This window comes from Scyliorhinus torazame, chromosome 2 (genome assembly GCF_047496885.1).
Source record: "Scyliorhinus torazame isolate Kashiwa2021f chromosome 2, sScyTor2.1, whole genome shotgun sequence".
Classification (NCBI taxonomy): domain Eukaryota; kingdom Metazoa; phylum Chordata; class Chondrichthyes; order Carcharhiniformes; family Scyliorhinidae; genus Scyliorhinus; species Scyliorhinus torazame.
The window spans coordinates 281582615-281726793 of record NC_092708.1 but is presented as its reverse complement, the minus strand read 5'-3'; positions in this window follow the sequence as shown (position 1 = coordinate 281726793).

The following is a 144179-nucleotide window of genomic DNA, read 5'->3' as shown; positions in this document are numbered from 1 at the left end:
TCCATCCATCCAGCCAGCCATCCAGACATCTAGCCATCCATCCAGCCATCCATCCAGCCATCCACCATCCATCCATCCCTCCAGCCAGCCATCCATCCAGCCATCCATCCAACCAGCCATCCATCCAACCATCCACCCATCCATCACTCCAGCCAGCCATCCATCCAGCCATCCATCCAGCCAGCCATCCATCCATCCACCCATCCATCCATCCATCCCTCCATCCTGCCATCCATCCAGCCATCCATCCATCCATCCCTCCAGCCAATCGTCCATCCAGCCATCCATCCATCCATCCATCCCTCCAGCCAATCGTCCATCCATCCAGCAATCTATCCAGCCATCCATCCATCAATGGGATCTACCCCATTTATGGGATCTACCCCAGAATACTGAAGGAGGCTGGAGAGGAAATTGCTGAGGCCTTGACAGAAATCTTTGGATCCTCGCTGTCTTCAGGGGATGTCCCGGAGGACTGGAGAATAGCCAATGTTGTTCCTCTGTTTAAGAAGGGTAGCAAGGATAATCCCGGGAACTACAGCCCGGAGAGCCTGACATCAGTGGTAGGGAAATTACTGGAGAGAATTCTTCGAGACAGGATCTACTCCCATTTGGAAGCAAATGGACGTATTAGTGAGAGGCAGCACGGTTTTGTGAAGGGAAGGTCGTGTCTCACTAACTTGATAGAGTTTTTCGAGGAGGTCACTAAGATGATTGATGCAGGTAGGGCAGTAGATGTTGTCTATATGGACTTCAGTAAGGCCTTTGACAAGGTCCCTCATGGTAGACTAGTACAAAAGGTGAAGTCACACGGGATCAGGGGTGAACTGGCAAGGTGGATACAGAACTGGCTAGGCCATAGAAGGCAGAGGGTAGCAATGGAGGGATGCTTTTCTCATTGGAGGGCTGTGACCAGTGGTGTTCCACAGGGATCAGTGCTGGGACCTTTGCTCTTTGTAGTATATATAAATGATTTGGAGGAAAATGTAACTGGTCTGATTAGTAAGTTTGCAGACGACACAAAGGTTGGTGGAATTGCGGATAGCGATGAGGACTGTCTGAGGATACAGCAGGATTTAGATTGTCTGGAGACTTGGGCGGAGAGATGGCAGATGGAGTTTAATCCGGACAAATGTGTGGTAATGCATTTTGGAAGGGCTAATGCAGGTAGGGAATATACAGTGAATGGTAGAACCCTCAAGAGTATTGAAAGTCAAAGAGATCTAGGAGTACAGGTCCACAGATCATTGAAAGGGGCAACACAGGTGGAGAAGGTAGTCAAGAAGGCATACGGCATGCTTGCCTTCATTGGCCGGGGCATTGAGTATAAGAATTGGCAAGTCATGTTGCAGCTGTATAGAACCTTAGTTAGGCCACACTTGGAGTATAGTGTTCAATTCTGGTCGCCACACTACCAGAAGGATGTGGAGGCTTTAGAGAGGGTGCAGAAGAGATTTACCAGAATGTTGCCTGGTATGGAGGGCATAAGCTATGAGGAGCGATTGAATAAACTCGGTTTGTTCTCACTGGAACGAAGGAGGTTGAGGGGCGACCTGATAGAGGTATACAAAATTATGAGGGGCATAGACAGAGTGGATAGTCAGAGGCTTTTCCCCAGGGTAGAGGGGTCAATTACTAGGGGGCATAGGTTTAAGGTGAGAGGGGCAAAGTTTAGAGTAGATGTACGAGGCAAGTTTTTTACGCAGAGGGTAGTGGGTGCCTGGAACTCACTACCGGAGGAGGTAGTGGAAGCAGGGACGATAGGGACATTTAAGGGGCATCTTGACAAATATATCATTAGGATGGGAATAGAAGGATACGGACCCAGGAAGTGTAGAAGATTGTAGTTTAGTCGGGCAGTATGGTCGGCACGGGCTTGGAGGGCCGAAGGGCCTGTTCCTGTGCTGTACATTTCTTTGTTCTTTGTTCTTTGTTTGTTCAATCCATCCATCCAGCCATCCATCCAGCCATCCATTCAGCCATCCATTCAGCCATCCATTCATCCATCCATCCAGCCATCCATCAATCCATCCATCCATCCAGCCATTCTACCAGCCACCCATCCATCCATCCAGCCAACCAGCCATCCATCCATCCATCCAGCCAGCCTTCCAGACATCTAGCCACCCATCCAGCCATCCATCCAGCCATCCACCATCCTTCCATCCCTCCAGCCAGCCATCCATCCAGCCATCCATCCAACCAGCCATCCATCCAACCATCCACCCATCCATCACTCCAGCCAGCCATCCATCCAGCCATCCATCCAGCCAGCCATCCATCCAGCCACCCATCCATCCATCCATCCCTCCAGCCTGCCATCCATCCAGCCATCCATCCATCCATCCCTCCAGCAAATCGTCCATCCAGCCTTCCATCCATCCAGCCATCCAACCAGCCATCCATCCATCCATCCATCCCTTCAGCCAGCCATCCACCCAGCCATCCCTCCATCCATCCGTCCATCCATCCATCCATCCAGCCATCCAACCATCCATCCACCCTTCTAGCCAGCCATCCATCCAGCCATTCCTCCATCCAGCCATCCATTCAGCCATCCATCCATCCATCCATCTCTCCAGCCAGCCATACATCCAGCCATCCATCCATTCAGCCATTCATCCAGCCATCCATCCATCCATCCATTCCTCCAGCCAGCCAGCCATTAAGCCATCCATCCATTCAGCCATCCATCCAGCCATCCATCCATCCCTCCAGCCAGCCATCCATCCAGCCATCCCTCCATCCAGCCATCCATCCAGCCATCCATCCATCCATCCATCCATTCAGCCAGCCAACCATCCAGCCATCCCCCCATACAGCCATCCATCCATCCATCCATCCCTCCAGCCATTCATCCATCCTGCCATCTATCCATCCAGCCATCCATCCAGCCATCCATCCATCAATCCATCCCTCCAGGCAGCCATCCATCAAGCCATCCATCCAAACCAGCCGTCCATCCAGCCATCCATCCATCCATGCATCCCTCCAGCCAGCCATCCATCCAGTCATCCAGCCATCCATCCATCACTCCAACCAGCCAACCATCCATCCATTCCTTCAGCCAGCCATCCATCCAGCCATCCATCCATCCAGCCAACCATCCAGCCATCCATCCATCCATCCATCCCTCCAGCCAGCCATCCATCCAGCCATCCATCATTCCAGCCATCCATTCCAGCCAACCATCCATCCATCCATCCCTCGAGCCAGCCATCCATCCAGCCATCCATCCATCCTTCCAGCCATCCATCCAGCCATCCATCCATCCATCCATCCCTCCAGCCAGCCATCCATCCAGCCAGCCCTCCAGCCATCCATCCATCAATCCATCCCTCCAGCCAGCCATGCATCCAGCCATCCTTCCATTAAGCCATCCATCCAGACATCCATCCATGACTCCATCCCTCCAGCCAGCCATCCATCCATCCATCCATCTAGCCATCCATTCAGCCATCCATCCATCCATCCATCCATCCCTGCAGCCAGCCATCCATCCAGCCTTCCATCCATCCAGCCATCCGTCCAGACATCCATTAATCCATCCATTCCTCCAGCCAGCAATCCATCCAGCCATCCATCCAGCCATCCATCCAGCCATCCATCCATCCAGCCATCACTTCATCCAGCCATCCATCCAGCCATCCATCCAGCCATCCATCCATCCAGCCATCCATCGAGCCATCCATCCATCCATCCATCCCTCCAGCCAGCCATCCATCCAGCCATCCATCCATCCATCCATCCATCCCTCCAGCCAGCCATCCATCCAGCCATCCATCCATCCAGCCATCCATCGAGCCATCCATCCATCCATCCATCCCTCCAGCCAGCCATCCATCCAGCCATCCATCCATCCATCCATCCATCCCTCCAGCCAGCCATCCATCCGGACATCCATCCATCCAGCCATCCATCCAGCCACCCATCCATCCATCCATCCCTCCAGCCAGCCATCCATCCAGCCATCCATCTATCCAGAGTTCAAACCGCCAACCATCCATCCATCCCTCCAGTCAGCCATCCAACCATCCATCCCTCCAGCCAGCCATCCATCCAGCCATTCATCCATCCAGCAATCCATCCAGCCATCCATCCATCAATCCATCCATCCAGCCATCCATCCAGCCATCCATTCAGCCATCCATTCAGCCATCCATTCATCCATCCATCCTGCCATCCATAAATCCATCCATCCATCCAGCCATTCTACCAGCCACCCATCCATCCATCCAGCCAACCAGCCATCCATCCATCCATCCATCCAGCCAGCCATCCAGACATCTAGCCATCCATCCAGCCATCCATCCAGCCATCCACCATCCTTCCATCCCTCCAGCCAGCCTTCCATCCAGCCATCCATCCAACCAGCCATCCATCCAACCATCCACCCATCCATCACTCCAGCCAGCCATCCATCCAGCCATCCATCCAGCCAGCCATCCATCCATCCACCCATCCATCCATCCATCCCTCCATCCTGCCATCCATCCAGCCATCCATCCATCCATCCCTCCAGCCAATCGTCCATCCAGCCATCCATCCATCCATCCATCCCCCCAGCCAATCGTCCATCCATCCAGCAATCCATCCAGCCATCCATCCATCAATGGGATCTACCCCATTTATGGGATCTACCCCAGAATACTGAAGGAGGCTGGAGAGGAAATTGCTGAGGCCTTGACAGAAATCTTTGGATCCTCGCTGTCTTCAGGGGATGTCCCGGAGGACTGGAGAATAGCCAATGTTGTTCCTCTGTTTAAGAAGGGTAGCAAGGATAATCCCGGGAACTACAGGCCGGTGAGCCTGACATCAGTGGTAGGGAAATTACTGGAGAGAATTCTTCGAGACAGGATCTACTCCCATTTGGAAGCAAATGGACGTATTAGTGAGAGGCAGCACGGTTTTGTGAAGGGAAGGTCGTGTCTCACTAACTTGATAGAGTTTTTCGAGGAGGTCACTAAGATGATTGATGCAGGTAGGGCAGTAGATGTTGTCTATATGGACTTCAGTAAGGCCTTTGACAAGGTCCCTCATGGTAGACTAGTACAAAAGGTGAAGTCACACGGGATCAGGGGTGAACTGGCAAGGTGGATACAGAACTGGCTAGGCCATAGAAGGCAGAGGGTAGCAATGGAGGGATGCTTTTCTCATTGGAGGGCTGTGACCAGTGGTGTTCCACAGGGATCAGTGCTGGGACCTTTGCTCTTTGTAGTATATATAAATGATTTGGAGGAAAATGTAACTGGTCTGATTAGTAAGTTTGCAGACGACACAAAGGTTGGTGGAATTGCGGATAGCGATGAGGACTGTCTGAGGATACAGCAGGATTTAGATTGTCTGGAGACTTGGGCGGAGAGATGGCAGATGGAGTTTAATCCGGACAAATGTGTGGTAATGCATTTTGGAAGGGCTAATGCAGGTAGGGAATATACAGTGAATGGTAGAACCCTCAAGAGTATTGAAAGTCAAAGAGATCTAGGAGTACAGGTCCACAGATCATTGAAAGGGGCAACACAGGTGGAGAAGGTAGTCAAGAAGGCATACGGCATGCTTGCCTTCATTGGCCGGGGCATTGAGTATAAGAATTGGCAAGTCATGTTGCAGCTGTATAGAACCTTAGTTAGGCCACACTTGGAGTATAGTGTTCAATTCTGGTCGCCACACTACCAGAAGGATGTGGAGGCTTTAGAGAGGGTGCAGAAGAGATTTACCAGAATGTTGCCTGGTATGGAGGGCATAAGCTATGAGGAGCGATTGAATAAACTCGGTTTGTTCTCACTGGAACGAAGGAGGTTGAGGGGCGACCTGATAGAGGTATACAAAATTATGAGGGGCATAGACAGAGTGGATAGTCAGAGGCTTTTCCCCAGGGTAGAGGGGTCAATTACTAGGGGGCATAGGTATAAGGTGAGAGGGGCAAAGTTTAGAGTAGATGTACGAGGCAAGTTTTTTACGCAGAGGGTAGTGGGTGCCTGGAACTCACTACCGGAGGAGGTAGTGGACGCAGGGACGATAGGGACATTTAAGGGGCATCTTGACAAATATATCATTAGGATGGGAATAGAAGGATACGGACCCAGGAAGTGTAGAAGATTGTAGTTTAGTCGGGCAGTATGGTCGGCACGGGCTTGGAGGGCCGAAGGGCCTGTTCCTGTGCTGTACATTTCTTTGTTCTTTGTTCTTTGTTTGTTCAATCCATCCATCCAGCCATCCATCCAGCCATCCATTCAGCCATCCATTCAGCCATCCATTCATCCATCCATCCAGCCATCCATCAATCCATCCATCCATCCAGCCATTCTACCAGCCACCCATCCATCCATCCAGCCAACCAGCCATCCATCCAACCATCCAGCCAGCCATCCAGACATCTAGCCACCCATCCAGCCATCCATCCAGCCATCCACCATCCTTCCATCCCTCCAGCCAGCCATCCATCCAGCCATCCATCCAACTAGCCATCCATCCAACCATCCACCCATCCATCACTCCAGCCAGCCATCCATCCAGCCATCCATCCAGCCAGCCAACCATCCAGCCACCCATCCATCCATCCATCCCTCCAGCCTGCCATCCATCCAGCCATCCATCCATCCATCCCTCCAGCAAATCGTCCATCCAGCCATCCATCCATCCAGCCATCCAACCAGCCATCCATCCATCCATCCATCCCTCCAGCCAGCCATCCACCCAGCCATCCCTCCATCCATCCGTCCATCCATCCATCCATCCAGCCATCCAACCATCCAGCCAGCCGTCCATCCAGCCATCCCTCCATACAGCCATTCATCCAGCCATCCATCCATCCGTCACCCCCGCCAGCCATCCATCCAGCCATCCCTCCATCCAGCCATGCATCCAGCCATCCATCCATCCATCCATCCATCCATCCAGCCATGCATCCAGCCATCCATCCATCCATCCATCCATCCATCCATCCAGCCATCCATCCAGCCATCCATCCATCCAGCCTTCCAGCCATCCAGCCATCCATCCATCCAACCATCCATCCATCCAGCCATCCATCCATCCATCTATCCAGCCATCCATCAAGCCATCCATCCATCCAGCCATCCATCCAGCCATCCATCCATCCATCCATCCCGCCAGCGAGTCATCCATCCAGCCATCCATCCATCCAGCCATCCATCCTGCCATCCATCCATCCCTCCAGCCAGCCATTCATCCAGCCATCCATCCATCCAGCCATCCGTCCAGCTATCCATCCATCCATCCTTCCATCCCTCCAGCAAGCCATCCATCCAGCCATCCAGCCATCCATCCAGCCATCCATCCATCCATCCATCCCTCCAGCCAGCCATCCATCCAGCCATCCCTCCATCCAGCTATCCATCCAGCCATCCATGCATTCATCCATCTCTCCATCCAGCCATCCATGCAGCCATTCATCCATCCATCCATACCTCAAGCCAGCCAGCCATCCATTCATCCATCCATCCAGCCATCCATCCATCAATCCATCCGCCCAGCCAGACATCCATCCAGCCATCCAGCCATCCATCCATCCATCCATCCATTAATCCATCCCTCCAGCCAGCCATCCATCCAGCCATCCATCCATCCAGCCATCCATTCAGCAATCCATCCATCCATCCATCCCTTCAGCCAGCCATCCATTCGGCCATCCATCCATCCAGCCATCCATCCAGCCATCCATCCATCCAGCCATCCATCCATCCATCCAGCCATCCATCCAGCCACCCATCCATCCAGCCTTCCAGCCATCCAGCCATCCATCCATCCAACCATCCCTCCAGCCAGCCATCCACCCAGCCATCCCTCCATCCATCCGTCCATCCATCCATCCATCCAGCCATCCAACCATCCAGCCAGCCGTCCAGCCAGCCATCCCTCCATACAGCCATTCATCCAGCCATCCATCCATCCGTCACCCCCGCCAGCCATCCATCCAGCCATCCCTCCATCCAGCAATGCATCCAGCCATCCATCCATCCATCCATCCATCCATCCATCCAGCCATCCATCCAGCCATCCATCCATCCAGCCTTCCAGCCATCCAGCCATCCATCCATCCAACCATCCATCCATCCAGCCATCCATCCATCCATCCATCCAGCCATCCTTCAAGCCATCCATCCATCCAGCCATCCATCCATCCATCCATCCCGCCAGCGAGTCATCCATCCAGCCATCCATTCATCCAGCCATCCATCCTGCCATCCATCCATCCATCCATCCCTCCAGCCAGCCATTCATCCAGCCATCCATCCATCCAGCAATCCATCCAGCCATCCATCCATCCATCCGTCCCTTCAGCCAGCCATCCATCCAGCCATCCATCCATCCAGCCTTCCATCCAGCCATCCATCCAGCCATACATCCATCCATCCATCCCTCCAGCCAGCCATCCATCCAGCCATCCCTCCATCCAGCCATCCATCCAGCCATCCATGCATTCATCCATCTCTCCATCCAGCCATCCATCCAGCCATTCATCCATCCATCCATACCTCCAGCCAGCCAGTCATCCATCCATCCATCCATCCAGCCATCCATCCAGCCATCCATCCATCAATCCATCTGCCCAGCCAGACATCCATCCAGCCATCCAGCCATCCAGCCATCCATCCAACCATCCATCCATTATTCCACCCCTCCAGCCAGCCATCCATCCAGCCATCCATCCATCCAGCCATCCATTCAGCAATCCATCCATCCATCCATCCATTCAGCCAGCCATCCATTCGGCCATCCATCCATCCAGCCATCCATCCATCCATCCCTCCAGCCAGCCATCCATCCAGCCATCCATCCATCCAGCCATCCATCCAGCCATCCATCCATCCATCCATCCCTCCCGCCAGCCATCCATTCAGCCATCCATCCATCCAGCCATCCATTCAGCCATCCATCCATCCGTCCCTCCAGCCAGCCATCCATCCAGCCATCCATCCATCCAGCCTTCCATCCAGCCATCCATCCACCCATCCTTCCCTCCAGCCAGCCATCCATCCAGCCATCCATCCACCCAGCCGCCCATCCAGCCATCCATACATCCATCCATCCCTCCAGCCAGTCATCCAACCAGCCATCCATCCAACCAGCCATCCATCCATCCATCCATCCCTGCAGCCAGCCATTCATCCAGCCATCCATCCATCCAGCCATCCATCTAGCCATCCATTCATCCATCCATCCCTCCAGCCAGCCATCCATCCAGCCATCCATCCATCCAGCCATCCATCCATCCCTCCAGCCAGCCATCCATCCGGACCTCCATCCATCCAGCCATCCATCCCTCCAGCCAGCCATCCATCCAGCCATCCCTCCATCCAGCCATCCATCCAGCTATCCATGCATTCATCCATCTCTCCATCCAGCCATCCATCCAGCCATTCGTCCATCCATCCATACCTCCAGCCAGCCAGCCATCCATCCATCCATCCATCCAGCCATCCATCCACCCATCCATCCATCAATCCATCCTCCCAGCCAGCCATCCATCCAGCCATCCAGCCATCCAGCCATCCATCCATCCATCCATCCATTAATTCATCCCTCCAGCCAGCCAGCCAGCCAGCCATCCAGCCATCCATCCATCCAGCCATCCATTCAGCAATCCGTCCATCCATCCATCCCTTCAGCCAGCCATCCATTCGGCAAACCATCCATCCAGCCATCCATCCATCCATCCCTCCAGCCAGCCATCCATCCAGCCATCCATCCATCCAGCCATCCATCCAGCCATCCATCCATCCATCCATCCCTCCTGCCAGCCATCCATTCAGCCATCCATCCATCCAGCCATCCATCCAGCCATCCATCAGTCCATCCGTCCCTCCAGCCAGTCATCCATCCAGCCATCCATCCATCCAGCCTTCCATCCAGCCATCCATCCAACCATCCTTCCCTCCAGCCAGCCATCCAACCAGCCATCCATCCATCCAGCCACCCATCCAGCCATCCATCCATCCATCCATCCATCCAGCCATCCATCCATCCATCCATCCCTCCAGCCAGCCATCCATCCAGCCATCCATCCATCCAGCCATCCATCCTGCCATCCATCCATCCCTCCAGCCAGCCATTCATCCAGCCATCCATCCATCCAGGCATCCGTCCAGCTATCCATCCATCCATCCTTCCATCCCTCCAGCAAGCCATCCATCCAGCCATCCAGCCATCCATCCAGCCATTCATCCATCCATCCATCCCTCCAGCCAGCCATCCATCCAGCCATCCCTCCATCCAGCTATCCATCCAGCCATCCATGCATTCATCCATCTCTCCATCCAGCCATCCATGCAGCCATTCATCCATCCATCCATACCTCAAGCCAGCCAGCCATCCATTCATCCATCCATCCAGCCATCCATCCAGCCATCCATCCATCAATCCATCCGCCCAGCCAGACATCCATCCAGCCATTCAGCCATCCAGCCATCCATCCATCCATCCATCCATTAATCCATCCCTCCAGCCAGCCATCCATCCAGCCATCCATCCATCCAGCCATCCATTCAGCAATCCATCCATCCATCCATCCCTACAGCCAGCCATCCATTCGGCCATCCATCCATCCAGCCATCCATCCATCCATCCCTCCAGCCAGCCATCCATCCAGCCATCCATCCATCCAGCCATCCATCCAGCCATCCATCCATCCATCCATCCCTCCCGCCAGCCATCCATTCAGCCATCCATGCATCTAGCCATCCATCCAGCCATCCATCCTTCCGTCCCTCCAGCCAGCCATCCATCCAGCCATCCATCCATCCAGCCAGCCATGCATCCATCCATCCAGCCATCCTTCCAGCCACCCATCCATCCAGCCTTCCAGCCATCCAGCCATCCATCCATCCAACCATCCCTCCAGCCAGCCATCCACCCAGCCATCCCTCCATCCATCCGTCCATCCATCCATCCATCCAGCCATCCAACCATCCAGCCAGCCGTCCAGCCAGCCATCCCTCCATACAGCCATTCATCCAGCCATCCATCCATCCGTCACCCCCGCCAGCCATCCGTCCAGCCATCCCTCCATACAGCCATGCATCCAGCCATGCATCCATCCATCCATCCATCCATCCAGCCATCCATCCAGCCATCCATCCATCCAGCCTTCCAGCCATCCAGCCATCCATCCATCCAACCATCCATCCATCCAGCCATCCATCCATCCATCCAGCCATCCTTCAAGCCATCCATCCATCCAGCCATCCATCCAGCCATCCATCCATCCATCCATCCCGCCAGCGAGTCATCCATCCAGCCATCCATTCATCCAGCCATCCATCCTGCCATCCATCCATCCATCCATCCCTCCAGCCAGCCATTCATCCAGCCATCCATCCATCCAGCCATCCATCCAGCCATCCATCCATCCATCCGTCCCTTCAGCCAGCCATCCATCCAGCCATCCATCCATCCAGCCTTCCATCCAGCCATCCATCCAGCCATACATCCATCCATCCATCCCTCCAGCCAGCCATCCATCCAGCCATCCCTCCATCCAGCCATCCATCCAGCCATCCATGCATTCATCCATCTCTCCATCCAGCCATCCATCCAGCCATTCATTATTCCATCCATACCTCCAGCCAGCCAGTCATCCATCCATCCATCCATCCAGCCATCCATCCAGCCATCCATCCATCAATCCATCTGCCCAGCCAGACATCCATCCAGCCATCCAGCCATCCAGCCATCCATCCAACCATCCATCCATTAATCCATCCCTCCAGCCAGCCATCCATCCAGCCATCCATCCATCCAGCCATCCATTCAGCAATCCATCCATCCATCCATCCATTCAGCCAGCCATCCATTCGGCCATCCATCCATCCAGCCATCCATCCATCCATCCCTCCAGCCAGCCATCCATCCAGCCATCCATCCATCCAGCCATCCATCCAGCCAGTCATCCAACCAGCCATCCATCCATCCATCCTGCCATCCATCCATCCATCCCTCCAGCCAGCCATTCATCCAGCCATCCATCCATCCAGCCATCCATCGAGCCATCCATTCATCCATCCATCCCTCCAGCCAGCCATCCATCCAGCCATCCATCCATCCTGCCATCCATCCATCCCTGCAGCCAACCATCCATCCGGACCTCCATCCATCCAGCCATCCATCCCTCCAGCCAGCCATCCATCCAGCCATCCCTCCATCCAGCCATCCATCCAGCCATCCATGCATTCATCCATCTCTCCATCCAGCCATCCATCCAGCCATTCGTCCATCCATCCATACCTCCAGCCAGCCAGCCATCCATCCATCCATCCATCCAGCCATCCATCCACCCATCCATCCATCCATCCATCCCTCCAGCCAGCCATCCATCCAGCCATCCATCCATCCAGCCATCCATCCATCCCTCCAGCCAGCCATCCATCCGGACCTCCATCCATCCAGCCATCCATCCCTCCAGCCAGCCATCCATCCAGCCATCCCTCCATCCAGCCATCCATCCAGCTATCCATGCATTCATCCATCTCTCCATCCAGCCATCCATCCAGCCATTCGTCCATCCATCCATACCTCCAGCCAGCCAGCCATCCATCCATCCATCCATCCAGCCATCCATCCACCCATCCATCCATCAATCCATCCTCCCAGCCAGCCATCCATCCAGCCATCCAGCCATCCAGCCATCCATCCATCCATCCATCCATTAATTCATCCCTCCAGCCAGCCAGCCAGCCAGCCATCCAGCCATCCATCCATCCAGCCATCCATTCAGCAATCCGTCCATCCATCCATCCCTTCAGCCAGCCATCCATTCGGCAAACCATCCATCCAGCCATCCATCCATCCATCCCTCCAGCCAGCCATCCATCCAGCCATCCATCCATCCAGCCATCCATCCAGCCATCCATCCATCCATCCATCCCTCCTGCCAGCCATCCATTCAGCCATCCATCCATCCAGCCATCCATCCAGCCATCCATCAGTCCATCCGTCCCTGCAGCCAGTCATCCATCCAGCCATCCATCCATCCAGCCTTCCATCCAGCCATCCATCCAACCATCCTTCCCTCCAGCCAGCCATCCAACCAGCCATCCATCCATCCAGCCACCCATCCAGCCATCCATCCATCCATCCATCCATCCAGCCATCCATCCATCCATCCATCCCTCCAGCCAGCCATCCATCCAGCCATCCATCCATCCAGCCATCCATCCTGCCATCCATCCATCCCTCCAGCCAGCCATTCATCCAGCCATCCATCCATCCAGGCATCCGTCCAGCTATCCATCCATCCATCCTTCCATCCCTCCAGCAAGCCATCCATCCAGCCATCCAGCCATCCATCCAGCCATTCATCCATCCATCCATCCCTCCAGCCAGCCATCCATCCAGCCATCCCTCCATCCAGCTATCCATCCAGCCATCCATGCATTCATCCATCTCTCCATCCAGCCATCCATGCAGCCATTCATCCATCCATCCATACCTCAAGCCAGCCAGCCATCCATTCATCCATCCATCCAGCCATCCATCCAGCCATCCATCCATCAATCCATCCGCCCAGCCAGACATCCATCCAGCCATTCAGCCATCCAGCCATCCATCCATCCATCCATCCATTAATCCATCCCTCCAGCCAGCCATCCATCCAGCCATCCATCCATCCAGCCATCCATTCAGCAATCCATCCATCCATCCATCCCTACAGCCAGCCATCCATTCGGCCATCCATCCATCCAGCCATCCATCCATCCATCCCTCCAGCCAGCCATCCATCCAGCCATCCATCCATCCAGCCATCCATCCAGCCATCCATCCATCCATCCATCCCTCCCGCCAGCCATCCATTCAGCCATCCATGCATCTAGCCATCCATCCAGCCATCCATCCTTCCGTCCCTCCAGCCAGCCATCCATCCAGCCATCCATCCATCCAGCCAGCCATGCATCCATCCATCCAGCCATCCTTCCAGCCACCCATCCATCCAGCCTTCCAGCCATCCAGCCATCCATCCATCCAACCATCCCTCCAGCCAGCCATCCACCCAGCCATCCCTCCATCCATCCGTCCATCCATCCATCCATCCAGCCATCCAACCATCCAGCCAGCCGTCCAGCCAGCCATCCCTCCATACAGCCATTCATCCAGCCATCCATCCATCCGTCACCCCCGCCAGCCATCCGTCCAGCCATCCCTCCATACAGCCATGCATCCAGCCATGCATCCATCCATCCATCCATCCATCCAGCCATCCATCCAGCCATCCATCCATCCAGCCTTCCAGCCATCCAGCCATCCATCCATCCAACCATCCATCCATCCAGCCATCCATCCATCCATCCAGCCATCCTTCAAGCCATCCATCCATCCAGCCATCCATCCAGCCATCCATCCATCCATCCATCCCGCCAGCGAGTCATCCATCCAGCCATCCATTCATCCAGCCATCCATCCTGCCATCCATCCATCCATCCATCCCTCCAGCCAGCCATTCATCCAGCCATCCATCCATCCAGCCATCCATCCAGCCATCCATCCATCCATCCGTCCCTTCAGCCAGCCATCCATCCAGCCATCCATCCATCCAGCCTTCCATCCAGCCATCCATCCAGCCATACATCCATCCATCCATCCCTCCAGCCAGCCATCCATCCAGCCATCCCTCCATCCAGCCATCCATCCAGCCATCCATGCATTCATCCATCTCTCCATCCAGCCATCCATCCAGCCATTCATTATTCCATCCATACCTCCAGCCAGCCAGTCATCCATCCATCCATCCATCCAGCCATCCATCCAGCCATCCATCCATCAATCCATCTGCCCAGCCAGACATCCATCCAGCCATCCAGCCATCCAGCCATCCATCCAACCATCCATCCATTAATCCATCCCTCCAGCCAGCCATCCATCCAGCCATCCATCCATCCAGCCATCCATTCAGCAATCCATCCATCCATCCATCCATTCAGCCAGCCATCCATTCGGCCATCCATCCATCCAGCCATCCATCCATCCATCCCTCCAGCCAGCCATCCATCCAGCCATCCATCCATCCAGCCATCCATCCAGCCAGTCATCCAACCAGCCATCCATCCATCCATCCTGCCATCCATCCATCCATCCCTCCAGCCAGCCATTCATCCAGCCATCCATCCATCCAGCCATCCATCGAGCCATCCATTCATCCATCCATCCCTCCAGCCAGCCATCCATCCAGCCATCCATCCATCCTGCCATCCATCCATCCCTGCAGCCAGCCATCCATCCGGACCTCCATCCATCCAGCCATCCATCCCTCCAGCCAGCCATCCATCCAGCCATCCCTCCATCCAGCCATCCATCCAGCCATCCATGCATTCATCCATCTCTCCATCCAGCCATCCATCCAGCCATTCGTCCATCCATCCATACCTCCAGCCAGCCAGCCATCCATCCATCCATCCATCCAGCCATCCATCCACCCATCCATCCATCAATCCATCCGCCCAGCCAGCCATCCATCCAGCCATCCAGCCATCCAGCCATCCATCCATCCATTAATCCATCCCTCCAGCCAGCCAGCCATCCAGCCATCCATCCATCCAGCCATCCATTCAGCAATCCGTCCATCCATCCATTCCTTCAGCCAGCCATCCATTCGGCCAACCATCCATCCAGCCATCCATCCATCCATCCCTCCAGCCAGCCATCCATCCAGCCATCCATCCATCCAGCCATCCATCCAGCCATCCATCCATCCATCCATCCCTCCCGCCAGCCATCCATTCAGCCATCCATCCATCCAGCCATCCATCCAGCCATCCATCAATCCATCCGTCCCTCCAGCCAGTCATCCATCCAGCCATCCATCCATCCAGCCTTCCATCCAGCCATCCATCCAACCATCCTTCCCTCCAGCCAGCCATCCAACCAGCCATCCATCCATCCAGCCACCCATCCAGCCATCCATCCATCCATCCATCCCACCAGCCAGTCATCCAACCAGCCATCCATCCATCCAGCCATCCATCCAGCCATCCATCCATCCATCCATCCCTCCAGCCAGCCATTCATCCAGCCATCCATCCATTCAGCCATCCATCCAGCCATCCAACCATCCATCCCTCCAGCAAGCCATCTATCCAGCCATCCATTCATTCAGCCATCCATCCAGCCATCCAACCATTCATCCATCTCTCCAGCCAGCCATCCATCCAGCCATCCATCCATCCATCCAGCCATCCATCCATCCATCCATCCCTCCTTCCAGCCAGTCATTAAGCCATCCATCCATCCAGCCAGCCATCCATCCCTCCAGCCAGCCAGTCATCCAGCCATCCCTCCATCCAGCCATCCTTCCAGCCATCCATCCATCCATCCATCCCTCCAGCCAGCCAACCATCCAGCCATCCCTCCATCCAGCTATACATCCATCCAGCCAGCCATCCATCCAGCCATCCATCCATCCAGCCATCCATCCATCCAGCCATCCATCCAGCCATCCATCCATCAATCCATCCGCCCAGCCAGCCATCCATCCAGCCATCCATCCACCCATTAATCCATCCCTCCAGCCAGCCATCCATCCAGCCATCCATTCAGCAATCCATCCATCCCTTCAGCCAGCCATCCATTCGGCCATCCATCCATCCAGGCATCCATCCATCCATCCCTCCAGCCAGCCATCCATCCAGCCATCCATCCATCCAGCCATCCGTCCAGCCATCCATCCATCCATCCATCCCTCCCGCCAGCCATCCATCCAGCCATCCATCCAGCCATCCAACCATTCATCCATCTCTCCAGCCAGCCATACATCGAGCCATCCATCCATCCAACCAGCCATCCTTCCATCCAGCCTTCCATCCAGCCATCCAGCCAACCATCCTTCCCTCCAGCCAGCCATTCAACCAGCCATCCATCCATCCAGCCACCCATCCAGCCATCCATCCATCCATCCATCCCTCAAGCCAGTCATCCAACCAGCCATCCATCCATCCAGCCATCCATCCAGCCATCCATCCATCCATCCATCCCTCCAGCCAGCCATTCATCCAGCCATCCATCCATTCCGCCATCCATCCAGCCATCCAACCATCCATCCCTCCAGCAAGCCATCCATCCAGCCATCCATTCATTCAGCCATCCATCCAGCCATCCAACCATTCATCCATCTCTCCAGCCAGCCATACATCCAGCCATCCATCCATCCATCCAGCCATCCATCCATCCATCCATCCCTCCTTCCAGCCAGTCATTAAGCCATCCATCCATCCAGCCAGCCATCCATCCCTCCAGCCAGCCAGTCATCCAGCCATCCCTCCATCCAGCCATCCATCCAGCCATCCATCCATCCATCCATCCATCCCTCCAGCCAGCCAACCATCCAGCCATCCTTCCATCCAGCTATCCATCCATCCAGCCAGCCATCCATCCAGCCATCCATCCATCCAGCCATCCATCCATCCAGCCATCCATCCAGCCATCCATCCATCAATCCATCCGCCCAGCCAGCCATCCATCCAGCCATCCATCCACCCATTAATCCATCCCTCCAGCCAGCCATCCATCCAGCCATCCATTCAGCAATCCATCCATCCCTTCAGCCAGCCATCCATTCGGCCATCCATCCATCCAGGCATCCATCCATCCATCCCTCCAGCCAGCCATCCATCCAGCCATCCATCCATCCAGCCATCCGTCCAGCCATCCATCCATCCATCCATCCCTCCCGCCAGCCATCCATCCAGCCATCCAACCAGCCATCCAACCATTCATCCATCTCTCCATCCAGCCATACATCGAGCCATCCATCCATCCAACCAGCCATCCATCCATCCATCCATCCCTCATTCCAGCCAGTCATTAAGCTATCCATCCTTCCAGCCATCCATCCAGCCATCCATCCCTCCAGCCAGCCAGCCATCCAGCCATCCCTCCATCCAGCCATCCATCCAGCCATCCATCCATCCATCCATCCCTCCAGCCAGCCAACCATCCAGCCATCCCTCCATCCAGCTATCCATCCATCCATCCATCCCACCAGCCAGCCATCCATCCAGCCATCCATCCAGCTATCCATCCAGCCATCCTTTCTTGAATCCATCCCTCCAGCCAGCCATTCATCAAGCCATCCATCCATCCAGCCGACCATTCAGCCATCCATCCTTCCATCCATCCCTTCAGCCTGCCAGCCATCCATCCATTCATCCATCCAGCCATCCATCAAGCCATCCATCCATCCAGCCATCCATCCATTCATCCATCCATCCCGCCAGCGAGTCATCCATCCATCCATCCATCCATCCAGCCATCCATCCTGCCATCCATCCATCCATCCATCGCTCCAGCCAGCCATTCATCCAGCCATCCATCCATCCAGCCATCCATCCAGCTATCCATCCATCCACCCATCCATCCCTCTAGCAAGCCATCCATCCAGCCATCCAGCCATCCATCCAGCCATCCATCCATCCATCCATCCCTCCAGCCAGCCATCCATCCAGCCATCCCTCCATCCAGCCATCCATCCAGCCATCCATGCATTCATCCATCTCTACATCCAGCCATCCATCCAGCCATTCATCCATCCATCCATACCTCCAGCCAGACAGCCATCCATCCATCCATCCATCCAGCCATCCATCCAGCCATCCATCCATCAATCCATCCGCCCAGCCAGCCATCCATCCAGCCATCCAGCCATCCACCCATTAATCCATCCCTCCAGCCAGCCATCCATCCCACAATCCATCCATCCAGCCATCCATTCAGCAATCCATCCATCCATCCATCCCTTCAGCCAGCCATCCATTCGGCCATCCATCCATCCAGCCATCCATCCATCCATCCCTCCAGCCAGCCATCCATCCAGCCATCCATCCATCCAGCCATCCATCCAGCCATCCATACATCCATCCATCCCTCCCGCCAGCCATCCATTCAGCCATCCATCCATCCAGCCATCCATCCAGCCATCCATCCATCCGTCCCTCCAGCCAGCCATCCATCCAGCCATCCATCCATCCAGCATTCCATCCAGCCATCCATCCATCCATCCTTCCCTCCAGCCAGCCATCCATCCAGCCATCCATCCATCCAGCCGCCCATCCAGCCATCCATCCATCCCTCCAGCCAGTCATCCAACCAGCCATCCATCCATCCAGCCATCCATCCAGCCATCCATCCATCCCTCCACCCAGCCATTCATCCAGCCATCCATCCATTCAGCCATCCATCCAGCCATCCAACCATCCATCCCTCCAGCAAGCCATCCATCCAGCCATCCATTCATCCAGCCATCCATCCAGCCATCCATCCATCCATCCATCCCTCCAGCCAGCCATCCATCCAGCCATCCCTCCATCCAGCCATCCATCCAGCCATCCAACCATTCATCCATCTCTCCAGCCAGCCATACATCCAGCCATCCATCCATCCATCCAGCCATCCATCATCCATCCATCCCCCCTTCCAGCCAGTCATTAAGCCATCCATCCATCCAGCCATCCATCCAGCCATCCATCCCTCCTGCCTGCCAGCCATCCAGCCATCCCTCCATCCAGCCATCCATCCAGCCATCCATCCATCCATCCCTCCAGCCAGCCAACCATCCAGCCATCCCTCCATCCAGCTATCCATCCATCCATCCATCCCACCAGCCAGCCATCCATCCAGGCATCCATCCAGCAATCCATCCAGCTGTCCATTCATCAATCCATCCCTCCAGCCAGCCATCCATCAAGCCATCCATCCATCCAGCCGTCCATTCAGCCATCCATCCATCCATCCATCCCTTCAGCCTGCCAGCCATCCAGCCATCCATCAATCCAGCCATCCATCCAGCCATCCATCCCTCCAGCAAGCCATCCATCCAGCCATCCATCCGTCCAGCCATCCATCCATCCATCCATCCATCCATCCATCCATCCATTCCTCCAGCCAGCAATCCAACCAGCCATCCATCCTTCCAGCTATCCATCCAGCCATCCATCCATCCAACCACCGCTCCAGCCAGCCATCCATCCAGCCAGCCATCCAGCCATCCATCCATCAATCCATCCCTCCAGCTTGCCATGCATCCAGCCATCCATCCTTCCAGCTATCCATCCAGCCATCCATCCATCCAACCATCGCTCCAGCCATCCATCCATCCAGCCATCCATCCAGCCATCCATCCCACCAGCCAGCCATCCATCCAGCCTTCCATCCGTCCAGCCATCCATCCATCCATCCATCCATCCATCCATTCCTCCAGCCAGCCATCCATCCAGCCATCCATCCTTCCAGCTATCCATCCTGCCATCCATCCATCCAACCATCGCTCCAGCCAGCCATCCATCCAGCCAGCCATCCAGCCATCCATCCATCAATCCATCCCTCCAGCTTGCCATGCATCCAGCCATCCTTCCATCCAGCCATCCATCCAGACATCCATCCATGACTCCACCCCTCCAGCCAGCCATCCATCCATCCATCGATCTAACCATCCATTCAGCCATCCATCCATCCCTGCAGCCAGCCATCCATCCAGCCTTCCATCCATCCAGCCATCCGTACAGCCATTCATTAATCAATCCATTCCTCCAGCCAGCAATCCATCCAGCCATCCATCCAGCCATCCATCCAGCCATCCATCCATCCATCCATCACTCCAGCCAGCCATCCATCCAGCCATCCATCCATCCAGCCATCCATCGAGCCATCCATCCATCCATCCCTCCAGCAAGCCATCCGTCCAGCCATCCATCCATCCAGCCATCCATCCATCCATCCATCCATCCATCCATCCCTCCAGCCAGCCATCCATCCGGACATCCATCCATCCAGCCATCCAGCCCTCCAGCCAGCCATCCATCCAGCCATCCCTCCATCCAGCCATCCATCCAGCCATCCATGCACTCATCCATCTCTCCATCCAGCCATCCATCCAGCCATTCATCCATCCATCCATAACTCCAGCCATCCAGCCATCCATCCATCAATCCATCCCTCCAGCCAGCCATGCATCCAGCCCTCCCTCCATCCAGCTATCCATCCATCCATCCATCCCACCAGCCAGCCATCCATCCAGCCATCCATCCAGCTATCCATCCAGCCATCCATTCATCAATCCATTCCTCCAGCCAGCCATCCATCAAGCCATCCATCCATCCAGCCGTCCATTCAGCCATCCATCCATCCCTTCAGCCTGCCAGCCATCCAGCCATCCATCCATCCAGCCATCCATCCAGCCATCCATCCATCCATACCTCCAGCCAGCCATTCATCCAGCCATCCATCCATTCAGCCATGCATCCAGCCATCCATCCATCCTTCCATCCCTCCAGCCAGCCATCCATCCAGCCATCCATCCGTCCAGCCATCCATCCATCCAACCATCCATCCATCCCTCCAGCCAGCCATCCATCCAGCCATCCATCCTTCCAGCCATCCATCCAGCCATCCATCCATCCATCCATCCCTCCAGCCAGCCATCCATCCAGCCAACCATCCAGCCATCCATCCATCAGTCCATTCCTCCAGCCAGCCATGCATCCAGCCATCCTTCCATCCAGCCATCCATCCAGACATCCATCCATGACTCCATCCCTCCAGCCAGCCATCCATCCATCCATCGATCTACCCATCCATTCAGCCATCCATCCATCCATCCATCCCTGCAGCCAGCCATCCATCCAGCCTTCCATCCATCCAGCCATCCGTCCAGCCATTCATTAATCCATCCATTCCTCCAGCCAGCAATCCATCCAGCCATCCATTCAGCCATCCATCCAGCCATCCATCCATCCGTCCATCACTCCAGCCAGCCATCCATCCAGCCATCCACCCATCGAGCCATCCATCGAGCCATCCATCCATCCATCCCTCCAGCCAGCCATCCATCCAGCCATCCATCCATCCAGCCATCCATCCATCCATCCATCCATCCATCCATCCCTCCAGCCAGCCATCCATCCGGACATCCATCCATCCAGCCATCCATCCCTCCAGCCAGCCAACCATCCAGCCATCCCTCCATCCAGCTATCCATCCAGCAATCCATCCCACAAGCCAGCCATCCATCCAGCCATCCATCCAGCTATCCATCCAGCCATCCATTCATCAATCCATCCCTCCAGCCAGCCATCCATCAAGCCATCCATCCATCCAGCCGTCCATTCAGCCATCCATCCATCCATCCATCCATCCCTTCAGCCTGCCAGCCATCCATCCATCCATCCATCCAGCCATCCATCAAGCCATCCATCTATCCAGTTATCCATCCATCCATCCATCCATCCATCAATCCCGCAAGCGAGTCATCCATCCAGCCATTCATCCATCCAGCCATCCATCCTGCCATCCATCCATCCATCCATCCTGCCATCCATCCATCCATCCATCCCTCCAGCCAGCCATTCATTCAGCCATCCATCCATCCAGCCATCCATCCAGCTATCCATCCATCCATCCATCCATCCCTCTAGCAAGCCATCCATCCAGCCATCCAGCCATCCATCCAGCCATCCATCCATCCATCCCTCCAGCCAGCCATCCATCCAGCCATCCCTCCATCCAGCCATCCATCCAGCCATCCATGCATTCATCCATCTCTCCATCAAGCCATCCATCCAGCCATTCATCCATCCATCCATACCTCCAGCCAGACAGCCATCATTCCATCCATCCATCCAGCCTTCCATCCAGCCATCCATCCATCCATCCTTCCCTCCAGCCAGCCATCCATCCAGCCATCCATCCATCCAGCCGCCCATCCAGCCATCCATCCATCCCTCCAGCCAGTCATCCAACCAGCCATCCATCCATCCAGCCATCCATCCATCCATCCATCCATCCATCCATCCATCCCTCCAGCCAGCCATTCATCCAGCCATCCATCCATTCAGCCATCCATCCAGCCATCCAACCATCCCTCCCTCCAGCAAGCCATCCATCCAGCCATCCATTCATCCAGCCATCCATCCAGCCATCCATCCATCCACCATCCCTCCAGCCAGCCATCCATCAAGCCATCCCTCCATCCAGCCATCAATCCAGCCATCCAACCATTCATCCATCTCTCCAGCCAGCCATACATCCAGCCATCCATCCATCCATCCAGCCATCCATTCAGCAATCCATCCATCCATCCATCCCTTCAGCCATCCATCCATTCAGCCATCCATTCAGCAATCCATCCATCCATCCATCCCTTCAGCCAGCCATCCATTCGGCCATCCATCCATCCAGCCATCCATCCAACCATCCCTCCAGCCAGCCATCCATCCAGCCATCCATCCATCCAGCCATCCATCCAGCCATCCATACATCCATCCATCCCTCCCGCCAGCCATCCATTCAGCCATCCATCCATCCAGCCATCCATCCAGCCATCCATCCATCCGTCCCTCCAGCCAGCCATCCATCCAGCCATCCATCCATCCAGCATTCCATCCAGCCATCCATCCATCCATCCTTCCCTCCAGCCAGCCATCCATCCAGCCATCCATCCATCCAGCCGCCCATCCAGCCATCCATCCATCCATCCATCCCTCCAGCCAGTCATCCAACCAGCCATCCATCCATCCAGCCATCCATCCAGCCATCCATCCATCCATCCATCCCTCCACCCAGCCATTCATCCAGCCATCCATCCATTCAGCCATCCATCCAGCCATCCAACCATCCATCCCTCCAGCAAGCCATCCATCCAGCCATCCATTCATCCAGCCATCCATCCAGCCATCCATCCATCCATCCATCCCTCCAGCCAGCCATCCATCCAGCCATCCCTCCATCCAGCCATCCATTCAGCCATCCAACCATTCATCCATCTCTCCAGCCAGCCATACATCCAGCCATCCATCATCCATCCATCCCTCCTTCCAGCCAGTCATTAAGCCATCCATCCATCCAGCCATCCATCCAGCCATCCATCCCACATGCCAGCCAGCCATCCAGCCATCCCTCCATCCAGCCATCCATCCAGCCATCCATCCATCCATCCCTCCAGCCAGCCAACCATCCAGCCATCCCTCCATCCAGCTATCCATCCATCCATCCATCCCACCAGCCAGCCATCCATCCAGGCATCCATCCAGCAATCCATCCAGCTGTCCATTCATCAATCCATCCCTCCAGCCAGCCATCCATCAAGCCATCCATCCATCCAGCCGTCCATTCAGCCATCCATCCATCCATCCATCCCTTCAGCCTGCCAGCCATCCAGCCATCCATCCATCCAGCCATCCATCCAGCCATCCATCCCTCCAGCCAGCCATCCATCCAGCCATCCATCCGTCCAGCCATCCATCCATCCATCCATCCATCCATTCCTCCAGCCAGCCATCCATCCAGCCATCCATCCTTCCAGCTATCCATCCAGCCATCCATCCATCCAACCATCGCTCCAGCCAGCCATCCATCCAGCCAGCCATCCAGCCATCCATCCATCAATCCATCCCTCCAGCTTGCCATGCATCCAGCCATCCTTCCATCCAGCCATCCATCCAGACATCCATCCATGACTCCATCCCTCCAGCCAGCCATCCATCCATCCATCGATCTAGCCATCCATTCAGCCATCCATCCATCCATCCATCCCTGCAGCCAGCCATCCATCCAGCCTTCCATCCATCCAGCCATCCGTACAGCCATTCATTAATCCATCCATTCCTCCAGCCAGCAATCCATCCAGCCATCCATCCAGCCATCCATCCAGCCATCCATCCAACCATCCATCACTCCAGCCAGCCATCCATCCAGCCATCCATCCATCCAGCCATCCATCGAGCCATCCATCCATCCATCCCTCCAGCCAGCCATCCGTCCAGCCATCCATCCATCCATCCATCCATCCATCCATCCATCCATCCATCCCTCCAGCCAGCCATCCATCCGGACATCCATCCATCCAGCCATCCATCCCTCCAGCCAGCCATCCATCCAGCCATCCCTCCATCCAGCCATCCATCCAGCCATCCATGCACTCATCCATCTCTCCATCCAGCCATCCATCCAGCCATTCATCCATCCATCCATACCTCCAGCCATCCAGCCATCCATCCATCAATCCATCCCTCCAGCCAGCCATGCATCCAGCCCTCCCTCCATCCAGCTATCCATCCATCCATCCATCCCACCAGCCAGCCATCCATCCAGCCATCCATCCAGCTATCCATCTAGCCATCCATTCATCAATCCATTCCTCCAGCCAGCCATCCATCAAGCCATCCATCCATCCAGCCGTCCATTCAGCCATCCATCCATCCATCCATCCCTTCAGCCTGCCAGCCATCCAGCCATCCATCCATCCAGCCATCCATCCAGCCAGCCATCCATCCATCCATCCCTCCAGCCAGCCATTCATCCAGCCATCCATCCATTCAGCCATCCATCCAGCCATCCATCCATCCATCCATCCCTCCAGCCAGCCATCCATCCAGCCATCCATCCGTCCAGCCATCCATCCATCCAACCATCCATCCATCCCTCCAGCCAGCCATCCATCCAGCCATCCATCCTTCCAGCCATCCATCCAGCCATCCATCCATCCATCCATCCCTCCAGCCAGCCATCCATCCAGCCAACCATCCAGCCATCCATCCATCAGTCCATTCCTCCAGCCAGCCATGCATCCAGCCATCCTTCCATCCAGCCATCCATCCAGACATCCATCCATGACTCCATCCCTCCAGCCAGCCATCCATCCATCCATCGATCTAGCCATCCATTCAGCCATCCATCCATCCATCCATCCCTGCAGCCAGCCATCCATCCAGCCTTCCATCCATCCAGCCATCCGCCCAGCCATTCATTAATCCATCCATTCCTCCAGCCAGCAATCCATCCAGCCATCCATTCATCCAGCCGCCCATCCAGCCATCCATCCATCCATCCATCCCTCCAGCCAGTCATCCAACCAGCCATCCATCCATCCAGCCATCCATCCATCCATCCATCCATCCATCCATCCATCCATCCATCCCTCCAGCAAGCCATCCATCCAGCCATCCATTCATCCAGCCATCCATCCAGCCATCCATCCATCCACCATCCCTCCAGCCAGCCATCCATCAAGCCATCCCTCCATCAAGCCATCCATCCAGCCATCCAACCATTCATCCATCTCTCCAGCCAGCCATACATCCAGCCATCCATCCATCCATCCAGCCATCCATTCAGCAATCCATCCATCCATCCATCCCTTCAGCCATCCATCCATTCAGCCATCCATCCAGCCATCCATCCATCCATCCATCCCTCCAGCCAGCCATCCATCCAGCCATCCATCCGTCCAGCCATCCATCCATCCATCCATCCATCCATCCATCCCTCCAGCCACCCATCCATCCAGCCATCCATCCTTCCATCCATCCAGCCAGCCATCCATCCAGCCATTCATCCATCCATCCATACCTCCAGCCAGACAGCCATCTATACATCCATCCATCCAGCCATCCATCCAGCCATCCATCCATCAATCCATCCGCCCAGCCAGCCATCCATCCAGCCATCCAGCCATCCACCCATTAATCCATCCCTCCAGCCAGCCATCCATCCAGCCATCCATCCATCCAGCCATCCATTCAGCAATCCATCCATCCATCCATCCCTTCAGCCAGCCATCCATTCGGCCATCCATCCATCCAGCCATCCATCCATCCATCCCTCCAGCCAGCCATCCATCCAGCCATCCATCCATCCAGCCATCCATCCAGCCATCCATACATCCATCCATCCCTCCCGCCAGCCATCCATTCAGCCATCCATCCATCCAGCCATCCATCCAGCCATCCATCCATCCGTCCCTCCAGACAGCCATCCATCCAGCCATCCATCCATCCAGCATGCCATCCAGCCATCCATCCATCCATCCTTCCCTCCAGCCAGCCATCCATCCAGCCATCCATCCATCCAGCCGCCCATCCAGCCATCCATCCATCCATCCATCCCTCCAGCCAGTCATCCAACCAGCCATCCATCCATCCAGCCATCCATCCAGCCATCCATCCATCCATCCATCCCTCCACCCAGCCATTCACCCAGCCATCCATCCATTCAGCCATCCATCCAGCCATCCAACCATCCATCCCTCCAGCAAGCCATCCATCCAGCCATCCATTCATCCAGCCATCCATCCAGCCATCCATCCATCCATCCATCCCTCCAGCCAGCCATCCATCCAGCCATCCCTCCATCCAGCCATCCATCCAGCCATCCAACCATTCATCCATCTCTCCAGCCAGCCATACATCCAGCCATCCATCCATCCATCCAGCCATCCAACATCCATCCATCCCTCCTTCCAGCCAGTCATTAAGCCATCCATCCATCCAGCCATCCATCCAGCCATCCATCCCTCCTGCCAGCCAGCCATCCAGCCATCCCTCCATCCAGCCATCCATCCAGCCATCCATCCATCCATCCCTCCAGCCAGCCAACCATCCAGCCATCCCTCCATCCAGCTATCCATCCATCCATCCATCCCACCAGCCAGCCATCCATCCAGGCATCCATCCAGCAATCCATCCAGCTGTCCATTCATCAATCCATCCCTCCAGCCAGCCATCCATCAAGCCATCCATCCATCCAGCCGTCCATTCAGCCATCCATCCATCCATCTATCCCTTCAGCCTGCCAGCCATCCAGCCATCCATCCATCCAGCCATCCATCCAGCCATCCATCCCTCCAGCCAGCCATCCATCCAGCCATCCATCCGTCCAGCCATCCATCCATCCATCCATCCATCCATTCCTCCAGCCAGCCATCCATCCAGCCATCCATCCTTCCAGCTATCCATCCAGCCATCCATCCATCCAACCATCGCTCCAGCCAGCCATCCATCCAGCCAGCCATCCAGCCATCCATCCATCAATCCATCCCTCCAGCTTGCCATGCATCCAGCCATCCTTCCATCCAGCCATCCATCCAGACATCCATCCATGACTCCATCCCTCCAGCCAGCCATCCATCCATCCATCGATCTAGCCATCCATTCAGCCATCCATCCATCCATCCATCCCTGCAGCCAGCCATCCACCCAGCCTTCCATCCATCCAGCCATCCGTACAGCCATTCATTAATACATCCATTCCTCCAGCCAGCAATCCATCCAGCCATCCATCCAGCCATCCATCCAGCCATCCATCCATCCATCCATCACTCCAGCCAGCCATCCATCCAGCCATCCATCCATCCAGCCATCCATCGAGCCATCCATCCATCCATCCCTCCAGCCAGCCATCCGTCCATCCATCCATCCATCCAGCCATCCATCCATCCATCCATCCATCCATCCAGCCATCCATCCCTCCAGCCAGCCATCCATCCAGCCATCCCTCCATCCAGCCATCCATCCAGCCATCCATGCACTCATCCATCTCTCCATCCAGCCATCCATCCAGCCATTCATCCATCCATCCATACCTCCAGCCATCCAGCCATCCATCCATCAATCCATCCCTCCAGCCAGCCATGCATCCAGCCCTCCCTCCATCCAGCTATCCATCCATCCATCCCACCAGCCAGCCATCCATCCAGCCATCCAACCAGCTATCCATCCAGCCATCCATTCATCAATCCATTCCTCCAGCCAGCCATCCATCAAGCCATCCATCCATCCAGCCGTCCATTCAGCCATCTATCCATCCATCCCTTCAGCCTGCCAGCCATCCAGCCATCCATCCATCCAGCCATCCATCCAGCCATCCATCCATCCATCCATCCCTCCAGCCAGCCATTCATCCAGCCATCCATCCATTCAGCCATCCATCCAGCCATCCATCCATCCATCCCTCCAGCCAGCCATCCATCCAGCCATCCATCCGTCCAGCCATCCATCCATCCAACCATCCATCCATCCCTCCAGCCAGCCATCCATCCAGCCATCCATCCTTCCAGCCATCCATCCAGCCATCCATCCATCCATCCATCCCTCCAGCCAGCCATCCATCCAGCCAACCATCCAGCCATCCATCCATCAGTCCATACCTCCAGCCAGCCATGCATCCAGCCATCCTTCCATCCAGCCATCCATCCAGACATCCATCCATGACTCCATCCCTCCAGCCAGCCATCCATCCATCCATCGATCTAGCCATCCATTCAGCCATCCATCCATCCCTGCAGCCAGCCATCCATCCAGCCTTCCATCCATCCAGCCATCCGCCCAGCCATTCATTAATCCATCCATTCCTCCAGCCAGCAATCCATCCAGCCATCCATTCAGCCATCCATCCAGCCATCCATCCATCCGTCCATCACTCCAGCCAGCCATCCATCCAGCCATCCATCCATCGAGCCATCCATCGAGCCATCCATCCATCCATCCCTCCAGCCAGCCATCCATCCAGCCATCCATCCATCCAGCCATCCATCCATCCATCCGTCCAGCCAGCCATCCATCCGGACATCCTTCCATCCAGCCATCCATCCCTCCAGCCAGCCAACCATCCAGCCATCCCTCCATCCAGCTATCCATCCATCAATCCATCCCACAAGCCAGCCATCCATCCAGCCATCCATCCAGCTATCCATCCAGCCATCCATTCATCAATCCATCCCTCCAGCCAGCCATCCTTCAAGCCATCCATCCATCCAGCCGTCCATTCAGCCATCCATCCATCCATCCATCCCTTCAGCCTGCCAGCCATCCATCCATCCATCCATCCAGCCATCCATCAAGCCATCCATCTATCCAGCAATCCATCCATCCATCCATCCATCCCCCCAGCGAGTCATCCATCCAGCCATCCATCCATCCAGCCATCCATCCTGCCATCCATCCATCCATCCATCCCTCCAGCCAGCCATTCATCCAGCCATCCATCCATCCAGCCATCCATCCAGCCATCCATCCATCCATCCGTCCCTCCAGCCAGCCATCCATCCAGCCATCCATCCATCCAGCCTTCCATCCAGCCACCCATCCAGCCTTACATCCATCCATCCATCCCTCCAGCCAGCCATCCATCCAGCAATCCCTCCATCCAGCCATCCATCCAGCCATCCATGCATTCATCCATCTCTCCATCCAGCCATCCATCCAGCCATTATCCATTCATCCATACCTCCTGCCAGCCAGCCATCCATCCATCCATCCATCCAGCCTTCCATCCAGCCATCCATCCATCCATCCTTCCCTCCAGCCAGCCATCCATCCAGCCATCCATCCATCCAGCCGCCCATCCAGCCATCCATCCATCCATCCATCCCTCCAGCCAGTCATCCAACCAGCCATCCATCCATCCAGCCATCCATCCATCCATCCATCCATCCATCCATCCCTCCAGCCAGCCATTCATCCAGCCATCCATCCATTCAGCCATCCATCCAGCCATCCAACCATCCATCCCTCCAGCAAGCCATCCATCCAGCCATCCATTCATCCAGCCATCCATCCAGCCATCCATCCATCCATCCATCCATCTCTCCAGCCAGCCATCCATCAAGCCATCCCTCCATCCAGCCATCCATCCAGCCATCCAACCATTCATCCATCTCTCCAGCCAGCCATACATCCAGCCATCCATCCATCCATCCAGCCATCCATTCAGTAATCCATCCATCCATCCATCCCTTCAGCCATCCATCCATTCAGCCATCCATTCAGCCATCCATCCATCCATCCATCCCTCCAGCCAGCCATCCATCCAGCCATCCATCCATCCAGCCATCCATCCATCCATCCATCCATCGCTCCAGCCAGCCATCCATCCAGCCATCCATCCTTCCAGCCATCCATCCAGCCATCCATCCATCCAACCATCCCTCCAGCCAGCCATCCATCCAGCCAGCCATCCAGCCATCCATTCATCAATCCATCCCTCCAGCCAGCCATGCATCCAGCCATCCTTCCATCCAGCCATCCATCCAGACATCCATCCATGACTCCATCCCTCCAGCCAGCCATCCATCCATCCATCGATCTAGCCATCCATTCAGCCATCCATCCATCCCTGCATCCAGCCATACATCCAGCCTTCCATCCATCCAGCCATCCGACCAGCCATTCATTAATCCATCCATTCCTCCAGCCAGCAATTCATCCAGCCATCCCTCCCGCCATCCATCCAGCCATCCATCCATCCATCCATCAGTCCAGCCAGCCATCCATCCAGCCATCCATCCATCCATCCATCCCTCCAGCCCGTCATCCAACCAGCCATCCATCCATCCAGCCATCCATCCAGACATCCATCCATCCATCCATCCCTCCAGCCAGCCATTCATCCCGCCATCCATCCATTCAGCCATCCATCCAGCCATCCAACCATCCATCCCTCCAGCAAGCCATCCATCCAGCCATTCATTCATCCAGCCAACCATCCAGCCATCCATCCATCCATCCCACCCTCCAGCCAGCCGTCCATCCAGCCATCCCTCCATCCAGCCATCCATCCAGCCATCCAACCATTCATCCATCTCTCCAGCCAGCCATACATCCAGCCATCCATCCATCCATCCAGCCATCCATCCATCAATCCATCCCTCGAGCCAGCCAGCCATCCAGCCATCCCTCCATCCAGCCATCCATCCAGCCATCCATCCATCCATCCCTCCAGGCAGCCAACCATCCAGCCATCCCTCCATCCAGCTATCCATCCATCCATCCATCCCACCAGCCAGCCAGCCATCCAGCCATCCATCCAGCTATCCATCCAGCCATCCATCCTTCCATCCATCCCTTCAGCCTGCCAGCCATCCAGCCATCCATCCATCCAGCCATCCATCCTGCCATCCATCCATCCCTCCAGCCAGCCATTCATCCAGCCATCCATCCATCCAGCCATCCGTCCAGCTATCCATCCATCCATCCTTCCATCCCTCCAGCAAGCCATCCATCCAACCATCCAGCCATCCATCCAGCCATCCATCCATCCATCCATCCCTCCAGCCAGCCATCCATCCAGCCATCCCTCCATCCATCTATCCATCCAGCCATCCATGCATTCATCCATCTCTCCATCCAGCCATCCATGCAGCCATTCATCCATCCATCCATCCAGCCATCCAGCCATCCATCCATCCATCCATCCATTAATCCATCCCTCCAGCCAGCCATCCATCCAGCCATCCATCCATCCAGCCATCCATTCAGCAATCCATCCATCCCTTCAGCCAGCCATCCATTCGGCCATCCATCCATCCAGCCATCCATCCATCCATCCCTCCAGCCAGCCATCCATCCAGCCATCCATCCATCCAGCCATCCATCCAGCCATCCATCCATCCCTCCCGCCAGCCATCCATTCAGCCATCCATCCATCCAGCCATCCATCCAGCCATCCATCCTTCCGTCCCTCCAGCCTTCCAGCCATCCAGCCATCCATCCATCCAACCATCCCTCCAGCCAGCCATCCACCCAGCCATCCCTCCATCCATCCGTCCATCCATCCATCCATCCAGCCATCCAACCATCCAGCCAGCCGTCCAGCCAGCCATCCCTCCATACAGCCATTCATCCAGCCATCCAACCATCCGTCACCTCCGCCAGCCATCCATCCAGCCATCCCTCCATCCAGCCATGCATCCAGCCATCCATCCATCCATCCATCCATCCAGCCATCCATCCAGCCATCCATCCATCCAGCCTTCCAGCCATCCAGCCATCCATCCATCCAACCATCCATTCATCCAGCCATCCATCCATCCATCCATCCAGCCATCCATCAAGCCATCCATCCATCCAGCCATCCATCCTGCCATCCATCCATCCATCCATCCCCCCAGCGAGTCATCCATCCAGCCATCCATCCATCCAGCCATCCATCCTGCCATCCATCCATCCATCCATCCCTCCAGCCAGCCATTCATCCAGCCATCCATCCATCCAGTCATCCATCCAGCCATCCATCCATCCATCCGTCCCTCCAGCCAGCCATCCATCCAGCCATCCATCCATCCAGCCTTCCATCCAGCCACCCATCCAGCCTTACATCCATCCATCCATCCCTCCAGCCAGCCATCCATCCAGCAATCCCTCCATCCAGCCATCCATCCAGCCATCCATGCATTCATCCATCTCTCTATCCAGCCATCCATCCAGCCATTATCCATCCATCCATACCTCCTGCCATCCAGCCATCCATCCATCCATCCATCCATCCATCCATCCAGCCATCCATCCATCAATCCAACCGCCCAGCCAGACATCCATCCAGCCATCCAGCCATCCAGCCATCCATCCATCCATCCATCCATTAATCCATCCCTCCAGCCAGCCATCCATCCAGCCATCCATCCATCCAGCCATCCATTCAGCAATCCATCCATCCATCCATCCATTCAGCCAGCCATCCATTCGGCCATCCATCCATCCAGCCATCCATTCATTCATTCCTCCAGCCAGCCATCCATCCAGCCATCCATCCAGCCATCCATCCAGCCATCCATCCATCCATCCATCCCTCCCGCCAGCCATCCATTCAGCCATCCATCCATCCAGCCATCCATTCAGCCATCCATCCATCCGTCCCTCCAGCCAGCCATCCATCCAGCCATCCATCCATCCAGCCTTCCATCCAGCCATCCATCCATCCATCCTTCCCTCCAGCCAGCCATCCATCCAGCCATCCATCCATCCAGCCGCCCATCCAGCCATCCATACATCCATCCATCCCTCCAGCCAGTCATCCAACCAGCCATCCATCCATCCATCCATCCCTCCAGCCAGCCATTCATCCAGCCATCCATCCATTCAGCCATCCATCCAGCCATCCATCCATCCATCCCTCCAGCCAGCCATCCATCCAGCCATCCATCCGTCCAGCCATCCATCCATCCAACCATCCTTCCAGCCATCCATCCAGCCATCCATCCATCCATCCATCCCTCCAGCCAGCCATCCATCCAGCCAACCATCCAGCCATCCATCCATCAGTCCATACCTCCAGCCAGCCATGCTTCCAGCCATCCTTCCATCCAGCCATCCATCCAGACATCCATCCATGACTCCATCCCTCCAGCCAGCCATCCATCCATCCATCGATCTAGCCATCCATTCAGCCATCCATCCATCCCTGCAGCCAGCCATCCATCCAGCCTTCCATCCATCCAGCCATCCGCCCAGCCATTCATTAATCCATCCATTCCTCCAGCCAGCAATCCATCCAGCCATCCATTCAGCCATCCATCCAGCCATCCATCCATCCGTCCATCACTCCAGCCAGCCATCCATCCAGCCATCCATCCATCGAGCCATCCATCGAGCCATCCATCCATCCATCCCTCCAGCCAGCCATCCATCCAGCCATCCATCCATCCAGCCATCCATCCATCCATCCATCCATCCCTCCAGCCAGCCATCCATCCGGACATCCTTCCATCCAGCCATCCATCCCTCCAGCCAGCCAACCATCCAGCCATCCCTCCATCCAGCTATCCATCCATCAATCCATCCCACAAGCCAGCCATCCATCCAGCCATCCATCCAGCTATCCATCCAGCCATCCATTCATCAATCCATCCCTCCAGCCAGCCATCCATCAAGCCATCCATCCATCCAGCCGTCCATTCAGCCATCCATCCATCCATCCATCCATCCCTTCAGCCTGCCAGCCATCCATCCATCCATCCATCCAGCCATCCATCAAGCCATCCATCTATCCAGCAATCCATCCATCCATCCATCAATCCCGCCAGCGAGTCATCCATCCAGCCATCCATCCATCCAGCCATCCATACTGCCATCCATCCATCCATCTCTCCAGCCAGCCATTCATTCAGCCATCCATCCATCCAGCCATCCATCCAGCTATCCATCCATCCATCCTTCCATCCCTCCAGCAAGCCATCCATCCAACCATCCAGCCATCCATCCAGCCATCCATCCATCCATCCATCCCTCCAGCCAGCCATCCATCCAGCCATCCCTCCATCCATCTATCCATCCAGCCATCCATGCATTCATCCATCTCTCCATCCAGCCATCCATGCAGCCATTCATCCATCCATCCATCCAGCCATCCAGCCATCCATCCATCCATCCATCCATTAATCCATCCCTCCAGCCAGCCATCCATCCAGCCATCCATCCATCCAGCCATCCATTCAGCAATCCATCCATCCCTTCAGCCAGCCATCCATTCGGCCATCCATCCATCCAGCCATCCATCCATCCATCCCTCCAGCCAGCCATCCATCCAGCCATCCATCCATCCAGCCATCCATCCAGCCATCCATCCATCCCTCCCGCCAGCCATCCATTCAGCCATCCATCCATCCAGCCATCCATCCAGCCATCCATCCTTCCGTCCCTCCAGCCTTCCAGCCATCCAGCCATCCATCCATCCAACCATCCCTCCAGCCAGCCATCCACCCAGCCATCCCTCCATCCATCCGTCCATCCATCCATCCATCCAGCCATCCAACCATCCAGCCAGCCGTCCAGCCAGCCATCCCTCCATACAGCCATTCATCCAGCCATCCAACCATCCGTCACCTCCGCCAGCCATCCATCCAGCCATCCCTCCATCCAGCCATGCATCCAGCCATCCATCCATCCATCCATCCATCCAGCCATCCATCCAGCCATCCATCCATCCAGCCTTCCAGCCATCCAGCCATCCATCCATCCAACCATCCATTCATCCAGCCATCCATCCATCCATCCATCCAGCCATCCATCAAGCCATCCATCCATCCAGCCATCCATCCTGCCATCCATCCATCCATCCATCCCCCCAGCGAGTCATCCATCCAGCCATCCATCCATCCAGCCATCCATCCTGCCATCCATCCATCCATCCATCCCTCCAGCCAGCCATTCATCCAGCCATCCATCCATCCAGTCATCCATCCAGCCATCCATCCATCCATCCGTCCCTCCAGCCAGCCATCCATCCAGCCATCCATCCATCCAGCCTTCCATCCAGCCACCCATCCAGCCTTACATCCATCCATCCATCCCTCCAGCCAGCCATCCATCCAGCAATCCCTCCATCCAGCCATCCATCCAGCCATCCATGCATTCATCCATCTCTCCATCCAGCCATCCATCCAGCCATTATCCATCCATCCATACCTCCTGCCATCCAGCCATCCATCCATCCATCCATCCATCCATCCATCCAGCCATCCATCCATCAATCCAACCGCCCAGCCAGACATCCATCCAGCCATCCAGCCATCCAGCCATCCATCCATCCATCCATCCATTAATCCATCCCTCCAGCCAGCCATCCATCCAGCCATCCATCCATCCAGCCATCCATTCAGCAATCCATCCATCCATCCATCCATTCAGCCAGCCATCCATTCGGCCATCCATCCATCCAGCCATCCATTCATTCATTCCTCCAGCCAGCCATCCATCCAGCCATCCATCCAGCCATCCATCCAGCCATCCATCCATCCATCCATCCCTCCCGCCAGCCATCCATTCAGCCATCCATCCATCCAGCCATCCATTCAGCCATCCATCCATCCGTCCCTCCAGCCAGCCATCCATCCAGCCATCCATCCATCCAGCCTTCCATCCAGCCATCCATCCATCCATCCTTCCCTCCAGCCAGCCATCCATCCAGCCATCCATCCATCCAGCCGCCCATCCAGCCATCCATACATCCATCCATCCCTCCAGCCAGTCATCCAACCAGCCATCCATCCATCCATCCATCCCTCCAGCCAGCCATTCATCCAGCCATCCATCCATTCAGCCATCCATCCAGCCATCCATCCATCCATCCCTCCAGCCAGCCATCCATCCAGCCATCCATCCGTCCAGCCATCCATCCATCCAACCATCCTTCCAGCCATCCATCCAGCCATCCATCCATCCATCCATCCCTCCAGCCAGCCATCCATCCAGCCAACCATCCAGCCATCCATCCATCAGTCCATACCTCCAGCCAGCCATGCTTCCAGCCATCCTTCCATCCAGCCATCCATCCAGACATCCATCCATGACTCCATCCCTCCAGCCAGCCATCCATCCATCCATCGATCTAGCCATCCATTCAGCCATCCATCCATCCCTGCAGCCAGCCATCCATCCAGCCTTCCATCCATCCAGCCATCCGCCCAGCCATTCATTAATCCATCCATTCCTCCAGCCAGCAATCCATCCAGCCATCCATTCAGCCATCCATCCAGCCATCCATCCATCCGTCCATCACTCCAGCCAGCCATCCATCCAGCCATCCATCCATCGAGCCATCCATCGAGCCATCCATCCATCCATCCCTCCAGCCAGCCATCCATCCAGCCATCCATCCATCCAGCCATCCATCCATCCATCCATCCATCCCTCCAGCCAGCCATCCATCCGGACATCCTTCCATCCAGCCATCCATCCCTCCAGCCAGCCAACCATCCAGCCATCCCTCCATCCAGCTATCCATCCATCAATCCATCCCACAAGCCAGCCATCCATCCAGCCATCCATCCAGCTATCCATCCAGCCATCCATTCATCAATCCATCCCTCCAGCCAGCCATCCATCAAGCCATCCATCCATCCAGCCGTCCATTCAGCCATCCATCCATCCATCCATCCCTTCAGCCTGCCAGCCATCCATCCATCCATCCATCCAGCCATCCATCAAGCCATCCATCTATCCAGCAATCCATCCATCCATCCATCAATCCCGCCAGCGAGTCATCCATCCAGCCATCCATCCATCCAGCCATCCATACTGCCATCCATCCATCCATCTCTCCAGCCAGCCATTCATTCAGCCATCCATCCATCCAGCCATCCATCCAGCTATCCATCCATCCATCCATCCATCCCTCTAGCAAGCCATCCATCCAGCCATCCTGCCATCCATCCAGCCATCCATCCATCCATCCATCCCTCCAGCCAGCCATCCATCCAGCCATCCATGCATTCATCCATCTCTCCATCAAGCCATCCATCCAGCCATTCATCCATCCATCCATACCTCCAGCCAGACAGCCATCCATCCATCCATCCATCCAGCCTTCCATCCAGCCATCCATCCATCCATCCTTCCCCCCAGCCAGCCATCCATCCAGCCATCCATCCATCCAGCCGCCCATCCAGCCATCCATCCATCCATCCATCCCTCCAGCCAGTCATCCAACCAGCCATCCATCCATCCAGCCATCCATCCATCCATCCATCCATCCATCCATCCCTCCAGCCAGCCATTCATCCAGCCATCCATCCATTCAGCCATCCATCCAGCCATCCAACCATCCATCCCTCCAGCAAGCCAGCCATCCAGCCATCCATTCATCCAGCCATCCATCCAGCCATCCATCCATCCATCCATCTCTCCAGCCAGCCATCCATCAAGCCATCCCTCCATCCAGCCATCCATCCAGCCATCCAACCATTCATCCATCTCTCCAGCCAGCCATACATCCAGCCATCCATCCATCCATCCAGCCATCCATTCAGTAATCCATCCATCCATCCATCCCTTCAGCCATCCATCCATTCAGCCATCCATCCAGCCATCCATCCATCCATCCATCCCTCCAGCCAGCCATCCATCCAGCCATCCATCCATCCAGCCATCCATCCATCCATCCATCCATCCATCGCTCCAGCCAGCCATCCATCCAGCCATCCATCCTTCCAGCCATCCATCCAGCCATCCATCCATCCAACCATCCCTCCAGCCAGCCATCCATCCAGCCAGCCATCCAGCCATCCATTCATCAATCCATCCCTCCAGCCAGCCATGCATCCAGCCATCCTTCCATCCAGCCATCCATCCAGACATGCATCCATGACTCCATCCCTCCAGCCAGCCATCCATCCATCCATCGATCTAGCCATCCATTCAGCCATCCATCCATCCATCCATCCCTGCATCAGGCCATACATCCAGCCTTCCATCCATCCAGCCATCCGTCCAGCCATTCATTAATCCATCCATTCCTCCAGCCAGCAATTCATCCAGCCATCCATCCCGCCATCCATCCAGCCATCCATCCATCCATCCATCAGTCCAGCCAGCCATCCATCCAGCCATCCATCCATCCATCCATCCCTCCAGCCCGTCATCCAACCAGCCATCCATCCATCCAGCCATCCATCCAGCCATCCATCCATCCATCCATCCCTCCAGCCAGCCATTCATCCCGCCATCCATCCATTCAGCCATCCATCCAGCCATCCAACCATCCATCCCTCCAGCAAGCCATCCACCCAGCCATTCATTCATCCAGCCAACCATCCAGCCATCCATCCATCCATCCCACCTTCCAGCCAGCCGTCCATCCAGCCATCCCTCCATCCAGCCATCCATCCAGCCATCCAACCATTCATCCATCTCTCCAGCCAGCCATACATCCAGCCATCCATCCATCCATCCAGCCATCCATCCATCAATCCATCCCTCGAGCCAGCCAGCCATCCAGCCATCCCTCCATCCAGCCATCCATCCAGCCATCCATCCATCCATCCCTCCAGGCAGCCAACCATCCAGCCATCCCTCCATCCAGCTATCCATCCATCCATCCATCCCACCAGCCAGCCAGCCATCCAGCCATCCATCCAGCTATCCATCCAGCCATCCATCCTTCCATCCATCCCTTCAGCCTGCCAGCCGTCCAGCCATCCATCCATCCAGCCATCCATCCTGCCATCCATCCATCCCTCCAGCCAGCCATTCATCCAGCCATCCATCCATCCAGCCATCCGTCCAGCTATCCATCCATCCATCCTTCCATCCCTCCAGCAAGCCATCCATCCAACCATCCAGCCATCCATCCAGCCATCCATCCATCCATCCATCCCTCCAGCCAGCCATCCATCCAGCCATCCCTCCATCCATCTATCCATCCAGCCATCCATGCATTCATCCATCTCTCCATCCAGCCATCCATGCAGCCATTCATCCATCCATCCATACCTCCAGCCAGCCAGCCATCCATCCATCCATCCATCCAGCCATCCATGCAGCCATCCATCCATCAATCCATCCGCCCAGCCAGACATCCATCCAGCCATCCAGCCATCCAGCCATCCATCCATCCATCCATCCATTAATCCATCCCTCCAGCCAGCCATCCATTCGGCCATCCATCCATCCAGCCATCCATCCATCCATCCCTCCAGCCAGCCATCCATCCAGCCATCCATCCATCCAGCCATCCATCCAGCCATCCATCCATCCCTCCCGCCAGCCATCCATTCAGCCATCCATCCATCCAGCCATCCATCCAGCTATCCATCCTTCCGTCCCTCCAGCCTTCCAGCCATCCAGCCATCCATCCATCCAACCATCCCTCCAGCCAGCCATCCACCCAGCCATCCCTCCATCCATCCGTCCATCCATCCATCCATCCAGCCATCCAACCATCCAGCCAGCCGTCCAGCCAGCCATCCCTCCATACAGCCATTCATCCAGCCATCCAACCATCCGTCACCTCCGCCAGCCATCCATCCAGCCATCCCTCCATCCAGCCATGCATCCAGCCATCCATCCATCCATCCATCCATCCAGCCATCCATCCAGCCATCCATCCATCCAGCCTTCCAGCCATCCAGCCATCCATCCATCCAACCATCCATTCATCCAGCCATCCATCCATCCATCCATCCAGCCATCCATCAAGCCATCCACCCATCCAGCCATCCATCCAGCCATCCATCCATCCATCCATCCCCCCAGCGAGTCATCCATCCAGCCATCCATCCATCCAGCCATCCATCCTGCCATCCATCCATCCATCCATCCCTCCAACCAGCCATTCATCCAGCCATCCATCCATCCAGCCATCCATCCAGCCATCCATCCATCCATCCGTCCCTCCAGCCAGCCATCCATCCAGCCATCCATCCATCCAGCCTTCCATCCAGCCACCCATCCAGCCTTACATCCATCCATCCATCCCTCCAGCCAGCCATCCATCCAGCAATCCCTCCATCCAGCCATCCATCCAGCCATCCATGCATTCATCCATCTCTCCATCCAGCCATCCATCCAGCCATTATCCATCCATCCATACCTCCTGCCAGCCAGCCATCCATCCATCCATCCATCCATCCATCCAGCCATCCATCCATCAATCCAACCGCCCAGCCAGACATCCATCCAGCCATCCAGCCATCCAGTCATCCATCCATCCATCCATCCATTAATCCATCCCTCCAGCCAGCCATCCATCCAGCCATCCATCCATCCAGCCATCCATTCAGCAATCCATCCATCCATCCATCCATTCAGCCAGCCATCCATTCGGCCATCCATCCATCCAGCCATCCATTCATTCATTCCTCCAGCCAGCCATCCATCCAGCCATCCATCCAGCCATCCATCCAGCCATCCATCCATCCATCCATCCCTCCCGCCAGCCATCCATTCAGCCATCCATCCATCCAGCCATCCATTCAGCCATCCATCCATCCGTCCCTCCAGCCAGCCATCCATCCAGCCATCCATCCATCCAGCCTTCCATCCAGCCATCCATCCATCCATCCTTCCCTCCAGCCAGCCATCCATCCAGCCATCCATCCATCCAGCCGCCCATCCAGCCATCCATACATCCATCCATCCCTCCAGCCAGTCATCCAACCAGCCATCCATCCATCCAGCCATCCATCCAGCCATCCATCCATCCATCCCTCCAGCCAGCCATGCATCCAGCCATCCATCCATCCAGCCATCCATCGAGCCATCCATTCATCCATCCATCCCTCCAGCCAGCCATCCATCCAGCCATCCATCCATCCAGCCATCCATCCATCCCTCCAGCCAGCCATCCATCCGGACATCCATCCATCCAGCCATCCATCCCTCCAGCCAGCCATCCATCCAGCCATCCCTCCATCCAGCCATCCATCCAGCCATCCATGCATTCATCCATCTCTCCATCCAGCCATCCATCCAGCCATTCGTCCATCCATCCATCCGCCCAGCGAGCCATCCATCCAGCCATTCAACCATCCATCCATCCAGCCATCCATTCAGCAATCCATCCATCCATCCATCCCTTCAGCCAGCCATCCATTCGGCCATCCATCCATCCAGCCATCCATCCATCCATCCCTCCAGCCAGCCATCCATCCAGCCATCCATCCATCCAGCCATCCATCCAGCCATCCATCCATCCATCCATCCCTCCCGCCAGCCATCCATTCAGCCAGCCATCCATCCAGCCATCCATCCAGCCATCCATTAATCCATCCGTCCCTCCAGCAAGCCATCCATCCAGCCATCCATCCATCCAGCCTTCCATCCAGCCATCCATCCAACCATCCTTCCCTCCAGCCAGCCATCCAACCAGCCATCCATCCATCCAGCCACCCATCCAGCCATCCATCCATCCATCCATCCATCCCTCCAGCCAGTCATCCAACCAGCCATCCATCCATCCAGCTATCCATCCAGCCATCCATCCATCCATCCATCCCTCCAGCCAGCCATTCATCCAGCCATCCATCCATTCAGCCATCCATCCAGCCATCCAACCATCCATCCCTCCAGCAAGCCATCCATCCAGCCATCCATTCATTCAGCCATCCATCCAGCCATCCAACCATTCATCCATCTCTCCAGCCAGCCATACATCCAGCCATCCATCCATCCATCCAGCCATCCATCCATCCATCCATCTCTCCTTCCAGCCAGTCATTAAGCCATCCATCCATCCAGCCATCCATCCAGCCATCCATCCCTCCAGCCAGCCAGTCATCCATCCAGCCTTCCATCCAGCCATCCATCCAGCCATCCATCCATCCATCCATCCCTCCAGCCAGCCATCCATCCAGCCATCCCTCCATCCAGCCATCCATCCAGCCATCCATGCATTCATCCATCTCTCCATCCAGCCATCCATCCAGCCATTATCCATCCATCCATACCTCCTGCCAGCCAGCCATCCATCCATCCATCCATCCATCCATCCATCCAGCCATCCAGCCATCAATCCATCCGCCCAGCCAGACATCCATCCAGCCATCCAGCCATCCATCCATCCATTAATCCATCCCTCCAGCCAGCCATCCATCCAGCCATCCATCCATCCAGCCATCCATTCAGCAATCCATCCATCCATCCATCCATTCAGCCAGCCATCCATTCGGCCATCCATCCATCCAGCCATCCATCCATCCATTCCTCCAGCCAGCCATCCATCCAGCCATCCATCCAGCCATCCATCACGCCATCCATCCAGCCATCCATCCATCCATCCATCCATCCCTCCCGCCAGCCATCCATTCAGCCATCCATCCATCCAGCCATCCATTCAGCCATCCTTCCATCCGTCCCTCCAGCCAGCCATCCATCCAGCCATCCATCCATCCAGCCTTCCATCCAGCCATCCATCCATCCATCCTTCCCTCCAGCCAGCCATCCATCCAGCCATCCATCCATCCAGCCGCCCATCCAGGCATCCATACATCCATCCATCCCTCCAGCCAGTCATCAAACCAACCATCCATCCATCCAGCCATCCATCCAGCCATCCATCCATCCATCCCTCCAGCCAGCCATTCATCCAGCCATCCATCCATCCAGCCATCCATCCATCCATCCATCCAGCCATCCATCAAGCCATCCATCCATCCAGCCATCCATCCAGCCACCCATCCATCCATCCATCCCCCCAGCGAGTCATCCATCCAGCCATCCATCCATCCAGCCATCCATCCTGCCATCCATCCATCCATCCATCCCTCCAGCCAGCCATTCATCCAGCCATCCATCCATCCAGCCATCCATCCAGCCATCCATCCATCCATCCGTCCCTCCAGCCAGCCATCCCTCCAGCAAGCCATCCATCCAACCATCCAGCCATCCATCCAGCCATCCATCCATCCATCCATCCCTCCAGCCAGCCATCCATCCAGCCATCCCTCCATCCATCTATCCATCCAGCCATCCATGCATTCATCCATCTCTCCATCCAGCCATCCATGCAGCCATTCATCCATCCATCCATACCTCCAGCCAGCCAGCCATCCATCCATCCATCCATCCAGCCATCCATGCAGCCATCCATCCATCAATCCATCCGCCCAGCCAGACATCCATCCAGCTATCCAGCCATCCAGCCATCCATCCATCCATCCATCCATTAATCCATCCCTCCAGCCAGCCATCCATCCAGCCATCCATCCATCCAGCCATCCATTCAGCAATCCATCCATCCATCCATCCCTTCAGCCAGCCATCCATTCGGCCATCCATCCATCCAGCCATCCATCCATCCATCCCTCCAGCCAGCCATCCATCCAGCCATCCATCCATCCAGCCATCCATCCAGCCATCCATCCATCCATCCATCCCTCCCGCCAGCCATCCATTAAGCCATCCATCCATCCAGCCATCCATCCAGCCATCCATCCTTCCGTCCCTCCAGCCTTCCAGCCATCCATCCATCCATCCAGCCATCCAACCATCCAGCCAGCCGTCCAGCCAGCCATCCCTCCATACAGCCATTCATCCAGCCATCCAACCATCCGTCACCTCCGCCAGCCATCCATCCAGCCATCCCTCCATCCAGCCATGCATCCAGCCATCCATCCATCCATCCATCCATCCAGCCATCCATCCAGCCATCCATCCATCCAGCCTTCCAGCCATCCAGCCATCCATCCATCCAACCATCCATTCATCCAGCCATCCATCCATCCATCCATCCAGCCATCCATCAAGCCATCCATCCATCCAGCCATCCATCCAGCCATCCATCCATCCATCCATCCCCCCAGCGAGTCATCCATCCAGCCATCCATCCATCCAGCCATCCATCCTGCCATCCATCCATCCATCCATCCCTCCAGCCAGCCATTCATCCAGCCATCCATCCATCCAGCCATCCATCCAGCCATCCATCCATCCATCCGTCCCTCCAGCCAGCCATTCATCCAGCCATCCATCCATCCAGCCATCCATCCAGCCATCCATCCATCCATCCGTCCCTCCAGCCAGCCATCCATCCAGCCATCCATCCATCCAGCCTTCCATCCAGCCACCCATCCAGCCTTACATCCATCCATCCATCCCTCCAGCCAGCCATCCATCCAGCAATCCCTCCATCCAGCCATCCATCCAGCCATCCATGCATTCATCCATCTCTCCATCCAGCCATCCATCCAGCCATTATCCATCCATCCATACCTCCTGCCAGCCAGCCATCCATCCATCCATCCATCCATCCATCCATCCAGCCATCCATCCATCAATCCAACCGCCCAGCCAGACATCCATCCAGCCATCCAGCCATCCAGCCATCCATCCATCCATCCATCCATTAATCCATCCCTCCAGCCAGCCATCCATCCAGCCATCCATCCATCCAGCCATCCATTCAGCAATCCATCCATCCATCCATCCATTCAGCCAGCCATCCTTTCGGCCATCCATCCATCCAGCCATCCATTCATTCATTCCTCCAGCCAGCCATCCATCCAGCCATCCATCCAGCCATCCATCCAGCCATCCATCCATCCATCCATACCTCCTGCCAGCCAGCCATCCATCCATCCATCCATCCATCCATCCATCCAGCCATCCATCCATCAATCCAACCGCCCAGCCAGACATCCATCCAGCCATCCAGCCATCCAGCCATCCATCCATCCATTAATCCATCCCTCCAGCCAGCCATCCATCCAGCCATCCATCCATCCAGCCATCCATTCAGCAATCCATCCATCCAGCCATCCATTCAGCCAGCCATCCATTCGGCCATCCATCCATCCAGCCATCCATCCATCCGTCCCTCCAGCCAGCCATCCATCCAGCCATCCATACATCCAGCCTTCCATCCAGCCATCCATCCATCCATCCTTCCCTCCAGCCAGCCATCCATCCAGCCATCCATCCATCCAGCCGCCCATCCAGCCATCCATACATCCATCCATCCCTCCAGCCAGTCATGCAACCAGCCATCCATCCATCCAGCCATCCATCCAGCCATCCATCCATCCATCCCTCCAGCCAGCCATTCATCCAGCCATCCATCCATCCAGCCATCCATCGAGCCATCCATTCATCCATCCATCCCTCCAGCCAGCCATCCATCCAGCCATCCATCCATCCAGCCATCCATCCATCCCTCCAGCCAGCCATCCATCCGGACATCCATCCATCCAGCCATCCATCCCTCCAGCCAGCCATCCATCCAGCCATCCCTCCATCCAGCCATCCATCCAGCCATCCATGCATTCATCCATCTCTCCATCCAGCCATCCATCCAGCCATTCGTCCATCCATCCATCCGCCCAGCGAGCCATCCATCCAGCCATTCAGCCATCCATCCATCCAGCCATCCATTCAGCAATCCATCCATCCATCCATCCCTTCAGCCAGCCATCCATTCGGCCATCCATCCATCCAGCCATCCATCCATCCATCCCTCCAGCCAGCCATCCATCCAGCCATCCATCCATCCAGCCATCCATCCAGCCATCCATCCATCCATCCATCCCTCCCGCCAGCCATCCATTCAGCCAGCCATCCATCCAGCCATCCATCCAGCCATCCATTAATCCATCCGTCCCTCCAGCCAGCCATCCATCCAGCCATCCATCCATCCAGCCTTCCATCCAGCCATCCATCCAACCATCCTTCCCTCCAGCCAGCCATCCAACCAGCCATCCATCCATCCAGCCACCCATCCAGCCATCCATCCATCCATCCATCCCTCCAGCCAGTCATCCAACCAGCCATCCATCCATCCAGCTATCCATCCAGCCATCCATCCATCCATCCATCCCTCCAGCCAGCCATTCATCCAGCCATCCATCCATTCAGCCATCCATCCAGCCATCCAACCATCCATCCCTCCAGCAAGCCATCCATCCAGCCATCCATTCATTCAGCCATCCATCCAGCCATCCAACCATTCATCCATCTCTCCAGCCAGCCATACATCCAGCCATCCATCCATCCATCCAGCCATCCATCCATCCATCCATCCCTCCTTCCAGCCAGTCATTAAGCCATCCATCCATCCAGCCATCCATCCAGCCATCCATCCCTCCAGCAAGCCAGTCATCCATCCAGCCTTCCATCCAGCCATCCATCCAGCCATCCATCCATCCATCCATCCCTCCAGCCAGCCATCCATCCAGCCATCCCTCCATCCAGCCATCCATCCAGCCATCCATGCATTCATCCATCTCTCCATCCAGCCATCCATCCAGCCATTATCCATCCATCCATACCTCCTGCCAGCCAGCCATCCATCCATCCATCCATCCATCCATCCATCCAGCCATCAATCCATCCGCCCAGCCAGACATCCATCCAGCCATCCAGCCATCCAGCCATCCATCCATCCATCCATCCATTAATCCATCCCTCCAGCCAGCCATCCATCCAGCCATCCATCCATCCAGCCATCCATTCAGCAATCCATCCATCCATCCATCCATTCAGCCAGCCATCCATTCGGCCATCCATCCATCCAGCCATCTATCCATCCATTCCTCCAGCCAGCCATCCATCCAGCCATCCATCCAGCCATCCATCACGCCATCCATCCAGCCATCCATCCATCCATCCATCCATCCCTCCCGCCAGCCACCCATTCAGCCATCCATCCATCCAGCCATCCATTCAGCCATCCATCCATCCGTCCCTCCAGCCAGCCATCCATCCAGCCATCCATCCATCCAGCCTTCCATCCAGCCATCCATCCATCCATCCTTCCCTCCAGCCAGCCATCCATCCAGCCATCCATTCATCCAGCCGCCCATTCAGCCATCCATACATCCATCCATCCCTCCAGCCAGTCATCAAACCAACCATCCATCCATCCAGCCATCCATCCAGCCATCCATCCATCCATCCCTCCAGCCAGCCATTCATCCAGCCATCCATCCATCCAGCCATCCATCCATCCATCCATCCAGCCATCCATCAAGCCATCCATCCATCCAGCCATCCATCTAGCCACCCATCCATCCATCCATCCCCCCAGCGAGTCATCCATCCAGCCATCCATCCATCCAGCCATCCATCCTGCCATCCATCCATCCATCCATCCCTCCAGCCAGCCATTCATCCAGCCATCCATCCATCCAGCCATCCATCCAGCCATCCATCCATCCATCCGTCCCTCCAGCCATCCATCCATCCAGCCATCCATCCATCCAGCCTTCCATCCAGCCACCCATCCAGCCTTACATCCATCCATCCATCCCTCCAGCCAGCCATCCATCCAGGCATCCCTCCATCCAGCCATCCATCCAGCCATCCATGCATTCATCCATCTCTCCATCCAGCCATCCATCCAGCCATTATCCATCCATCCATACCTCCTGCCAGCCAGCCATCCATCCATCCATCCATCCATCCATCCATCCATCCAGCCATCCATCCATCAATCCATCCGCCCAGCCAGACATCCATCCAGCCATCCAGCCATCCAGCCATCCATCCATCCATCCATCCATTAATCCATCCCTCCAGCCAGCCATCCATCCAGCCATCCATCCATCCAGCCATCCATTCAGCAATCCATCCATCCATCCATCCATTCAGCCAGCCATCCATTCGGCCATCCATCCATCCAGCCATCCATCCATCCATTCCTCCAGCCAGCCATCCATCCAGCCATCCATCCAGCCATCCATCCAGCCATCCATCCATCCATCCATCACTCCCGCCAGCCATCCATTCAGCCATCCATCCATCCAGCCAACCATTCAGCCATCCATCCATTCGTCCCTCCAGCCAGCCATCCATCCAGCCATCCATCCATCCAGCCTTCCATCCAGCCATCCATCCATCCATCCTTCCCTCCAGCCAGCCATCCATCCAGCCGTCCATCCATCCAGCCGCCCATCCAGCCATCCATACATCCATCCATCCCTCCAGCCAGTCATCCAACCAGCCATCCATCCATCCAGCCATCCATCCAGCCATCCATCCATCCATCCCTCCAGCCAGCCATTCATCCAGCCATCCATCCATCCAGCCATCCATCGAGCCATCCATTCATCCATCCATCCCTCCAGCCAGCCATCCATCCAGCCATCCATCCATCCAGCCATCCATCCATCCCTCCAGCCAGCCTTCCATCCGGACATCCATCCATCCAGCCATCCATCCCTCCAGCCAGCCATCCATCCAGCCATCCCTCCATCCAGCCATCCATCCAGCCATCCATGCATTCATCCATCTCTCCATCCAGCCATCCATCCAGCCATTCGTCCATCCATCCATCCGCCCAGCGAGCCATCCATCCAGCCATCCAGCCATCCAGCCATCCATCCATCCAGCCATCCATTCAGCAATCCATCCATCCATCCATCCCTTCAGCCAGCCATCCATTCGGCCATCCATCCATCCAGCCATCCATCCATCCATCCCTCCAGCCAGCCATCCATCCAGCCATCCATCCATCCAGCCATCCATCCAGCCATCCATCCATCCATCCATCCCTCCCGCCAGCCATCCATTCAGCCAGCCATCCATCCAGCCATCCATTAATCCATCCGTCCCTCCAGCCAGCCATCCATCCAGCCATCCATCCATCCAGCCTTCCATCCAGCCATCCATCCAACCATCCTTCCCTCCAGCCAGCCATCCAACCAGCCATCCATCCATCCAGCCACCCATCCAGCCATCCATCCATCCATCCATCCCTCCAGCCAGTCATCCAACCAGCCATCCATCCATCCAGCCATCCATCCAGCCATCCATCCATCCATCCATCCCTCCAGCCAGCCATTCATCCAGCCATCCATCCATTCAGCCATCCATCCAGCCATCCAACCATCCATCCCTCCAGCAAGCCATCCATCCAGCCATCCATTCATTCAGCCATCCATCCAGCCATCCAACCATTCATCCATCTCTCCAGCCAGCCATACATCCAGCCAGCCATCCATCCATCCATCCATCACTCCTTCCAGCCAGTCATTAAGCCATCCATCCATCCAGCCATCCATCCAGCCATCCATCCCTCCAGCCAGCCAGTCATCCATCCAGCCTTCCATCCAGCCATCCATCCAGCCATCCATCCATCCATCCATCCCTCCAGCCAGCCATCCATCCAGCCATCCCTCCATCCAGCCATCCATCCAGCCATCCATGCATTCATCCATCTCTCCATCCAGCCATCCATTCAGCCATTATCCATCCATCCATACCTCCTGCCAGCCAGCCATCCATCCATCCATCCATCCATCCATCCATCCAGCCATCCATCCATCAATCCATCCGCCCAGCCAGCCATCCATTCAGCCATCCATCCATCCAGCCATCCTTTCAGCCATCCATCCATCCGTCCCTCCAGCCAGCCATCCATCCAGCCATCCATCCATCCAGCCTTCCATTCAGCCATCCATCCATCCATCCTTCCCTCCAGCCAGCCATCCATCCAGCCATCCATCCATCCAGCCGCCCATCCAGCCATCCATACATCCATCCATCCCTCCAGCCAGTCATCCAACCAGCCATCCATCCATCCAGCCATCCATCCAGCCATCCATCCATCCATCCCTCCAGCCAGCCATTCATCCAGCCATCCATCCATCCAGCCATCCATCCATCCATCCATCCAGCCATCCATCAATCCATCCATCCATCCAGCCACCCATCCAGCCATCCATCCATCCATCCATCCCCCCAGCGAGTCATCCATCCAGCCATCCATCCATCCAGCCATCCATCCTGCCATCCATCCATCCATCCATCCTTCCAGCCAGCCATTCATCCAGCCATCCATCCATCCAGCCATCCATCCAGCCATCCATCCATCCATCCGTCCCTCCAGCCAGCCATCCATCCAGCCATCCATCCATCCAGCCTTCCATCCAGCCACCCATCCAGCCTTACATCCATCCATCCATCCCTCCAGCCAGCCATCCATCCAGCCATCCCTCCATCCAGCCATCCATCCAGCCATCCATGCATTCATCCATCTCTCCATCCAGTCATCCATCCAGCCATTATCCATCCATCCATACCTCCTGCCAGCCAGCCATCCATCCATCCATCCATCCATCCAGCCATCCATCCATCAATCCATCCGCCCAGCCAGACATCCATCCAGCCATCCAGCCATCCAGCCATCCATCCATCCATCCATCCATTAATCCATCCCTCCAGCCAGCCATCCATCCAGCCATCCATCCATCCAGCCATCCATTCAGCAATCCATCCATCCATCCATCCATTCAGCCAGCCATCCATTCGGCCATCCATCCATCCAGCCATCCATCCATCCATTCCTCCAGCCAGCCATCCATCCAGCCATCCATCCAGCCATCCATCCAGCCATCCATCTATCCATCCATCCCTCCCGCCAGCCATCCATTCAGCCATCCATCCATCCAGCCATCCATTCAGCCATCCATCCATCCGTCCCTCCAGCCAGCCATCCATCCAGCCATCCATCGATCCAGCCTTCCATCCAGCCATCCATCCATCCATCCTTCCCTCCAGCCAGCCATCCATCCAGCCATCCATCCATCCAGCCGCCCATCCAGCCATCCATACATCCATCCATCCCTCCAGCCAGTCATCCAACCAGCCATCCATCCATCCAGCCATCCATCCAGCCATCCATCCATCCATCCCTCCAGCCAGCCATTCATCCAGCCATCCATCCATCCAGCCATCCATCGAGCCATCCATTCATCCATCCATCCCTCCAGCCAGCCATGCATCCAGCCATCCATCCATCCAGCCATCCATCCATCCCTCCAGCCAGCCATCCATCCGGACATCCATCCATCCAGCCATCCATCCCTCCAGCCAGCCATCCATCCAGCCATCCCTCCATCCAGCCATCCATCCACCCATCCATGCATTCATCCATCTCTCCATCCAGCCATCCATCCAGCCATTCGTCCATCCATCCATCCGCCCAGCGAGCCATCCATCCAGCCATCCAGCCATCCAGCCATCCATCCATCCAGCCATCCATTCAGCAATCCATCCATCCATCCATCCCTTCAGCCAGCCATCCATTCGGCCATCCATCCATCCAGCCATCCATCCATCCATCCCTCCAGCCAGCCATCCATCCAGCCATCCATCCATCCAGCCATCCATCCAGCCATCCATCCATCCATCCATCCCTCCCGCCAGCCATCCATTCAGCCAGCCATCCATCCAGCCATCCATCCAGCCATCCATTAATCCATCCGTCCCTCCAGCCAGCCATCCATCCAGCCATCCATCCATCCAGCCTTCCATCCAGCCATTCATCCAACCATCCTTCCCCCCAGCCAGCCATCCAACCAGCCATCCATCCATCCAGCCACCCATCCAGCCATCCATCAATCCATCCATCCCTCCAGCCAGTCATCCAACCAGCCATCCATCCATCCCGCCATCCATCCAGCCATCCATCCATCCATCCATCCCTCCAGCCAGCCATTCATCCAGCCATCCATCCATTCAGCCATCCATCCAGCCATCCAACCATCCATCCCTCCAGCAAGCCATCCATCCAGCCATCCATTCATTCAGCCATCCATCCAGCCATCCAACCATTCATCCATCTCTCCAGCCAGCCATACATCCAGCCAGCCATCCATCCATCCATCCATCCCTCCTTCCAGCCAGTCATTAAGCCATCCATCCATCCAGCCATCCATCCAGCCATCCATCCCTCCAGCCAGCCAGTCATCCATCCAGCCTTCCATCCAGCCATCCATCCAGCCATCCATCCATCCATCCATCCCTCCAGCCAGCCATCCATCCAGCCATCCCTCCATCCAGCCATCCATCCAGCCATCCATGCATTCAACCATCCCTCCAGCCAGTCATCCAACCAGCCATCCATCCATCCAGCCATCCATCCAGCCATCCATCCATCCATCCCTCCAGCCAGCCATTCATCCAGCCATCCATCCATCCAGCCATCCATCGAGCCATCCATTCATCCATCCATCCCTCCAGCCAGCCATCCATCCAGCCATCCATCCATCCAGCCATCCATCCATCCCTCCAGCCAGCCTTCCATCCGGACATCCATCCATCCAGCCATCCATCCCTCCAGCCAGCCATCCATCCAGCCATCCCTCCATCCAGCCATCCATCCAGCCATCCATGCATTCATCCATCTCTCCATCCAGCCATCCATCCAGCCATTCGTCCATCCATCCATCCGCCCAGCGAGCCATCCATCCAGCCATCCAGCCATCCAGCCATCCATCCATCCAGCCATCCATTCAGCAATCCATCCATCCATCCATCCCTTCAGCCAGCCATCCATTCGGCCATCCATCCATCCAGCCATCCATCCATCCATCCCTCCAGCCAGCCATCCATCCAGCCATCCATCCATCCAGCCATCCATCCAGCCATCCATCCATCCATCCATCCCTCCCGCCAGCCATCCATTCAGCCAGCCATCCATCCAGCCATCCATTAATCCATCCGTCCCTCCAGCCAGCCATCCATCCAGCCATCCATCCATCCAGCCTTCCATCCAGCCATCCATCCAACCATCCTTCCCTCCAGCCAGCCATCCAACCAGCCATCCATCCATCCAGCCACCCATCCAGCCATCCATCCATCCATCCATCCCTCCAGCCAGTCATCCAACCAGCCATCCATCCATCCAGCCATCCATCCAGCCATCCATCCATCCATCCATCCCTCCAGCCAGCCATTCATCCAGCCATCCATCCATTCAGCCATCCATCCAGCCATCCAACCATCCATCCCTCCAGCAAGCCATCCATCCAGCCATCCATTCATTCAGCCATCCATCCAGCCATCCAACCATTCATCCATCTCTCCAGCCAGCCATACATCCAGCCAGCCATCCATCCATCCATCCATCCCTCCTTCCAGCCAGTCATTAAGCCATCCATCCATCCAGCCATCCATCCAGCCATCCATCCCTCCAGCCAGCCAGTCATCCATCCAGCCTTCCATCCAGCCATCCATCCAGCCATCCATCCATCCATCCATCCCTCCAGCCAGCCATCCATCCAGCCATCCCTCCATCCAGCCATCCATCCAGCCATCCATGCATTCATCCATCTCTCCATCCAGCCATCCATTCAGCCATTATCCATCCATCCATACCTCCTGCCAGCCAGCCATCCATCCATCCATCCATCCATCCATCCATCCAGCCATCCATCCATCAATCCATCCGCCCAGCCAGCCATCCATTCAGCCATCCATCCATCCAGCCATCCTTTCAGCCATCCATCCATCCGTCCCTCCAGCCAGCCATCCATCCAGCCATCCATCCATCCAGCCTTCCATTCAGCCATCCATCCATCCATCCTTCCCTCCAGCCAGCCATCCATCCAGCCATCCATCCATCCAGCCGCCCATCCAGCCATCCATACATCCATCCATCCCTCCAGCCAGTCATCCAACCAGCCATCCATCCATCCAGCCATCCATCCAGCCATCCATCCATCCATCCATCCAGCCAGCCATTCATCCAGCCATCCATCCATCCAGCCATCCATCCATCCATCCATCCAGCCATCCATCAATCCATCCATCCATCCAGCCACCCATCCAGCCATCCATCCATCCATCCATCCCCCCAGCGAGTCATCCATCCAGCCATCCATCCATCCAGCCATCCATCCTGCCATCCATCCATCCATCCATCCTTCCAGCCAGCCATTCATCCAGCCATCCATCCATCCAGCCATCCATCCAGCCATCCATCCATCCATCCGTCCCTCCAGCCAGCCATCCATCCAGCCATCCATCCATCCAGCCTTCCATCCAGCCACCCATCCAGCCTTACATCCATCCATCCATCCCTCCAGCCAGCCATCCATCCAGCCATCCCTCCATCCAGCCATCCATCCAGCCATCCATGCATTCATCCATCTCTCCATCCAGTCATCCATCCAGCCATTATCCATCCATCCATACCTCCTGCCAGCCAGCCATCCATCCATCCATCCATCCATCCAGCCATCCATCCATCAATCCATCCGCCCAGCCAGACATCCATCCAGCCATCCAGCCATCCAGCCATCCATCCATCCATCCATCCATTAATCCATCCCTCCAGCCAGCCATCCATCCAGCCATCCATCCATCCAGCCATCCATTCAGCAATCCATCCATCCATCCATCCATTCAGCCAGCCATCCATTCGGCCATCCATCCATCCAGCCATCCATCCATCCATTCCTCCAGCCAGCCATCCATCCAGCCATCCATCCAGCCATCCATCCAGCCATCCATCTATCCATCCATCCCTCCCGCCAGCCATCCATTCAGCCATCCATCCATCCAGCCATCCATTCAGCCATCCATCCATCCGTCCCTCCAGCCAGCCATCCATCCAGCCATCCATCGATCCAGCCTTCCATCCAGCCATCCATCCATCCATCCTTCCCTCCAGCCAGCCATCCATCCAGCCATCCATCCATCCAGCCGCCCATCCAGCCATCCAACCATTCATCCATCTCTCCAGCCAGCCATACATCCAGCCAGCCATCCATCCATCCATCCATCCCTCCTTCCAGCCAGTCATTAAGCCATCCATCCATCCAGCCATCCATCCAGCCATCCATCCCTCCAGCCAGCCAGTCATCCATCCAGCCTTCCATCCAGCCATCCATCCAGCCATCCATCCATCCATCCATCCCTCCAGCCAGCCATCCATCCAGCCATCCCTCCATCCAGCCATCCATCCAGCCATCCATGCATTCAACCATCCCTCCAGCCAGTCATCCAACCAGCCATCCATCCATCCAGCCATCCATCCAGCCATCCATCCATCCATCCCTCCAGCCAGCCATTCATCCAGCCATCCATCCATCCAGCCATCCATCGAGCCATCCATTCATCCATCCATCCCTCCAGCCAGCCATCCATCCAGCCATCCATCCATCCAGCCATCCATCCATCCCTCCAGCCAGCCTTCCATCCGGACATCCATCCATCCAGCCATCCATCCCTCCAGCCAGCCATCCATCCAGCCATCCCTCCATCCAGCCATCCATCCAGCCATCCATGCATTCATCCATCTCTCCATCCAGCCATCCATCCAGCCATTCGTCCATCCATCCATCCGCCCAGCGAGCCATCCATCCAGCCATCCAGCCATCCAGCCATCCATCCATCCAGCCATCCATTCAGCAATCCATCCATCCATCCATCCCTTCAGCCAGCCATCCATTCGGCCATCCATCCATCCAGCCATCCATCCATCCATCCCTCCAGCCAGCCATCCATCCAGCCATCCATCCATCCAGCCATCCATCCAGCCATCCATCCATCCATCCATCCCTCCCGCCAGCCATCCATTCAGCCAGCCATCCATCCAGCCATCCATTAATCCATCCGTCCCTCCAGCCAGCCATCCATCCAGCCATCCATCCATCCAGCCTTCCATCCAGCCATCCATCCAACCATCCTTCCCTCCAGCCAGCCATCCAACCAGCCATCCATCCATCCAGCCACCCATCCAGCCATCCATCCATCCATCCATCCCTCCAGCCAGTCATCCAACCAGCCATCCATCCATCCAGCCATCCATCCAGCCATCCATCCATCCATCCATCCCTCCAGCCAGCCATTCATCCAGCCATCCATCCATTCAGCCATCCATCCAGCCATCCAACCATCCATCCCTCCAGCAAGCCATCCATCCAGCCATCCATTCATTCAGCCATCCATCCAGCCATCCAACCATTCATCCATCTCTCCAGCCAGCCATACATCCAGCCAGCCATCCATCCATCCATCCATCCCTCCTTCCAGCCAGTCATTAAGCCATCCATCCATCCAGCCATCCATCCAGCCATCCATCCCTCCAGCCAGCCAGTCATCCATCCAGCCTTCCATCCAGCCATCCATCCAGCCATCCATCCATCCATCCATCCCTCCAGCCAGCCATCCATCCAGCCATCCCTCCATCCAGCCATCCATCCAGCCATCCATGCATTCATCCATCTCTCCATCCAGCCATCCATTCAGCCATTATCCATCCATCCATACCTCCTGCCAGCCAGCCATCCATCCATCCATCCATCCATCCATCCATCCAGCCATCCATCCATCAATCCATCCGCCCAGCCAGCCATCCATTCAGCCATCCATCCATCCAGCCATCCTTTCAGCCATCCATCCATCCGTCCCTCCAGCCAGCCATCCATCCAGCCATCCATCCATCCAGCCTTCCATTCAGCCATCCATCCATCCATCCTTCCCTCCAGCCAGCCATCCATCCAGCCATCCATCCATCCAGCCGCCCATCCAGCCATCCATACATCCATCCATCCCTCCAGCCAGTCATCCAACCAGCCATCCATCCATCCAGCCATCCATCCAGCCATCCATCCATCCATCCATCCAGCCAGCCATTCATCCAGCCATCCATCCATCCAGCCATCCATCCATCCATCCATCCAGCCATCCATCAATCCATCCATCCATCCAGCCACCCATCCAGCCATCCATCCATCCATCCATCCCCCCAGCGAGTCATCCATCCAGCCATCCATCCATCCAGCCATCCATCCTGCCATCCATCCATCCATCCATCCTTCCAGCCAGCCATTCATCCAGCCATCCATCCATCCAGCCATCCATCCAGCCATCCATCCATCCATCCGTCCCTCCAGCCAGCCATCCATCCAGCCATCCATCCATCCAGCCTTCCATCCAGCCACCCATCCAGCCTTACATCCATCCATCCATCCCTCCAGCCAGCCATCCATCCAGCCATCCCTCCATCCAGCCTTCCATCCAGCCATCCATGCATTCATCCATCTCTCCATCCAGTCATCCATCCAGCCATTATCCATCCATCCATACCTCCTGCCAGCCAGCCATCCATCCATCCATCCATCCATCCAGCCATCCATCCATCAATCCATCCGCCCAGCCAGACATCCATCCAGCCATCCAGCCATCCAGCCATCCATCCATCCATCCATCCATTAATCCATCCCTCCAGCCAGCCATCCATCCAGCCATCCATCCATCCAGCCATCCATTCAGCAATCCATCCATCCATCCATCCATTCAGCCAGCCATCCATTCGGCCATCCATCCATCCAGCCATCCATCCATCCATTCCTCCAGCCAGCCATCCATCCAGCCATCCATCCAGCCATCCATCCAGCCATCCATCTATCCATCCATCCCTCCCGCCAGCCATCCATTCAGCCATCCATCCATCCAGCCATCCATTCAGCCATCCATCCATCCGTCCCTCCAGCCAGCCATCCATCCAGCCATCCATCGATCCAGCCTTCCATCCAGCCATCCATCCATCCATCCTTCCCTCCAGCCAGCCATCCATCCAGCCATCCATCCATCCAGCCGCCCATCCAGCCATCCATACATCCATCCATCCCTCCAGCCAGTCATCCAACCAGCCATCCATCCATCCAGCCATCCATCCAGCCATCCATCCATCCATCCCTCCAGCCAGCCATTCATCCAGCCATCCATCCATCCAGCCATCCATCGAGCCATCCATTCATCCATCCATCCCTCCAGCCAGCCATGCATCCAGCCATCCATCCATCCAGCCATCCATCCATCCCTCCAGCCAGCCATCCATCCGGACATCCATCCATCCAGCCATCCATCCCTCCAGCCAGCCATCCATCCAGCCATCCCTCCATCCAGCCATCCATCCACCCATCCATGCATTCATCCATCTCTCCATCCAGCCATCCATCCAGCCATTCGTCCATCCATCCATCCGCCCAGCGAGCCATCCATCCAGCCATCCAGCCATCCAGCCATCCATCCATCCAGCCATCCATTCAGCAATCCATCCATCCATCCATCCCTTCAGCCAGCCATCCATTCGGCCATCCATCCATCCAGCCATCCATCCATCCATCCCTCCAGCCAGCCATCCATCCAGCCATCCATCCATCCAGCCATCCATCCAGCCATCCATCCATCCATCCATCCCTCCCGCCAGCCATCCATTCAGCCAGCCATCCATCCAGCCATCCATCCAGCCATCCATTAATCCATCCGTCCCTCCAGCCAGCCATCCATCCAGCCATCCATCCATCCAGCCTTCCATCCAGCCATTCATCCAACCATCCTTCCCCCCAGCCAGCCATCCAACCAGCCATCCATCCATCCAGCCACCCATCCAGCCATCCATCCATCCATCCATCCCTCCAGCCAGTCATCCAACCAGCCATCCATCCATCCCGCCATCCATCCAGCCATCCATCCATCCATCCATCCCTCCAGCCAGCCATTCATCCAGCCATCCATCCATTCAGCCATCCATCCAGCCATCCAACCATCCATCCCTCCAGCAAGCCATCCATCCAGCCATCCATTCATTCAGCCATCCATCCAGCCATCCAACCATTCATCCATCTCTCCAGCCAGCCATACATCCAGCCAGCCATCCATCCATCCATCCATCCCTCCTTCCAGCCAGTCATTAAGCCATCCATCCATCCAGCCATCCATCCAGCCATCCATCCCTCCAGCCAGCCAGTCATCCATCCAGCCTTCCATCCAGCCATCCATCCAGCCATCCATCCATCCATCCATCCCTCCAGCCAGCCATCCATCCAGCCATCCCTCCATCCAGCCATCCATCCAGCCATCCATGCATTCAACCATCTCTCCATCCAGCCATCCATCCAGCCATTATCCATCCATCCATACCTCCTGCCAGCCAGCCATCCATCCATCCATCCATCCATCCATCCATCCAGCCATCCATCCATCAATCGATCCGCCCAGCCAGACATCCATCCAGCCATCCAGCCATCCAGCCATCCATCCATCCATCCATCCATTAATCCATCCCTCCAGCCAGCCATCCATCCAGCCATCCATCCATCCAGCCATCCATTCAGCAATCCATCCATCCATCCATCCATTCAGCCAGCCATCCATTCGGCCATCCATCCATCCAGCCATCCATCCATCCATTCCTCCAGCCAGCCATCCATCCAGCCATCTATCCAGCCATCCATCCAGCCATCCATCCATCGATCCATCCATCCATCCATCCCTCCCGCCAGCCATCCATTCAGCCATCCATCCATCCAGCCATCCATTCAGTCATCCATCCATCCGTCCCTCCAGCCAGCCTTCCATCCAGCCATCCATCCATCCAGCCTTCCATCCAGCCATCCATCCATCCATCCTTCCCTCCAGCCAGCCATCCATCCAGCCATCCATCCATCCAGCCGCCCATCCAGCCATCCATACATCCATCCATCCCTCCAGCCAGTCATCCAACCAGCCATCCATCCATCCAGCCATCCATCCAGCCATCCATCCATCCATCCCTCCAGCCAGCCATTCATCCAGCCATCCATCCATCCAGCCATCCATCGAGCCATCCATTCATCCATCCATCCCTCCAGCCAGCCATCCATCCAGCCATCCATCCATCCAGCCATCCATCCATCCCTCCAGCCAGCCATCCATCCGGACATCCATCCATCCAGCCATCCATCCCTCCAGCCAGCCATCCATCCAGCCATCCCTCCATCCAGCCATCCATCCAGCCATCCATGCATTCATCCATCTCTCCATCCAGCCATCCATCCAGCCATTCGTCCTTCCATCCATCCGCCCAGCGAGCCATCCATCCAGCCATCCAGCCATTCAGCCATCCATCCATCCAGCCATCCATTCAGCAATCCATCCATCCATCCATCCCTTCAGCCAGCCATCCATTCGGCCATCCATCCATCCAGCCATCCATCCATCCATCCCTCCAGCCAGCCATCCATCCAGCCATCCATCCATCCAGCCATCCATCCAGCCATCCATCCATCCATCCATCCCTCCCGCCAGCCATCCATTCAGCCAGCCATCCATCCAGCCATCCATCCAGCCATCCATTAATCCATCCGTCCCTCCAGCCAGGCATCCATCCAGCCATCCATCCATCCAGCCTTCCATCCAGCCATCCATCCAACCATCCTTCCCTCCAGCCAGCCATCCAACCAGCCATCCATCCATCCAGCCACCCATCCAGCCATCCATCCATCCATCCATCCCTCCAGCCAGTTATCCAACCAGCCATCCATCCATCCAGCCATCCATCCAGCCATCCATCCATCCATCCATCCCTCCAGTCAGCCATTCATCCAGCCATTCATCTATTCAGCCATCCATCCAGCCATCCAACCATCCATCCCTCCAGCAAGCCATCCATCCAGCCATCCATTCATTCAGCCATCCATCCAGCCATCCAACCATTCATCCATCTCTCCAGCCAGCCATACATCCAGCCATCCATCCATCCATCCAGCCATCCATCCATCCATCCCACCTTCCAGCCAGTCATTAAGCCATCCATCCATCCAGCCATCCATCCAGCCATCCATCCCTCCAGCCAGCCAGTCATCCAGCCATCCCTCCATCCAGCCATCCATCCAGCGATCCATCCATCCATCCATCCCTCCAGCCAGCCAACCATCCAGCCATCCCTCCATCCAGCTATCCATCCATCCATCCATCCCACCAGCCAGCCATCCATCCAGCCATCCATCCAGCTATCCATCCAGCCATCCATTCATCAATCCATCCCTCCAGCCAGCCATCCATCAAGCCATCCATCCATCCATCCCTTCAGCCTGCCAGCCATCCATCCATCCAGCCATCCATCAAGCCATGCATCCATCCAGCCATCCAACCATCCATCCATCCATCCATCCCGCCAGCGAGTCATCCATCCAGCCATCCATCCATCCAACCATCCATCCTGCCATCCATCCATCCATCCATCCCTCCAGCCAGCCATTCATCCAGCCATCCATCCATCCAGCCATCCATCCAGCTATCCATCCATCCATCCCTCTAGCAAGCCATCCATCCAGCCATCCAGCCATCCATCCAGCCATCCATCCATCCATCCATCCCTCCAGCCAGCCATCCATCCAGCCATCCCTCCATCCAGCCATCCATCCAGCAATCCATGCATTCATCCACCTCTCCATCCAGCCATCCATCCTGCCGTTCATCCATCCATCCATACCTCCAGCCAGACAGCAATCCATCCATCCATCCATCCAGCCATCCATCCAGCCATCCATCCATCAATCCATCCGCCCAGCCAGCCATCCATCCAGCCATCCATCCACCCATTAATCCATCCCTCCAGCCAGCCATCCATCCAGCCATCCATCCGTCCAGCCATCCATTCAGCAATCCATCCATCCATCCATCCCTTCAGCCAGCCATCCATTCGGCCATCCATCCATCCATCCATCCATCCATCCATCCATCCCTCCAGCCAGCCATCCATCCAGCCATCCATCCATCCAGCCATCCGTCCAGCCATCCATCCATCCATCCATCCCTCCCGCCAGCCATCCATCCAGCCATCCATCCAGCCATCCAACCATTCATCCATCTCTCCAGCCAGCCATACATCCAGCCATCCATCCATCCAACCAGCCATCCATCCATCCATCCATCCCTCCTTCCAGCCAGTCATTAAGCCATCCATCCATCCAGCCATCCATCCAGCCATCCAACCCTCCAGCCAGCCAGTCATCCAGCCATCTCTCCATCCAGCCATCCATCCAGCCATCCATCCATCCATCCATCCCTCCAGCCAGCCAACCATCCAGCCATCCCTCCATCCAGCGATCCATCCATCCATCCATCCCACCAGCCAGCCATCCATCCAGCCATCCATCCAGCTATCCATCCAGCCATCCATTCATCAATCCATCCCTCCAGCCAGCCATTCATCAAGCCATCCATCCATCCAGCCGTCCATTCAGCCATCCATCCATCCATCCATCCCTTCAGCCTGCCAGCCATCCATCCATCCATCCATCCAGCCATCCATCAAGCCATCCATCCATCCAGCCATCCATCCATCCATCCATCCATCCCGCCAGCGAGTCTTCCATCCATCCATCCATCCAGCCATCCTTCCTGCCATCCATCCATCCCTCCAGCCAGCCATTCATCCAGCCATCCATGCATCCAGCCATCCATCCAGCTATCCATCCATTCATCCATCCATCCCTCTAGCAAGCCATCCATCCAGCCATCCATCCAGCCATCCATTCAGCCATCCCTCCATTCAGCCATCCATCCAGCCATCCATGCATTCATCCATCTCTCCATCCAGCCATCCATCCAGCCATTCATCCATCCATTCATACCTCCAGCCAGACAGCCATCCATCCATCCATCCATCCAGCCATCCATCCAGCCATCCATCCATCAATCCATCCGCCCAGCCAGCCATCCATCCAGCCATCCAGCCATCCACCCATTAATCCATCCCTCCAGCCAGCCATCCATCCAGCCATCCATCCATCCAGCCATCCATTCAGCAATCCATCCATCCATCCATCCCTTCAGCCAGCCATCCATTCGGCCATCCATCCATCCAGCCATCCATCCATCCATCCCTCCAGCCAGCCATCCATCCAGCCATCCATCCTTCCAGCCATCCATCCAGCCATCCATACATCCATCCATTCCTCCCGCCAGCCATCCATTCAGCCATCCATCCATCCAGCCATCCATCCAGCCATCCATCCATCCGTCCCTCCAGCCAGCCATCCATCCAGCCATCCATCCATCCAGCCTTCCATCCAGCCATCCATCCATCCATCCTTCCCTCCAGCCAGCCATCCATCCAGCCATCCATCCATCCAGCCGCCCATCCAGCCATCCATCCATCCATCCCTCCAACTAGTCATCCAACCAGCCATCCATCCATCCAGCCATCCATCCATTCAGCCATCCATCCAGCCATCCAACCATCCATCCCTCCAGCAAGCCATCCATCCAGCCATCCATTCATCCAGCCATCCATCCAGCCATCCATCCATCCATCCATCCCTCCAGCCAGCCATCCATCCAGCCATCCCTCCATCCAGCCATCCATCCAGCCATCCAACCATTCATCCATCTCTCCAGCCAGCCATACATCCAGCCATCCATCCATCCATCCAGCCATCCATCATCCATCCATCCCTCCTACCAGCCAGTCATTAAGCCATCCATCCATCCAGCCATCCATCCAGCCATCCATCCCTCCTGCCAGCCAGCCATCCAGCCATCCCTCCATCCAGCCATCCATCCAGCCATCCATCCATCCATCCCTCCAGCCAGCCAACCATCCAGCCATCCCTCCATCCAGCTATCCATCCATCCATCCATCCCACCAGCCAGCCATCCATCCAGGCATCCATCCAGCAATCCATCCAGCCGTCCATTCATAAATCCATCCCTCCAGCCAGCCATCCATCAAGCCATCCATCCATCCAGCCGTCCATTCAGCCATCCATCCATCCATCCATCCCTTCAGCCTGCCAGCCATCCAGCCATCCATCCATCCAGCCATCCATCCAGCCATCCATCCATCCATCCATCCCTCCAGCCAGGCATTCATCCATCCATTCCTCCAGGCAGCCATCCATCCAGCCATCCATCCGTCCAGACATCCATCCATCCATCCATCCATCCATCCATCCATTCCTCCAGCCAGCCATCCATCCAGCCATCCATCCTTCCAGCCATCCATCCAGCCATCCATCCATCCAACCATCCCTCCAGCCAGCCATCCATCCAGCCAGCCATCCAGCCATCCATCCATCAATCTATCCCTCCAGCTTGCCATGCATCCAGCCATCCTTCCATCCAGCCACCCATCCAGACATCCATCCATGACTCCATCCCTCCAGCCAGCCATCCATCCATCCATCGATCTAGCCATCCATTCAGCCATCCATCCATCCATCCATCACTGCAGCCCGCCAGCCATCCAGCCTTCCATCCATCCAGCCATCCGTCCAGCCATTCATTAATCCATCCATTCCTCCAGCCAGCAATCCATCCAGCCATCCATCCAGCCATCCATCCAGCCATCCATCCATCCATCCATCACTCCAGCCAGCCATCCATCCAGCCATCCATCCATCCAGCCATTCATCGAGCCATCCATCCATCCATCCCTCCAGCCAGCCATCCGTCCAGCCATCCATCCATCCAGCCATCCATCCATCCATCCATCCATCCATCCATCCCTCCAGCCAGCCATCCATCCGGACATCCATCCATCCCTCCAGCCAGCCATCCATCCAGCCATCCCTCCATCCAGCCATCCATCCAGCCATCCATGCATTCATCCATCTCTCCATCCAGCCATCCATCCAGCCATTCATCCATCCATCCATTCTTCCAGCCATCCAGCCATCCATCCATCAATCCATCCCTCCAGCCAGCCATGCATCCAGCCCTCCCTCCATCCAGCTATCCATCCATCCCACCAGCCAGCCATCCATCCAGCCATCCATCCAGCTATCCATCCAGCCATCCATTCATCAATCCATTCCTCCAGCCAGCCATCCATCAAGCCATCCATCCATCCAGCCGTCCATTCAGCCATCCATCCATCCATCCATCCCTTCAGCCTGCCAGCCATCCAGCCATCCATCCATCCATCCAGCCATCCATCCATCCATCCATCCCACCTTCCAGCCAGTCATTAAGCCATCCATCCATCCAGCCATCCATCCAGCCATCCATCCCTCCAGCCAGCCAGTCATCCAGCCATCCCTCCATCCAGCCATCCATCCAGCGATCCATCCATCCATCCATCCCTCCAGCCAGCCAACCATCCAGCCATCCCTCCATCCAGCTATCCATCCATCCATCCATCCCACCAGCCAGCCATCCATCCAGCCATCCATCCAGCTATCCATCCAGCCATCCATTCATCAATCCATCCCTCCAGCCAGCCATCCATCAAGCCATCCATCCATCCATCCCTTCAGCCTGCCAGCCATCCATCCATCCAGCCATCCATCAAGCCATGCATCCATCCAGCCATCCAACCATCCATCCATCCATCCATCCCGCCAGCGAGTCATCCATCCAGCCATCCATCCATCCAACCATCCATCCTGCCATCCATCCATCCATCCATCCCTCCAGCCAGCCATTCATCCAGCCATCCATCCATCCAGCCATCCATCCAGCTATCCATCCATCCATCCCTCTAGCAAGCCATCCATCCAGCCATCCAGCCATCCATCCAGCCATCCATCCATCCATCCATCCCTCCAGCCAGCCATCCATCCAGCCATCCCTCCATCCAGCCATCCATCCAGCCATCCATGCATTCATCCACCTCTCCATCCAGCCATCCATCCTGCCGTTCATCCATCCATCCATACCTCCAGCCAGACAGCAATCCATCCATCCATCCATCCAGCCATCCATCCAGCCATCCATCCATCAATCCATCCGCCCAGCCAGCCATCCATCCAGCCATCCATCCATCCATCCATCCATCCCTCCAGCCAGCCATCCATCCAGCCATCCATCCATCCAGCCATCCGTCCAGCCATCCATCCATCCATCCATCCCTCCCGCCAGCCATCCATCCAGCCATCCATCCAGCCATCCAACCATTCATCCATCTCTCCAGCCAGCCATACATCCAGCCATCCATCCATCCAACCAGCCATCCATCCATCCATCCATCCCTCCTTCCAGCCAGTCATTAAGCCATCCATCCATCCAGCCATCCATCCAGCCATCCAACCCTCCAGCCAGCCAGCCATCCAGCCATCTCTCCATCCAGCCATCCATCCAGCCATCCATCCATCCATCCATCCCTCCAGCCAGCCAACCATCCAGCCATCCCTCCATCCAGCGATCCACCCATCCATCCATCCCACCAGCCAGCCATCCATCCAGCCATCCATCCAGCTATCCATCCAGCCATCCATTCATCAATCCATCCCTCCAGCCAGCCATTCATCAAGCCATCCATCCATCCAGCCGTCCATTCAGCCATCCATCCATCCATCCATCCCTTCAGCCTGCCAGCCATCCATCCATCCATCCATCCAGCCATCCATCAAGCCATCCATCCATCCAGCCATCCATCCATCCATCCATCCATCCCGCCAGCGAGTCTTCCATCCATCCATCCATCCAGCCATCCTTCCTGCCATCCATCCATCCCTCCAGCCAGCCATTCATCCAGCCATCCATGCATCCAGCCATCCATCCAGCTATCCATCCATTCATCCATCCATCCCTCTAGCAAGCCATCCATCCAGCCATCCATCCAGCCATCCATTCAGCCATCCCTCCATTCAGCCATCCATCCAGCCATCCATGCATTCATCCATCTCTCCATCCAGCCATCCATCCAGCCATTCATCCATCCATTCATACCTCCAGCCAGACAGCCATCCATCCATCCATCCATCCAGCCATCCATCCAGCCATCCATCCATCAATCCATCCGCCCAGCCAGCCATCCATCCAGCCATCCAGCCATCCACCCATTAATCCATCCCTCCAGCCAGCCATCCATCCAGCCATCCATCCATCCAGCCATCCATTCAGCAATCCATCCATCCATCCATCCCTTCAGCCAGCCATCCATTCGGCCATCCATCCATCCAGCCATCCATCCATCCATCCCTCCAGCCAGCCATCCATCCAGCCATCCATCCTTCCAGCCATCCATCCAGCCATCCATACATCCATCCATTCCTCCCGCCAGCCATCCATTCAGCCATCCATCCATCCAGCCATCCATCCAGCCATCCATCCATCCGTCCCTCCAGCCAGCCATCCATCCAGCCATCCATCCATCCAGCCTTCCATCCAGCCATCCATCCATCCATCCTTCCCTCCAGCCAGCCATCCATCCAGCCATCCATCCATCCAGCCGCCCATCCAGCCATCCATCCATCCATCCCTCCAACTAGTCATCCAACCAGCCATCCATCCATCCAGCCATCCATCCATTCAGCCATCCATCCAGCCATCCAACCATCCATCCCTCCAGCAAGCCATCCATCCAGCCATCCATTCATCCAGCCATCCATCCAGCCATCCATCCATCCATCCATCCCTCCAGCCAGCCATCCATCCAGCCATCCCTCCATCCAGCCATCCATCCAGCCATCCAACCATTCATCCATCTCTCCAGCCAGCCATACATCCAGCCATCCATCCATCCATCCAGCCATCCATCATCCATCCATCCCTCCTACCAGCCAGTCATTAAGCCATCCATCCATCCAGCCATCCATCCAGCCATCCATCCCTCCTGCCAGCCAGCCATCCAGCCATCCCTCCATCCAGCCATCCATCCAGCCATCCATCCATCCATCCCTCCAGCCAGCCAACCATCCAGCCATCCCTCCATCCAGCTATCCATCCATCCATCCATCCCACCAGCCAGCCATCCATCCAGGCATCCATCCAGCAATCCATCCAGCCGTCCATTCATCAATCCATCCCTCCAGCCAGCCATCCATCAAGCCATCCATCCATCCAGCCGTCCATTCAGCCATCCATCCATCCATCCATCCCTTCAGCCTGCCAGCCATCCAGCCATCCATCCATCCAGCCATCCATCCAGCCATCCATCCATCCATCCATCCCTCCAGCCAGGCATTCATCCATCCATTCCTCCAGGCAGCCATCCATCCAGCCATCCATCCGTCCAGACATCCATCCATCCATCCATCCATCCATCCATCCATTCCTCCAGCCAGCCATCCATCCAGCCATCCATCCTTCCAGCCATCCATCCAGCCATCCATCCATCCAACCATCCCTCCAGCCAGCCATCCATCCAGCCAGCCATCCAGCCATCCATCCATCAATCTATCCCTCCAGCTTGCCATGCATCCAGCCATCCTTCCATCCAGCCACCCATCCAGACATCCATCCATGACTCCATCCCTCCAGCCAGCCATCCATCCATCCATCGATCTAGCCATCCATTCAGCCATCCATCCATCCATCCATCACTGCAGCCCGCCAGCCATCCAGCCTTCCATCCATCCAGCCATCCGTCCAGCCATTCATTAATCCATCCATTCCTCCAGCCAGCAATCCATCCAGCCATCCATCCAGCCATCCATCCAGCCATCCATCCATCCATCCATCACTCCAGCCAGCCATCCATCCAGCCATCCATCCATCCAGCCATCCATCGAGCCATCCATCCATCCATCCCTCCAGCCAGCCATCCGTCCAGCCATCCATCCATCCAGCCATCCATCCATCCATCCATCCATCCATCCATCCCTCCAGCCAGCCATCCATCCGGACATCCATCCATCCCTCCAGCCAGCCATCCATCCAGCCATCCCTCCATCCAGCCATCCATCCAGCCATCCATGCATTCATCCATCTCTCCATCCAGCCATCCATCCAGCCATTCATCCATCCATCCATTCTTCCAGCCATCCAGCCATCCATCCATCAATCCATCCCTCCAGCCAGCCATGCATCCAGCCCTCCCTCCATCCAGCTATCCATCCATCCCACCAGCCAGCCATCCATCCAGCCATCCATCCAGCTATCCATCCAGCCATCCATTCATCAATCCATTCCTCCAGCCAGCCATCCATCAAGCCATCCATCCATCCAGCCGTCCATTCAGCCATCCATCCATCCATCCATCCCTTCAGCCTGCCAGCCATCCAGCCATCCATCCATCCAGCCATCCATTCAGCCATCCATCCATCCATCCATCCCTCCAGCCAGCCATTCATCCAGCCATCCATCCATTCAGCCATCCATCCAGCAACCATCCATCCATCCATCCCTCCAGCCAGCCATCCATCCAGCCATCAATCCGTCCAGCCATCCATCCATCCATCCATCCATCCCTCCAGCCAGCCATCCATCCAGCCATCCATCCTTCCAGCCATCCATCCAGCCATCCATCCATCCATCCAGCCAGCCATCCATCCAGCCAACCATGCAGCCATCCATCCATCAGTCCATTCCTCCAGCCAGCCATGCATCCAGCCATCCTTCCATCCAGCCATCCATCCAGACATCCATCCATGACTCCATCCCTCCAGCCAGCCATCCATCCAGCCATCCATCCGTCCAGACATCCATCCATCCATCCATCCATCCATCCATCCATTCCTCCAGCCAGCCATCCATCCAGCCATCCATCCTTCCAGCCATCCATCCAGCCATCCATCCATCCAACCATCCCTCCAGCCAGCCATCCATCCAGCCAGCCATCCAGCCATCCATCCATCAATCTATCCCTCCAGCTTGCCATGCATCCAGCCATCCTTCCATCCAGCCACCCATCCAGACATCCATCCATGACTCCATCCCTCCAGCCAGCCATCCATCCATCCATCGATCTAGCCATCCATTCAGCCATCCATCCATCCATCCATCACTGCAGCCCGCCAGCCATCCAGCCTTCCATCCATCCAGCCATCCGTCCAGCCATTCATTAATCCATCCATTCCTCCAGCCAGCAATCCATCCAGCCATCCATCCAGCCATCCATCCAGCCATCCATCCATCCATCCATCACTCCAGCCAGCCATCCATCCAGCCATCCATCCATCCAGCCATCCATCGAGCCATCCATCCATCCATCCCTCCAGCCAGCCATCCGTCCAGCCATCCATCCATCCAGCCATCCATCCATCCATCCATCCATCCATCCATCCCTCCAGCCAGCCATCCATCCGGACATCCATCCATCCCTCCAGCCAGCCATCCATCCAGCCATCCCTCCATCCAGCCATCCATCCAGCCATCCATGCATTCATCCATCTCTCCATCCAGCCATCCATCCAGCCATTCATCCATCCATCCATTCCTCCAGCCATCCAGCCATCCATCCATCAATCCATCCCTCCAGCCAGCCATGCATCCAGCCCTCCCTCCATCCAGCTATCCATCCATCCATCCATCCCACCAGCCAGCCATCCATCCAGCCATCCATCCAGCTATCCATCCAGCCATCCATTCATCAATCCATTCCTCCAGCCAGCCATCCATCAAACCATCCATCCATCCAGCCGTCCATTCAGCCATCCATCCATCCATCCATCCCTTCAGCCTGCCAGCCATCCAGCCATCCATCCACCCAGCCATCCATTCAGCCATCCATCCATCCATCCATCCCTCCAGCCAGCCATTCATCCAGCCATCCATCCATTCAGCCATCCATCCAGCAACCATCCATCCATCCATCCCTCCAGCCAGCCATCCATCCAGCCATCCATCCGTCCAGCCATCCATCCATCCATCCATCCATCCCTCCAGCCAGCCATCCATCCAGCCATCCATCCTTCCAGCCATCCATCCAGCCATCCATCCATCCATCCAGCCAGCCATCCATCCAGCCAACCATGCAGCCATCCATCCATCAGTCCATTCCTCCAGCCAGCCATGCATCCAGCCATCCTGCCATCCAGCCATCCATCCAGACATCCATCCATGACTCCATCCCTCCAGCCAGCCATCCATCCATCCATCGATCTAGCCATCCATTCAGCCATCCATCCATCCATCCATCCCTGCAGCCATCCATCCAGCCTTCCATCCATCCAGCCAACCGTCCAGCCATTCATTAATCCATCCATTCCTCCAGCCAGCAATCCATCCAGCCATCCATTCAGCCATCCATCCAGCCATCCATCCATCCATTCATTACTCCAGCCAGCCATCCAACCAGCCATCCATCCATCGAGCCATCCATCGAGCCATCCATCCATCCATCCCTCCAGCCAGCCATCCATCCATCCATCCAGCCATCCATCCCTCCAGCCAGCCAACCATCCAACCATCCCTCCATCCAGCTATCCATCCATCAATCCATCCCACAAGCCAGCCATCCATCCAGGCATCCATCCAGCTATCCATCCAGCCATCCATTCATCAATCCATCCCTCCAGCCAGCCATCCATCAAGCCATCCATCCATCCAGCCGTCCATTCAGCCATCCATCCATCCATCCATCCCTTCAGCCTGCCAGCCATCCATCCATCCATCCATCCAGCCATCCATCAAGCCAACCATCTATCCAGCCATCCATCCATCCATCCATCCATCCATCCATCCATCCCGCCAGCGAGTCATCCATCCAGCCATCCATCCATCCAGCCATCCATCCTGCCATCCATCCACCCATCCATCCCTCCAGCCAGCCATTCATTCAGCCATCCATCCATCCAGCCATCCAACCAGCTATCCATCCATCCATCCATCCATCCCTCTAGCAAGCCATCCATCCAGCCATCCAGCCATCCATCCAGCCATCCATCCATCCATCCATCCCTCCAGCCAGCCATCCATCCAGCCATCCCACAATCCAGCCATCCATCCAGCCATCCATGCATTCATCCATCTATCCATCAAGCCATCCATCCAGCCATTCATCCATCCATCCATACCTCCAGCCAGACAGCCATCCATCCATCCATCCATCCATCCTTCCATCCAGCCATCCATCCATCCATCCTTCCCTCCAGCCAGCCATCCATCCAGCCATCCATCCATCCAGCCGCCCATCCAGCCATCCATCCATCCATCCATCCCACCAGCCAGTCATCCAACCAGCCATCCATCCATCCAGCCATCCATCCAGCCATCCAACCATCCATCCCTCCAGCAAGCCATCCATCCAGCCATCCATTCATCCAGCCATCCATCCAGCCATCCATCCATCCATCCATCCCTCCAGCCAGCCATCCATCCAGCCATCCCTCCATCCAGCCATCCATCCAGCCATCCAACCATTCATCCATCTCTCCAGCCAGCCATTTTTCCAGCCATCCATCCATCCATCCAGCCATCCATTCAGCAATCCATCCATCCATCCATCCCTTCAGCCATCCATCCATTCAGCCATCCATCCAGCCATCCATCCATCCATCCATCCCTCCAGCCAGCCATCCATCCAGCCATCCATCCGTCCAGACATCCATCCATCCATCCATCCATCCATCCATCCATCCCACCAGCCAGCCATCCATCCAGCCAAACCATCCTTCCAGCCATCCATCCAGCCATCCATCCATCCAACCATCCCTCCAGCCAGCCAACCATCCAGCCAGCCATCCAGCCATCCATTCATCAATCCATCCCTCCAGCCAGCCATGCATCCAGCCATCCTTCCATCCAGCCATCCATCCAGACATCCATCCATGACTCCATCCCTCCAGCCAGCCATCCATCCATCCATCGATCTAGCCATCCATTCAGCCATCCATCCATCCATCCATCCCTGCATCCAGCCATCCATCCAGCCTTCATCCATCCAGCCATCCGTCCAGCCATTCATTAATTCATCCATTCCTCCAGCCAGCAATTCATCCAGCCATCCATCCAGCCATCCATCCAGCCATCCATCCATCCATCCATCACTCCAGCCAGCCATCCATCCAGCCATCCATCCATCCATCCATCCCTCCAGCCAGTCATCCAACCAGCCATCCATCCATACAGCCATCCATCCAGCCATCCATCCATCCCTCCAGCCAGCCATTCATCCAGCCATCCATCCATTCAGCCATCCATTCAGCCATCCAACCATCCATCCCTCCAGCAAGCCATCCATCCAGCCATCCATTCATCCAGCCATCCATCCAGCCATCCATCCATCCATCCAACCCTCCAGCCAGCCATCCATCCAGCCATCCCTCCATCCAGCCATCCATCCAGCCATCCAAACATTCATCCATCTCTCCAGCCAGCCATACATCCAGGCATCCATCCATCCATCCAGCCATCCATCCATCCATCCATCCCTCCTTCCAGCCAGTCATTAAGCCATCCATCCATCCAGCCATCCATCCAGCCATCCATCCCTCCAGCCAGCCAGCCATCCAGCCATCCCTCCATCCAGCCATCCATCCAGCCATCCATCCATCCATCCCTCCAGCCAGCCAACCATCCAGCCATCCCTCCATCCAGCTATCCATCCATCCATCCATCCCACCAGCCAGCCAGCCATCCATCCCTCCAGCCAGCCATCCATCAAGCCATCCATCCATCCAGCCGTCCATTCAGCCATCCATCCTTCCATCCATCCCTTCAGCATGCCAGCCATCCAGCCATCCATCCATCCAGCCATCCATCCAGCCATCCATCCATCCATCCCTCCAGCCAGACATTCATCCAGCCATCCATCCATTCAGCCATCCATCCAGCCATCCATCCATCCATCCATCCCTCCAGCCAGCCATCCATCCAGCCATCCATCCGTCCAGCCATCCATCCATCCATCCATCCATCCATCCATCCATCCATCCCTCCAGCCAGCCATCCATCCAGCCATCCATCCTTCCAGCCATCCATCCAGCCATCCATCCATCAATCCATCCCTCCAGCCAGCCATGCATCCAGCCCTCCCTCCATCCAGCTATCCATCCATCCATCCATCCCACCAGCCAGCCATCCATCCAGCCATCCATCCAGCTATCCATCCAGCCATCCATTCATCAATCCATTCCTCCAGCCAGCCATCCATCAAGCCATCCATCCATCCAGCCGTCCATTCAGCCATCCATCCATCCATCCATCACTTCAGCCTGCCAGCCATCCAGCCATCCATCCATCCAGCCATCCATTCAGCCATCCATCCATCCATCCATCCCTCCAGCCAGCCATTCATCCAGCCATCCATCCATTCAGCCATCCATCCAGCAACCATCCATCCATCCATCCCTCCAGCCAGCCATCCATCCAGCCATCCATCCGTCCAGCCATCCATCCATCCATCCATCCCTCCAGCCAGCCATCCATCCAGCCATCCATCCTTCCAGCCATCCATCCAGCCATCCATCCATCCATCCAGCCAGCCATCCATCCAGCCAACCATGCAGCCATCCATCCATCAGTCCATTCCTCCAGCCAGCCATGCATCCAGCCATCCTTCCATCCAGCCATCCATCCAGACATCCATCCATGAATCCATCCCTCCAGCCAGCCATCCATCCATCCATCGATCTAGCCATCCATTCAGCCATCCATCCATCCATCCATCCCTGCAGCCATCCATCCAGCCTTCCATCCATCCAGCCAACCGTCCAGCCATTCATTAATCCATCCATTCCTCCAGCCAGCAATCCATCCAGCCATCCATTCAGCCATCCATCCAGCCATCCATCCATCCATTCATTACTCCAGCCAGCCATCCAACCAGCCATCCATCCATCGAGCCATCCATCGAGCCATCCATCCATCCATCCCTCCAGCCAGCCAACCATCCAACCATCCCTCCATCCAGCTATCCATCCATCAATCCATCCCACAAGCCAGCCATCCATCCAGGCATCCATCCAGCTATCCATCCAGCCATCCATTCATCAATCCATCCCTCCAGCCAGCCATCCATCAAGCCATCCATCCATCCAGCCGTCCATTCAGCCATCCATCCATCCATCCATCCCTTCAGCCTGCCAGCCATCCATCCATCCATCCATCCAGCCATCCATCAAGCCAACCATCTATCCAGCCATCCATCCATCCATCCATCCATCCATCCATCCATCCCGCCAGCGAGTCATCCATCCAGCCATCCATCCATCCAGCCATCCATCCTGCCATCCATCCACCCATCCATCCCTCCAGCCAGCCATTCATTCAGCCATCCATCCATCCAGCCATCCAACCAGCTATCCATCCATCCATCCATCCATCCCTCTAGCAAGCCATCCATCCAGCCATCCAGCCATCCATCCAGCCATCCATCCATCCATCCATCCCTCCAGCCAGCCATCCATCCAGCCATCCCACAATCCAGCCATCCATCCAGCCATCCATGCATTCATCCATCTATCCATCAAGCCATCCATCCAGCCATTCATCCATCCATCCATACCTCCAGCCAGACAGCCATCCATCCATCCATCCATCCATCCTTCCATCCAGCCATCCATCCATCCATCCTTCCCTCCAGCCAGCCATCCATCCAGCCATCCATCCATCCAGCCGCCCATCCAGCCATCCATCCATCCATCCATCCCTCCAGCCAGTCATCCAACCAGCCATCCATCCATCCAGCCATCCATCCAGCCATCCATCCATCCATCCATCCCTCCAGCCAGCCATTCATCCAGCCATCCATCCATTCAGCCATCCATCCAGCCATCCAACCATCCATCCCTCCAGCAAGCCATCCATCCAGCCATCCATTCATCCAGCCATCCATCCAGCCATCCATCCATCCATCCATCCCTCCAGCCAGCCATCCATCCAGCCATCCCTCCATCCAGCCATCCATCCAGCCATCCAACCATTCATCCATCTCTCCAGCCAGCCATTTTTCCAGCCATCCATCCATCCATCCAGCCATCCATTCAGCAATCCATCCATCCATCCATCCCTTCAGCCATCCATCCATTCAGCCATCCATCCAGCCATCCATCCATCCATCCATCCCTCCAGCCAGCCATCCATCCAGCCATCCATCCGTCCAGACATCCATCCATCCATCCATCCATCCATCCATCCCTCCAGCCAGCCATCCATCCAGCCAAACCATCCTTCCAGCCATCCATCCAGCCATCCATCCATCCAACCATCCCTCCAGCCAGCCAACCATCCAGCCAGCCATCCAGCCATCCATTCATCAATCCATCCCTCCAGCCAGCCATGCATCCAGCCATCCTTCCATCCAGCCATCCATCCAGACATCCATCCATGACTCCATCCCTCCAGCCAGCCATCCATCCATCCATCGATCTAGCCATCCATTCAGCCATCCATCCATCCATCCATCCCTGCATCCAGCCATCCATCCAGCCTTCCATCCATCCAGCCATCCGTCCAGCCATTCATTAATTCATCCATTCCTCCAGCCAGCAATTCATCCAGCCATCCATCCAGCCATCCATCCAGCCATCCATCCATCCATCCATCACTCCAGCCAGCCATCCATCCAGCCATCCATCCATCCATCCATCCCTCCAGCCAGTCATCCAACCAGCCATCCATCCATACAGCCATCCATCCAGCCATCCATCCATCCCTCCAGCCAGCCATTCATCCAGCCATCCATCCATTCAGCCATCCATTCAGCCATCCAACCATCCATCCCTCCAGCAAGCCATCCATCCAGCCATCCATTCATCCAGCCATCCATCCAGCCATCCATCCATCCATCCAACCCTCCAGCCAGCCATCCATCCAGCCATCCCTCCATCCAGCCATCCATCCAGCCATCCAAACATTCATCCATCTCTCCAGCCAGCCATACATCCAGGCATCCATCCATCCATCCAGCCATCCATCCATCCATCCATCCCTCCTTCCAGCCAGTCATTAAGCCATCCATCCATCCAGCCATCCATCCAGCCATCCATCCCTCCAGCCAGCCAGCCATCCAGCCATCCCTCCATCCAGCCATCCATCCAGCCATCCATCCATCCATCCCTCCAGCCAGCCAACCATCCAGCCATCCCTCCATCCAGCTATCCATCCATCCATCCATCCCACCAGCCAGCCAGCCATCCATCCCTCCAGCCAGCCATCCATCAAGCCATCCATCCATCCAGCCGTCCATTCAGCCATCCATCCTTCCATCCATCCCTTCTGCATGCCAGCCATCCAGCCATCCATCCATCCCGCCATCCATCCAGCCATCCATCCATCCATCCCTCCAGCCAGGCATTCATCCAGCCATCCATCCATTCAGCCATCCATCCAGCCATCCATCCATCCATCCATCCCTCCAGCCAGCCATCCATCCAGCCATCCATCCGTCCAGCCATCCATCCATCCATCCATCCATCCATCCATCCATCCCTCCAGCCAGCCATCCATCCAGCCATCCATCCTTCCAGCCATCCATCCAGCCATCCATCCATCCAACCATCCCTCCAGCCAGCCATCCATCCAGCCAGCCATCCAGCCATCCATCCATCAATCCATCCCTCCAGCCATCCTTCCATCCAGCCATCCATCCAGCCATCCATCCATGACTCCATCCCTCCAGCCAGCCATCCATCCATCCATCGATCTTGCCTTCCTTTCAGCCATCGATCCATCCATCCATCTCTGCAGCCAGCCATCCATCCAGCCTTCCATCCATCCAGCCATCCGTCCAGCCATTCATTAATCCATCCATTCCTCCAGCCAGCAATTCATCCAGCCATCCATCCAGCCATCCATCCAGCCATCCATCCATCCATCCATCACTCCAGCCAGCCATCCATCCAGCCATCCATCCATCCAGCCATCCATCGAGCCATCCATCCATCCCTCCAGCCAGCCATCCGTCCAGCCATCCATCCATCCAGCCATCCATCCATCCATCCATCCATCCAGCCAGCCATCCATCCGGACATCCATCAATCCAGCCATCCATCCCTCCAGCCAGCCATCCATCCAGCCATCCCTCCATCAGGCCATCCATCCAGACATCCATGCATTCATCCATCTCTCCATCCAGCCATCCATCCAGCCATTCATCCATCCATCCATACCTCCAGACATCCAGCCATCCATCCATCAATCCATCCCTCCAGCCATCCCTCCATCCAGCTATTCATCCATCCATCCATCCCACCAGCCAGCCATCCATCCAGCCATCCATCCAGCTATCCATCCAGCCATCCATTCATCAATCCATTCCTCCAGCCAACCATCCATCAAGCCATCCATCCATCCCGCCGTCCATTCAGCCATCCATCCACCCATCCATCCCTTCAGCCTGCCAGCCATCCAGCCATCCATCCATCCAGCCATCCATCCAGCCATCCGTCCATCCATCCATCCCTCCAGCCAGCCATTCATCCAGCCATCCATCCATTCAGCCATCCATCCATCCATCCATCCATCCATCCATCCATCCATCCCTCCAGCCAGCCATCCATCCAGCCATCCATCCTTCCAGACATCCATCCAGCCATCCATCCATCCATCCATCCCTCCAGCCAGCCATCCATCCAGCCAGCCATCCAGCCATCCATCCATCAATCCATCCCTCCAGCCTGGAGGGATGGATGGATGGATGGATGGCTGGATGGATGGCTGGTTGGATGGATGGATGGCTGGATGGATGACTCGCTGGCGGGATGGATGGATGGATGGATGGCTGGATGGATGGCTGGATGGATGGAAGCCTGGATGGATGGCTGGATGGATGGATGGATGGATGGCTGGATGGATGGATGGCTGGATGGATGGATAGCTGGATGGCTGGAAGGCTGGATGGATGGATGGCTGGATGGATGGCTGGATGGATGGATGGATGGATGGATGGATGGATGGCTGGATGGATGGCTGGATGGAGGGATAGCTGGAGGGATGGATGGATGGCTGGATGGATGGCTGGATGGATGGATGGCTGGATGGATTGCTGGCTGGATGGATGGCTGCCTGGAGGGATGGATGGATGGATGGCTGAATGGATGGCTGGATGGATGGATGGCTGGATGGCTGGCTGGCTGGAGAGATGGATGGATGGATGGCTGGATGGACGACTGGATGGATGGAAGGCTGTATGGATGGCTGGCTGGAGGGATGGATTGATGGATAGATGGCTGGATGGATGGCTGGATGGATGGATGGCTGGATGGATGGCTGGCTGGAGGGATGGATGGGTGGCTGGACGGAGGGATGGCTGGATGGTTGGCTGGCTGGAGGGATGGATGGATGGATGGCTGGATGGATGTCTGGATGGAGGGATGGCTGGATGGATGGCTGGCTGGAGGGATGGATGGATGGATGGATGGCTGGATGGATGGCTGGATGGATGGATGGCTTAATGACTGGCTGGCTGGAGGTATGGATGGATGGATGGCTGGATGGATGGATGGCTGGATGGATAGCTGGATAGAGGGATGGCTGGATGGATGGCTGGTGGAGGGATGGATGGATGGATGGATGGCTGGATGGATGGCTGAATGGATGGATGGCTGGCTGAAGGGATGGATGGATGGATGGATGGATGGCTGAATGGATGGCAGGATGGATGGATAGCTGGATGGATGGCTGGCTGGAGGGATGGATGAATGGATGGATGGCTGGATGGATGGCTGGATGGCTGGATGGCTGGATGGATGGCTGGCTGGGCGGGTGGATTGATGGATGGATGGCTGGATGGATGGCTGGATGGATGGATGCATGGATGGATTGCTGGCTGGAGGTATGGTTGGATGGATGAATGGATGGATGGATGGCTGGATGGAGAGATGGATGAATGCATGGATGGCTGGATGGATGGCTGGATGGAGGGATGGTTGGATGGATGGCTGGCTGGAGGGATGGCTGGATGGATGGCTTGCTGGAGGGATGGATGGATGGCTGGATGGATTGCTGGATGGGTGGATGGCTGGATGAATGGTTGGCTGGAGGGACGGATGGATGGATGGATGGCTGGATGGATGGCTGGATGGATGGATGGCTGGATGGATGACTCGCTGGCGGGATGGATGGATGGATGGATGGCTGGATGGATGGCTGGATGCCCGGATGGATGGCTGGATGGATGGATGGATGGATGGCTGGATGGATGGATGGCTGGATGGATGGATAGCTGGATGGCTGGAAGGCTGGATGGATGGATGGCTGGATGGATGGCTGGATGGATGGATGGATGGATGGATGGCTGGATGGATGGCTGGATGGAGGGATAGCTGGAGGGATGGATGGATGGCTGGATGGATGGCTGGTTGGAGGGATGGATTGATGGATAGATGGCTGGATGGATGGCTGGATGGATGGATGGCTGGATGGGTGGCTGGCTGGAGGGATGGATGGATGGATGGGTGGCTGGACGGAGGGATGGCTGGATGGTTGGCTGGCTGGAGGGATGGATAGATGGCTGGCTGGATGGATGTCTGGATGGAGGGATGGCTGGATGGATGGATGGCTGGATGGATGGCTGGCAGGAGGGATGCATGGATGGATGGATGGCTGGATGGATGGCTGGCTGGATCGATGGATGAATGGATGGCTGGATGGATGGATGGCCGAATGGTTGGCTGGCTGGATGGATGGATGGCTGGATGGATGGCTGGCTGGATGGATGGATTGATGGATGGATGGCTTGATGGATGGCTGGACGGATGGATGGCTAGATGGATTGCAGGCTGAAGGGATGAATGGATGGATGGATGGTTGGATGGACGGCTGGATGGATGGATGGCTGGATGGATGGCTGGCTGGAGGGATGGATTGATGGGTAGATGGCTGGATGGATAGCTGAATGGATGGCTGGATGGATGGTTGGCTGGTGGGATGGATGGATGGATAGATGGATGGATGGAGGGATGGCTGGATGGTTGGCTGGCTGGTGGGATGGATGGATGGCTGGATGGATGGCTGGATGGAGTGGAGGGATGGCTGGATGGATGGCTGGCTGAAGGGATGGATGGCTGGATGGATGGCTGGATGGATGGATGGATGGATGGATGGATGGCTTAATGACTGGCTGGCTGGAGGGATGGATGGATGGATGGATGGCTGGATGGATGGCTGGCTGGATGGATGGCTGGATGCATGGCTGGCTGGAGAGATGGATGAATGGTTGGATGGCTGGATGGATGGCTGTATGGAGGGATGGCTGGATGGATGGCTGGCTGGAGTGACGGATGGATGCATGGCTGGATGGATGGCTGTATGGAGGGATGGCTGGATGGAAGGCTGGCTGAATGGATGGATGGCTGGATGGATGGATGGATGGATGGACGGATGGATGGAGGGATGGCTGGATGGATGGCTGGCTGGAGGGATGGATGGATGGATGGATGGCTGGATGGATGGCTGGATGGAGGAATGGTTGGATGGATGTTTGACTGGAGGGATGGATGGATGGATGGATGGTTGGATGGATGGCTTGATGAATGGATGGCTGGATGGACGATTGGCTGGAGGGATGGATGGATGGATGGCTGGATGGATGGCTGGATGGATGGATGGATGGATTGCTTGAAGGATAGCTGGATGGAGGGATGGCAGGATGGATGGCTGGCCGGAGGGATGGATGGATGGCTGGATGAATGGCTGAATGGATGGATGGCTGGATGCATGGCTGGCTGGAGATATGGATGAATGGTTGGATGGCTGGATGGATGGCTGTATGGAGGGATGGCTGGATGGATGGCTGGCTGGAGTGACGGATGGATGCATGGCTGGATGGATGGCTGTATGGAGGGATGGCTGGATGGAAGGCTGGCTGAATGGATGGATGGCTGGATGGATGGATGGATGGATGGACGGATGGATGGAGGGATGGCTGGATGGATGGCTGGCTGGAGGGATGGATGGATGGATGGATGGCTGGATGGATGGCTGGATGGAGGAATGGTTGGATGGATGTTTGACTGGAGGGATGGATGGATGGATGGATGGCTGGATGGATGGCTTGATGAATGGATGGCTGGATGGACGATTGGCTGGAGGGATGGATGGATGGATGGCTGGATGGATGGCTGGATGGATGGATGGATGGATTGCTTGAAGGATAGCTGGATGGAGGGATGGCAGGATGGATGGCTGGCCGGAGGGATGGATGGATGGCTGGATGGATGGCTGGATGGATGGATGGCTTAATGGCTGGCTGGCTGGAGGGATGGATGGATGGATGGATGGCTGGATGAATGGCTGAATGGATGGATGGCTGGATGTATGGCTGGTTGGAGAGATGGATGGATCGATGGATGGCTGGATGGATGGCTTAATGGATGGATGGCTGGATGAATGGCTGGCTGGAGGGATGGATGGATGGATGGCTGGATGGATGGCTGGATGGATGGATGGATGGATGGATGGCTGGATGGATGGCTGGATGGAGGGATAGCTGGAGGGATGGATGGATGGCTGGATGGATGGATGGCTAGAGGGATGGATTGATGGATAGATGGCTGGATGGATGGCTGGATGGGTGGATGGCTGGATGGATGGCTGGCTGCAGGGATGGATGGATGGATGGGTGGCTGGACGGAGGGATGGCTGGATGGTTGGCTGGCTGGAGGGATGGATAGATGGCTGGCTGGATGGATGTCTGGATGGAGGGATGGCTGGATGGATGGATGGCTGGATGGATGGCTGGCAGGAGGGATGGATGGATGGATGGATGGCTGGATGGATGGCTGGCTGGAGCGATGGATGAATGGATGGCTGGATGGATGGATGGCCGAATGGTTGGCTGGCTGGATGGATGGATGGCTGGATGGATGGCTGGCTGGATGGATGGATTGATGGATGGATGGCTTGATGGATGGCTGGACGGATGGATGGCTAGATGGATTGCAGGCTGAAGGGATGAATGGATGGATGGATGGCTGGATGGACGGCTGGATGGATGGATGGCTGGATGGATGGCTGGCTGGAGGGATGGATTGATGGGTAGATGGCTGGATGGATAGCTGAATGGATGGCTGGATGGATGGTTGGCTGATGGGATGGATGGATGGATGGATGGCTGGATGGAGGGATGGCTGGATGGTTGGCTGGCTGGTGGGATGGATGGATGGCTGGATGGATGGCTGGATGGAGGGATGGCTGGATGGATGGCTGGCTGAAGGGATGGATGGCTGGATGGATGGCTGGATGGATGGATGGATGGATGGATTGATGGCTTAATGACTGGCTGGCTGGAGGGATGGATGGATGGATGGATGGCTGGATGTATGGCTGGCTGGAGAGATGGATGAATGGTTGGATGGCTGGATGGATGGCTGTATGGAGGGATGGCTGGATGGATGGCTGGCTGGAGTGACGGATGGATGCATGGCTGGATGGATGGCTGTATGGAGTGATGGCTGGATGGAAGGCTGGCTGAATGGATGGATGGCTGGATGGATGGATGGATGGACGGATGGATGGAGGGATGGCTGGATGGATGGCTGGCTGGAGGGATGGATGGATGGATGGATGGCTGGATGGATGGCTGGATGGAGGAATGGCTGGATGGATGGTTGACTGGAGGGATGGATGGATGGATGGATGGCTGGATGGATGGCTTGATGAATGGATGGCTGGATGGACGATTGGCCGGAGGGATGGATGGATGGATCGCTGGATGGATGGCTGGATGGATGGATGGATGGATGGCTGGAAGGATAGCTGGATGGAGGGATGGCTGGATGGATGGCTGGCCGGAGGGATGGATGGATGGCTGGATGGATGGCTGGATGGATGGATGGCTTAATGGCTGGCTGGCTGGAGGGATGGATGGATGGATGGATGGCTGGATGAATGGCTGAATGGATGGATGGCTGGATGTATGGCTGGGTGGAGAGATGGATGGATCGATGGATGGCTGGATGGATGGCTTAATGGATGGATGGCTGGATGAATGGCTGGCTGGAGGGATGGGTGGATGGATGGCTGGATGGATGGCTGGATGGATGAATGGCTGGATGGATGAATGGCTGGAGGGATGGATGGTTGGATGGATGGCTGGATGGATTGCTGGATGGATGGATGGATGGACGGATGGCTGGAAGGATGGCTGGCTGGAGGGATGGATGGATGGCTGGATGGATGGCTGGATGGATGGATGGCTGGATGGATGGCTGGCTGGAGGAATGGATGGATGGATGGATGGCCGGATGGATGGCTGGATGGATGAATGGTTGGATGGATGGCTGTCAGGAGGGATGGATGGATGGATGGATGGCTGAATGGTTGGCTGGATGGATGGATGGCTGGATGGATGGCTGGCTGGAGGGATTGATGGATGGATGAATGGCTGGATGGACGGCTGGATGGATGGATGGCTGGATGGACGGCTGGCTGGAGGGATGGATGGATGGATGGCTGGCTGGATGGATGGCTGGATGGATGGCTGGCTGGAGGGATGGATGAATGGATGGCTGGATGGATGGCTGGCTGGAGGGATGGATTGAAGAATGGATGGCTGGATGGATAGCTGGATGTATGGCTGGATGGATGGCTGGCTGGTGGGATGGATGGATGGATGGATGGATGGATGGAGGGATGGCTGGATGGTTGGCTGGCTGGAGGGATGGATAGATGGATGGATGGATGGCTGGATGGATGGCTGGATGGAGGGATGGCTGGATGGATGGCTGGCTGGAGGGATGGATGGCTGGATGGATGGCTGGATGGTTGGATGGCTTAATGACTGGCTGGCTGGAGGGATGGAAGGATGGCTGGATGGATGGATGGATGGCTGGATGGATGGCTGGATGGATGGATGGATGGATGGATGGCTGGATGGATGGCTGGATGGAGGGATAGCTGGAGGGATGGATGGATGGCTGGATGGATGGATGGCTAGAGGGATGGATTGATGGATAGATGGCTGGATGGATGGCTGGATGGGTGGATGGCTGGATGGATGGCTGGCTGCAGGGATGGATGGATGGATGGGTGGCTGGACGGAGGGATGGCTGGATGGTTGGCTGGCTGGAGGGATGGATAGATGGCTGGCTGGATGGATGTCTGGATGGAGGGATGGCTGGATGGATGGATGGCTGGATGGATGGCTGGCAGGAGGGATGGATGGATGGATGGATGGCTGGATGGATGGCTGGCTGGAGCGATGGATGAATGGATGGCTGGATGGATGGATGGCCGAATGGTTGGCTGGCTGGATGGATGGATGGCTGGATGGATGGCTGGCTGGATGGATGGATTGATGGATGGATGGCTTGATGGATGGCTGGACGGATGGATGGCTAGATGGATTGCAGGCTGAAGGGATGAATGGATGGATGGATGGCTGGATGGACGGCTGGATGGATGGATGGCTGGATGGATGGCTGGCTGGAGGGATGGATTGATGGGTAGATGGCTGGATGGATAGCTGAATGGATGGCTGGATGGATGGTTGGCTGATGGGATGGATGGATGGATGGATGGCTGGATGGAGGGATGGCTGGATGGTTGGCTGGCTGGTGGGATGGATGGATGGCTGGATGGATGGCTGGATGGAGGGATGGCTGGATGGATGGCTGGCTGAAGGGATGGATGGCTGGATGGATGGCTGGATGGATGGATGGATGGATGGATTGATGGCTTAATGACTGGCTGGCTGGAGGGATGGATGGATGGATGGATGGCTGGATGTATGGCTGGCTGGAGAGATGGATGAATGGTTGGATGGCTGGATGGATGGCTGTATGGAGGGATGGCTGGATGGATGGCTGGCTGGAGTGACGGATGGATGCATGGCTGGATGGATGGCTGTATGGAGTGATGGCTGGATGGAAGGCTGGCTGAATGGATGGATGGCTGGATGGATGGATGGATGGACGGATGGATGGAGGGATGGCTGGATGGATGGCTGGCTGGAGGGATGGATGGATGGATGGATGGCTGGATGGATGGCTGGATGGAGGAATGGCTGGATGGATGGTTGACTGGAGGGATGGATGGATGGATGGATGGCTGGATGGATGGCTTGATGAATGGATGGCTGGATGGACGATTGGCCGGAGGGATGGATGGATGGATCGCTGGATGGATGGCTGGATGGATGGATGGATGGATGGCTGGAAGGATAGCTGGATGGAGGGATGGCTGGATGGATGGCTGGCCGGAGGGATGGATGGATGGCTGGATGGATGGCTGGATGGATGGATGGCTTAATGGCTGGCTGGCTGGAGGGATGGATGGATGGATGGATGGCTGGATGAATGGCTGAATGGATGGATGGCTGGATGTATGGCTGGGTGGAGAGATGGATGGATCGATGGATGGCTGGATGGATGGCTTAATGGATGGATGGCTGGATGAATGGCTGGCTGGAGGGATGGGTGGATGGATGGCTGGATGGATGGCTGGATGGATGAATGGCTGGATGGATGAATGGCTGGAGGGATGGATGGTTGGATGGATGGCTGGATGGATTGCTGGATGGATGGATGGATGGACGGATGGCTGGAAGGATGGCTGGCTGGAGGGATGGATGGATGGCTGGATGGATGGCTGGATGGATGGATGGCTGGATGGATGGCTGGCTGGAGGAATGGATGGATGGATGGATGGCCGGATGGATGGCTGGATGGATGAATGGTTGGATGGATGGCTGTCAGGAGGGATGGATGGATGGATGGATGGCTGAATGGTTGGCTGGATGGATGGATGGCTGGATGGATGGCTGGCTGGAGGGATTGATGGATGGATGAATGGCTGGATGGACGGCTGGATGGATGGATGGCTGGATGGACGGCTGGCTGGAGGGATGGATGGATGGATGGCTGGCTGGATGGATGGCTGGATGGATGGCTGGCTGGAGGGATGGATGAATGGATGGCTGGATGGATGGCTGGCTGGAGGGATGGATTGAAGAATGGATGGCTGGATGGATAGCTGGATGTATGGCTGGATGGATGGCTGGCTGGTGGGATGGATGGATGGATGGATGGATGGATGGAGGGATGGCTGGATGGTTGGCTGGCTGGAGGGATGGATAGATGGATGGATGGATGGCTGGATGGATGGCTGGATGGAGGGATGGCTGGATGGATGGCTGGCTGGAGGGATGGATGGCTGGATGGATGGCTGGATGGTTGGATGGCTTAATGACTGGCTGGCTGGAGGGATGGAAGGATGGCTGGATGGATGGCTGGATGGATGGATGGCTGGATGTATGGCTGGCTGGAGAGATGGATGAATGGTTGGAAGACTGGATGGATGGCTGGATGGAGGGATGGCTGGATGGATGACTGGCTGGAGGGATGGATGGATGGATGGTTGGATGAATGGCTGGATGGATGGATGGCTTGATGGATGGCTTGCTGGAGGGATGGATGGATGGATGGCTGGATGGATGGCTGGATGGATGGATGACTGAATGAAGGCTGGCTCGAGTGATGGATGGATGGATGGCTGGATGGATGACTGGATGGAGGGATGGATGGATGGATGGATGGCTGGATGGGGGGCTGAATGGATGGATGGCTGGATGGATGGCTGGCTGGAAGGAAGGATGGATGGATGGATGGCTGGATGGATGGCTGGATGGATGGATGGATGGTTGGATGGATGGATGGCTGGATGGATGGATGGCTGGATGGATGGCTGGCTGGATGGATGGCTGGCTGGAGGGATGGATGGATGGATGGCTGGATGGATGGATGGCCGAATGGATGGCTGGCTGAAGGGATGGATGGATGGATGGATGGCTGAAAGGATGGCTGGATGGATGGATGGCTGGATGGATGGCTGGCTGGAGGGAAGGATGAATGGATGGATGGCTGGATGGATGGCTGGATGGCAGGATGACTGGATGGATGACTGGCTGGGCGGGTGGATTGATGGATGGATGGCTGGATGGATGGCTGGATGGATGGATGGATGGATGGATGGCTGGCTGGAGGTATGGATGGATGGATGAATGGCAGGATGGATGGCTGGATGGAGAGATGGATGAATGCATGGATGGCTGGATGGATGGCTGGATGGAGGGATGGCTGGATGGATGGCTGGCTGGAGGGATGGATGGATGGACGGATGGCTGGATGGCTGGCTGAATGGATGGATGGCTGGATGGATGGCTTGCTGGAGGGATGGATGGATGGATGGATGGATGGATGGCTGGATGGATGGCTGGATGGATGGATGGCTGGATGAATGGCTGGCTGGATGGATGGCTGGATGGCTGGATGGCTGGATGGATGACTCGCTGGCGGGATGGATGGATGGATGGATGGCTGAATGGATGGCTGGATGGATGGATGCCTGGATGGATGGCTGGATGGATGGATGGATGGATGGATGGCTGGATGGATGGATGGCTGGATGGATGGATGGCTGGATGGCTGGAAGGCTGGATGGATGGATGGATGGATGGATGGCTGGATGGATGGATGGATGGATGGATGGCTGGATGGATGGCGGGATGGAGGGATAGCTGGAGATATGGACGGATGGCTGGATGGATGGCTGGAAGGATGGATGGCTGGATGAATTGCTGGCTGGAGGAATGGATGGATGGATGGATGGCTGGATGGATGGCAGGATGGATGGATGGCTGGATGGATGGCTGGCTGGAGGGATGGATGGATGGATGGATAGCTGAATGGATGGCTGGATGGATGGATGGCTGGATGGATGACTGGCTGGAGGGATGGATGGAAGGATGGCTGGATGGATGGAGGGCTGGATGGATGGCTGGATGGATGGATGGCTGGATGGATGGCTGGCTGGAGGGATGGATGGATGGATGTGTGGCTGGATGGAGGGATGGTTGGATGGTTGGCTGGCTGGAGGGATGGATGGATGGATGGATGGCTGGATGGATATCTGGATGGAGGGATGGCTGGATGGATGACTGGCTGGAGGGATGGATGGATGGATGTGTGGCTGGATGGAGGGATGGTTGGATGGTTGGCTGGCTGGAGGGATGGATGGATGGATGGATGGCTGGATGGATATCTGGATGGAGGGATGGCTGGATGGATGACTGGCTGGAGGGATGGATGGATGGATGGATGGATGGCTGGATGGATGGCTGGATGGATGGCTGGATCGATGGATGGCTGGATATATGGCTGGCTGGAGGGATGGATGGATGGATGGATGGCTGGATGGATAGCTGGATAGAGGGATGGCTGGATGGATGGCTGGCTGGACGGATGGATGGATGGATGGATGGCTGGATGGATGGCTGAATGGATGGATGGCTGGATGGATGGCTGGCTGGAGGGATGGATGGATGGATGGATGGCTGAATGGATGGATGGCTGGATGAATGGCTGCTTGGAGGATGGATGGATGGCTGGATGGCTGGATGAATGGCTGGATGGATGGATGGCTGGATGGATGGCTGGATGGATGACTGGCTGGAAGGATGGATGGATGAATGGATGGCTGGATGGATGGCTGGATGGATGGATGGCTGGATGGATGGCTGGCTGGAGGGATGGATGGATGGATGGATGGCTGGATGGATGGCTGGATGGATGGATGCCTGGATGGATGGCTGGCTGGAGGGATGGATGGCTGGATGGATGGCTGGATGGATGGCTGGATGGATGCATGGCTGGATGGATGGCTGGCAGGAGGGATGGATGGATGGATGGCTGGATGGATGGCTGAATGGATGGCTGGCTGGAGCGATGGATGAATGGATGGCTGGATGGATGGATGGTCGAATGGTTGGCTGGCTGGAGGGATGGATGGATGGCTGAATGGATGGCTGGATGGCCGAATGGTTGGCTGGCTGGAGGGATGGATGGATGGATGGATGGCTGAATGGATGGCTGGATGGATGGCAGGATGGATGGATGGCTGGATGGATGGCTCGCTGGATGGATGGATTGATGGATGGATGGCTGGATGGATGGCTGGATGGATGGATGGCTGGATGGATGACAGGCTGAAGGGATGAATGGATGGATGGATGGCTGGATGGACGGCTGGATGGATGGATGGCTGGATGGATGGCTGGCTGGAGGGATGGATTGATGGATGGATGGCTGGATGGATAGCTGGATGGATGGCTGGATGGATGGCTGGCTGGTGGGATGGATGGATGGATGGATGGCTGGATGGATGGCTGGATGGGGGGATGGCTGAATGGATGGCTGGCTGGAGGGATGGATGGCTGGATGGATGGCTGGATGGATGGCTGGATGGATGGCTGGATGGTTGGATGGCTTAATGACTGGCTGGCTGGAGGGATGGATGGATGGCTGGATGGATGGCTGGATGGATGGATGGCTGGATGTATGGCTGGCTGGAGAGATGGCTGGATGGATGACTGGCTGGAGGGATGGATGGATGGATGGATGGATGGACGGCTGGATGGATGGATGGCTTGATGGATGGCTTGCTGGAGGGATGGATGGATGGATGGCTGGATGGATGGATGACTGGATGAAGGCTGGCTCGAGTGATGGATGGATTGATGGCTGGATGGATGGCTTGATGGATGTATGGCTGGATGGATGACTGGCTGGAGGGATGGATGGATGGAGGGATGGCTGGATGGGGGGCTGAATGGAAGGATGGCTGGATGGATGGCTGGCTGGAAGGAAGGATGGATGGATGGATGGCTGGATGGATGGCTGGATGGAAGGCTGGCTGGAGGAACGGATGAATGGATGGATGGATGGATGGATGGCTGAATGGATGGCTGGATGGATGGCAGGATGGATGGATGGCTGGATGGATGGCTGGCTGGAGGAACGGATGAATGGATGGATGGATGGATGGATGGCTGAATGGATGGCTGGATGGATGGCAGGATGGATGGATGGCTGGATGGATGGCTGGCTGGAGGAACGGATGAATGGATGGATGGATGGATGGATGGCTGAATGGATGGCTGGATGGATGGCAGGATGGCTGGATGGCTGGATGGATGGCTGGCTGGAGGAACGGATGAATGGATGGATGGATGGATGGATGGATGGATGGTTGGATGGATGGATGGCTGGAAGGATGGATGGCTGGATGGATGGCTGGATGGATGGATGGCTGGCTGGAGGGATGGATGGATGGATGGCTGGATGGATGGATGGCCGAATGGATGGCTGGCTGAAGGGATGGATGGATGGATGGATGGCTGAAAGGATGGCTGGATGCATGGATGGCTGGATGGATGGCTGGCTGGAGGGATGGATGAATGGATGGATGGCTGGATGGATGGCTGGATGGCAGGATGACTGGATGGATGGCTGGCTGGGCGGGTGGATTGATGGATGGATGGCTGGATGGATGGCTGGATGGATGGATGGATGGATGGCTGGCTGGCTGGAGGTATGGATGGATGGATGAATGGCAGGATGGATGGCTGTTTGGAGAGATGGATGAATGCATGGATGGCTGGATGGATGGCTGGATGGAGGGATGGCTGGATGGATGGCTGGCTGGAGGGATGGATGGATGGACGGATGGCTGGATGGCTGGCTGAATGGATGGATGGCTGGATGGATGGCTTGCTGGAGGGATGGATGGATGGATGGATGGATGGATGGCTGGATGGATGGCTGGATGGATGGATGGCTGGATGAATGGCTGGCTGGATGGATGGCTGGATGGATGGATGGCTGGATGGATGACTCGCTGGCGGGATGGATGGATGGATGGATGGCTGGATGGATGGTTGGATGGATGGATGCCTGGTTGGATGGCTGGATGGATGGATGGATGGATGGATGGATGGCTGGATGAATGGATGGCTGGATGGATGGCTGGATGGCTGGATGGCTGGAAGGCTGGATGGATGGATGGCTGGATGGATGGCTGGATGGATGGATGGATGGATGGATGGCTGGATGGATGGCTGGATGGAGGGATAGCTGGAGGGATGGATGGATGGCTGGATGGATGGCTGGATGGATGGCTGGATGGATTGCTGGCTGGAGGAATGGATGGATGGATGGATGACTGGATGGATGGCAGGATGGATGGATGGCTGGATGGATGGCTAGCTGGAGGGATGGATGGATGGATGGATAGCTGAATGGATGGCTGGATGGATGGATGGCTGGATGGATGGCTGGCTGGGGGGATGGATGGAAGGATGGCTGGATGGACGGCTGGACGAATGGAGGGCTGGATGGATGGCTGGCTGGAGGGATGGATTGATGGATGGATGGCTGGATGGATAGCTGGATGGATCGATGGCTGGATGGATGGCTGGCTGGAGGGATGGATGGATGGATGTGTGGCTGGATGGAGGGATGGTTGGATCGTTGGCTGGCTGCAGGGATGGATGGATGGATGGCTGGATGGATGTCTGGATGGAGGGATGGCTGGATGGATGGCTGGCTAGAGGGATGGATGGATGGATGGATGGCTGGATGGATGGCTTCATGGATGGATGGCTTAATGACTGGCTGGCTGATGGGATGGATGGATGGATGGATGGATGGCTGGGTGGATGGCTGGATCGATGGATGGCTGGATATATGGCTGGCTGGAGGGATGGATGGTTGGATGGATGGCTGGATGGATAGCTGGATAGAGGAATGGCTGGATGGATGGCTGGCTGGAGTGATGGTTGGATGGATGGATGGCTGGATGGATGGCTGAATGGATGGATGGCTGGCTGGAGGGATGGATGGATGGATGGATGGATGGCTGAATGGATGGATGGCTGGATGAATGGCTGGCTGGAGGATGGATGGATGGCTGGATGGCTGGATGGATGGCTGGATGGATGGATGGCTGGATGGATGGCTGAATGGATGATTGGCTGGAAGGATGGATGGATGAATGGATGGCTGGATGGATGGCTGGATGGATGGATGGCTGGATGGATGGCTGGCTGGAGGGATGGATGGGTGGTTGGATGGCTGGATGGATGGCTGGATGGATGGATGCCTGGATGGATGGCTGGCTGGAGGGATGGATGGGTGGATGGATGGCTGGATGGATGGCTGGATGGATGGATGGCTGGATGGATGGCTGGCAGGAGGGATGGATGGATGGATGGCTGAATGGATGGCTGGATGGATGGCTGGCTGGAGCGACGGATGAATGGATGGCTGGATGGATGGATGGCCGAATGGTTGGCTGGCTGGAGGGATGGATGAATGGATGGATGGATGAATGGATGGCTGGATGGATGGATGGCCGAATGGTTGGCTGGCTGGAGGTATGGATGGATGGCTGAATGGATGGCTGGATGGCCGAATGGTTGGCTGGCTGGAGGGATGGATGGATGGATGGATGGCTGAATGGATGGCTGGATGGATGGCAGGATGGATGGATGGCTGGATGGATGGCTCGCTGGATGGATGGATTGACGGATGGATGGCTGGATGGATGGCTGGATGGATGGATGGCTGGATGGGTGACAGGCTGAAGGGATGAATGGATGGATGGATGGCTGGATGGACGGCTGGATGGATGGATGGCTGGATGGATGGCTGGTTGGAGGGATGGATTGATGGATGGATGGCTGGATGGATAGCTGGATGGATGGCTGGATGGATGGCTGGCTGGTGGGATGGATGGATGGATGGATGGCTGGATGGAGGGATGGCTGGTTGGTAGGCTGGCTGGAGGGATGGATGGATGGATGGATGGATGGCTGGATGGATGGCTGGATGGTGGGGTGGCTGAATGGATGGCTGGCTGGAGGGATGGATGGCTGGATGGATGGCTGGATGGATGGCTGGATGGTTGGATGGCTTAATGACTGGCTGGCTGGAGGGATGGATGGATGGCTGGATGGATGGCTGGATGGATGGATGGCTGGATGTATGGCTGGCTGGAGAGATGGATGAATTGTTGGATGGCTGGATGGATGGCTGGATGGAGGGATGGCTGGATGGATGACTGGCTGGAGGGATGGATGGATGGATGGATGGATGGATGGATGGCTTGATGGATGGCTTGCTGGAGGGATGGATGGATGGATGGCTGGATGGATGGATTACTGGATGAAGGCTGGCTCGAGTGATGGATGGATTGATGGCTGGATGGATGGCTTGATGGATGGATGGCTGGATGGATGACTGGCTGGAGGGATGGATGGATGGAGGGACGGCTGGATGGGGGGCTGAATGGATGGATGGCTGGATGGATGGCTGGCTGGAAGGAAGGATGGATGGATGGATGGCTGGATGGATGGCTGGATGGATGGATGGCTGGATGGATGGCTCGCTGGAGGAACGGATGAATGGATGGATGGATGGATGGATGGATGGATGGTTGGATGGATGGATGGCTGGATGGCTGGATGGATGGATGGCTGGATGGATGGCTGGCTGGATGGATGGCTGGCTGGAGGGATGGATGGATGGATGGCTGGATGGATGGATGGCCGAATGGATGGCTGGCTGAAGGGATGGATGGATGGATGGATGGCTGAAAGGATGGCTGGATGGATGGATGGATGGCTGGATGGATGGCTGGCTGGAGGGATGGATGAATGGATGGATGGCTGGATGGATGGCTGGATGGCAGGATGACTGGATGGATGGCTGGCTGGGCGGGTGGATTGATGGATGGATGGCTGGATGGATGGCTGGATGGATGGATGGATGGATGGCTGGCTGGCTGGAGGTATTGATGGATGGATGAATGGCAGGATGGATGGCTGTTTGGAGAGATGGATGAATGCATGGATGGCTGGATGGATGGCTGGATGGAGGGATGGCTGGATGGATGGCTGGCTGGAGGGATGGATGGATGGACGGATGGCTGGATGGCTGGCTGAATGGATGGATGGCTGGATGGATGGCTTGCTGGAGGGATGGATGGATGGATGGATGGATGGCTGGATGGATGGCTGGATGGATGGATGGCTGGATGAATGGCTGGCTGGTTGGATGGCTGGATGGATGGATGGCTGGATGGATGACTCGCTGGCGGGATGGATGGATGGATGGATGGCTGGATGGATGGCTGGATGGATGGATGCCTGGTTGGATGGCTGGATGGATGGATGGATGGATGGCTGGATGAATGGATGGCTGGATGGATGGATGGCTGGATGGCTGGAAGGCTGGATGGATGGATGGCTGGATGGATGGCTGGATGGATGGATGGATGGATGGATGGATGGATGGCTGGATGGATGGCTGGATGGAGGGATAGCTGGAGGGATGGATGGATGGCTGGATGGATGGCTGGATGGATGGCTGGATGGATTGCTGGCTGGAGGAATGGATGGATGGATGGATGGCTGGATGGATGGCAGGATGGATGGATGGCTGGATGGATGGCTGGCTGGAGGGATGGATGGATGGATGGATAGCTGAATGGATGGCTGGATGGATGGATGGCTTGATGGATGGCTGGCTGGAGGGATGGATGGAAGGATGGCTGGATGAACGGCTGGATGAATGGAGGGCTGGATGGATGGCTGGCTGGAGGGATGGATTGATGGATGGATGGCTGGATGGATGGCTGGATGGATGGATGGCTGGATGGATGGCTTGCTGGAGGGATGGATGGATGGATGTGTGGCTGGATGGAGGGATGGTTGGATGGTTGGCTGGCTGGAGGGATGGATGGATGGATGGCTGGATGGATGTCTGGATGGAGGGATGGCTGGATGGATGGCTGGCTGGAGGGATGGATGGATGGATGGATGGCTGGATGGATGGCTGGATGGATGGATGGCTTAATGACTGGCTGGCTGATGGGATGGATGGATGGATGGATGGATGGCTGGATGGTTGGCTGGATCGATGGATGGCTGGATATATGGCTGGCTGGAGGGATGGGTGGATGGATGGATGGCTGGATGGATAGCTGGATAGAGGGATGGCTGGATGGATGGATGGCTGGATGGATGGCTGAATGGATGGATGGCTGGCTGGAGGGATGGATGGATGGATGGATGGATGGCTGAATGGATGGATGGCTGGATGAATGGCTGGCTGGAGGATGGATGGATGGCTGGATGGCTGGATGGATGGCTGGATGGATGGATGGCTGGATGGATGGCTGGATGGATGACTGGCTGGAAGGATGGATGGATGAATGGATGGCTGGATGGATGGCTGGATGGATGGATGGCTGGATGGATGGCTGGCTGGAGGGATGGATGGGTGGATGGATGGCTGGATGGATGGCTGGATGGATGGATGCCTGGATGGATGGCTGGCTGGAGGGATGGATGGGTGGATGGATGGCTGGATGGATGGCTGGATGGATGGATGGCTGGATGGATGGCTGGCAGGAGGGATGGAAGGATGGATGGCTGAATGGATGGCTGGATGGATGGCTGGCTGGAGCGACGGATGCATGGATGGCTGGATGTATGGATGGCCGAATGGTTGGCTGGCTGGAGGGATGGATGAATGGATGGATGGCTGAATGGATGGCTGGATGGATGGCAGGATGGATGGATGGCTGGATGGATGGCTGGCTGGATGGATGGATTGATGGATGGATGGCTGGATGGATGGCTGGATGGATGGATGGCTGGATGGATGGATGCCTGGATGGATGGCTGGCTGGAGGGATGGATGGGTGGATGGATGGCTGGATGGATGGCTGGATGGATGGATGGCTGGATGGATGGCTGGCAGGAGGGATGGATGGATGGATGGCTGAATGGATGGCTGGATGGATGGCTGGCTGGAGCGACGGATGAATGGATGGCTGGATGGATGGATGGCCGAATGGTTGGCTGGCTGGAGGGATGGATGAATGGATGGATGGATGAATGGATGGCTGGATGGATGGTTTGGCCGAATGGTTGGCTGGCTGGAGGGATGGGTGGATGGCTGAATGGATGGCTGGATGGCCGAATGGTTGGCTGGCTGGAGGGATGGATGGATGGATGGATGGCTGAATGGATGGCTGGATGGATGGCAGGATGGATGGATGGCTGGATGGATGGCTCGCTGGATGGATGGATTGATGGATGGATGGCTGGATGGATGGCTTAATGGATGGATGGCTGGATGGATGACAGGCTGAAGGGATGAATGGATGGATAGAAGGCTGGATGGACGGCTGGATGGATGGATGGCTGGATGGATGGCTGGCTGGAGGGATGGATTGATGGATGGATGGCTGGATGGATAGCTGGATGGATGGCTGGATGGATGGCTGGCTGGTGGGATGGATGGATGGCTGGATGGAGGGATGGCTGGTTGGTTGGCTGGCTGGAGGGATGGATGGATGGATGGATGGATGGCTGGATGGATGGCTGGATGGAGGGATGGCTGAATGGATGACTGGCTGGAGGGATGGATGGCTGGATGGATGGCTGGATGGATGGCTGGATGGTTGGATGGCTTAATGAATGGCTGGCTGGAGGGATGGATGGATGGCTGGATGGATGGCTGGATGGATGGATGGCTGGATGTATGGCTGGCTGGAGAGATGGCTGAATGGTTGGATGGCTGGATGGATGGCTGGATGGAGGGATGGCTGGATGGATGACTGGCTGGAGGGATGGATGGATGGATGGATGGATGGATGGCTGGATGGATGGATGGCTTGATGGATGGCTTGCTGGAGGGATGGATGGATGGATGGCTGGATGGATGGATGACTGGATGAAGGCTGGCTCGAGTGATGGATGGATTGATGGCTGGATGGATGGCTTGATGGATGGATGGCTGGATGGATGACTGGCTGGAGGGATGGATGGATGGAGGGATAGCTGGATGGGGGGCTGAATGGATGGATGGCTGGATGGATGGCTGGCTGGAAGGAAGGATGGATGGATGGATGGCTGGATGGATGGCTGGATGGATGGATGGCTGGATGGATGGCTGGCTGGAGAAACGGATGAATGGATGGATGGATGGATGGATGGATGGATGGATGGTTGGATGGATGGATGGCTGGATGGATGGATGGCTGGATGGATGGCTGGCTGGATGGATGGCTGGCTGGAGGGATGGATGGATGGATGGCTGGATGGATGGATGGCCGAATGGATGGCTGGCTGAAGGGATGGATGGATGGCTGAAAGGATGGCTGGATGGATGGATGGCTGGATGGATGGCTGGCTGGAGGGATGGATGAATGGATGGATGGCTGGATGGATGGCTGGATGGCAGGATGACTGGATGGATGGCTGGCTGGGCTGGTGGATTGATGGATGGATGGCTGGATGGATGGCTGGATGGATGGATGGATGGATGGCTGGCTGGCTGGAGGTATGGATGGATGGATGAATGGCAGGAAGGATGGCTGTTTGGAGAGATGGATGAATGCATGCATGGCTGGATGGATGGCTGGATGGAGGGATGGCTGGATGGATGGCTGGCTGGAGGGATGGATGGATGGACGGATGGCTGGATGGCTGGCTGAATGGATGGATGGCTGGATGGATGGCTTGTTGGAGGGATGGATGGATGGATGGATGGCTGGATGGATGGCTGGATGGATGGATGGCTGGATGAATGGCTGGCTGGATGGATGGCTGGATGGATGGATGACTGGATGGATGACTCGCTGGCGGGATGGATGGATGGATGGATGGCTGGATGGATGGCTGGATGGATGGATGCCTGGTTGGATGGCTGGATGGATGGATGGATGGATGGATGGATGGCTGGATGAATGGATGGCTGGATGGATGGATGGCTGGATGGCTGGAAGGCTGGATGGATGTATGGCTGGATGGATGGCTGGATGGATGGATGGATGGATGGATGGCTGGATGGATGGCTGGATGGTGGGATAGCTGGAGGGATGGATGGATGGCTGGATGGATGGCTGGATGGATGGCTGGATGGATTGCTGGCTGGAGGAATGTATGGATGGATGGATGGCTGGATGGATGGCAGGATGGATGGATGGCTGGATGGATGGCTGGCTGGAGGGATGGATGGATAGCTGAAGGAATGGCTGGATGGATGGATGGCTGTATGGATTGCTGGCTGGAGGGATGGATGGAAGGATGGCTGGATGGACGGCTGGATGAATGGAGGGCTGGATGGATGGCTGGCTGGAGGTATGGATTGATGGATGGATGGCTGGATGGATGGCTGGATGGATGGATGGCTGGATGGATGGCTTGCTGGAGGGATGGATGGATGGATGTGTGGCTGGATGGAGGGATGGTTGGATGGTTGGCTGGCTGGAGGGATGGATGGATGGATGGCTGGATGGATGTCTGGATGGAGCGATGGCTGGATGGATGGCTGGCTGGAGGGATGGATGGATGGATGGATGGCTGGATGGATGGCTGGATGGATGGATGGCTTAATGACTGGCTGGCTGATGGGATGGATGGATGGATGGATGGCTGGATGGATGGCTGGATCGATGGATGGCTGGATATATGGCTGGCTCGAGGGATGGATGGATGGATGGATGGCTGGATGGATAGCTGGATAGAGGGATGGCTGGATGGATGGCTGGCTGGAGGGACGGATGGATGGATGGATGGCTGGATGGATGGCTGAATGGATGGATGGCTGGCTGGAGGGATGGATGGATGGATGGATGGATGGCTGAATGGATGGATGGCTGGATGAATGGCTGGCTGGAGGATGGATGGATGGCTGGATGGCTGGATGGATGGCTGGATGGATGGATGGCTGGATGGATGGCTGGATGGAGGGATGGCTGGATGGATGACTGGCTGGAGGGATGGATGGATGGATGGATGGATGGATGGCTGGATGGATGGATGGCTTGATGGATGGCTTGCTGGAGGGATGGATGGATGGATGGCTGGATGGATGGATGACTGGATGAAGGCTGGCTCGAGTGATGGATGGATTGATGGCTGGATGGATGGCTTGATGGATGGATGGCTGGATGGATGACTGGCTGGAGGGATGGATGGATGGAGGGATAGCTGGATGGGGGGCTGAATGGATGGATGGCTGGATGGATGGCTGGCTGGAAGGAAGGATGGATGGATGGATGGCTGGATGGATGGCTGGATGGATGGATGGCTGGATGGATGGCTGGCTGGAGAAACGGATGAATGGATGGATGGATGGATGGATGGATGGATGGATGGTTGGATGGATGGATGGCTGGATGGATGGATGGCTGGATGGATGGCTGGCTGGATGGATGGCTGGCTGGAGGGATGGATGGATGGATGGCTGGATGGATGGATGGCCGAATGGATGGCTGGCTGAAGGGATGGATGGATGGCTGAAAGGATGGCTGGATGGATGGATGGCTGGATGGATGGCTGGCTGGAGGGATGGATGAATGGATGGATGGCTGGATGGATGGCTGGATGGCAGGATGACTGGATGGATGGCTGGCTGGGCTGGTGGATTGATGGATGGATGGCTGGATGGATGGCTGGATGGATGGATGGATGGATGGCTGGCTGGCTGGAGGTATGGATGGATGGATGAATGGCAGGAAGGATGGCTGTTTGGAGAGATGGATGAATGCATGCATGGCTGGATGGATGGCTGGATGGAGGGATGGCTGGATGGATGGCTGGCTGGAGGGATGGATGGATGGACGGATGGCTGGATGGATGGCTGAATGGATGGATGGCTGGATGGATGGCTTGCTGGAGGGATGGATGGATGGATGGATGGCTGGATGGATGGCTGGATGGATGGATGGCTGGATGAATGGCTGGCTGGATGGATGGCTGGATGGATGGATGACTGGATGGATGACTCGCTGGCGGGATGGATGGATGGATGGATGGCTGGATGGATGGCTGGATGGATGGATGCCTGGTTGGATGGCTGGATGGATGGATGGATGGATGGATGGATGGCTGGATGAATGGATGGCTGGATGGATGGATGGCTGGATGGCTGGAAGGCTGGATGGATGTATGGCTGGATGGATGGCTGGATGGATGGATGGATGGATGGATGGCTGGATGGATGGCTGGATGGTGGGATAGCTGGAGGGATGGATGGATGGCTGGATGGATGGCTGGATGGATGGCTGGATGGCTTGCTGGCTGGAGGAATGTATGGATGGATGGATGGCTGGATGGATGGCAGGATGGATGGATGGCTGGATGGATGGCTGGCTGGAGGGATGGATGGATAGCTGAAGGAATGGCTGGATGGATGGATGGCTGTATGGATTGCTGGCTGGAGGGATGGATGGAAGGATGGCTGGATGGACGGCTGGATGAATGGAGGGCTGGATGGATGGCTGGCTGGAGGTATGGATTGATGGATGGATGGCTGGATGGATGGCTGGATGGATGGATGGCTGGATGGATGGCTTGCTGGAGGGATGGATGGATGGATGTGTGGCTGGATGGAGGGATGGTTGGATGGTTGGCTGGCTGGAGGGATGGATGGATGGATGGCTGGATGGATGTCTGGATGGAGCGATGGCTGGATGGATGGCTGGCTGGATGGCTGGAAGGCTGGATGGATGTATGGCTGGATGGATGGCTGGATGGATGGATGGATGGATGGATGGCTGGATGGATGGCTGGATGGTGGGATAGCTGGAGGGATGGATGGATGGCTGGATGGATGGCTGGATGGATGGCTGGATGGCTTGCTGGCTGGAGGAATGTATGGATGGATGGATGGCTGGATGGATGGCAGGATGGATGGATGGCTGGATGGATGGCTGGCTGGAGGGATGGATGGATAGCTGAAGGAATGGCTGGATGGATGGATGGCTGTATGGATTGCTGGCTGGAGGGATGGATGGAAGGATGGCTGGATGGACGGCTGGATGAATGGAGGGCTGGATGGATGGCTGGCTGGAGGTATGGATTGATGGATGGATGGCTGGATGGATGGCTGGATGGATGGATGGCTGGATGGATGGCTTGCTGGAGGGATGGATGGATGGATGTGTGGCTGGATGGAGGGATGGTTGGATGGTTGGCTGGCTGGAGGGATGGATGGATGGATGGCTGGATGGATGTCTGGATGGAGCGATGGCTGGATGGATGGCTGGCTGGAGGGATGGATGGATGGATGGATGGCTGGATGGATGGCTGGATGGATGGATGGCTTAATGACTGGCTGGCTGATGGGATGGATGGATGGATGGATGGCTGGATGGATGGCTGGATCGATGGATGGCTGGATATATGGCTGGCTGGAGGGATGGATGGATGGATGGATGGCTGGATGGATAGCTGGATAGAGGGATGGCTGGATGGATGGCTGGCTGGAGGGACGGATGGATGGATGGATGGCTGGATGGATGGCTGAATGGATGGATGGCTGGCTGGAGGGATGGATGGATGGATGGATGGATGGCTGAATGGATGGATGGCTGGATGAATGGCTGGCTGGAGGATGGATGGATGGCTGGATGGCTGGATGGATGGCTGGATGGATGGATGGCTGGATGGATGGCTGGATGGATGACTGGCTGGAAGGATGGATGGATGAATGGATGGCTGGATGGATGGCTGGATGGATGGATGGCTGGATGGATGGCTGGCTGGATGGATGGATGGGTGGATGGATGGCTGGATGGATGGCTGGATGGATGGATGCCTGGATGGATGGCTGGCTGGAGGGATGGATGGGTGGATGGCTGAATGGATGGCTGGATGGATGGCTGGCTGGAGCGACGGATGAATGGATGGCTGGATGTATGGATGGCCGAATGGTTGGCTGGCTGGAGGGATGGATGAATGGATGGATGGCTGAATGGATGGCTGGATGGATGGCAGGATGGATGGATGGCTGGATGGATGGCTGGCTGGATGGATGGATTGATGGATGGATGGCTGGATGGATGGCTGGATGGATGGATGGTTGGATGGATGACAGGCTGAAGGGATGAATGGGTGGATGGATGGCTGGATGGACGGCTGGATGGATGGATGGCTGGATGGATGGCTGGCTGGAGGGATGGATTGATGGATGGATGGCTGGATGGATAGCTGGATGGATGGCTGGATGGATGGATGGATGGATGGCTGGATGGAGGGATGGCTGGATGGAGGGATAACTGGAGGGATGGATGGATGGCTTGATGGATGGCAGGATGGATGGATGGCTGGATGGATGGCTGGCTGGAGGGATGGATGGATGGATGGATGGCCGAATGGATGGCTGGATGGATGGATGGCTGGATGGATGGCTGGCTGGAGGGATGGATGGAAGGATGGCTGGATGGACGGCTGGATGGATGGAGGGCTGGATGGATGGCTGGCTGGAGGGATGGATTGATGGATGGATGGCTGGATGGATGGCTGGATGGATGGATGGCTGAATGGATGGCTGTCTGGAGGGATGGATGGATGGATGGGTGGCTGGATGGAGGGATGGCTTGATGGTTGGCCGGCTGGTGGGATGGATGGATGGATGGCTGGATGGATGTCTGGATGGAGGGATGGCTGGATGGATGGCTGAATGGATGGATGGCTTAATGACTGGCTGGCTGGAGGGATGGATGGATGGATGGAAGGATGGCTGGTTGGACGGCTGGATCGATGGATGGCTGGATATATGGCTGGCTGGAGGGATGGATGGATGGATGGATGGCTGGATGGATGGCTGAATGGATGGCTGGCTGGATGGATGGCTGGCTGGAGGGATGGATGGATGGATGGATGGATGGATGGCTGAATGGATGGATGGCTGGATGAATGGCAGGCTGGAGGATGGATGGATGGCTGGATGGCTGGATGGATGGCTGGATGGATGGATGGCTGGATGGATGGCTGGATGGATGACTGGCTGGAGGGATGGATGGATGGATGGATGGCTGGATGGATGGCTGGATGGATGGATGGCTGGATGGATGGCTGGCTGGAGGGATGGATGGATGGATGGATGGCTGGATGGATGCTGGATGGATGGATGCCTGGATGGATGGCTGGCTGGAGAGATGGATGGGTGGATGGATGGCTGGATGGATGGCTGGATGGATGGATGGCTGGATGGATGGCTGGCAGGAGGGATGGATGGATGGATGGCTGGATGGATGGCTGGATGGATGGCTGGCTGGAGCGATGGATGAATGGATGGCTGGATGGATGGATGGCCGAATGCTTGGCTGGCTGGAGGGATGGATGTATGGATGGATGGCTGAATGGATGGCTGGATGGATGGCAGGATGGATGGATGGCTGGATGGATGGCTCGCTGGATGGATGCGTTGATGGATGGATGGATTGATGGATGGATGGCTGGATGGATGGCTGGATGGATGGCAGGCTGAAGGGATGAATGGATGGATGGATGGCTGGATGGACGGCTGGATGGATGGAAGGCTGGATGGATGGCTGGCTGGATGGATGACTGGATGAAGGCTGGCTCGAGTGATGGATGGATTGATGGCTGGATGGATGGCTTGATGGTTGGATGGCTGGATGGATGACTGGCTGGAGGGATGGATGGATGGAGGGATAGCTGGATGGGGGGCTGAATGGATGGATGGCTGGATGGATGGCTGGCTGGAAGGAAGGATGGATGGATGGATGGCTGGATGGATGGCTGGATGGATGGATGGCTGGATGGATGGCTGGCTGGAGAAACGGATGAATGGATGGATGGATGGATGGATGGATGGATGGATGGTTGGATGGATGGATGGCTGGATGGATGGATGGCTGGATGGATGGCTGGCTGGATGGATGGCTGGCTGGAGGGATGGATGGATGGATGGCTGGATGGATGGATGGCCGAATGGATGGCTGGCTGAAGGGATGGATGGATGGCTGAAAGGATGGCTGGATGGATGGATGGCTGGATGGATGGCTGGCTGGAGGGATGGATGAATGGATGGATGGCTGGATGGATGGCTGGATGGCAGGATGACTGGATGGATGGCTGGCTGGGCTGGTGGATTGATGGATGGATGGCTCGATGGATGGCTGGATGGATGGATGGATGGATGGCTGGCTGGCTGGAGGTATGGATGGATGGATGAATGGCAGGATGGATGGCTGTTTGGAGAGATGGATGAATGCATGCATGGCTGGATGGATGGCTGGATGGAGGGATGGCTGGATGGATGGCTGGCTGGAGGGATGGATGGATGGACGGATGGCTGGATGGCTGGCTGAATGGATGGATGGCTGGATGGATGGCTTGCTGGAGGGATGGATGGATGGATGGATGGCTGGATGGATGGCTGGATGGATGGATGGCTGGATGAATGGCTGGCTGGATGGATGGCTGGATGGATGGATGACTGGATGGATGACTCGCTGGCGGGATGGATGGATGGATGGATGGCTGGATGGATGGCTGGATGGATGGATGCCTGGTTGGATGGCTGGATGGATGGATGGATGGATGGATGGATGGCTGGATGAATGGATGGCTGGATGGATGGATGGCTGGATGGCTGGAAGGTTGGATGGATGTATGGCTGGATGGATGGCTGGATGGATGGATGGATGAATGGATGGCTGGATGGATGGCTGGATGGTGGGATAGCTGGAGGGATGGATGGATGGCTGGATGGATGGCTGGATGGATGGCTGGATGGATTGCTGGCTGGAGGAATGTTTGGATGGATGGATGGCTGGATGGATGGCAGGATGGATGGATGGCTGGATGGATGGCTGGCTGGAGGGATGGATGGATAGCTGAAGGAATGGCTGGATGGATGGATGGCTGTATGGATTGCTGGCTGGAGGGATGGATGGAAGGATGGCTGGATGGACGGCTGGATGAATGGAGGGCTGGATGGATGGCTGGCTGGAGGTATGGATTGATGGATGGATGGCTGGATGGATGGCTGGATGGATGGATGGCTGGATGGATGGCTTGCTGGAGGGATGGATGGATGGATGTGTGGCTGGATGGAGGGATGGTTGGATGGTTGGCTGGCTGGAGGGATGGATGGATGGATGGCTGGATGGATGTCTGGATGGAGCGATGGCTGGATGGATGGCTGGCTGGAGGGATGGCTGGATGGATGGATGGCTGGATGGATGGCTGGATGGATGGATGGCTTAATGACTGGCTGGCTGATGGGATGGATGGATGGATGGATGGCTGGATGGATGGCTGGATCGATGGATGGCTGGATATATGGCTGGCTGGAGGGATGGATGGATGGATGGATGGCTGGATGGATAGCTGGATAGAGGGATGGCTGGATGGATGGCTGGCTGGAGGGACGGATGGATGGATGGATGGCTGGATGGATGGCTGAATGGATGGATGGCTGGCTGGAGGGATGGATGGATGGATGGATGGATGGCTGAATGGATGGATGGCTGGATGAATGGCTGGCTGGAGGATGGATGGATGGCTGGATGGCTGGATGGATGGCTGGATGGATGGATGGCTGGATGGATGGCTGGATGGATGACTGGCTGGAAGGATGGATGGATGAATGGATGGCTGGATGGATGGCTGGATGGATGGATGGCTGGATGGATGGCTGGCTGGATGGATGGATGGGTGGATGGATGGCTGGATGGATGGCTGGATGGATGGATGCCTGGATGGATGGCTGGCTGGAGGGATGGATGGGTGGATGGCTGAATGGATGGCTGGATGGATGGCTGGCTGGAGCGACGGATGAATGGATGGCTGGATGTATGGATGGCCGAATGGTTGGCTGGCTGGAGGGATGGATGAATGGATGGATGGCTGAATGGATGGCTGGATGGATGGCAGGATGGATGGATGGCTGGATGGATGGCTGGCTGGATGGATGGATTGATGGATGGATGGCTGGATGGATGGCTGGATGGATGGATGGTTGGATGGATGACAGGCTGAAGGGATGAATGGGTGGATGGCTGGCTGGATGGACGGCTGGATGGATGGATGGCTGGATGGATGGCTGGCTGGAGGGATGGATTGATGGATGGATGGCTGGATGGATAGCTGGATGGATGGCTGGATGGATGGATGGATGGATGGCTGGATGGAGGGATGGCTGGATGGAGGGATAGCTGGAGGGATGGATGGATGGCTTGATGGATGGCAGGATGGATGGATGGCTGGATGGATGGCTGGCTGGAGGGATGGATGGATGGATGGATGGCCGAATGGATGGCTGGATGGATGGATGGCTGGATGGATGGCTGGCTGGAGGGATGGATGGAAGGATGGCTGGATGGACGGCTGGATGGATGGAGGGCTGGATGGATGGCTGGCTGGAGGGATGGATTGATGGATGGATGGCTGGATGGATGGCTGGATGGATGGATGGCTGAATGGATGTCTGTCTGGAGGGATGGATGGATGGATGGGTGGCTGGATGGAGGGATGGCTTGATGGTTGGCCGGCTGGTGGGATGGATGGATGGATGGCTGGATGGATGTCTGGATGGAGGGATGGCTGGATGGATGGCTGAATGGATGGATGGCTTAATGACTGGCTGGCTGGAGGGATGGATGGATGGATGGAAGGATGGCTGGTTGGACGGCTGGATCGATGGATGGTTGGATATATGGCTGGCTGGAGGGATGGATGGATGGATGGATGGCTGGATGGATGGCTGAATGGATGGCTGGCTGGATGGATGGCTGGCTGGAGGGATGGATGGATGGATGGATGGATGGATGGCTGAATGGATGGATGGCTGGATGAATGGCAGGCTGGAGGATGGATGGATGGCTGGATGGCTGGATGGATGGCTGGATGGATGGATGGCTGGATGGATGGCTGGATGGATGACTGGCTGGAGGGATGGATGGATGGATGGATGGCTGGATGGATGGCTGGATGGATGGATGGCTGGATGGATGGCTGGCTGGAGGGATGGATGGATGGATGGATGGATGGCTGGATGGATGCTGGATGGATGGATGCCTGGATGGATGGCTGGCTGGAGAGATGGATGGGTGGATGGATGGCTGGATGGATGGCTGGATGGATGGATGGCTGGATGGATGGCTGGCAGGAGGGATGGATGGATGGATGGCTGGATGGATGGCTGGATGGATGGCTGGCTGGAGCGATGGATGAATGGATGGCTGGATGGATGGATGGCCGAATGGTTGGCTGGCTGGAGGGATGGATGTATGGATGGATGGCTGAATGGATGGCTGGATGGATGGCAGGATGGATGGATGGCTGGATGGATGGCTCGCTGGATGGATGCGTTGATGGATGGATGGATTGATGGATGGATGGCTGGATGGATGGCTGGATGGATGGCAGGCTGAAGGGATGAATGGATGGATGGATGGCTGGATGGACGGCTGGATGGATGGAAGGCTGGATGGATGGCTGGCTGGAGGGATGGATTGATGGATGGATGGCTGGATGGATAGCTGGATGGATGGCTGGATGGGTGGATGGATGGATGGCTGGATGGAGGGATGGCTGGATGGAGGGATAGCTGGAGGGATGGATGGATGGCTGGATGGATGGCATGATGGATGGATGGCTGGATGGATGGCTGGCTGGAGGGATGGATGGATGGATGGATAGCTGAATGGATGGCTGGATGGATGGATTGCTGGATGGATGGCTGGCTGGAGGGATGGATGGATGGCTGGATGGACGGCTGGATGGAAGGAGGGCTGGATGGATGGCTGGCTGGAGGGATGGATTGATGGATGGATGGATGGATGGATGGCTGGATGGATGGATGGCTGAATGGATGGCTGGCTTGAGGGATGGATGGATGGATGGGTGGCTGGATGGAGGGATGGCTGGATGGTTGGCTGGATGGTGGGATGGATGGATGGATGGCTGGATGGATGTCTGGATGGAGGGATGGCTGGATGGATGGCTTGCTGGAGGGATGGATGGATGGATGGATGGCTGGATGGATGGCTGGATGGATGGATGGCTGGCTGGCTGGAGGGATGGATGGATGGATGGAAGGATGGCTGGTTGGATGGCTGGATCGACGGATAGCTGGATGTATGGCTGGCTTGAGGGATGGATGGATGGCTTGATGGATAGCTGGATAGAGGAATGGCTGGATGGATGGCTGGCTGGAGGGATGGATGGATGGATGGCTGGATGGATGGCTGAATGGATGGATGACTGGATGGATGGCTGGCTGGAGGGATGGATGGATGGATGGATGGATGGATGGCTGGATGGCTGAATGGATGGATGGTTGGATGAATTGCTGGCTGGAGGGATGGGTGGATGGATGGATGGCTGGATGGATGGAAGGCTGGATGGATGGCTGGATGGATGACTGGGTGGAGGGATGGATGGATGGATGGATGGCTGGATGGATGGCTGGATGGATGGCTGGATGGATGCCTGGATGGATGGCTGTCTGGAGGGATGGATGGATGGATGGATGGCTGGATGGATGGCTGGATGGATGGATGGCTGGATGGATGGCTGGCAGGAGGGATGGGTGGATGGATGGATGGCTGGATGGATGACTGGATGGATGGATGCCTGGATGGATGGCTGGCTGGAGGGATGGATTGATGGATGGATGTCTGGATGGATGGCTGGATGGATGGATGGCTGGATGGATGGCAGGCTGAAGGGATGAATGGATGGATGGGTGGCTGGATGGACGGCTGGATGGATGGATGGCTGGATGGATGGCTGGCTGGAGGGATGGATTGATGGATGGATGGCTAGATGGAAAGCTGGATGGATGGCTGGATGGATGGCTGGCTGGTGGGATGGATGGATGGATGGATGGCTGGATGGAGGGATGGCTGGATATTTGGCTGGCTGGAGGGATGGATGGATGGCTGGATGGATGGCTGGATGGAGGGATCGCTGGATGGATGGCTGGCTGGAGGGATGGATGGCTGGATGGATGGCTGGTTGGATGGATGGATGGATGGATGGCTTAATGACTGGCTGGCTGGAGGGATGGATGGATGGATGGATGGCGGGATGGATGGCTGGATGGATGGATGGCTGGATGTATGGCTGGCTGGATAGATGGATGAATGGATGGATGGCTGGATGGATGGCTGGCTGGAGCGACGGATGAATGGATGGCTGGATGGATGGATGGCCGAATGGTTGGCTGGCTGGAGGGATGGATGAATGGATGGATGGATGAATGGATGGCTGGATGGATGGTTTGGCCGAATGGTTGGCTGGCTGGAGGGATGGGTGGATGGCTGAATGGATGGCTGGATGGCCGAATGGTTGGCTGGCTGGAGGGATGGATGGATGGATGGATGGCTGAATGGATGGCTGGATGGATGGCAGGATGGATGGATGGCTGGATGGATGGCTCGCTGGATGGATGGATTGATGGATGGATGGCTGGATGGATGGCTTAATGGATGGATGGCTGGATGGATGACAGGCTGAAGGGATGAATGGATGGATAGATGGCTGGATGGACGGCTGGATGGATGGATGGCTGGATGGATGGCTGGCTGGAGGGATGGATTGATGGATGGATGGCTGGATGGATAGCTGGTTGGATGGCTGGATGGATGGCTGGCTGGTGGGATGGATGGATGGATGGATGGCTGGATGGAGGGATGGCTGGTTGGTTGGCTGGCTGGAGGGATGGAAGGATGGATGGATGGATGGCTGGATGGATGGCTGGATGGAGGGATGGCTGAATGGATGGCTGGCTGGAGGGATGGATGGCTGGATGGATGGCTGGATGGATGGCTGGATGGTTGGATGGCTTAATGACTGGCTGGCTGGAGGGATGGATGGATGGCTGGATGGATGGCTGGATGGATGGATGGCTGGATGTATGGCTGGCTGGAGAGATGGCTGAATGGTTGGATGGCTGGATGGATGGCTGGATGGAGGGATGGCTGGATGGATGACTGGCTGGAGGGATGGATGGATGGATGGATGGATGGATGGCTGGATGGATGGATGGCTTGATGGATGGCTTGCTGGAGGGATGGATGGATGGATGGCTGTATGGATGGATGACTGGTTGAAGGCTGGCTCGAGTGATGGATGGATTGATGGCTGGATGGATGGCTTGATGGATGGATGGCTGGATGGATGACTGGCTGGAGGGATGGATGGATGGAGGGATAGCTGGATGGGGGGCTGAATGGATGGATGGCTGGATGGATGGCTGGCTGGAAGGAAGGATGGATGGATGGATGGCTGGATGGATGGCAGGATGGATGGATGGCTGGATGGATGGCTGGCTGGAGAAACGGATGAATGGATGGATGGATGGATGGATGGATGGATGGATGGTTGGATGGATGGATGGCTGGATGGATGGATGGCTGGATGGATGGCTGGCTGGATGGATGGCTGGCTGGAGGGATGGATGGATGGATGGCTGGATGGATGGATGGCCGAATGGATGGCTGGCTGAAGGGATGGATGGATGGCTGAAAGGATGGCTGGATGGATGGATGGCTGGAGGGATGGCTGGCTGGAGGGATGGATGAATGGATGGATGGCTGGATGGATGGCTGGATGGCAGGATGACTGGATGGATGGCTGGCTGGGCGGGTGGATTGATGGATGGATGGCTGGATGGATGGCTGGATGGATGGATGGATGGATGGCTGGCTGGCTGGAGGTATGGATGGATGGATGAATGGCAGGATGGATGGCTGTTTGGAGAGATGGATGAATGCATGCATGGCTGGATGGATGGCTGGATGGAGGGATGGCTGGATGGATGGCTGGCTGGAGGGATGGATGGATGGACGGATGGCTGGATGGCTGGCTGAATGGATGGATGGCTGGATGGATGGCTTGCTGGAGGGATGGATGGATGGATGGATGGCTGGATGGATGGCTGGATGGATGGATGGCTGGATGAATGGCTGGCTGGATGGATGGCTGGATGGATGGATGACTGGATGGATGACTCGCTGGCGGGATGGATGGATGGATGGATGGCTGGATGGATGGCTGGATGGATGGATGCCTGGTTGGATGGCTGGATGGATGGATGGATGGATGGATGGATGGCTGGATGAATGGATGGCTGGATGGATGGATGGCTGGATGGCTGGAAGGCTGGATGGATGTATGGCTGGATGGATGGCTGGATGGATGGATGGATGGATGGATGGCTGGATGGATGGCTGGATGGTGGGATAGCTGGAGGGATGGATGGATGGCTGGATGGATGGCTGGATGGATGGCTGGATGGATTGCTGGCTGGAGGAATGGATGGATGGATGGATGGATGGATGGATAGCAGGATGGATGGATGGCTGGATGGATGGCTGGCTGGAGGGATGGATGGATAGCTGAATGGATGGCTGGATGGATGGATGGCTGGATGGATGGCTGGCTGGAGGGATGGATGGAAGGATGGCTGGATGGACGGCTGGATGAATGGAGGGCTGGATGGATGGCTGGCTGGAGGTATGGATTGATGGATGGATGGCTGGATGGATGGCTGGATGGATGGATGGCTGGATGGATGGCTTGCTGGAGGGATGGATGGATGGATGTGTGGCTGGATGGAGGGATGGTTGGATGGTTGGCTGGCTGGAGGGATGGATGGATGGATGGCTGGATGGATGTCTGGATGGAGCGATGGCTGGATGGATGGCTGGCTGGAGGGATGGATGGATGGATGGATGGCTGGATGGATGGCTGGATGGATGGATGGCTTAATGACTGGCTGGCTGATGGGATGGATGGATGGATGGATGGCTGGATGGATGGCTGGATCGATGGATGGCTGGATATATGGCTGGCTGGAGGGATGGATGGATGGATGGATGGCTGGATGGATAGCTGGATAGAGGGATGGCTGGATGGATGGCTGGCTGGAGGGACGGATGGATGGATGGATGGCTGGATGGATGGCTGAATGGTATGGATGGCTGGCTGGAGGGATGGATGGATGGATGGATGGATGGCTGAATGGATGGATGGCTGGATGAATGGCTGGCTGGAGGATGGATGGATGGCTGGATGGCTGGATGGATGGCTGGATGGATGGATGGCTGGATGGATGGCTGGATGGATGACTGGCTGGAAGGATGGATGGATGAATGGATGGCTGGATGGATGGCTGGATGGATGGATGGCTGGATGGATGGCTGGCTGGATGGATGGATGGGTGGATGGATGGCTGGATGGATGGCTGGATGGATGGATGCCTGGATGGATGGCTGGCTGGAGGGATGGATGGCTGGATGGATGGCTGGATGGATGGCTGGATGGATGGATGGCTGGATGGATGGCTGGCAGGAGGGATGGATGGATGGATGGCTGAATGGATGGCTGGATGGATGGCTGGCTGGAGCGACGGATGAATGGATGGCTGGATGTATGGATGGCCGAATGGTTGGCTGGCTGGAGGGATGGATGAATGGATGGATGGCTGAATGGATGGCTGGATGGATGGCAGGATGGATGGATGGCTGGATGGATGGCTGGCTGGATGGATGGATTGATGGATGGATGGCTGGATGGATGGCTGGATGGATGGATGGTTGGATGGATGACAGGCTGAAGGGATGAATGGGTGGATGGATGGCTGGATGGACGGCTGGATGGATGGATGGCTGGATGGATGGCTGGCTGGAGGGATGGATTGATGGATGGATGGCTGGATGGATAGCTGGATGGATGGCTGGATGGATGGATGGATGGATGGCTGGATGGAGGGATGGCTGGATGGAGGGATAGCTGGAGGGATGGATGGATGGCTGGATGGATGGCAGGATGGATGGATGGCTGGATGGATGGCTGGCTGGAGGGATGGATGGATGGATGGATGGCCGAATGGATGGCTGGATGGATGGATGGCTGGATGGATGGCTGGCTGGAGGGATGGATGGAAGGATGGCTGGATGGACGGCTGGAGGGATGGAGGGCTGGATGGATGGCTGGCTGGAGGGATGGATTGATGGATGGATGGCTGGATGGATGGCTGGATGGATGGATGGCTGAATGGATGGCTGTCTGGAGGGATGGATGGATGGATGGGTGGCTGGATGGAGGGATGGCTTGATGGTTGGCTGGCTGGTGGGATGGATGGATGGATGGCTGGATGGATGTCTGGATGGAGGGATGGCTGGATGGATGGCTGAATGGATGGATGGCTTAATGACTGGCTGGCTGGAGGGATGGATGGATGGATGGAAGGATGGCTGGTTGGACGGCTGGATCGATCGATGGCTGGATATATGGCTGGCTGGAGGGATGGATGGATGGATGGATGGCTGGATGGATGGCTGAATGGATGGATGGCTGGATGGATGGCTGGCTGGAGGGATGGATGGATGGATGGATGGATGGATGGCTGAATGGATGGATGGCTGGATGAATGGCAGGCTGGAGGATGGATGGATGGCTGGATGGCTGGATGGATGGCTGGATGGATGGATGGCTGGATGGATGGCTGGATGGATGACTGGCTGGAGGGATGGATGGATGGATGGATGGCTGGATGGATGGCTGGATGGATGGATGGCTGGATGGATGGCTGGCTGGAGGGATGGATGGATGGATGGATGGCTGGATGGATGCTGGATGGATGGATGCCTGGATGGATGGCTGGCTGGAGAGATGGATGGGTGGATGGATGGCTGGATGGATGGCTGGATGGATGGATGGCTGGATGGATGGCTGGCAGGAGGGATGGATGGATGGATGGCTGGATGGATGGCTGGATGGATGGCTGGCTGGAGCGATGGATGAATGGATGGCTGGATGGATGGATGGCCGAATGGTTGGCTGGCTGGAGGGATGGATGTATGGATGGATGGCTGAATGGATGGTTGGATGGATGGCAGGATGGATGGATGGCTGGATGGATGGCTCGCTGGATGGATGCGTTGATGGATGGATGGATTGATGGATGGATGGCTGGATGGATGGCTGGATGGATGGCAGGCTGAAGGGATGAATGGATGGATGGATGGCTGGATGGACGGCTGGATGGATGGAAGGCTGGATGGATGGCTGGCTGGAGGGATGGATTGATGGATGGATGGCTGGATGGATAGCTGGATGGATGGCTGGATGGGTGGATGGATGGATGGCTGGATGGAGGGATGGCTGGATGGAGGGATAGCTGGAGGGATGGATGGATGGCTGGATGGATGGCATGATGGATGGATGGCTGGATGGATGGCTGGCTGGAGGGATGGATGGATGGATGGATAGCTGAATGGATGGCTGGATGGATGGATTGCTGGATGGATGGCTGGCTGGAGGGATGGATGGATGGCTGGATGGACGGCTGGATGGATGGAGGGCTGGATGGATGGCTGGCTGGAGGGATGGATTGATGGATGGATGGATGGATGGATGGATGGCTGGATGGATGGATGGCTGAATGGATGGCTGGCTTGAGGGATGGCTGGATGGATGGCTGGCTGGAGGGATGGATGGATGGACGGATGGCTGGATGGCTGGCTGAATGGATGGATGGCTGGATGGATGGCTTGCTGGAGGGATGGATGGATGGATGGATGGCTGGATGGATGGCTGGATGGATGGATGGCTGGATGAATGGCTGGCTGGATGGATGGCTGGATGGATGGATGACTGGATGGATGACTCGCTGGCGGGATGGATGGATGGATGGATGGCTGGATGGATGGCTGGATGGATGGATGCCTGGTTGGATGGCTGGATGGATGGATGGATGGATGGATGGATGGCTGGATGAATGGATGGCTGGATGGATGGATGGCTGGATGGCTGGAAGGCTGGATGGATGTATGGCTGGATGGATGGCTGGATGGATGGATGGATGGATGGATGGCTGGATGGATGGCTGGATGGTGGGATAGCTGGAGGGATGGATGGATGGCTGGATGGATGGCTGGATGGATGGCTGGATGGATTGCTGGCTGGAGGAATGGATGGATGGATGGATGGCTGGATGGATAGCAGGATGGATGGATGGCTGGATGGATGGCTGGCTGGAGGGATGGATGGATAGCTGAATGGATGGCTGGATGGATGGATGGCTGGATGGATGGCTGGCTGGAGGGATGGATGGAAGGATGGCTGGATGGACGGCTGGATGAATGGAGGGCTGGATGGATGGCTGGCTGGAGGTATGGATTGATGGATGGATGGCTGGATGGATGGCTGGATGGATGGATGGCTGGATGGATGGCTTGCTGGAGGGATGGATGGATGGATGTGTGGCTGGATGGAGGGATGGTTGGATGGTTGGCTGGCTGGAGGGATGGATGGATGGATGGCTGGATGGATGTCTGGATGGAGCGATGGCTGGATGGATGGCTGGCTGGAGGGATGGATGGATGGATGGATGGCTGGATGGATGGCTGGATGGATGGATGGCTTAATGACTGGCTGGCTGATGGGATGGATGGATGGATGGATGGCTGGATGGATGGCTGGATCGATGGATGGCTGGATATATGGCTGGCTGGAGGGATGGATGGATGGATGGATGGCTGGATGGATAGCTGGATAGAGGGATGGCTGGATGGATGGCTGGCTGGAGGGACGGATGGATGGATGGATGGCTGGATGGATGGCTGAATGGTATGGATGGCTGGCTGGAGGGATGGATGGATGGATGGATGGATGGCTGAATGGATGGATGGCTGGATGAATGGCTGGCTGGAGGATGGATGGATGGCTGGATGGCTGGATGGATGGCTGGATGGATGGATGGCTGGATGGATGGCTGGATGGATGACTGGCTGGAAGGATGGATGGATGAATGGATGGCTGGATGGATGGCTGGATGGATGGATGGCTGGATGGATGGCTGGCTGGATGGATGGATGGGTGGATGGATGGCTGGATGGATGGCTGGATGGATGGATGCCTGGATGGATGGCTGGCTGGAGGGATGGATGGCTGGATGGATGGCTGGATGGATGGCTGGATGGATGGATGGCTGGATGGATGGCTGGCAGGAGGGATGGATGGATGGATGGCTGAATGGATGGCTGGATGGATGGCTGGCTGGAGCGACGGATGAATGGATGGCTGGATGTATGGATGGCCGAATGGTTGGCTGGCTGGAGGGATGGATGAATGGATGGATGGCTGAATGGATGGCTGGATGGATGGCAGGATGGATGGATGGCTGGATGGATGGCTGGCTGGATGGATGGATTGATGGATGGATGGCTGGATGGATGGCTGGATGGATGGATGGTTGGATGGATGACAGGCTGAAGGGATGAATGGGTGGATGGATGGCTGGATGGACGGCTGGATGGATGGATGGCTGGATGGATGGCTGGCTGGAGGGATGGATTGATGGATGGATGGCTGGATGGATAGCTGGATGGATGGCTGGATGGATGGATGGATGGATGGCTGGATGGAGGGATGGCTGGATGGAGGGATAGCTGGAGGGATGGATGGATGGCTGGATGGATGGCAGGATGGATGGATGGCTGGATGGATGGCTGGCTGGAGGGATGGATGGATGGATGGATGGCCGAATGGATGGCTGGATGGATGGATGGCTGGATGGATGGCTGGCTGGAGGGATGGATGGAAGGATGGCTGGATGGACGGCTGGAGGGATGGAGGGCTGGATGGATGGCTGGCTGGAGGGATGGATTGATGGATGGATGGCTGGATGGATGGCTGGATGGATGGATGGCTGAATGGATGGCTGTCTGGAGGGATGGATGGATGGATGGGTGGCTGGATGGAGGGATGGCGTGATGGTTGGCTGGCTGGTGGGATGGATGGATGGATGGCTGGATGGATGTCTGGATGGAGGGATGGCTGGATGGATGGCTGAATGGATGGATGGCTTAATGACTGGCTGGCTGGAGGGATGGATGGATGGATGGAAGGATGGCTGGTTGGACGGCTGGATCGATCGATGGCTGGATATATGGCTGGCTGGAGGGATGGATGGATGGATGGATGGCTGGATGGATGGCTGAATGGATGGATGGCTGGATGGATGGCTGGCTGGAGGGATGGATGGATGGATGGATGGATGGATGGCTGAATGGATGGATGGCTGGATGAATGGCAGGCTGGAGGATGGATGGATGGCTGGATGGCTGGATGGATGGCTGGATGGATGGATGGCTGGATGGATGGCTGGATGGATGACTGGCTGGAGGGATGGATGGATGGATGGATGGCTGGATGGATGGCTGGATGGATGGATGGCTGGATGGATGGCTGGCTGGAGGGATGGATGGATGGATGGATGGCTGGATGGATGCTGGATGGATGGATGCCTGGATGGATGGCTGGCTGGAGAGATGGATGGGTGGATGGATGGCTGGATGGATGGCTGGATGGATGGATGGCTGGATGGATGGCTGGCAGGAGGGATGGATGGATGGATGGCTGGATGGATGGCTGGATGGATGGCTGGCTGGAGCGATGGATGAATGGATGGCTGGATGGATGGATGGCCGAATGGTTGGCTGGCTGGAGGGATGGATGTATGGATGGATGGCTGAATGGATGGTTGGATGGATGGCAGTATGGATGGATGGCTGGATGGATGGCTCGCTGGATGGATGCGTTGATGGATGGATGGATTGATGGATGGATGGCTGGATGGATGGCTGGATGGATGGCAGGCTGAAGGGATGAATGGATGGATGGATGGCTGGATGGACGGCTGGATGGATGGAAGGCTGGATGGATGGCTGGCTGGAGGGATGGATTGATGGATGGATGGCTGGATGGATAGCTGGATGGATGGCTGGATGGGTGGATGGATGGATGGCTGGATGGAGGGATGGCTGGATGGAGGGATAGCTGGAGGGATGGATGGATGGCTGGATGGATGGCATGATGGATGGATGGCTGGATGGATGGCTGGCTGGAGGGATGGATGGATGGATGGATAGCTGAATGGATGGCTGGATGGATGGATTGCTGGATGGATGGCTGGCTGGAGGGATGGATGGATGGCTGGATGGACGGCTGGATGGATGGAGGGCTGGATGGATGGCTGGCTGGAGGGATGGATTGATGGATGGATGGATGGATGGATGGCTGGATGGATGGATGGCTGAATGGATGGCTGGCTTGAGGGATGGATGGATGGATGGGTGGCTGGATGGAGGGATGGCTGGATGGTTGGCTGGCTGGTGGGATGGATGGATGGATGGCTGGATGGATGTCTGGATGGAGGGATGGCTGGATGGATGGCTTGCTGGAGGGATGGATGGATGGATGGATGGCTGGATGGATGGCTGGATGGATGGATGGCTGGCTGGCTGGAGGGATGGATGGATGGATGGAAGGATGGCTGGTTGGATGGCTGGATCGACGGATAGCTGGATGTATGGCTGGCTTGAGGGATGGATGGATGGCTTGATGGATAGCTGGATAGAGGAATGGCTGGATGGATGGCTTGCTGGAGGGATGGATGGCTGGATGGCTGGATGGATGGCTGAATGGATGGATGGCTGGATGGATGGCTGGCTGGAGGGATGGATGGATGGATGGATGGATGGATAGATGGCTGAATGGATGGATGGCTGGATGAATTGCTGGCTGGAGGGATGGGTGGATGGATGGATGGCTGGATGGATGGAAGGCTGGATGGATGGCTGGATGGATGACTGGGTGGAGGGATGGATGGATGGATGGATGGCTGGATGGATGGCTGGATGGATGCCTGGATGGATGGCTGTCTGGAGGGATGGATGGATGGATGGATGGCTGGATGGATGGCTGGATGGATGGATGGCTGGATGGATGGCTGGCAGGAGGGATGGGTGGATGGATGGATGGCTGGATGGATGACTGGATGGATGGATGCCTGGATGGATGGCTGGCTGGAGGGATGGATTGATGGATGGATGGCTGGATGGATGGCTGGATGGATGGATGGCTGGATGGATGGCAGGCTGAAGGGATGAATGGATGGATGGGTGGCTGGATGGACGGCTGGATGGATGGATGGCTGGATGGATGGCTGGCTGGAGGGATGGATTGATGGATGGATAGCTAGATGGAAAGCTGGATGGATGGCTGGATGGATGGCTGGCTGGTGGGATGGACGGATGGATGGATGGCTGGATGGAGGGATGGCTGGATATTTGGCTGGCTGGAGGGATGGATGGATGGCTGGATGGATGGCTGGATGGAGGGATGGCTGGATGGATGGCTGGCTGGAGGGATGGATGGCTGGATGGATGGCTGGTTGGATGGATGGATGGATGGATGGCTTAATGACTGGCTGGCTGGAGGGATGGATGGATGGATGGATGGCGGGATGGATGGCTGGATGGATGGATGTCTGGATGTATGGCTGGCTGGATAGATGGATGAATGGTTGGATGGCTGGATGGATGGCTGGATGGAGGGATGGCTGGATGGATGGCTGGCTGGAGTGACGGATGGATGCATGGCTGGATGGATGGCTGTATTGAGGGATGGCTGGATGGAAGGCTGGCTGGATGGATGGATGGCTGGATGGATGGATGGATGGACGGATGGATGGAGGGATGGCTGGATGGATGGCTGGCTGGAGGGATGGTTGGATGGATGGATGGATGGATGGCTGGATGGAGGAATGGCTTGATGGATGGCTGGCTGGAGGGATGGATGGATGGCTGGATGGATTGCTTGATGGATGGATGGCTGGATGGACGATTGGCTGGAGGGATGGATGGATGGATGGCTGGATCGATGGCCGGATGGATGAATGGCTGGATGGATGACTGGCTGGCTGGATGGTTGGATGGCTGGATGGATGGATGGCTTGAAGAGTGGATGGATGGCTGGATGGATGGCTGGACGGATGGATTGCTGGATGGATGGCTGGCTAGAGGGATGGATGGATTGCTGGATGGATGGCTGGATGGATGGATGGCTGGATGGATGGCTGGCTGGAGGAATGGATGGATGGATGGATGGCTGGATCGATTGCTGGATGGATGGATGGCAGGATGGATGGCTGGCTGGAGGGATGGATGGATGAATGGATGGCTGAATGGATGGCTGGATAGATGGATGGCTGGATGGATGGCTGGCTGTAGGGATGGATGGATGGCTGGCTGGCTGGCTGGCTGGAGGGATGCATGGATGGATGGATGGCTGGATGGACGGATGGTTTGGATGGATTGCTGGATGGATGGCTGGATGGATGGATGGCTGGATGGATGGCTGTCTGGATGGATGGATGGATGGCTGGATGGAGGGATGGCTGGATGGTTGGCTGGCTGGCTGGATGGATGGATGGGTGGATGGCTGGAAGGATGGCTGGATGGAGGGATGGCTGGATGGATGGCTGGCTGGAGGGATGGATGGATGGCTGGATGGATGGCTGGATGGATGGATGGCTTAATGACTGTATGGCTGGCTGGAGGGATGGATGGATGGATGGATGGCTGGATGAATGGCTGAATGGATGGATGGCTGGATGGATTGCTGGATGGATGGATGGATGGACGGTTGGCTGGATAGATGACTGGATGGAGGAATGGCTGGATGGATGGCTGGCGAGAGGGATGGATGGATGGATGGATGGCTGGATGGATGGCTTAATGGATGGATGGCTGGCTGGAGGGATGGATGGATGGATGGCTGGATGGATGGCTGGATGGATGGATGGCTGGCTTGAAGAATGGATGGATAGATGGATGGATGGCAGGACGGATGGATTGCTGGATGGATGGCTTGATGGATGGATGGCTGGATGGATGGCTGGATGGATGTATGGCTGGATGAATGGCTGGCTGGACGAATGGATGGATGGATGGACGGCTGGATGGATGGCTGGATGGATGGATGGCTGGATGGATGGCTGGCAGGAGGGATGGGTGGATGGATGGCTGGATGGACGGCTGGATGGATGGAGGGCTGGATGGATGATTGGCTGGAGGGATGGATTGATGGATGGATGGCTGGATGGATGGCTGGATGGATGGATGGCTGGATGGATGGCTGGCTGGAGGGATGGATGGATGGCTGTGTGGCTGGATGGAGGGATGGTTAGATGGTTGGCTGGCTGGAGGGATGGATGGATGGCTGGATGGATGTCTGGATGGAGGGATGGCTGGATGGATGGCTGGCTGGAGGGATGGATGGATGGATGGATGGATGGATGGCTGGATGGATGGCTGGATGGATGGATGGCTTAATGACTGGCTGGCTGGAGGGATGGATGGATGGATGGATGGATGGCTGGATGGATGGCTGGATCGATGGATGGCTGGATATATGGCTGGCTGGAGGGATGGATGGATGGATGGATGGCTGGATGGATAGCTGGATAGAGGGATGGCTGGATGGATGGCTGGCTGGAGGGATGGATGGATGGATGGAAGGCTGGATGGATGGATGAATGGATGGATGGCTGGATGGATGGCTGGCTGGAGGGATGGATGGATGGATGGATGGATGGATGGCTGAATGGATGGATGGCTGGATGAATGGCTGGCTGGAGGATGGATGGATGGCTGGATGGCTTGATGGATGGCTGGATGGATGGATGGCTGGATGGATGGCTGGATGGAAGACTGGCTGGAAGGATGGATGGATGAATGGATGGCTGGATGGATGGCTGGATGGATGGATGGCTGGATGGATGGCTGGCTGGAGGGATGGATGGATGGATGGATGGCTGGATGGATGGCTGGATGGATGGATGCCTGGATGGATGGCTGGCTGGAGGGATGGATGGGTGGATGGGTGGCTGGATGGATGGCTGGATGGATGGATGGCTGGATGGATGGCTGGCAGGAGGGATGGATGGATGGATTGCTGAATGGATGGCTGGATGGATGGCTGGCTGGAGCGATGGATGAATGGATGGCTGGATGGATGGATCGCCGAATGGTTGGCTGGCTGCAGGGATGGCTGAATGGATGGCTGGATGGATGGCAGGATGGATGGATGGCTGGATGGATGGCTGGCTGGATGGATGGATTGATGGATGGATGGCTGGATGGATGGCTGGATGGATGGATGGCTGGATGGATGACAGGCTGAAGGGATGAATGGATGGATGGATGGCTGGATGGACGGCTGGATGGATGGCTGGATGGATGGCTGGCTGGAGGGATGGATTGATGGATCGATGGCTGGATGGATAGCTGGATGGATGGCTGGATGGATGGATGGCTGGATGGAGGGATGGCTGGATGGAGGGATAGCTGGAGGGATGGATGGATGGCTGGATGGATGGCAGGATGGATGGATGGCTGGATGGATGGCTGGCTGGAGGGATGGATGGATGGATGGATGGATGGCTGGATGGATGACTGGGTGGAGGGATGGATGGATGGATGGATGGCTGGATGGATGGCTGGGCGGATGGCTGGATGGATGCTTGGATGGATGGCTGGCTTGAGGGATGGATGGATGGATGGATGGATGGCTGGATGGATGGCTGGATGGATGGATGGCTGGATGGATGGCTGGCAGGAGGGATGGGTGGATGGATGGATGGCTGGATGGATGACTGGATGGATGGATGCCTGGATGGATGGCTGGCTGGAGGGATGGATTGATGGATGGATGGCTAGATGGATGGCTGGATGGCTGGATGGCTGGATGGATGGCAGGCTGAAGGGATGAATGGGTGGATGGGTGGCTGGATGGACGGCTGGATGGATGGATGGCTGGATGGATGGCTGGCTGGAGGGATGGATTGATGGATGGATGGCTAGATGGAAAGCTGGATGGATGGCTGGATGGATGGCTGGCTGGTGGGATGGATGGATGGATGGATGGCTGGATGGAGGGATGGCTGAATATTTGGCTGGCTGGAGGGATGGATGGATGGCTGGATGGATGGCTGGATGGAGGGATGGCTGGATGGATGGCTGGCTGGAGGGATGGATGGCTGGATGGATGGCTGGATGGATGGATGGATGGATGGATGGCTTAATGACTGGCTGGCTGGAGGGATGGATGGATGGATGGATGGCGGGATGGATGGCTGGATGGATGGATGGCTGGATGTATGGCTGGCTGGAGAGATGGATGAATGGTTGGATGGCTGGCTGGATGGCTGGATGGAGGGATGGCTGGATGGATGGCTGGCTGGAGTGACGGATGGATGCATGGCTGGATGGATGGCTGTATTGAGGGATGGCTGGATGGAAGGCTGGCTGGATGGATGGATGGCTGGATGGATGGATGGATGGACGGATGGATGGAGGGATGGCTGGATGGATGGCTGGCTGGAGGGATGGATGGATGGATGGATGGCTGGATGGATGGCTGGATGGAGGAATGGCTTGATGGATGGCTGGCTGGAGGGATGGATGGATGGCTGGATGGATTGCTTGATGGATGGATGGCTGGATGGACGATTGGCTGGAGGGATGGATGGATGGATGGCTGGATCGATGGCTGGATGGACGAATGGCTGGATGGATGACTGGCTGCCTGGATGGATGGATGGCTGGATGGATGGCTGGCTTGAAGAATGGATGGATGGCTGGATGGATGGCTGGACGGATGGATTGCTGGATGGATGGCTGGATGGATGGATGGCTGGATGGATGGCTGGCTGGAGGAATGGATGGATGGCTGGATCGATGGCTGGATGGATGGATGGCAGGATGGATGGCTGGCTGGAGGGATGGATGGATGAATGGATGGCTGAATGGATGGCTGGATGGATGGATGGCTGGCTGGCTGTAGGGATGGATGGAAAGATGGATGGCTGGCTGGCTGGATGGCTGGAGGGATGCATGGATGGATGGATGGCTGGATGGACGGATGGTTTGGATGGATTGCTGGATGAATGGCTGGCTGGAGGGATGGATTGTAGGATGGATGGCTGGATGGATGGCTGGATGGATGGATGGCTGGATGGATGGCTGGCTGGATGGAGGGATGGCAGGATGCTTGGCTGGCTGGTTGGATGGATGGATGGATGGATGGCTGGAAGGATGGCTGGATGGAGGGATGGCTGGATGGATGGCTGGCTGGAGGGATGGATGGATGGCTGGATGGATGGCTGGATGGATGGATGGCTTAATGGCTGTATGGCTGGCTGGAGGGATGGATGGATGGATGGATGGCTGGATGAATGGCTGAATGGATGGATGGCTGGATGGATTGCTGGATGGATGGATGGATGGACGGTTGGCTGGATAGATGACTGGATGGAGGAATGGCTGGATGGATGGCTGGCTAGAGGGATGGATGGATGGATGGATGGCTGGATGGATGGCTTAATGGATGGATGGCTGGCTGGAGGGATGGATGGATGGATGGCTGGATGGATGGCTGGATGGATGAATGGCTGGATGGATGACTGGCAGGAGGGATGGATGGACGGATCGATGGCTGGATGGATTGCTGGATGGATGGATGGCTGGCTGGAGGGATGGCTGAATGGCTGGCTGGATGGATGGATGGCTGGATGTATGGCTGGCTTGAAGAATGGATGGATGGCTGGATGGAGGGATGGATTGATGGATGGATGGCTGGATGGATGGCTGGATGGATGGATGGCTGGATGGATGGCAGGCTGAAGGGATGAATGGATGGATGGGTGGCTGGATGGACGGCTGGATGGATGGATGGCTGGATGGATGGCTGGCTGGAGGGATGGATTGATGGATGGATGGCTAGATGGAAAGCTGGATGGATGGCTGGATGGATGGCTGGCTGGTGGGATGGATGGATGGATGGATGGCTGGATGGAGGGATGGCTGGATATTTGGCTGGCTGGAGGGATGGATGGATGGCTGGATGGATGGCTGGATGGAGAATGGCTGGATGGATGGCTGGCTGGAGGGATGGATGGCTGGATGGATGGCTGGTTGGATGGATGGATGGATGGATGGCTTAATGACTGGCTGGCTGGAGGGATGGATGGATGGATGGATGGCGGGATGGATGGCTGGATGGATGGATGGCTGGATGTATGGCTGGCTGGATAGATGGATGAATGGTTGGATGGCTGGATGGATGGCTGGATGGAGGGATGGCTGGATGGATGGCTGGCTGGAGTGACGGATGGATGCATGGCTGGATGGATGGCTGTATTGAGGGATGGCTGGATGGAAGGCTGGCTGGATGGATGGATGGCTGGATGGATGGATGGATGGACGGATGGATGGAGGGATGGCTGGATGGATGGCTGGCTGGAGGGATGGATGGATGGATGGATGGATGGATGGCTCGATGGAGGAATGGCTTGATGGATGGCTGGCTGGAGGGATGGATGGATGGCTGGATGAATTGCTTGATGGATGGATGGCAGTATGGACGATTGGCTGGAGGGATGGATGGATGGATGGCTGGATCGATGGCTGGATGGATGAATGGCTGGATGGATGACTGGCTGGCTGGATGGTTGGATGGCTGGATGGATGGATGGCTTGAAGAATGGATGGATGGCTGGATGGATGGCTGGACGGATGGATTGCTGGATGGATGGCTGGCTAGAGGGATGGATGGATTGCTGGATGGATGGCTGGATGGATGGATGGCTGGATGGATGGCTGGCTGGAGGAATGGATGGATGGATGGATGGCTGGATCGATTGCTGGATGGATGGATGGCAGGATGGATGGCTGGCTGGAGGGATGGATGGATGAATGGATGGCTGAATGGATGGCTGGATAGATGGATGGCTGGATGGATGGCTGGCTGTAGGGATGGTTGGATGGCTGGCTGGCTGGCTGGCTGGAGGGATGCATGGATGGATGGATGGCTGGATGGACGGATGGTTTGGATGGATTGCTGGATGGATGGCTGGATGGATGGATGGCTGGATGGATGGCTGGCTGGATGGATGGATGGATGGCTGGATGGAGGGATGGCTGGATGGTTGGCTGGCTGGCTGGATGGATGGATGGGTGGATGGCTGGAAGGATGGCTGGATGGAGGGATGGCTGGATGGATGGCTGGCTGGAGGGATGGATGGATGGCTGGATGGATGGCTGGATGGATGGATGGCTTAATGACTGTATGGCTGGCTGGAGGGATGGATGGATGGATGGATGGCTGGGTGAATGGCTGAATGGATGGATGGCTGGATGGATTGCTGGATGGATTGATGGATGGACGGTTGGCTGGATAGATGACTGGATGGAGGAATGGCTGGATGGATGGCTGGCGAGAGGGATGGATGGATGGATGGATGGCTGGATGGATGGCTTAATGGATGGATGGCTGGCTGGAGGGATGGATGGATGGATGGCTGGATGGATGGCTGGATGGATGGATGGCTGGCTTGAAGAATGGATGGAAAGATGGATGGATGGCAGGACGGATGGATTGCTGGATGGATGGCTTGATGGATGGATGGCTGGATGGGTGGCTGGATGGATGTATGGCTGGATGAATGGCTGGCTGGACGAATGGATGGTTGGATGGACGGCTGGATGGATGGCTGGATGGATGGATGGCTGGATGGATGGCTGGCTGGAGGGATGGGTGGATGGATGGCTGGATGGACGGCTGGATGGATGGAGGGCTGGATGGATGATTGGCTGGAGGGATGGATTGATGGATGGATGGCTGGATGGATGGCTGGATGGATGGATGGCTGGATGGATGGCTGGCTGGAGGGATGGATGGATGGCTGTGTGGCTGGATGGAGGGATGGTTAGATGGTTGGCTGGCTGGAGGGATGGATGGATGGCTGGATGGATGTCTGGATGGAGGGATGGCTGGATGGATGGCTGGCTGGAGGGATGGATGGATGGATGGATGGATGGATGGATGGCTGGATGGATGGCTGGATGGATGGATGGCTTAATGACTGGCTGGCTGGAGGGATGGATGGATGGATGGATGGATGGCTGGATGGATGGCTGGATCGATGGATGGCTGGATATATGGCTGGCTGGAGGGATGGATGGATGGATGGATGGCTGGATGGATAGCTGGATAGAGGGATGGCTGGATGGATGGCTGGCTGGAGGGATGGATGGATGGATGGAAGGCTGGATGGATGGATGAATGGACGGATGGCTGGATGGATGGCTGGCTGGAGGGATGGATGGATGGATGGATGGATGGATGGCTGAATGGATGGATGACTGGATGAATGGCTGGCTGGAGGATGGATGGATGGCTGGATGGCTTGATGGATGGCTGGATGGATGGATGGCTGGATGGATGGCTGGATGGATGACTGGCTGGAAGGATGGATGGATGAATGGATGGCTGGATGGATGGCTGGATGGATGGATGGCTGGATGGATGGCTGGCTGGAGGGATGGACGGATGGATGGATGGCTGGATGGATGGCTGGATGGATGGATGCCTGGATGGATGGCTGGCTGGAGGGATGGATGGGTGGATGGGTGGCTGGATGGATGGCTGGATGGATGGATGGCTGGATGGATGGCTGGCAGGAGGGATGGATGGATGGATTGCTGAATGGATGGCTGGATGGATGGCTGGCTGGAGCGATGGATGAATGGATGGCTGGATGGATGGATCGCCGAATGGTTGGCTGGCTGCAGGGATGGCTGAATGGATGGCTGGATGGATGGCAGGATGGATGGATGGCTGGATGGATGGCTGGCTGGATGGATGGATTGATGGATGGATGGCTGGATGGATGGCTGGATGGCTGGATGGATGACAGGCTGAAGGGATGAATGGATGGATGGATGGCTGGATGGACGGCTGGATGGATGGATGGCTGGATGGATGGCTGGCTGGAGGGATGGATTGATGGATCGATGGCTGGATGGATAGCTGGATGGATGGCTGGATGGATGGATGGCTGGATGGAGGGATGGCTGGATGGAGGGATAGCTGGAGGGATGGATGGATGGCTGGATGGATGGCAGGATGGATGGATGGCTGGATGGATGGCTGGCTGGAGGGATGGATGGATGGATGGATGGATGGCTGGATGGATGATTGGGTGGAGGGATGGATGGATGGATGGATGGCTGGATGGATGGCTGGGCGGATGGCTGGATGGATGCTTGGATGGATGGCTGGCTTGAGGGATGGATGGATGGATGGATGGCTGGATGGATGGCTGGATGGATGGATGGCTGGATGGATGGCTGGCAGGAGGGATGGGTGGATGGATGGATGGCTGGATGGATGACTGGATGGATGGATGCCTGGATGGATGGCTGGCTGGAGGGATGGATTGATGGATGGATGGCTAGATGGATGGATGGATGGATGGATGGCTGGATGAATGGCTGAATGGATGGATGGCTGGATGGATTGCTGGATGGATGGATGGATGGACGGTTGGCTGGATAGATGACTGGATGGAGGAATGGCTGGATGGATGGCTGGCGAGAGGGATGGATGGATGGATGGATGGCTGGATGGATGGCTTAATGGATGGATGGCTGGCTGGAGGGATGGATGGATGGATGGCTGGATGGATGGCTGGATGGATGGATGGCTGGCTTGAAGAATGGATGGAAAGATGGATGGATGGCAGGACGGATGGATTGCTGGATGGATGGCTTGATGGATGGATGGCTGGATGGATGGCTGGATGGATGTATGGCTGGATGAATGGCTGGCTGGACGAATGGATGGTTGGATGGACGGCTGGATGGATGGCTGGATGGATGGATGGCTGGATGGATGGCTGGCTGGAGGGATGGGTGGATGGATGGCTGGATGGACGGCTGGATGGATGGAGGGCTGGATGGATGATTGGCTGGAGGGATGGATTGATGGATGGATGGCTGGATGGATGGCTGGATGGATGGATGGCTGGATGGATGGCTGGCTGGAGGGATGGATGGATGGCTGTGTGGCTGGATGGAGGGATGGTTAGATGGTTGGCTGGCTGGAGGGATGGATGGATGGCTGGATGGATGTCTGGATGGAGGGATGGCTGGATGGATGGCTGGCTGGAGGGATGGATGGATGGATGGATGGATGGATGGCTGGATGGATGGCTGGATGGATGGATGGCTTAATGACTGGCTGGCTGGAGGGATGGATGGATGGATGGATGGATGGCTGGATGGATGGCTGGATCGATGGATGGCTGGATATATGGCTGGCTGGAGGGATGGATGGATGGATGGATGGCTGGATGGATAGCTGGATAGAGGGATGGCTGGATGGATGGCTGGCTGGAGGGATGGATGGATGGATGGAAGGCTGGATGGATGGATGAATGGACGGATGGCTGGATGGATGGCTGGCTGGAGGGATGGATGGATGGATGGATGGATGGATGGCTGAATGGATGGATGACTGGATGAATGGCTGGCTGGAGGATGGATGGATGGCTGGATGGCTTGATGGATGGCTGGATGGATGGATGGCTGGATGGATGGCTGGATGGATGACTGGCTGGAAGGATGGATGGATGAATGGATGGCTGGATGGATGGCTGGATGGATGGATGGCTGGATGGATGGCTGGCTGGAGGGATGGACGGATGGATGGATGGCTGGATGGATGGCTGGATGGATGGATGCCTGGATGGATGGCTGGCTGGAGGGATGGATGGGTGGATGGGTGGCTGGATGGATGGCTGGATGGATGGATGGCTGGATGGATGGCTGGCAGGAGGGATGGATGGATGGATTGCTGAATGGATGGCTGGATGGATGGCTGGCTGGAGCGATGGATGAATGAATGGCTGGATGGATGGATCGCCGAATGGTTGGCTGGCTGCAGGGATGGCTGAATGGATGGCTGGATGGATGGCAGGATGGATGGATGGCTGGATGGATGGCTGGCTGGATGGATGGATTGATGGATGGATGGCTGGATGGATGGCTGGATGGATGGATGGCTGGATGGATGACAGGCTGAAGGGATGAATGGATGGATGGATGGCTGGATGGACGGCTGGATGGATGGATGGCTGGATGGATGGCTGGCTGGAGGGATGGATTGATGGATCGATGGCTGGATGGATAGCTGGATGGATGGCTGGATGGATGGATGGCTGGATGGAGGGATGGCTGAATGGAGGGATAGCTGGAGGGATGGATGGATGGCTGGATGGATGGCAGGATGGATGGATGGCTGGATGGATGGCTGGCTGGAGGGATGGATGGATGGATGGATGGATGGCTGGATGGATGACTGGGCGGAGGGATGGATGGATGGATGGATGGCTGGATGGATGGCTGGGCGGATGGCTGGATGGATGCTTGGATGGATGGCTGGCTTGAGGGATGGATGGATGGATGGATGGCTGGATGGATGGCTGGATGGATGGATGGCTGGATGGATGGCTGGCAGGAGGGATGGGTGGATGGATGGATGGCTGGATGGATGACTGGATGGATGGATGCCTGGATGGATGGCTGGCTGGAGGGATGGATTGATGGATGGATGGCTAGATGGATGGCTGGATGGATGGATGGCTGGATGGATGGCAGGCTGAAGGGATGAATGGGTGGATGGGTGGCTGGATGGACGGCTGGATGGATGGATGGCTGGATGGATGGCTGGCTGGAGGGATGGATTGATGGATGGATGGCGAGATGGAAAGCTGGATGGATGGCTGGATGGATGGCTGGCTGGTGGGATGGATGGATGGATGTATGGCTGGATGGAGGGATGGCTGAATATTTGGCTGGCTGGAGGGATGGATGGATGGCTGGATGGATGGCTGGATGGAGGGATGGCTGGATGGATGGCTGGCTGGAGGGATGGATGGCTGGATGGATGGCTGGATGGATGGATGGATGGATGGATGGCTTAATGACTGGATGGCTGGAGGGATGGATGGATGGATGGATGGCGGGATGGATGGCTGGATGGATGGATGGCTGGATGTATGGCTGGCTGGAGAGATGGATGAATGGTTGGATGGCTGGATGGATGGCTGGATGGAGGGATGGCTGGATGGATGGCTGGCTGGAGTGACGGATGGATGCATGGCTGGATGGATGGCTGTATTGAGGGATGGCTGGATGGAAGGCTGGCTGGATGGATGGATGGCTGGATGGATGGATGGATGGACGGATGGATGGAGGGATGGCTGGATGGATGGCTGGCTGGAGGGATGGATGGATGGATGGATGGCTGGATGGATGGCTGGATGGATGACTGGCTGCCTGGATGGATGGATGGCTGGATGGATGGCTGGCTTGAAGAATGGATGGATGGCTGGATGGATGGCTGGACGGATGGATTGCTGGATGGATGGCTGGATGGATGGATGGCTGGATGGATGGCTGGCTGGAGGAATGGATGGATGGCTGGATCGATGGCTGGATGGATGGATGGCAGGATGGATGGCTGGCTGGAGGGATGGATGGATGAATGGATGGCTGAATGGATGGCTGGATGGATGGATGGCTGGCTGGCTGTAGGGATGGATGGAAAGATGGATGGCTGGCTGGCTGGCTGGCTGGAGGGATGCATGGATGGATGGATGGCTGGATGGACGGATGGTTTGGATGGATTGCTGGATGAATGGCTGGCTGGAGGGATGGATTGTAGGATGGATGGCTGGATGGATGGCTGGATGGATGGATGGCTGGATGGATGGCTGGCTGGATGTATGGATGGATGGATGGATGGATGGCTGGATGGAGGGATGGCTGGATGGTTGGCTGGCTGGTTGGATGGATGGATGGATGGATGGCTGGAAGGATGGCTGGATGGAGGGATGGCTGGATGGATGGCTGGCTGGAGGGATGGATGGATGGCTGGATGGATGGCTGGATGGATGGATGGCTTAATGGCTGTATGGCTGGCTGGAGGGATGGATGGATGGATGGATGGCTGGATGAATGGCTGAATGGATGGATGGCTGGATGGATTGCTGGATGGATGGATGGATGGACGGTTGGCTGGATAGATGACTGGATGGAGGAATGGCTGGATGGATGGCTGGCTAGAGGGATGGATGGATGGATGGATGGCTGGATGGATGGCTTAATGGATGGATGGCTGGCTGGAGGGATGGATGGATGGATGGCTGGATGGATGGCTGGAAGGATGAATGGCTGGATGGATGACTGGCAGGAGGGATGGATGGACGGATCGATGGCTGGATGGATTGCTGGATGGATGGATGGATGGACGGATGGCTGGATGGATGGCTGGCTGGAGGGATGGCTGAATGGCTGGCTGGATGGATGGATGGCTGGATGTATGGCTGGCTTGAAGAATGGATGGATGGCTGGATGGATGGCATAACGGATGGCTTGCTGGATGGATGGCTTGATGGATGGATGTCTGGATGGATGGCTGGATGGATGTATGGCTGGATGAATGGCTGGCTGGAGGAATGGATGGATGGATGGATGGCTGGGTGGATGGCTGGATGGATGGATGGCTGGATGGATGGCTGGCTGGAGGGATGGGTGGATGGATGGATGGCTGAATGGATTGCTGGATGGATGGATGGCTGGATGGATGGCTGGCTGGAGGGATGGATGGATGGATGGCTGGATGGACGGCTGGATGGATGGAGGGCTGGATGGATGATTGGCTGGAGGGATGGACTGATGGATGGATGGCTGGATGGATGGCTGGATGGATGGATGGCTGGATGGATGGCTGGCTGGAGGGATGGATGGATGGAAGTGTGGCTGGATGGAGGGATGGTTAGATGGTTGGCTGGCTGGAGGGATGGATGGATGGCTGGATGGATGTCTGGATGGAGGGATGGCTGGATTGATGGCTGGCTGGAGGGATGGATGGATGGATGGATGGATGGCTGGATGGATGGCTGGATGGATGGATGGCTTAATGACTGGCTGGCTGGAGGGATGGATGGATGGATGGATGGATGGCTGGATGGATGGCTGGATCGATGGATGGCTGGATATATGGCTGGCTGGAGGGATGGATGGATGGATGGATGGCTGGATGGATAGCTGGATAGAGGGATGGCTGGATGGATGGCTGGCTGGAGGGATGGATGGATGGATGGATGGCTGGATGGATGGCTGAATGGATGGATGGCTGGATGGCTGGCTGGCTGGAGGGATGGATGGATGGATGGATGGATGGCTGAATGGATGGATGGCTGGATGAATGGCTGGCTGGAGGATGGATGGATGGCTGGATGGCTGGATGGATGGCTGGATGGATGGATGGCTGGATGGATGGCTGGATGGATGACTGGCTGGAAGGATGGATGGATGAATGGATGGCTGGATGGATGGCTGGATGGATGGATGGCTGGATTGATGGCTGGCTGGAGGGATGGATGGATGGATAGATGGCTGGATGGATGGCTGGATGGATGGATGCCTGGATGGATGGCTGGCTGGAGGGATGAATGGGTGGATGGATGGCTGGATGGATGGCTGGATGGATGGCTGGATGGATGGCTGGCAGGAGGGATGGATGGATTGCTGAATGGATGGCTGGATGGATGGCTGGCTGGAGCGATCGACGAATGGATGGCTGGATGGATGGATGGCCGAATGGTTGGCTGGCTGGAGGGATGGCTGAATGGATGGCTGGATGGATGGCAGGATGGATGGATGGCTGGATGGATGGATGGCTGAATGGATGGATTGATGGATGGATGGCTGGATGGATGGCTGGATGGATGGATGGCTGGATGGATGACAGGCTGAAGGGATGAATGGAACCATCCAGCCATCCCTCCATCCAGCTATCCATCCATCCATCCATCCCACCAGCCAGCCATCCATCCAGGCATCCATCCAGCAATCCATCCAGCTGTCCATTCATCAATCCATCCCTCCAGCCAGCCATCCATCAAGCCATCCATCCATCCAGCCGTCCATTCAGCCATCCATCCATCCATCTATCCCTTCAGCCTGCCAGCCATCCAGCCATCCATCCATCCAGCCATCCATCCAGCCATCCATCCCTCCAGCCAGCCATCCATCCAGCCATCCATCCGTCCAGCCATCCATCCATCCATCCATCCATCCATTCCTCCAGCCAGCCATCCATCCAGCCATCCATCCTTCCAGCTATCCATCCAGCCATCCATCCATCCAACCATCGCTCCAGCCAGCCATCCATCTAGCCAGCCATCCAGCCATCCATCCATCAATCCATCCCTCCAGCTTGCCATGCATCCAGCCATCCTTCCATCCAGCCATCCATCCAGACATCCATCCATGACTCCATCCCTCCAGCCAGCCATCCATCCATCCATCGATCTAGCCATCCATTCAGCCATCCATCCATCCATCCATCCCTGCAGCCAGCCATCCACCCAGCCTTCCATCCATCCAGCCATCCGTACAGCCATTCATTAATACATCCATTCCTCCAGCCAGCAATCCATCCAGCCATCCATCCAGCCATCCATCCAGCCATCCATCCATCCATCCATCCATCACTCCAGCCAGCCATCCATCCAGCCATCCATCCATCCAGCCATCCATCGAGCCATCCATCCATCCATCCCTCCAGCCAGCCATCCGTCCATCCATCCATCCATCCAGCCATCCATCCATCCATCCATCCATCCCTCCAGCCAGCCATCCATCCGGACATCCATCCATCCAGCCATCCATCCCTCCAGCCAGCCATCCATCCAGCCATCCCTCCACCCAGCCATCCATCCAGCCATCCATGCACTCATCCATCTCTCCATCCAGCCATCCATCCAGCCATTCATCCATCCATCCATACCTCCAGCCATCCAGCCATCCATCCATCAATCCATCCCTCCAGCCAGCCATGCATCCAGCCCTCCCTCCATCCAGCTATCCATCCATCCATCCATCCCACCAGCCAGCCATCCATCCAGCCATCCAACCAGCTATCCATCCAGCCATCCATTCATCAATCCATTCCTCCAGCCAGCCATCCATCAAGCCATCCATCCATCCAGCCGTCCATTCAGCCATCCATCCATCCATCCCTTCAGCCTGCCAGCCATCCAGCCATCCATCCATCCAGCCATCCATCCAGCCATCCATCCATCCATCCATCCCTCCAGCCAGCCATTCATCCAGCCATCCATCCATTCAGCCATCCATCCAGCCATCCATCCATCCATCCCTCCAGCCAGCCATCCATCCAGCCATCCATCCGTCCAGCCATCCATCCATCCAACCATCCATCCATCCCTCCAGCCAGCCATCCATCCAGCCATCCATCCTTCCAGCCATCCATCCAGCCATCCATCCATCCATCCATCCCTCCAGCCAGCCATCCATCCAGCCAACCATCCAGCCATCCATCCATCAGTCCATACCTCCAGCCAGCCATGCATCCAGCCATCCTTCCATCCAGCCATCCATCCAGACATCCATCCATGACTCCATCCCTCCAGCCAGCCATCCATCCATCCATCGATCTAGCCATCCATTCAGCCATCCATCCATCCCTGCAGCCAGCCATCCATCCAGCCTTCCATCCATCCAGCCATCCGCCCAGCCATTCATTAATCCATCCATTCCTCCAGCCAGCAATCCATCCAGCCATCCATTCAGCCATCCATCCAGCCATCCATCCATCCGTCCATCACTCCAGCCAGCCATCCATCCAGCCATCCATCCATCGAGCCATCCATCGAGCCATCCATCCATCCATCCCTCCAGCCAGCCATCCATCCAGCCATCCATCCATCCAGCCATCCATCCATCCATCCCTCCAGCCAGCCATCCATCCGGACATCCTTCCATCCAGCCATCCATTCCTCCAGCCAGCCAACCATCCAGCCATCCCTCCATCCAGCTATCCATCCATCAATCCATCCCACAAGCCAGCCATCCATCCAGCCATCCATCCAGCTATCCATCCAGCCATCCATTCATCAATCCATCCCTCCAGCCAGCCATCCATCAAGCCATCCATCCATCCAGCCGTCCATTCAGCCATCCATCCATCCATCCATCCCTTCAGCCTGCCAGCCATCCATCCATCCATCCATCCAGCCATCCATCAAGCCATCCATCTATCCAGCAATCCATCCATCCATCCATCAATCCCGTCAGCGAGTCATCCATCCAGCCATCCATCCATCCAGCCATCCATACTGCCATCCATCCATCCATCCATCTCTCCAGCCAGCCATTCATTCAGCCATCCATCCAGCTATCCATCCATCCATCCCTCTAGCAAGCCATCCATCCAGCCATCCTGCCATCCATCCAGCCATCCATCCATCCATCCATCCCTCCAGCCAGCCATCCATCCAGCCATCCATGCATTCATCCATCTCTCCATCAAGCCATCCATCCAGCCATTCATCCATCCATCCATACCTCCAGCCAGACAGCCATCCATCCATCCATCCATCCAGCCTTCCATCCAGCCATCCATCCATCCATCCTTCCCTCCAGCCAGCCATCCATCCAGCCATCCATCCATCCAGCCGCCCATCCAGCCATCCATCCATCCATCCATCCCTCCAGCCAGTCATCCAACCAGCCATCCATCCATCCAGCCATCCATCCATCCATCCATCCATCCATCCATCCCTCCAGCCAGCCATTCATCCAGCCATCCATCCATTCAGCCATCCATCCAGCCATCCAACCATCCATCCCTCCAGCAAGCCATCCATCCAGCCATCCATTCATCCAGCCATCCATCCAGCCATCCATCCATCCATCCATCCATCTCTCCAGCCAGCCATCCATCAAGCCATCCCTCCATCCAGCCATCCATCCAGCCATCCAACCATTCATCCATCTCTCCAGCCAGCCATACATCCAGCCATCCATCCATCCATCCAGCCATCCATTCAGTAATCCATCCATCCATCCATCCCTTCAGCCATCCATCCATTCAGCCATCCATCCAGCCATCCATCCATCCATCCATCCCTCCAGCCAGCCATCCATCCAGCCATCCATTCATCCAGCCATCCATCCATCCATCCATCCATCCATCCATCGCTCCAGCCAGCCATCCATCCAGCCATCCATCCTTCCAGCCATCCATCCAGCCATCCATCCATCCAACCATCCCTCCAGCCAGCCATCCATCCAGCCAGCCATCCAGCCATCCATTCATCAATCCATCCCTCCAGCCAGCCATGCATCCAGCCATCCTTCCATCCAGCCATCCATCCAGACATCCATCCATGACTCCATCCCTGCCGCCAGCCATCCATCCATCCATCGATCTAGCCATCCATTCAGCCATCCATCCATCCATCCATCCCTGCATCCAGCCATACATCCAGCCTTCCATCCATCCAGCCATCCGTCCAGCCATTCATTAATCCATCCGTTCCTCCAGCCAGCAATTCATCCAGCCATCCATCCCGCCATCCATCCAGCCATCCATCCATCCATCCATCAGTCCAGCCAGCCATCCATCCAGCCATCCATCCATCCATCCATCCCTCCAGCCCGTCAGCCAACCAGCCATCCATCCATCCAGCCATCCATCCAGCCATCCATCCATCCATCCATCCCTCCAGCCAGCCATTCATCCCGCCATCCATCCATTCAGCCATCCATCCAGCCATCCAACCATCCATCCCTCCAGCAAGCCATCCATCCAGCCATTCATTCATCCAGCCAACCATCCAGCCATCCATCCATCCATCCCACCCTCCAGCCAGCCGTCCATCCAGCCATCCCTCCATCCAGCCATCCATCCAGCCATCCAACCATTCATCCATTTCTCCAGCCAGCCATACATCCAGCCATCCATCCATCCATCCAGCCATCCATCCATCAATCCATCCCTCGAGCCAGCCAGCCATCCAGCCATCCCTCCATCCAGCCATCCATCCAGCCATCCATCCATCCATCCCTCCAGGCAGCCAACCATCCAGCCATCCCTCCATCCAGCTATCCATCCATCCATCCATCCCACCAGCCAGCCAGCCATCCAGCCATCCATCCAGCTATCCATCCAGCCATCCATCCTTCCATCCATCCCTTCAGCCTGCCAGCCATCCAGCCATCCATCCATCCAGCCATCCATCCTGCCATCCATCCATCCCTCCAGCCAGCCACTCATCCAGCCATCCATCCATCCAGCCATCCGTCCAGCTATCCATCCATCCATCCTTCCATCCCTCCAGCAAGCCATCCATCCAACCATCCAGCCATCCATCCAGCCATCCATCCATCCATCCATCCCTCCAGCCAGCCATCCATCCAGCCATCCCTCCATCCATCTATCCATCCAGCCATCCATGCATTCATCCATCTCTCCATCCAGCCATCCATGCAGCCATTCATCCATCCATCCATCCAGCCATCCAGCCATCCATCCATCCATCCATCCATTAATCCATCCCTCCAGCCAGCCATCCATCCAGCCATCCATCCATCCAGCCATCCATTCAGCAATCCATCCATCCATCCATCCCTTCAGCCAGCCATCCATTCGGCCATCCATCCATCCAGCCATCCATCCATCCATCCCTCCAGCCAGCCATCCATCCAGCCATCCATCCATCCAGCCATCCATCCAGCCATCCATCCATCCATCCATCCCTCCCGCCAGCCATCCATTCAGCCATCCATCCATCCAGCCATCCATCCAGCCATCCATCCTTCCGTCCCTCCAGCCTTCCAGCCATCCAGCCATCCATCCATCCAACCATCCCTCCAGCCAGCCATCCACCCAGCCATCCCTCCATCCATCCGTCCATCCATCCATCCATCCAGCCATCCAACCATCCAGCCAGCCGTCCAGCCAGCCATCCCTCCATACAGCCATTCATCCAGCCATCCAACCATCCGTCACCTCCGCCAGCCATCCATCCAGCCATCCCTCCATCCAGCCATGCATCCAGCCATCCATCCATCCATCCATCCATCCAGCCATCCATCCAGCCATCCATCCATCCAGCCTTCCAGCCATCCAGCCATCCATCCATCCAACCATCCATTCATCCAGCCATCCATCCATCCATCCATCCAGCCATCCATCAAGCCATCCATCCATCCAGCCATCCATCCAGCCATCCATCCATCCATCCATCCCCCCAGCGAGTCATCCATCCAGCCATCCATCCATCCAGCCATCCATCCTGCCATCCATCCATCCATCCATCCCTCCAGCCAGCCATTCATCCAGCCATCCATCCATCCAGCCATCCATCCAGCCATCCATCCATCCATCCGTCCCTCCAGCCAGCCATCCATCCAGCCATCCATCCATCCAGCCTTCCATCCAGCCACCCATCCAGCCTTACATCCATCCATCCATCCCTCCAGCCAGCCATCCATCCAGCAATCCCTCCATCCAGCCATCCATCCAGCCATCCATGCATTCATCCATCTCTCCATCCAGCCATCCATCCAGCCATTATCCATTCATCCATACCTCCTGCCAGCCAGCCATCCATCCATCCATCCATCCAGCCTTCCATCCAGCCATCCATCCATCCATCCTTCCCTCCAGCCAGCCATCCATCCAGCCATCCATCCATCCAGCCGCCCATCCAGCCATCCATCCATCCATCCATCCATCCCTCCAGCCAGTCATCCAACCAGCCATCCATCCATCCAGCCATCCATCCACCCATCCATCCATCCATCCCTCCAGCCAGCCATTCATCCAGCCATCCATCCATTCAGCCATCCATCCAGCCATCCAACCATCCATCCCTCCAGCAAGCCATCCATCCAGCCATCCATTCATCCAGCCATCCATCCAGCCATCCATCCATCCATCCATCCATCTCTCCAGCCAGCCATCCATCAAGCCATCCCTCCATCCAGCCATCCATCCAGCCATCCAACCATTCATCCATCTCTCCAGCCAGCCATACATCCAGCCATCCATCCATCCATCCAGCCATCCATTCAGTAATCCATCCATCCATCCATCCCTTCAGCCATCCATCCATTCAGCCATCCATCCAGCCATCCATCCATCCATCCATCCCTCCAGCCAGCCATCCATCCAGCCATCCATCCATCCAGCCATCCATCCATCCATCCATCCATCCATCGCTCCAGCCAGCCATCCATCCAGCCATCCATCCTTCCAGCCATCCATCCAGCCATCCATCCATCCAACCATCCCTCCAGCCAGCCATCCATCCAGCCAGCCATCCAGCCATCCATTCATCAATCCATCCCTCCAGCCAGCCATGCATCCAGCCATCCTTCCATCCAGCCATCCATCCAGACATCCATCCATGACTCCATCCCTCCAGCCAGCCATCCATCCATCCATCGATCTAGCCATCCATTCAGCCATCCATCCATCCATCCATCCCTGCATCCAGCCATACATCCAGCCTTCCATCCATCCAGCCATCCGACCAGCCATTCATTAATCCATCCATTCCTCCAGCCAGCAATTCATCCAGCCATCCCTCCCGCCATCCATCCAGCCATCCATCCATCCATCCATCAGTCCAGCCAGCCATCCATCCAGCCATCCATCCATCCATCCATCCCTCCAGCCCGTCATCCAACCAGCCATCCATCCATCCAGCCATCCATCCAGCCATCCATCCATCCATCCATCCCTCCAGCCAGCCATTCATCCCGCCATCCATCCATTCAGCCATCCATCCAGCCATCCAACCATCCATCCCTCCAGCAAGCCATCCATCCAGCCATTCATTCATCCAGCCATCCATCCAGCCATCCATCCATCCATCCCACCCTCCAGCCAGCCGTCCATCCAGCCATCCCTCCATCCAGCCATCCATCCAGCCATCCAACCATTCATCCATCTCTCCAGCCAGCCATACATCCATCCATCCATCCATCCATCCAGCCATCCATCCATCAATCCATCCCTCGAGCCAGCCAGCCATCCAGCCATCCCTCCATCCAGCCATCCATCCAGCCATCCATCCATCCATCCCTCCAGGCAGCCAACCATCCAGCCATCCCTCCATCCAGCTATCCATCCATCCATCCATCCCACCAGCCAGCCAGCCATCCAGCCATCCATCCAGCTATCCATCCAGCCATCCATCCTTCCATCCATCCCTTCAGCCTGCCAGCCATCCAGCCATCCATCCATCCAGCCATCCATCCTGCCATCCATCCATCCCTCCAGCCAGCCATTCATCCAGCCATCCATCCATCCAGCCATCCGTCCAGCTATCCATCCATCCATCCTTCCATCCCTCCAGCAAGCCATCCATCCAACCATCCAGCCATCCATCCAGCCATCCATCCATCCATCCATCCCTCCAGCCAGCCATCCATCCAGCCATCCCTCCATCCATCTATCCATCCAGCCATCCATGCATTCATCCATCTCTCCATCCAGCCATCCATGCAGCCATTCATCCATCCATCCATCCAGCCATCCAGCCATCCATCCATCCATCCATCCATTAATCCATCCCTCCAGCCAGCCATCCATCCAGCCATCCATCCATCCAGCCATCCATTCAGCAATCCATCCATCCCTTCAGCCAGCCATCCATTCGGCCATCCATCCATCCAGCCATCCATTCATCCATCCCTCCAGCCAGCCATCCATCCAGCCATCCATCCATCCAGCCATCCATCCAGCCATCCATCCATCCCTCCCGCCAGCCATCCATTCAGCCATCCATCCATCCAGCCATCCATCCAGCCATCCATCCTTCCGTCCCTCCAGCCTTCCAGCCATCCAGCCATCCATCCAACCAACCATCCCTCCAGCCAGCCATCCACCCAGCCATCCCTCCATCCATCCGTCCATCCATCCATCCATCCAGCCATCCAACCATCCAGCCAGCCGTCCAGCCAGCCATCCCTCCATACAGCCATTCATCCAGCCATCCAACCATCCGTCACCTCCGCCAGCCATCCATCCAGCCATCCCTCCATCCAGCCATGCATCCAGCCATCCATCCATCCATCCATCCATCCAGCCATCCATCCAGCCATCCATCCATCCAGCCTTCCAGCCATCCAGCTATCCATCCATCCAACCATCCATTCATCCAGCCATCCATCCATCCATCCATCCAGCCATCCATCCATCCCTCCCGCCAGCCATCCATTCAGCCATCCATCCATCCAGCCATCCATCCAGCCATCCATCCTTCCGTCCCTCCAGCCTTCCAGCCATCCAGCCATCCATCCATCCAACCATCCCTCCAGCCAGCCATCCACCCAGCCATCCCTCCATCCATCCGTCCATCCATCCATCCAGCCATCCATCCATCCATCCCTCCAGCCAGCCATCCATCCAGCCATCCATCCATCCAGCCATCCATCCAGCCATCCATCCATCCCTCCCGCCAGCCATCCATTCAGCCATCCATCCATCCAGCCATCCATCCAGCCATCCATCCTTCCGTCCCTCCAGCCTTCCAGCCATCCAGCCATCCATCCATCCAACCATCCCTCCAGCCAGCCATCCACCCAGCCATCCCTCCATCCATCCGTCCATCCATCCATCCATCCAGCCATCCAACCATCCAGCCAGCCGTCCAGCCAGCCATCCCTCCATACAGCCATTCATCCAGCCATCCAACCATCCGTCACCTCCGCCAGCCATCCATCCAGCCATCCCTCCATCCAGCCATGCATCCAGCCATCCATCCATCCATCCATCCATCCAGCCATCCATCCAGCCATCCATCCATCCAGCCTTCCAGCCATCCAGCCATCCATCCATCCAACCATCCATTCATCCAGCCATCCATCCATCCATCCATCCAGCCATCCATCAAGCCATCCATCCATCCAGCCATCCATCCAGCCATCCATCCATCCATCCATCCCCCCAGCGAGTCATCCATCCAGCCATCCATCCATCCAGCCATCCATCCTGCCATCCATCCATCCATCCATCCCTCCAGCCAGCCATTCATCCAGCCATCCATCCATCCAGTCATCCATCCAGCCATCCATCCATCCATCCGTCCCTCCAGCCAGCCATCCATCCAGCCATCCATCCATCCAGCCTTCCATCCAGCCACCCATCCAGCCTTACATCCATCCATCCATCCCTCCAGCCAGCCATCCATCCAGCAATCCCTCCATCCAGCCATCCATCCAGCCATCCATGCATTCATCCATCTCTCCATCCAGCCATCCATCCAGCCATTATCCATCCATCCATACCTCCTGCCAGCCAGCCATCCATCCATCCATCCATCCATCCATCCATCCAGCCATCCATCCATCAATCCAACCGCCCAGCCAGACATCCATCCAGCCATCCAGCCATCCAGCCATCCATCCATCCATCCATCCATTAATCCATCCCTCCAGCCAGCCATCCATCCAGCCATCCATCCATCCAGCCATCCATTCAGCAATCCATCCATCCATCCATCCATTCAGCCAGCCATCCATTCGGCCATCCATCCATCCAGCCATCCATTCATTCATTCCTCCAGCCAGCCATCCATCCAGCCATCCATCCAGCCATCCATCCAGCCATCCATCCATCCATCCATACCTCCCGCCAGCCATCCATTCAGCCATCCATCCATCCAGCCATCCATTCAGCCATCCATCCATCCGTCCCTCCAGCCAGCCATCCATCCAGCCATCCATCCATCCAGCCTTCCATCCAGCCATCCATCCATCCATCCTTCCCTCCAGCCAGCCATCCATCCAGCCATCCATCCATCCAGCCGCCCATCCAGCCATCCATACATCCATCCATCCCTCCAGCCAGTCATCCAACCAGCCATCCATCCATCCATCCATCCCTCCAGCCAGCCATTCATCCAGCCATCCATCCATTCAGCCATCCATCCAGCCATCCATCCATCCATCCCTCCAGCCAGCCATCCATCCAGCCATCCATCCGTCCAGCCATCCATCCATCCAACCATCCATCCATCCCTCCAGCCAGCCATCCATCCAGCCATCCATCCTTCCAGCCATCCATCCAGCCATCCATCCATCCATCCATCCCTCCAGCCAGCCATCCATCCAGCCAACCATCCAGCCATCCATCCATCAGTCCATACCTCCAGCCAGCCATGCATCCAGCCATCC